At 44.3% G+C, this 121765-nt stretch overlaps 1 long non-coding RNA gene across 1 annotated transcript; it reads left to right on the top strand.

The window, feature by feature from the left end:
• Window positions 1-6674: 6674 nt before the first annotated feature.
• Window positions 6675-100871, top strand: LOC146833400 (uncharacterized). Its single transcript, XR_014960583.1, has 3 exons — window positions 6675-6889; window positions 99345-99725; window positions 100437-100871. It is a non-coding gene; the product is annotated as an uncharacterized LOC146833400 (long non-coding RNA).
• Window positions 100872-121765: the final 20894 nt, after the last annotated feature.

The raw sequence follows: 121765 nt of genomic DNA on the forward strand, positions 1-121765 counted from the left end.
CTTCAGAATGTGGGGGTATCGGATCCAATGGGGACCCTGAATTCCGTTGTTACCTCCTCCACTGATGGCGCTAAAAAAGTAACCAGTGGGGGGTGCTGTAAAGTCTCCACTGGTTCTTCAATCGCTGGCCTCTTGACATATTTGCCCTACCCCCAGACATTCCATGTAATGCATTTCCAATCAGAGGCCATCAGCCCTGTTGTAGGTTATGGGCATTTCGAGGTTCATCCCTTCCCACCCCTCCCCCATTTGTCTCCTCCCTGCTTCTCGTACATTCTGGATACTCAAACTGACAGTCAATCTGAGCCACAAATTCCCCTTTAAAGTGTAACAAGACCCAAAATGTCCACTCTTCCCTCAGCCAGTGTGTCCAAACTGGAGAACCATCCCAACATAGTCCTCACGCAGGATACACCATCCCATGCCCGCTGAAGAGGCAACAGCCTCCGAGTCATCTTCCTCTATTGGCAGAGGGCCAGGGTTCAGGTGAGCTGGTGAGGCCTAGGCCAGCAGCCCGCCCGACGGACCATGGCCCACATGGAGCGTCCCGCCGATTAGACTACATATTACCCATACTACAGTAATAGGTACCTCCTTGTGAACTGTCTCGGCCTTTACCTTCTCTCCCATGACTGCAAATGTTGTATACATACTTATAACAGTTTTTAAAAACATTATGTCAGTAATCATACTTAAAGTCGATGCGCGGCCATACAAGAATGCACAGAAATCCCCCCCCACAGTCCCAGTGAGTCGGCAACCGCTCACTCACCTTCAGCAGTTCCCTTTTCTTCTGCCCTTGTTCTCTCGTCATGGCTGTGGAGGCTCATCCAAGTCCGGAATACAGTCAGAATCTGCCAGGGTGCCGTCCGGTAGGACCAAATTCCAGCCAGAGCAGTGAACGTTGTGATTTATCAGTGACTCCGCTGAGTGCCTCCTCGCCCGAGGGCCCCATCCGGTCTGGTCCCTGCTCTCTCCAAAGTGCTCCTCTGCGAAGTGGTCCCTAGTGTGTCTAGCCAATCATTGGCTTCGGCAGGTGTTATAAAAAAGAATCCCTTCTTATTGTGCTGGATTCTAAGGTTCGCAGGGAACAAGAGGCTGTATCTCATGTCGTTGTCTCAGCCTTTCTTTTTTTAGTTGCCCAGAAGTCCTTCCGCTGTTCCTGTACCTTGCGTGTAAAATCAGGAAATATCATGATCACTTATACATTGAACTTTGGGGCGCAATGCGCTCTGGCGTGTTGAAGTATTACATCCCGATCTCTGAATTAAACAACTGGGCTATTACCGCACGAGGTGGTGCTCTGGGTTTCGGCGGAGGTGCTAGGGCACTGTGTGCCCGCTCAGTTGTCAAAAAGTTAGATAACTTTTTGGGACACAACGTATTCATGATCCAGTCTTCCAGAAAGAGTTCCATAGATTGTCCCTCCGCCTTTTCCGGGATCCCAAATATGCGAAGATTATTCCTCCTTGAACGCCCCTCCGCATCTTCGACCTGTTCCCCTAGCCGTGTGGTCTTGGATCTGAGCTCCGTCGCCGTCTTTTTCAGAGAGGCTAGTTCTGATTGTATGGTTTGCACTTCTACCTCTGTGGCAGTGACCCTTTCTGAATCTTCCTGATGTCTGCATGAAGCAGCCCCATCTTCAGTGCGACAGTGTCTATCTTGGCTACAGTGAGGTCCCTGGATCGCTTGATTTCAGCAAATAATTCTGCAAGCGTGGGGGCCTCCTGTTACCCAATGCGGGCCTGTGTGCCTTCACCCCCTGTCACCCACTCTGTCTGCAGTGGTATGGCGTAGTTATCTATTTTGTTTGCCTGAACATTCTTGCCTCCTTTATCCTTGGCCATGGCCTCGCAATGTTCCCACGCCCTATGTGAAGGCCCAAATATTATTGAGGCCCAGTAACCCGCCAATCCATGACTACTGTTTCCCGGTAGGGGGCCTCGCCATGTGGTCTTGGCTCTGGGCAGCGGCCCAGTTTTCACTATCTCTGACCTGGGCCCTCTAACCCAGGTCTGACTGGGCCCCCCCCCAAGCTGTGTACTCACTGCCAAGCTGTGTACTCAATGCTGAGGTGTGTTGCTGTCTGTAATACACAACTCCAGGGGTTGGGGGATCTCCGATATGCCATGCGCCGTACACCTTGCCATCCGGCCGGGCCTCATGAGAGCCTCTGTCCTTCACCTTCGCTCTCAGTCTCGGCCTGGCCAGAGATTTCGTCTCCACAGGGCCAGCTGAGCCATAGTCCAGCTCTATTTCCGCTGTGTCGGCCTCCCTTCCGATGACCGCTTAAAACAGTCCACTGCCCACTCAGGGTAGGGCGCCAAGCAGTGGACCCCTCGAGCAATGTATTGTTAATGACCCCCTCACCTGCTTCAGGGAGCCGTGCTCACATCCAATGCGCCCAGTGGTGGGGGACTGCCCCCCTGAAGCCAATTCTCTGGCTTAATTAACTACACCAGGTTTCAGGTTCTGATGTTGGGAATAGAAAATGTCAAGATAAACCAGATTGCATGTTAGGCAACTGTCAGGAGGGATAGAACTATTGACTGGTCACAGCATCTTGAATGCTGCAGACTAGTCCAAAGGAATCGGTGTGCCTGTCCTGTTGTTATTTACCATTCTCTACTTCAGAAGGAAGACTAGAGTGGATTTGCTGCTCTGTGTGGGTTCTGCGTTGCTGTTATCCAGAGAAGCAATTTGCTTCAAGGAGCTTTTGAAGTTGCAAGGCAAACCACCTCCCTCAGAATGGATGGTTAGAAATTAGTCTGTAGTTATTGGGCTCGGTAGGACAATGAGCATGTGTTATGTGGCAACTACTTGCTTGATGGCAGAGGGGATAATGCCCAAACCCAGAGATTTTTTTAAGGATGTGAAGATGGACTAGAGTGAGTGTGTGGAAAAGTATTTTATCAGAGCTGTGGGACAGAGGTCGAGGTGGTATCCATAGTTTTGAATTGAAGAAATCAGTGAGTGGAACTAGGTGGGGAAAATAAGCATGAATAAAGCAGCAAAAGAAATAGGGCAAAAGTTGGATTAGTAAAGTTTAGGGCCTGATTTAGATCTTGGCAGATGGGTTACTCCGTCACAACAGTGACAGATATGCCGTCCGCTGAAATATATAACCCATAGAATATAATGGGATATATATTTCGGCTGATGGGATATTGGTCGCTGTTGTGACGGAGTAACCCGACCGCCAAGATCTAAATCAAGCCCTGAGTCTGGTGGGGGTTGTGGTTGTGGAATAGTTGTCACAATGTGATGAACTGTAGAGCTTTTGTTTTAGAAAACATAGTAGGTGAGCCTTTTGAAAAAGACCACAAGTGCAGGTGACTAATTAACCCCAGCCCCCCTTGCCACCAGGGGCGGTGCCTCCCTTAGACTGTTGCCCCACTCATATTTTGGCCCTCTGCCCCTCCCCCCAATTGAATGTGAATAAACTACTACACGTTTTTAAGTTTTTTCCATTCTGCCCACGGAAGTCAGCCTTCAGCTGCAGGCTGGTTGCAGTATCGACCCCCTGAGGCTGAGGTGGTGTAAGACAGTGCCCTCTTTTTGCATGGTTGCCCCCACTTTTTGCCAAACTGATGATGTACTTTGACTGAGTGTGCCCTGGGTTCCTGCAAAACATAGTACCCAGGGCCTATGTTATTTCCCTAAACTGCATTAAAAACAAAACCTAATTGACACTCTTTAGCCACAGGTCAGTCCCTTATAAATGGTACCATAGGTACCAAGAGCATTGTGGCCAGGGAAGGCCATTAAAGGCTGCAGTACTTATTGTGCCACCCTTAGAGGCCCTGTACCTTTACACACACACACACTGCCATTGCAGGCTGAGTGTCTGGGTACTAGACAAAACAAAGAGTCGACATGGCACACATCCCTGTGTGCCATGCCTACAACCCACTGCCCTGGCATAGGTCAGCCACCCCTCTAGCTGGGTGCACTATACCAGTGGTGAGGGTACAGGTGAATGAGCCCTGTACCCCGACAGTGTCTTAGCCAATTCTTAGACATTGTAAGTGCAGTAATGCCATTAAGCATATATGGTGCTGGGAGTTTATCATTACGAACTCCACAGCACCATAATGTCTTTACTGAAAACTGGGAAGTTTGGCATTAAACTTCTCAGCACATTAAACTCATACTGATGCCAGTGTGGGGTTTAATAAAAAATGCATGCAGAGGGTATCTTAGAGATGCCCCGTGAAAAACGACCTAACACTAGTGTCCAGGCCGAGTGGCTGCTCGCCAGCTGCCACCACCAGACATGTTTCTGGACTCCTGGGTCGAGAGCCTGCTGCTCTCGGGGGTCTGAAACAATGCACACCCTGGAAGAGGTGCCAAGCCTCCTCCCCCAGGACGGGCAGGGTCCACGAAAGGGAGGCTTCAAAGGCTTTGCTGCCTTTGTGAGCTTCCCAAGGCCTCTGCTGCTTCAAGCAACTGGCCCCCACCGGTTCTGACCCCCACTTTGGGAAGGAGAATTGGCGGGAAAACCAAATGAGGAAGGAAGTTGTGCCCACCTTTGCCAACCCCACCCCTCAGGAGGGGGAGGCGAGGTGAAGCAAATCTCTCCATCCCCGCCATCTTGCAGATGGGGGGACCGAGCCAACCAGAGTGAGGCATATGCCCTACTCCCACTGGAGGGTGGCATAATAGGGGTTGTACCCACCCCAAGGAAGGGACCCATTGGTCCCAACTTTTACTTACCTGTAATGTCCCTAAATCTAGTATTTAGGGGCAAACCTGAACCTTGCCTCCTCAGAAAAGAATCAACAAGAAGAAGAAAAGAAGAAGGACCAAAGAAGCTGTGCTGAAACTAAGAAGAGGAGGAGGACGCCCACTGACTTGGCCCCAGCCCTACCGGCCTGACCCCACCTCGAGCCTGCTCCAGTGAAATCCCGGTGTGTCCTGCAGCCAGCAGCCTCAAGAACCCGAAGGACCTGCCCTGCCTACCAAGCCAAAGCATCGAATTTGCACAACCACAGACTCAGGTCCCAGCCAAAAGTACATGTCTGCACCACTCTGCACCCGACGCCCACGGCCCGAGTTCAAGTGGCCCAACACCACGATGAGGTCTCTGTGGTGATCCTGACCTGAGATCTGGTGATCTCTGACCTGCCTCGACTCTTTAAACGATACCTGCAGTCTCTTTCTGGAGGACCCCCGCGACCGGAGCTGGTAAGAAAAGCCAACGCCTAAAGAAACCCCTGCACCCGGCATCCCATGGCCTTCAGTGGCCCAACCGACGGTGTCCCAGCATCCCCAGGCATCCCAACTTACCTCTCCACCTCTAGAAGATCTTCGTCCCCGAGCCTGCAGTCTTTGTTGCAACCGGAGAATCCCCATTGAAAACAACAGGGCACCCGACGCCAAAACAGCCTCCTGCACCCAGCCGTCTCTGCGCTGCTGCGGGTGTTCTTTGGGTGCTAACTCAGATCGCACTTTGCCCTAAGCCCAACACCAGGAGCTTTGCTCCCACAACCATGTGGCCAGCATGTGAGCAGCCACCAACCGGAGGCCCACTATCCCACATGTGATAACATTGGGCCACAGCTTTCTGCACCGGCCGCCCTAGTGCCGCTGAGGGTGTTTCAAGAGTGCATCCTTGACCCTGGGGGAACACTGGTTCTAACCCCAGAATACCAACTCCCACAAACAAGTACTTACCTGCAAACCAATAACTTCATTTTTCTCCATAGGAATACATTGACTGTTTTCCTTCAAAATGTTTCCGTGTGGAGTTGGTTTTGTATGAGAACTTGAAAAACTTCAAATAACTAAAAACTGCTTTACTTACCTCTTCTCTAGGAAATGTCCCAGTGTGAGATCTAGGAATATCACACTGAGTAGAAAAAGTAATCCATAAAGTAATCTAAAAAGTAATCAAAAGTAATCTAACAGTAATTTCCACTGTATTGAAAAGATTTACAAACCTATAACAAAGACATTTTCATTCAGCTTGCTTGTTTTGTTCAACCTGCCTTGAAAAGTACCAGTTACACTTACCTGTACCAGGCTTGCTTGGTTCTAGAAAATAAATATAACTAAATAATATTTTATATACAAACAAATTGGTCTGAGTTCAGTCTCTCAGTGTGTGACATCTTTTGCCGCCAGAGTGTGTACAACAAAGGCTTAACACTACCCTCTGATAACGCCTTACTGCTCACACACACTACCACAAATAGAGAGTAAGGTGCTATATACTTTTATCTCTGCATACTTTTGGGGTTCCACTGGACTCTGTGCACACTATACCTCATTTTGGTATTGTAGATACAGAGCCAGCTTCCTATAGGCGGGTCCCGCAGAAGCCAGTGCATCACATGCGGGCCTGAGGGGGTGGAGCTTAACAATATTTACAGAACCTGTAGTACTCGGGGTCATTAGCCCACACACCTGGACCCAAGTGCACATGTCAGGTTGGACTACTGCATTTCTCCGGCCAGCCCGACATGTGCACTAGAGGCCTCCCAGAGTCTCTCCACCTGCGCAATAATGAGTTGAGGGTTAATCAAAGCCACAGCCCCCTGTCTCAGCAATGAGCGGCGAGTTTGCCTGCCAGAGCCAATCCTGGTAATGCTCTTATACTATGTAACAGCAGGAACAGCGTCTGGATTGGCTTACAGATGTGGTTAGGTTACTAGGGGCCTCTGGTGCTGTGTATGCATGCGAGGCTGCATGGGGATGGGAGGAGGCTATCTCTCTCGCTCCCCTTTTCGTGCAGCACGAAAAGAGGCAGGTGTTGGTTGCTACGGAATACATTTGCTTGCACAACAGGGAACGGTGGATAAGAGAAACGACGAGCGATTGAAGTCTTTCGCTACTTACTTGTACTTCAGCCTAAACTCGGAATCCAGGGGGAAAAGAGCTTCCACGAGTAAGTTTAATAATTAGTGAGCTGGTGACCATGGAAAAGACACTTTTATTTCAATATATAAGTGTATTCAGTGCACGTTGTTATTGCCATTTGCATATCATTTTAAGCAGCCACACATACTTTTGAAAACGTTTTAAAATTGCACGTACAGTATTTGACTGAAATAATTGTTCGTATTTTAGGTTGTCGGGGGAATATTTCTGAAGTTTATAAAGGTGTATGTGTTGCCATATTCTCATAAATATCTGTGCTTGTACTTGTTAAGTGAGCAGTATTCCTTGAGGGGTTCTTAATAGCTCCTGTGTGATGTGTTTTTTAGAACATATGGCTAAGTTTTCGTTTTCAACCCCCTCCCTTCGACCCAGGAACATTTACTTTTACTTTTCTGGCAGTCACTGGGTTTTTAGTTCAGCATTGCTGTTGTGGAAGGCAAATAAAAGACAATATAGTAAAACATCCTTAGTATAAGAGTGGAAGGACTATTAGGGGAGCTGAAGAAATTTTATTTTTAAAGAGATAACAGTGAATTACTAGTGAATGGCGAATAATTTACTTTAATGGTCACTGGATACCTTGCTTCATTTCTTCTCATCTCAATCTGTTTGTACATGAAAGGGACCAACAAACTTTAAGGAGCAGCTCTGCTCGTACAGGATGCTTTTTTTGTGCTGAACATGTTCCTTTATTTTGATGATTCGAGCAGACATTGCGCTTTGGGGTCTCCTTTGCTCTGTGCGTCAAGGGGGTTCAGTGGGGGCTGCCCATTCTGAACAGTCACTTGAGTGGTTCCCCATGAATTATCGAACCTGTACTTCGTGGCAATACATATTTCCTTATTAAGTAGAGTTCCAGCAGGATCCGGATGTAGATGATAAGATCATATTTCTTCATCACCCGAATGAATCTTAAAGTGCCATGTAGGGTGCCCTACTGCCTTTTAATGTTTATTATTTGCTGTCTTATTGTGCCCCGACTGGAAAATCACAATAACTTGTATTTCCTCAGTAGATTTCATTTGTAAAGGTATATTAATAAATAAAGAAATCTGTGAGGTACTCAATGCATTGCTAACTCAGTCTGTTATGCAGTTCTCTGGTTATACTGAATAAGCAGCTACCTACATCATTATCATATAAAATCTTGTTAATGATGTCATAAGTACACTTTCACAATTGCCTTATTAACCTGCTTGTTTTTTCAAATTCGTTCGAAAATGCACCATTTGCCCACTCTTTTTTTAAAACTTCCTGGAGGGGAGAACCTCCCCCAATCCCCCTCCCCCATCTGTCGCGGATTCCCCGTTATGGCGTCGAGTTCGCTCACTCACCACAGGGAACTCATTCTGAACTTTTAGGCCGCACCGCTTTCAAATGTCACTAGCAGCCACTGCTCAGCACACTCCTCCTGTATGGCATCTGCTAACGTCTGGCCTGACAGCGTTTGTTGTGACCGTCACAGAGTTATTTTTAACTGCTTGGTGCCATATGTCTTCCCCATGTGCCAGGATTCCCAAAGGAACTATCTACTTCACACCTCCTTGTAGTGACCTGTAAGGGGACACCCCTGTCCATGGAAAGTTACCCAAGCTGTGATGTCACATTCCTCTTTCATACATTTCTTGACCGCCTCGTCCCTCCGAAAAGCCAGCGCCGGCTCTGGAAAGAACGTATCGACGAAACACTGTTGTTGAGTTCCTTTAAACAGGAGAGATCTTTTTAACTGTGTCACAGTTTTACTCCTATGTTCATTAGCAAGTAATGATTATAAAAATGTAGGCTTAAAAATTAATATTAAAGTCTGTTAAAAGTAAAAGGTAATGGGGCTCAGTCCAAGCAAGAGACTTTATCCCACAAACAAGGATAGAAAATGTATTTTTCTAGCTAGTAAAGGGTATGGGTTTCATAGACTACTAAGGGTTTCGTAAACCCTCTACCCAGAACAGAAATGTCTCTGTGGCACAAAGAAAATACTCAAACCCTTGCAGCCCCCAGCACACACCTCTTGGAGGGGAGGCCGAGTCCCAGCAGCCATCCCTCCTAGCACTAGCACCAACCTCACAGTACACAAAACGAGGGCAGACGCTGTCTATGGGACATGGTTAATAATAGTGTTATATAAAGCTTTAGTAATGCGCATATGGGGAGAAGGATATGTTGCAACAAGCCAGGCGGATTGTGGTGGAGTCAGCAAAATGTTGGGAAGAGCTCACGTGGCCGCAGGGGCAAAAGCCTACAAGGAAAGCCGTATTTTGCACGCCCCTGTCCACCACCTCCTAGGAGACTGCTTTCCACCGAAACTGAAGGAAGCCTCGCTGGGAGAAAGGCGGCGGCAGCCGGATGTGCTATCGGAGGTTCGGTTCAGGCATATGGACCGAATGCACGTGCTGCTCCGCCCACATGCCGCTCCTCGAAAGTAGCGATCACCCAAAAAGTGAGTCACGGTCCTTCTCGCATGGTTTGTCCCAGGTCTGATTCCCAGACTCACTTCAAGATGGCGTATCCCTGTGTCGTACCCCGGTACTATGGAGTTGATGGACAGGTGCAGCCCAATCAGCGTGAGCTTCACTTGCACACAGATCAGCTGCAGCACAAATAGCAGTACTGCAACTTGTTTTCCACGAGACGTGGAGCTCAAGCAGCACCATTAGCAGGTTCTTGCAGGAATGGTGCAACAGTAAGCGTGTAAGGTTCTCTCGCACTAGCCAAGTCCTACACAGCCAGCAGCTGCTCATGGTTCTCAAACTCGACTTCTGAACTGAAAAATACGATTTATTTAAAAAGCAGACTGCCTCATTTCCAGAACTAAAAATCCTCATTTGCACCCCAGTCTTATTGTTTATACGAAGTGCGAGGACTGGACATCAGTAAAAATTAATCTCGTCATGGTTAAAGGGTTCCCTTCCTGTCGCGACAGAAGGCCAAAGAGGGTGCAGTTTGGAGAACATGGCCTCACATGGCTTCCTCCAGTCCTCAGTACAGACAGGAGCAGTGTGTGCTTCCCTTACACAGAAAGGAAAAGGCAGAACGGACAGCAATGTGTCAAAGCAAGCGTTCTCATACGCAGTCACCTCAGTCAATCAATATTAATTGTTCGGTTAATAAAAACCATTACAATACAATTAATAAAACACATCTTAAAAAATATTTTCAATAAAACGCATACTTTGATATTAAAATAAGAACTCTTCAAGTATATCTATAGATCATTCAAATAAGGTGAGGAATTGAAACAGTTCATCTAAAATCTATACACCATAGCAATTAATTCAACTGTTCACGTTGTTGGTATAATTTAGATATAGGACCCATAGGACTAAATAAAAGTCACAAAAAGGACAGTGAATATTCTAAAATGCATTAATTGGATACCTAATATGCTAGAATGAATAGCAATATTCTGAGTACTAGTAGCATAATTCTCATTAAAAAGGTCCTTCTATTACCCCATCCATGAATCTTCGTACTGCTGGATGTGTTGGAGTGCACAGCGATATTCTGAGGGCTGGTTGGTGTGCTGGAGTGGACAGCGATATTCTGAGGAATGGTCGGTGTGTCGGAGTGCACAGTGATATTCTGAGGGCTGGTTGGTGCGCTGGAGTGGGCAGCGATATTCTGAGGGCTGATCGGTGTGCTGGAGTGCACAGCGATATTCTGAGGGCTGGTTGGTGTGCTGGAGTGGGCAGCGTTATTCTGAGGGCTGGTCAGTGTAATGGAGTGCACAGCGATATTCTGAGGGCTAGACTGTGTGCTGGAGTGCACAGCGATATTCTGAGGGCTGGTTAGTGTGTTGGAGTGCACAGCGATATTCCGAGGGCTGATCGGTGTGCTGGAGTGCACAGCGATATTCTGAGGGCTGGTTAGTGTGTTGGATTGCACAGCGATATTTTGAGGGCTGGTTAGTGTGTTGGAGTGCACAGCGATATTCTGAGGGCTGGTTAGTGTGTTGGAGTGCACAGCGATATTCTGAGGGCTGATCGGTGTGCTGGAGTGCACAGCGATATTCTGAGGGCTGGTTGGTGTGCTGGAGTGGACAGCGATATTCTGAGGGCTGATCGGTGTGCTAGAGTGCACAGCGATATTCTGAGGCCTGGTTAGTGTGTTGGAGTGCACAGCGATATTCTGAGGGCTGGTTAGTGTGCTGAAATGGACAGCGATATTCTTAGGGCTGATCGGTGTGCTGGAGTGTACAGCGATATTCTGAGGGCTGGTCGGTGTGCTGGATATTCTGAGGACTGGCAGCATGTTCCTCAATAAGACGTCCTTCTATTGCAAATGCCTATCGCCAACAGCTTTCAAACTCAACTCAAACATTCGTCTACCATTCCCCAAATAACCCAGTGATTTCAGGTGTGCGAAGCAGTTTTGCATGTACAGCAGAGATCACTACTGCAAGTTCCGTTCAAACCGAGACTAGTTAAAGCGTTGGTAGTGAATACTGCTGTATTTTTTCAAGCAACATCTGGTCTTTAAAAGTGCATACTGAGGTGTACCAGAAAGGCATAGGGGACAGTAGAATGCATTTTGTGACCTATTAACTTGTAATTTCAGAAATCCTTCCAAAGAGTCCTTGCCAGGGCACAACTCACTAGAGACTCAAATGTGTCTGCACCAATTGATCAATTCAACATACTGAAATATTTTTCTCTCAACAACACGAGCGTCATGCCCCCTCCCCCCCAAAGAAACGGAAAAAACCCTCTTCGAAACAATCTATTTCTTTATGTGCCTTATACATGATTTTATATAGCACTACTCCTACTGGATGAGATGTAAGGCTGCTTTTCAGTTAATACATAAAACAATACTATCCCGGTGGACCATGAGAGGTGCGGCCTACACTTACTAGCCTTCTACATCGTTGCCCTAGCCCAGACTGAGGAAGCACTGGAACTAGACCTGCTCCATTGCCTTGCTGAGTAGGACCCCACTGTGCCTGGTGGTGCCCTCCCCTGTCCTACGTCAAAGGACTTGGGCCCTTGCCGGGCGGGTGCGCGCAAGCTGCTCTTTGGGGGTGGTGCTTGTGCCTGATCCCCAGAGTGCCCAACTGGGGGACCCACCCCGCCCCTCCCGTGAGACCTCACTGTGGCAAGGCCTAAACCTAGACCAGGTGCCCCTCAAAGACCCATGATCAAGAAAGCTTTGAGGGAGATGGGCTTCCTGGATCTGATGGCACGGTTGGGTGGCCGAACGAGCCGTGAAGGTATGGTGCTACTTCCTTGACCCCCCTACAACCTTCTGAGGGGCCACCTTTATTTGACAGTCCTCATAGATGGGGTCGGGGTACATCGGAGGTGTGCACTTATTGCTGCTTGGACACCCATTCTGATACCCAGAAGGGACACTGTGTCAGCACCCAGACGCCATGCAAACATGGGGAAGGACAGGGTTACTCCATCAAGTGCACAAACTAAGAGAGACAGGTAGACAACACCCTCCATGGATGCACCACCACCCGCTAACAAGACCCGCAGTGGGCAGCAGGTTTCTATCCTCCACTGAAACCATACTGCAGGCAAATCGAAGCTCCTTGCACTATACTTGAAATCCAAATATGCGGAGTGGGGTTAAATGTCACTCCACCCTGGCAGGACCTGCGCTTTTCAGTGGACAATGTCTCTGAAGCAGAGGAGCACATTGTTGAACTGGAGAACACAGTCCTAGAACTCAAAATAATGGTGTGTTGCCCTTTGGTGACATGGAAGACAATGGAGGAGCATGTAGAGGATGTAGAGGACAGTTGAAGAACAAACAACCTCTGGTTTGTGAGATTCCCCAAAGATGCTGCGAGGACCACCACAAAACAATTTTGTGACCTGGATCGCCTCGTGGATGCTACCGGACAGGCTCTCTCCCTGTTTTATCCTGGAAAGATGCATAATGCCCTGGGTCAATGCCCCGTGCCAGGTGCACTTCCTTGTCTTTAACTACAGAGATAGGGATGCCATCCTTAGAGTGGCAAGAACCTTTGAAGACTTAACATTCCAGTCCTCCTGGGTACTAATTTTCCCTGACTACACCTGCTTGGTCCAGAAGCAAAGGGAATCCTTCAAGGCCATTAAGCAGAAGATGAAAGAACATCAAATATATACTTATGTGTCTACCTAGGCTGAAAGTCATATACAACTTGAGAACTATCTTTTTAAATTTGCCAGAACCGCTTGAGACTGGGTGGTAGAAAAGAAAGATCTAAAACTATACCCCGGCCAACCAGGTGGAGCATGAAAGCAAAACAGCTGTTGGGTGGCACCATTGGAGGAGGCACTCCAGATTGGGGAGAGTGGCACACCAGTACACAGTGGACTAATCCGAATCAAAAGAGGAGTGCTCTTAGCAGGAGTCACCCTCCATTTCTGCAAATGACTCTCCAGACTCTGAAGTCACAGGCAGAGAGAGAGGGACCATTAGGGGCCAGGTGCATGCTGACCTGCCCCAAACTGCCAGAATTAATTTCGTGTCTCCTAGAGGTGAATGCAACAAAGTCGCCCTTCTCTCTCCTGTCTGTAATGTGGTTAGCAACTGTCAGGTACAGTTTTCTCCACAGGAGCAGAAGTGATGCAAACTTCCAATGCCCTCCTATCAGTAAGATCGCTTAAGGTTTCAGTGAAATGTCACCAACAAGGGGGAAAGGGGATTGAGATAGAGAAGAGACATCTCCTGGGCTGCAGGTATACTCTTGTGACTGGTTAGCTTCAGTCTACTCTTATGTTTCTACACAGTGTTCATGTGGTGCCTGGATTGATGTTGAAGGAGAGGACCTAATGCACAATGGGAATGAACAACATGCAATGTAAACACAGTAACATTCCTATACTCTATGGAGACTGTAAGATAGTTTCATCAAAGCCTTTCACATACCTAACTGCTTAGAGTTATTTGCCCCTCTTCTATAAGTGTGTTTTTATATACAACTATAACTTTTTGTGGAAGATCCTTCAATTATAGATTCATAAGTCTTCACAATTCTGCAGAGCTGTAATATATCGAAAAGTCAGCACAGCCTCCAATAGAACATCTTTTGAGAGTTCTGGAAATTCCAATTCAAAAGAAATAGAGGATTAGTTCAATATCTTCACATGTAATTATCGTGGCACATTTGAGCGATGAGTTATCATTGTTTTGTGCAGAAATATTATTGTCTCTGAATTTCAACACAGTGGTTGGTAAGCACAAGCAAAGGGATACTTAAGGAAAGGAAAGGTGAGAAACGGCTGAAGAAAATCTACAAGAAGGGGCGGACGAAACAACACTTTAGTTACACAGTTGCTATGAGCATTCCTGAGTTCCCAAAGGGATTTTCATTCAGGACGAGAAGTATATGTAAATTCTGGCAGGTGACAGATGGAACGTTGGAGCACGCGCCGAAGTCAGTCAGGAGGTGACACGCACAACAGAACTCTAAAAGCCTTCCAGGGACACAGAGACACTGCACCAAGCAAGGTTTCCAGAGCGCAGGCTCGAGGAGGAACGACTGGCAGCAGAGACGCCACTCCTGATATCAGTCACTGCAAGTTACTTCACTGTTCAGCCTATGAACAGACTTAAAATGGAGATGACAAAGAGAAACACGAATCTCTTCAGAATTCTAATTGAAGTGTGCTGAGAGGAGCTCGCGCACCAACAAACTTTAGAGAACTTTTGCAAGAGATCTTGAGGATATTGGACTTCTTCTACTAAAACGACGGCCATCTTAGAGTGCACCTCAACTAACTGATCATTGGACATTTGGTGCACACTCTAATCTTTGCCCCATGACTAATGAGAGAAACACTAAGCCTGATTCTGACAGTAACCCCTCTAAATGGCGGATTTATCGGCCTTGGTTTCAAAGGATACTGTGTGTGGAACACCCTTTTAAGTCGAGGAGCATGAACATTATCAAGATCTTTCTTCAGGCCATAACCTTTCCAATCTACGAGATAATGAAGTTTCCCTAATACATTTTTAACTTCATACTCAACATGTCCATCTACCAAAAGGGGTATTGGAGGTTTGGCAATCCTGGTGTTCGGTGCAGTTTTCTTAAGTTGAGATACATAAAATACCCGATGTATGCTTGTACGGTGAAGTAATTTCAAATTTACTGTGACTGGACCTAGTATCTTTCCTACTTCATAGGGTCCTACAAAACGTGTCTGGAACTTCCTGTTCCCTTTTAAATGAAGGTGGCGAGATGATAACCGAACCTTATCTCTTCCCTTATATACAGGTGGCTGTTTACTGTGATGGTTTGCTTGTCTCTTATACTTTTCTTTGGCTTTTGTTAATTTTTTTCTGCCACCTTATGAAGGAGTTTTAATTCTTTCATAAGATGACTAACTGCTGGAACCTCAGATTCTCCCTGACCAATAAAGGGAATGGGGTACTTTCCACAGTTTAGAAAAAAGGGGGAATACCCTCTAGAAACGTTCTTGGCATTATTATGTGGAAATTTAGCCATCCATAATTGTTCTGACCACTCGCCCTCCTGATTCAGAAGGAACAATCTGAGATATTGTTCCAATTCCTGATTTGTTCTTTCTGATTGACCGTCCGTTTAAGGATGGTAACTGGTTGAATGTATGACTTCCACCCGCAATTCTTGCATGAAGACCTTCCAGAAGCGTGAAATAAATTGGGACCCCCTGTCTGAAATAACTATCTTAGGCACTCCGTGAAATTTAACTACATGTTCAGAAAATTGTGTGGCTAATTCTTTGGCTGATGGAATCACTTTTAATTGAACAAAGTGACTCATCTTTGTAAAAGCGTCTACAAATACTAAAAATGGTGTAGTAGCCTCGACTAGATGGTAATTTAACTATGAGGTCCATGGTAACTGTATGCCTAGAGTGAGGGGGAATTGGTAGTGGTTGGAGAAACCCCTGAAGGAGCCTGCCTCACTGTTTTCCCACTGGCACGGATCTTGCAAGTTGTGACATATTGTTTGACATGGGAGTTCATGTTTGGCCACCAAAAATATCTTTTGATTATGTCTAAAGTTTTAAAGACACCCTCATGACCAGCTAGAGGTTGATAGTGACATTCATGTAAGGCTTTTTCCTGGACTTCCTGAGTGGGTAAAAGCAACACTCCTTGATAATAAGACACCTGATTGTGAATCTCTCCTCCTGCCTCTTGTTAAACCAAGCCATCATCTTGTGTGGACTCATACTCCTTTTGACCTCCTCCTCAAAATCTACCAAAGAAATGGTACAGATAATCCTTGATTCAGGAATAATGGGTTGCTTCTGTACTTGATGTTGCACTCTGAATTCTTGACAGAGCACCTGCTTTCCCATTTTTGTTTTTTGGACAGTAAGTTATAACACAATTAAAATCAGTAAAATAAAGGTACCAGTGCAATTGTTGAGGAGTCAAGGTTTTTGCAGTTCTTAAAAACTAAAGGTTTTTGTGATCTGTGAATAAAGTCACCACATGTTTAGCTCCCAACAAATAATGCTGCCATTCCTCAAAAGCATCCTTAACAGCCAATAGCTCCTTTTCAGTGATGGTATAATTTATCTCAGCTGTACTTAATTTGTGGGATCTGAATGTGACTGGATGTAATTGCCCAGTACTTTTATGTCATTGTGACAGCACTTCTCCAATCGCCTTATCAGACGCATCAGCTTCCAGATAGAAGGGCTCTTTAGGATCAGCAAGCAACACAATGGGAAGCTTAAGTCATCTTGGAATCCTGAACCACCAGAGCAACTCCGTCTAGTGATGTCTCTTGTTGTTTCCCTTCAGGGAGCCCTTTGGTGTTTTAAGGCATTCCTTAACAAAGTGTCCAGAACCTCTGCAGTAGAGACATAGGTTCTTCTGTTTCCTTTTCTCTGTTTCTTCTTTTGTCGAGGGACCCCGAACTGTCCCTATTTACATTCATTCTATTTCGGAAGATACTTTGGAACTCTTCACCACTTCAGCTTTAATCCGGTCGAATCATGGAGGGTTGGGTCTGAATTCTCTTTTCTTCTCTTCTCTCCCCTGTGTTCTGACCATCTGAAATCAATCTCTAGTGCCAAATCAATTAAAGCTGAGAGTTCAGTAGGCCTGTTTGGGAAATGGGCCAACATGTCTTTCAATTTGTCACACAATCTATAGAAAAGGGCTGTCCATTTTTCTTCTGGCCAGTTTGTTTCCACTATTAAGTCATTAAAATTAACTAAATAGGCTACCAACTATGTTTCCTTGAAGTAGTTCCATAATGTGTTGTCAGTTGGCTGAGATATCTTCCTTCTGTCAAAAGTTCTTAAAAATTCAGTTTTAAAATGTTCAAAAACATAACAATAAGTTGTTCTTAGCAACCGAGGGCATAGACCAGATGGCAACATCCCTGCTTAAACAGGAAAAAACAAAATCCACCCTGGACTGAGCATCAGGAAACAATGTGGGTTGATAAATGAAATGAAAAGAACATTGCGGATGAAAAATCTGAGCCTTCTGTGGGTCCCCACTGAATCTTTCTGGAGGGGCAACAGGAATAAGGGGAGATACCGTATGGACTACTTGTGTGACTGCCCGTTGATATTGCTCATGTGAGGAAGTGGATGGCCCAGATTGAGACAAAGGAAGGGACCCTGCCACCAGTTCATTTACCCTAAGGTTTAGTGTGTCTTGACATGAAGTGAGTTTAGCTTGTCTCAAGTTTCTATTTTGCTACCTGACTACCACTAGTTCTCTCTGAATTCCCTCTAATGTTTCACCTAGAAATTTTAAACTAAAGCTCTCCACCATTCTGCTCAGGTGTAAGAAATACGTGAGCACTTCAATCTGTCAGGTACCTGTTTTCTCCACAGGAGCAGAAATGACGCAAACTCCCAATGCCCTCCTATCGGTAAGATCTGCCTATGGTTTTGGCAAGATGTCACCAACAAGGGGGAAAGGAGATTGGGATAGAGACCACTCCTAGGCTGCAGGTATACTCTTGTGACTGGTTAGCTTGAGACTACTCTTACTGTTCTATGCAGTGTTCTTGTTGTGGAAATCTGGAATAATTTCCGTTAGCATAAGCTGAAGCAATCTTGCTTGTGGCATCCATTTAGTTGGCTTTATAATTCTCCCATCCTCTGCTGCTCGTCTTTTTCCCAGCCTGTGCTGTCTATTTTGGTTGACTTCCTGACTCAGCTAAAAGCAATATGCATGCTAAGAGTTTGTAGCTGCCAGAACACCTGATCTCAGACTCAACTGTCAATCTCTTACTGATGCCATAAGCACTCCTGCTCCCCCTCCCACTTTGCTGACTAAGTGATCTCCCATCTGCCCATGTTTGTCGGTAACTATTCCTGTGTAGGCCTGTACCTTCTATTTGTATCCACATGCTTACCAGTGCAGAAAAAGCTGTATATAAGGCCTGTGTTCTGTGACTTCAATGTACTACCTCAGGCAGCACTTGAGAGTGCTGTGTGGAGGTAGTCCTACTCATAAGTGATTAATAAACTTGCTATTTGAATTCCAGCTCCAGTGCTAATCTCTATTTTGTTGGTCTAAGGACCCATGGACAGAGAAGGGTGACCCCTGCACCGGTGTGCTCATTTAAAGGCACATTTCCACAGTTGACGCCCGACACGTGGGTCCTAATCGGAGACGCGGCCGTCCGAAGGAGTGGTCTTGACGGAATAATGGAATATTGCTGAGAACACGTCCTGCATGAGGAAACCCTTGTCTTTGCAGCCAAAGTGATTTTTCCAGTTTTCTTGATTTGACCCTCCAGGTGTTGGAAGGTCCCGACTGAGGTATCCTTTGGCGTTATTTTTGCAGTGACCATTAGGTCGACCAAGAGATTGGCAGTTGGAGGTTGGAGACTCTTGTTTGGTAAGGTCGCTGAAACGGCATGCTTGTTTGCTTGGCCAAGATTCTGGTTTTGTTTGTTTGATTTTTTTTTTTTATGCAAAAAAATAAAGGCAGGTAATGTGGAGATTTTTCTCTACTTTTGAATATTTTGAAAAGTAATATTTTACAAAAAATTGGTAGCATGCCTGTTTCCAGCACACTTCGTAGGCTGTGTTGTTGTCTTGGTGGTACCAAAACGGATTTAGAAAGAAGTCAGCCGGCTACCCCAGAGGGGACACCTATTAGACATATGTATGTTAAATATGGTATTTCTTCCATAATATATAGTACACTGTGGAACAAATATACGAAAAAGGATCCTGATCTACAATGGCAAGTGAATGGGTCATTTCACTTTAAAAAGATTCAAAATGTAGAGCATTGTTTATTCAAGAGAAAAAGTCGACAAGATATGTTTGATTGTGTATGAATGTGGGAGAAAGAAGTGCAAGAGAGACTGAGGAAAGCAGAAGCTATAGCATGAAAAGAACAGCGAAAAACGATATATCAAAAAGCATTGGAATTAAAAAATAAAGAGATGAAGGCAATAAAAGAAAAAGAGGAAAGGGAGCGTCGTTTAGAGGTAACTGGCCAGTACCCTGTTAGGCACCCCATTTATCCTATACTTAATAAACCTCAGGATGAATCCATCTTGTTAGATCGACCTCTGCCCCCGTATAAATTTCCCTCTGCCCCTGAGGATGATCTTTCTGAAAAAGAACATTTTTCTTCAGATGATAAAGACTTAGATAAGCAAGATGGGCGGCAGACTCGCTCTACTTTGACTGTTGATGAAAAAGCCGCTATCACATCCACTGCTCGCAAAGAAGCTTGTGGGACTACTTCTGCTTCAGACCTTGTAGCGCTGGTTCAGCAGTGGAAGGATTTAGAGCAGTTATATTTTGCAGAGAAGTTCACCTTGGAGGTAATACTAGGTTTTAGAAACATTTGTAAAAACTTTGAGACCAATGATATTAATTCTGATTATAAACAATTAAATGATGGAACTTTCCTTTTGTCAAATATACCTGATTTAATTAGGCGAGTAGTTAAATTAAGACATGATACACTATGTTTAAAAGCAGAGCAAAAATCAGCTGGTAAAGTTAAAACTGCACAAACAGTTCAGACCTCAGTGCAGAAAGAAGAAGTTTTGGGGACGGACAATGACCCTAGTGATACTGTAGTTACTGTAAAACCGATGCGTGAAGCAGCTCCTTTGTATGTTCCTCCGAAGGGTACAGGAACAAGTGCTGATAAAGATTCAGATGATGCAAAGGGATATTTTGTCTATAATTGGGTCTATACTCCTTGGAGTAGAGCAGATGTTATGGCTCTTAAAGCTCCTTTGCCTGACCCGCGGAAAAATCTGGCCGCTGTCTATGAAGAAGTGGAAGGCGCCATTACTCCCTGCACTATGACCTTGCCAGATATTGATATGTTTTTTGGACTTCTTTTGCCCCCTGATATGTGGAGAACAATTCGGAAAATAGATGATAATGTAGCATATGGTGATACTTGGGTGCATTTAGAAGAAATTGATGCGGCTAGAGAGCCTGCGCAGAAACCACAACAGGAGATATTAGATCTTCCCAAAGCTATTGTAACTAAGTTAAATACTCTCATACCCCCTAAGAAAATAGATTGGACAACGTTAGCGTCTTGTAAACAGAAGGCGGATGAGTCAGTTTCTGATTTCTTTACACGATTTGAAGAGACATTTCATGACTTTAGTGGACAGTCATTGACAGATGACACGGGTAAGCATCTGTTCGTAGACAAATTTGTCGCTAACATGTTGCCAGAAATAGCTAGTCGCCTAAAGGCCAGCAAGAGTTTGTGAACTACGTCTTTCCCAGTCTCCCTTTTGACTATGGCCCACTAGTATTATACGTCCATATAATGGTCATGCCCACCTATTTTTTCATTTTCTCCACACCTAGTTATGCTGTCCTACACAACGTGTGAGTTATATTAGTTGGAAGAGTGTAGGTTAGCCTTGATACCTGTTTTTGGTATTTATAGACTTCCTTATGGACCCTCTTTGTGTAATACATTATAGTACAACACTTTGGTTGTGGGTCTTTTAGTTGCCTTATTTTTCGTGATTAGTGCCCTTGGTATAGGTGTATATATTACATGCATACGTTAGGCATCATGACAGACAATACTGGTTTATCCTTTGATGACAAAATGGTACAAGCCATTTTACAAACACCTAGTATTTTAGATACTCAGATTACACAGACATTAGCTCTCACAGAAGAGTGGACCAAACTTACAAACCTCAAGAAACAGCATATACGTACAGCTCTAAACGCGGCCTTTCTAACAGAGTAATTGCGTGCTAATATTGCTCCACAGGGCCTTGTTGTTTCAAATGCGCCTAGACTATTTTTGGAGAATAAAGTCTTTAAAATTAACTGGTCCACGATAGCTTGGAAATGCTCGAGAGATTGGTTGGTGTTACTGATCAATACAGCTAAAGAGACTGCTGATCTCCTTGTCATCGACATCCAAACTTTGGCGAATCAATTGAAAAGCTCAGTACAAATCACCTTTTTAAGAAACGGTTGGAAGAGATCACGAAAACACTTAATGATACAAAGAAGATCTTATTAAGTACAAGGTGAATAAACTCAAGGCAGATATGGATAGGTTTACCCAAGTAAAGATCTATCCATATGTAGCTGATAATTATGCTGTCCAGCAAGTAAAAAAGAACAATCGGAGAGGAGCCAAAGGTTGGCGCCGTAACACTGATGAATGGACATCTAACTCAGATGATTGGAGCCAATCTGGGGACTCGGGCTCCAGTGATTCAAACTCTTCTTTTAAAGGAAGACCAATGAGAGGTAGAGGCAACTTTCCACCAATGTCTCAGCAGATGCCGTGGTGGCCACCACAACCTTGGCCTTTCCATCCCCAACCTTTTCAACCACATCCTTTTGGTGCACCTGGCTATCAACAGCCTTTTTGTGGCCAGGATCGTGGACGCCAAGGCCATCCAAGAACCAACAGATGTCGAGCCCAAGAACCACAAGTGACTCATGTACAGTGGGATCCAACATTGGAACAACGAATAACAGGGAGCATGACAGGGGCATCGACCCGCACAACAATGACCTAGTTGTGAATTTGAGCCAGAAATGCCTTACTGCCATGGAGACTCAAGTCCTTGAGAAAGGCCTGGGCTTTGTGCCGACGTTCATGGGAGATGATTTTAAAATACACCAAGAACTTTTTGCGTGTTTTGCAAAATACGTCTATCTTTCTTTTTTGACAACCAGCAAATAACTACACAAGAAAGCCTTAGTAATACAGGTCTGAGGAATAAATCAACATTTCTACCTACACTCCAACAGGTACCTCCAGAAGTAGCTACTTTTGAAAAGGCTGTCATTAAAGATTTCACTTTGAATAAGACACTAGTTAAATGTCCTTTTTTCAATCTTTCCAAGGAGGAACTCCAGTTGGTACGTGCACTAGGATCTGACTCTCATATTTTTGTAAAACTGGCAGATAAGGGCGGTGCTACTGTAGTGATGGATACTACAATGTATTGTAATGAATGCCTACGTCAGCTTCAAGATACTAGATACTACAAACCTATCACCCGAGATCCAACATTGAGGTCAAAAAAGATTATTAGTACAATTGTTACTAGAGCAATAAAATCCGGATGGATTACTAAAGGGGATGCAGATTTGTTGATAACTAAACAGCCTAGGATTGCTGCTTTTTACATTCTGCCAAAGATACATAAGGTCCAGAGACCTCCTCTGGGTAGGCCAATTGTATCGGGCATTGGTTCTATCTTAGAATCCCTGTCCCAATTTGTGGACTGGTTCCTCCGGCCTTTGGTGGCAAGAATGCCATTGTATTTACAAGACACAAAACATGTGCTGACCTTTCTTACGACCATACAATTTTATCCTTATAAACATCTGTTGGCCTCTTTTGATGTTGAGGCACTGTATACTAATATCCCTCAGGAGGATACTCTCAGGACAATTGAACAATTGCTCACTTTACATCCTCGATCCGATCAGACACTGTCATCGTTCGTAATGGAGTGTGCCAACCTTGCCATGAGAGAAAACTTTTTTTCATTTGAGAATCAACTCTATTGGCAAGTGACTGGCACTGCAATGGGCAGTACCTGTACCCCCTCGATGGCCAATCTCTACATGCACTGGTACGAGGAGACATTTATATATCATGCAAATAACCCCTTCCACAGAAATTTGGTTCTGTGGAAGAGGTATATCGATGATATTTTGTTAATCTGGCTGGGTGATCAGGATTCTTTGGATGAATTTTCTATCTGGTTGAACTCATTGAATGCGAACCTTAAATTTACATATGAATCAAGCAAAGAGTCTCTACCATTTTTGGACCTACTCCTGTATCCGAAAGAGAGCCAAATTTATACAGAACTCCACCAGAAACCTATGGCTCGCAATTCACTGTTAAACTACAAGAGCTTCCATCCTCGTGCTTTGTGTGATAACCTGCCGGTAGGACAATTCTTACAGCTAAGGAGAAATTGTACTGAGCTTATCAAATATCGACAACATGCTGAAAATTTGACCAACAATCTCAAGGCACGACAATACCCTACTGCTCTCATACGACGAGCTAACAAAAGGGGCCGAAACAATAACCGTGATGCTCTGTTAGAATCGTATTTGAAACCCCCCTCTGATCAGTTGGTCTGTGTGAGCACTTTTGGACACTTGAGTGATACTATTAAGAAAGCTGTTAACTCAAACTGGCATATTATTAATAAAGGTCAAAAAGTTTGTAAAAAGCCTCTATTTGCTTACAAAAGGAGTGCGAATCTAGGTGACATCTTAGCACACACTAGACCCCTACAATCTCGTACCACAGATGTGCCTCATGCTATCTGGACAGGACAGCCAGTACGTGGCCACTTTCCGTGTGGCGCGTGTGTGGTATGTCATCTCACCACACGTACTACCCAATTAGATCTGGGGCTTAGAACACCTTGGATTTTGTCTCAGCATACCAATTGTAATTCCGAGGCAGTGGTGTATAACATCCAATGTCCATGTGATCTAAAGTATGTTGGGATGACCACACGGAAAGTCAAAACAAGAATGATAGAACACAAGAGCTCTATTAAATGCAAAAGTCCAATACAAAATTGACACGCCATTTTTTGGATACAGGTCATACAGAGGAAGACATGAGATGGGTTGTTCTAGACAAACCACACTACCATAGAGACATGGGACCTTTAGAGACTATTCCATCGTGAACAACGCTGGGTATTTAGACTGGCTATAAGACGTGTCTGTATATATGTTTAATGAGCAGGATATATACATATAAGTACCCCTGGCCATTTACTGTCTCTCTAAAATAAAACCTTGTAAGAAATTCTTTTAATTCGTTTATGATGCTTATGAACACTGGCTGGATTAAGTAAATGTACTGGATTCTAACCTACACAGCAACAGCCCTATGATAGAACTATTTAATAATTTGAGCGGTATCTGGTATATTGTCTTAATGATGGTTTGTGCTATACACAGCTATTGAATGTGACAGGGGAATCGAGGATATCCGTGAGGATATCGTAGACTATTTAGGGAGATCATGATGCGATCCCTTGCCATCATAATAGTCAAAAATAAATATTGAAATTTAAGATCTGAATATGTGCTTAATATTGCTGATTGGTTTATTCTATCCTTAAGCCTTATTTGTATGTATGTAAGACCCCCCGTTTTTCCCGTTTGAAACCTTTTTTCCCCTCCGAGATCTGATTTTGGGGAATTGTGTGGAATCACCATGACAAAAAGCTTGGTCCGCCCTGATGATGACATGCGCGATGCGTGTGTACGTTTATACGTCTTAGCGCAAGCGCAGTGTCTTAGAGAGAAACGCCATCCTGCCTGTGTAAATAAAGCCTCCGCGTGAAGACGCGCATACTGCTCCAGTCCAGAGTCGAGTAAGATGTGGGTTGTTATACTAAACACCAAAAATGTTTGAAATGTTAAACTCTAAGTGTCTAAAATGTGTTGAGGTATAGTGTACGCTTAGATGGGGTTTCTGATACCGTTTTAAGGTTAAGGAATGGATACATAGATGGTTTGTTATGTTTCATGAGTCATCAATTACATATATGTTGTATTTTTATTAGAAGATCTGCATATGATGAGACTCTGGATTTAGGTAGAGTCAATAGACAAACAGAATCATTGGGTAAGAAATGACACTTTTAATGGTGTGGAACACTATCCACAATATTGGTGGTGGTGGCCATATATATCACATTGATTGTACTTCTGTTTCATTTTATTTTAGGATTTCTGACCTTCCGAACTGAAGTATGTCTAAAGCGTATGGTTGGTCTAGAATATTTCCTAGTTTTTTGTTATACACGCATAATTAAAGTGACTAGAGATTTGGTCCTGACGAATGCCCCGAACATTTGTCAACTAGGGCAGAAACATGTTGACCCACAAGGTAGATATCCATAACCCTGTCTCACGTTGCTATTTTTAATCTTCCCAGTAGGAAGTAAAAATTAAAGACCGGTTATTTCTACTGAGGGAGTTTTAATTCCGGCACGATTTGTTCTTGTTTTTTGCACTCTGCCCCTCACTAACACCTCTTGAGGTTATTACAATAATGTGCTTGTTTTGAGAATACTCCCGCTCTTTCCCGGCTGGGAAGTTGTAGCCCACATTGGGCACCTTGCGGTCCCTTTGTGCTGGAGGAACCCTATGATGAAGCTTGTCACCCTCGGGAGAGTGAGGGTTTATGTCAATATAATGTTCGTGCCCACCTATTTTTTCATTTTCTCCACACCTAGTTATGCTATCCTACACATAGTGTGAGTTATACCAGTATTATGAGCGCCAGGAATTGGAAGCAAAAGGTAAAGAGGATAAGAGGGTAAAGGAGTTAAAAACAAAAGTTATGTTGGCTAAGTATATGGTCCGCCATTCATAGGTGGTGATAGAGGCGGACGTGCAGTATATACCCCTCGTGTACCCCCTTTCTCTCGATCAACTTTGTCTTCTGATCAGTGTGCTTATTGTAAAGAGATTGGACATTGGCGTTCTGAGTGCCCCCTTTTGCGGGGTCAGCAGTTTCAACGGGGTAGAGGAAGTATGAGAGGATGCCCAGGGAATTCAGGAAATAGGGGAGGAATAGGAACTCATCCCAGGTTTGAGGCAGTTGAACATGGGCCAACTTATTCTAATACTTTTGATAGATGAAATCAATATCAATATCAAATGTCAAATTATTCGGCTGATGGTCTTGGGGTTTCTGATTATGCGTAAGAATGCCTAGGATGGGATAAGGAACCGGTTGAGGTCCCAGCAGATCAGAAAGGTCCTTATGTTGATGCAAATGTCTTGAGCTCTACTGATCGGTTTCTGGTTGATACAGGAGCTGCTCGTAGTGCTCTGTCTAAAACATTGGTTCCTAGGGCTCCCTTGTCTGGCGCAATGATAACATCAATAGGATTCCATGGGACACCTACATCTAGCCCACTGTCACAGCCACTTGCATTTAATCTTGATAAATTGACAGCAGCATGTAAATGTTTGCTTTCCCCTACCACGACGGATAATATTGTGGGTATCGATATGCTTAAACATTTTCGTGCTACAATACGTTGTTCCCCAGAAGGTGTGTGTGTTATTTTAAATGATAACTATCCAATGGTTGACGGGTCTTGTCTCATTAAAGAAGATATTGCTCTGGCATCGTTACCTAGTACTTTATGGGCTACATCAGATACTGATGTGGGATAAATGGTTATTCCACCAGGGCATATTCAAGTGAAGGAAGGTGCTTCATTGCCTCGACTGCCCCAATATAAAATATCTCGGGAAGGCGAGGAAGCATTGACGCACATTGTTCAGGATTTGATCAAGGTGGGGGTTGTGGAAGAAGTCCCTTATAACATTTGTAATAGCCCTATCCTTCCTATTTTGAAAAGAGACACTGATACTAAAATTTACAGATTCATTATTGATTTACGAGAGGTTAACAAAATAGTGGTGCCCCAATACCCGGTAGTCTCTGACATCACAACACTTCTTACTATGGTTCCTCCTTTTGCCATTACATTTAGTGTCATTGATTTAAAAAGTGCATTTTTTTCAATACCTATTCACCCTGATAGCCGTTATTTGTTATGCTTCACTTTGAATAATAGATCATACAGATTCTGTAGAGCTCCACAAGGGTATACAGAGAGTCCTAGTATTTATAGTCAAGCATTGAAAAGGCAGCTTGATTATTTTTCTGTGCCGAAAGGGGTGACTCTTATTCAAAATGTCAATGACATCTTGATTTTCCACAAATTGTTGCGCAGGTGAGCACGCGCTAAGAGTCATGGTATGAGGGGAACGAGTACCTGTGGTGTCTCAGAAGCACCGTCGGAACGGAGTAAAGAAAACTGGGTAATTACAGTCTGTTTATGTGTTTGCCTTCACGGGAACTAATTCCCTGCTGTTCATTGCCCGGTCCTTAGAAGGTGTTGGGTCTGCTTACCCATCTGTGGCAGGAACGACGTGGGACTAACCAGTTGACTTTCTTGCCTTTCCCGGCCCAACAACTCGCCGGACCCGCTGCGCGGGTCCCGCAGCGTCCAGTGAACACCGTAAGAGCGCCTGGACGGGGTTGCCTTCACCGGGGTGAGCGCATCTGTACAGGGCTGCGAGCAGCAGGGGACTCCATTGCCCAGGAGTCCCTGCGAGCCCCATTGCCTACACCTGGGCTGCTCTCCCTGCACGACACGCCCCCCTGCATAGCTGTGATTAAAAGCAGAACACCAAGCTCCCATCCCTGGGATTCATCTTTGCTTTCAGGAACGACGTGGGACTAACCAGTTGACTTTCTTGCCTTTCCCGGCCCAACAACTCGCCGGACCCGCTGCGCGGGTCCCGCAGCGTCCAGTGAACACCGTAAGAGCGCCTGGACGGGGTTGCCTTCACCGGGGTGAGCGCATCTGTACAGGGCTGCGAGCAGCAGGGGACTCCATTGCCCAGGAGTCCCTGCGAGCCCCATTGCCTACACCTGGGCTGCTCTCCCTGCACGACACGCCCCCCTCACCTACCTAATTTCCAAACTTAAGCAGCCACTCATCCGCAGCGCGGGAGCGCGCGGGAGCGCCCGGGGCTAAGCCCGGGCAAAGGGCGGGCCGTCTAAGGCCGTCCAAGGACGTACAGGGACGGGCCGGGCCCTTTCTCTTACTCTCGGGATTCGAGGACTCAAAGTATGTTTTAGTTATCAATGTGATAAGATGTTGAATGTAGTTATAATGTGTAATTGAAGTTTTAAACTTTTATCTAATTTATATTTTAAATTGTACACATTATTCCTTATTTTTAGTTTTATGATGTCCTCATCACTAAGAAAGGGTAGGCGGGTTACAGTAAAGTCAAGTAGTGTTAAAGCCACTGGAACCTTAGATGATTTTATCACCCGTGCCACGGGGATATTAGATAAGGAAATTGCTCTTACTGAAAAGCGTTTGTCTCTGGACTTAGTTACGGGGAAGCGTTCATCTTTGGGTCGGTTTGCATCTGTGGTCACTCCTGAAAAGAGCATAATAAACGACTTGGAAGCCAGCCCAGACTTAGCCGTTACTTCAGAAAATCAAGAAATATCTATGGGCGATGTAGTGAACGGTCCAATAGAAGATTGTTCTGTATTGAGCAATATTGAGGATGGGATCCAACACCCTAATTTGACCCTGTCGGGCCCCATTTCCCTACAATCCAAAGCTTCGGCCTCTGTTCCAGAAGTCACAAAAACTAGTAAACGTAAAAGAGGGGGAGGTCACTTGAAGGGAAGGGTCATACGTATGGGAGACCCTGGTGATCTGACTCATTGCTGCCAAAACAACAACAACAAAGCTTTGTTAACACATATTGAGAAGCTGGTAAAAAATCTCTTGTTACCCCTTATTGAGAGAACACAAATAGTTAACCTAAAATTGGACCAATTAGAGCACTTAATATCAGTTAACACACATTCGCTGGAAATTTTGGCTAACAACAGCAAATTTCCACAGGCCCAGGGGAATTGTATTGAAATAAAGAAGGGGGCTCATAAAACCTCTATTCAAAAACCAAGTAATCCGCCCCAGCCTATTGCATCTGTTGATTCCCAGCGAACCCCTGTACGATCAGTCCCAACTAGACCTGCACTGGTGGCTGATGGGGACTCTCAGTCAATACCGATTATGGCTATAGCAGCAGCACCGAGCTCAATTACATCTAAGCCAGTAGCCTCATCTCAAGTTAAACAAACTCCACTGAGCGGCCCATTAGTTCTGGATGAAATGGCACCTCCAAGTAAACCAATATGTGTGAATATACCCCCCGAATCTGCACCTTTTATGGCCATCCTGACAGGTGTCCCGGTGGTCGCACCAAATAAACATGAATCAAATCAGGACCTATCAAATAAAGTCATATTCTGGCTCAACAACAATAGACCACTCCCCCCAGCCTCTAGTACAAAAATATTAAACGTACGAAGGGTCCCTTGGGTTGGCCCAAGCAAGAAGGATTTAGAGGGGGATTGTATCCTAATTAATTTTAGGGACAGGTGGGTCAAGGACTTAATCTGTAACAAAGCAAGGTTTGCTAGAATGGGGGATATTCAATGTATAGGTCTTGAATATTTTTATCCCAACTTGCATCATCTTCCCCCTAACCCTCGCTTTCCTGGGTCGAGAGTGCAGGGTAATAATTACTCTGGATGGACTCAGATTAATACTATATCTCGACCCCCTCAAAATCATCCTGGTTTGTGGTTCCAGGGTGATGGATCTTTCATGGGGCCAACAAGTTTCAAACATTTTGGGCAAACCCCCTATGACCAATCAAGAAGGAGATTCCAGGGGGAGGAATACCTAGGGTGGATGCCAAATAACAATATTCCATTAAGAAACCGATTTGACCCACTGGTGGGAATGGAGGGTTTAGATTGACCATTAGACAAGAAAAAGGAAAGCATTTTATCTACCACAGATTTGGTCATGGGGGAAAACGGGGGGATAAGGCAGGAGGATAACCAGGTGGTGGACGCTTTCGACCACAATGCTCAACCTAATATGCGTTCGGATAGTCAAACTGTTAGCAACTTAGCCTGTGAGCTAAACCCACCAATTACTGGGCCTGACCTGGAAACTCCAATAAAGTTTGTGGACAATAGCCTAGGGGAACCTGGGCTGTGTCTAATCTCATGGAATATTGCAGGTCTTGCGGGTAGAATGGAGGATGAAGCTTGGCTGGAGCATGTGGGTGGTCAGGATATCCTGTGCTTTCAGGAGACATGGAGCAGAGTGGGTGGGGAAATTGATGGTTTTCAATCTTTTAATGTTTTGGCGGTCCCATCACTAGCTGGGAGGGCAAGGGGTGGGTTAATGACAGCTCTATCCATCAAACTAAAGAACCTGATAACCTCAAAAATAGTGGATACTCCTTGGTACCAGTTGCTCTTGTTGGAAAATTTGTTCCCAGAGCCCGTGTTGTTAATTAATTGGTACCATAATGTCTTTGATAGAAATGATGTATCTACAATCCAGAGTTTGGAGGAAGCAATATGTAAGGCTCGTAGTGATCGAGCTTTATTAGTAGTTATTTGGGTTGGTGATTTTAATTGTACACTGTGCAAATTTGGTGGCTGCAATGTCTGTGGTATCAATGATCTAAATGAACAGCCCTTGATGCATTTTAAACACACGCCCCAGGGGGACGCTTTAAATAATATCATTATTCTAAATGACTTATGTATGGTAGAGCCCTGGGCTGCCCCAAATATATCGCCAATACCAACCTTTCAGGGAACAAGAGGTGCAATGAGTACTATTGATTTTGTATTTGTGTCTAGTAACTTTCTTCATTATGTTAATAGGCTTGAGGTAATCGCAAGTGCCGTAAGCGATCATAATCCTTTAATGCTATCCTTGAGTGCCCCTGCTAGTAGAAAACATTTGGTTTGGGAGCAACCCATAACATATAATAAAAATCAGGGAGTTACCATGAAGTGGGGGAAAATGAATGCTGAAGGCCTTGAGGTAGAGATTCTGAATGTTTGTAAAACTGAGATCGAATCATGCCTGTCTCTGACGTCTGATCCAGACAAGGTCATTGGGAGTTTTGAAAAATTATGTGGGCACGTGGCTGAGCACCTTAGAAAACCAGTGGGGAAAAAGAATTTAAGGTGTTTTAAATGGTTTGACTCCGCATGCTCTGCCTCACATAAATCCTTAAAAGCTGCCCTTACACAAAAACCAAGAAATAAGGAACTGATAAGATCGACCAGAAGGGCTTATAAAGAGGCCATCACAAAGAGGAAGCAGGAATTGAAAAATCGAGCCTGGGACGATCTAGAGAAGGCCTCTGAGCTAAAAGATAGTAGGCTCTTCTGGGAAGTAGTAAATCGTCCCTTGTTTAAAAATGACACCAAAGAAAGTATACTGACGCAGATTACTGGTGAATCTTGGGAAGTTCACTTTGGTAAAATCTTTAATCCCAAAGCATTATTACTTTCGGATTTGTTGGATGATGTAGGGGATTTGGTGGTACCATCTTCAGCTTTGCTTCTTAGCTCTTCACTTACACTGGAAGAGGTTGAAGTAGCTTTGAGGAAGGGCATATCATTAAAAGCCCCGGGCCCTGATGCCGTCCCTTTAGACTTTTTTAAACATAATATTGAAGCTTGGGCACCTTTATTACTGAATGTTTTTAGGGCTGTTGTTCTTGGTCGCATCCCTGTATCGTGGAAGGTGGCAGTGGTGGTGCCGATTTTCAAGAAGGGCGATAGGTGTGATCCCCGATGCTATCGCCCTATATCCTTGATCGATGCATCATGTAAACTATTGGGGAGGGTTATTTTGGCCAGATTAGAAACATGGGCTGACTCTGTTGGTCTAATTGTGAACTCCCAGTATGGATTCAGAAGTGGGAAGGGGACAGTTGAGCAGTGCCTGAATTTGGCGCTAATTATTGGCAAGTACATGAAGGCAAGGAGTTCTGCAATTTACCTTGCCTTCATGGACCTGTCAAGCGCCTTTGACACTGTTTGTAGAAGCAGGCTGTGGCAGATGATGGACGATATGGGCTTCGAAGAACCCCTGGTGACACTTCTCCGCAGACTACACGCAGCAACGTCCGTGGCTATAAGATTTGGACCTGGGGGGGAAACAACTAAACCTATTCCCTCAACTGAGGGGGTGCGTCAAGGTTGCATTTTGGCGCCTTTCTTGTTCCTAGTATACACAAATGGACTAGAAAAGTACTTGTTGGACCACTGTTGTGATTTTCCTAAGGTAAACGGTAGGAGTATTCCTATACTCTCATATGCAGACGATACTGTTTTAATGACCCTCACTGGAAACAGTTTGCAGTTGTGCCTAGATGCCTTTAACACCTTCATGCTGGATCTTGACCTGAAGGTAAATTTTGGAAAATCTTTTGCAATGGTCTGTGGTCCTAAAGGAACAAAACCTAGAAAATTTGTGGTGAATCACTCTACTATTGAAAGGGTGGAGAATTTTAATTACCTTGGAAATCTTTTCAATAGCAAACTAAGTTGGGCTCCTTTAATGAAGGCTCGAGCCCAGAGTGCTACCCGCTCCATAGAAGGTCTTTTTCGCTTCTGTGGTAAGTTGGGTCAAAAACCTGTTGCGCACCTTAAAACTCTTTATATATCTAAATGTTTATCTGTGGCTACCTACGGGGCAGGAGTATGGGGGACCGAAAACCCCTCAGTGGTACAAGTGATGGAAAATAAATTCCTAAAACGGGTATTACTGATTCCATCGGGTTCATCGAATAGCTTCTGTCATAATGAAATGGGAATGACCAAAGTGACTGACATCATTCGTCTGTCACCCCTATTATTATGGGGCAAAATATGGTTATCTGACGATTTGCAGCTCTCGAGAGAAATTCTCTCAGACTGCTTGAGCCTGGATAATGCAAACAAGATCCCCTGGTTGTCATACGTCAGGGACATGTTGAATAAGATAGGTTTGGGTCATGTTTATGAAAATCCTGCAAACATCCAGGGAAACATAAAAACCCAAATTAAGTCAAATTACTGGAAGTTTTTAGGCTCACGGTGTCTGGGAGGCCCTATTGGCTATGTACCTAAGTTACAGCATCAATTTTATTTAACTTTTACAACTAATGTCCAATGGCGGTTTTATCTCACGAGGTTTAGGCTAAATACCCTCCATTTTCTTTTCGCCTTTCCTAAACAAGGGGGTTGGTGTGAGCAGCTACCCCCTTGTCCCTGTAATGACAGAGTTAGCCAAAGTACTATACATGTTGTCCTGTTTTGCTCCTTATATCAAGATCCTAGGATTAGATTTATTAAACCTGTCCTGAAGGGGCGGCAACCATGCACTTATAAAGAAGGCTATGATTATTTGCTGTCATTATCTTCTGTTGATACTTGCTGTGCCATGTTAAATTTTATAAGAGTTTCACTTCAGATTAGGAAACGCTATGGATAAATTAGCTGTAGAACTGTGCTTTGCCATTGGATTTGTATTTATGCTGTATGATGGATTTTTTTGAATTGTAATTTTTATTTTATGGATGGATCACCTTATTTGTGTATTATGTTTTTTAACTTTGTGCTTTTATGATTCATTGTATGAATCGAATAAAGATTTTTGAACCGAACCGACATCTTGTTGGCTGCCGATACCCCTGAACAAAGTAAAGAAGGAACACTGTCATTATTATCATTTCTTACTTCTCATCATCACAAAGTCTCTTGGAAGAAATTACAATTTTGTAGACAGCAGGTTACCTATTTAGGTCACCTCCTGTCTAAGGAGGGACGTGCACTCACACCAGATCGCATTCAGACCATTTTAGACACACCTGTGCCCCGTACTCAGAAGGACGTCCGTGCATTGATTGGCCTTACTTCTTTCTGTAGGCAGTGGATCCCTAGCTTTTTCATACATTATTAAACCGTTGTTGGCCCTTTTGACTAAAGACACTTCGATGCCTCTCCCATGGACTACTGAATGGCAGAATGCTTTCCAACAGCTCTGCCAAGCTCTTTGTTCTGCACCAGTATTAGGAACTCCAGACTACACTAAGAATTTCACACTCTACATACACGAGAGGGAAGGTTGCGCCCTCTCGGTTTTAACAAAGACACACAGTGATAAACAAAGTCCTTGTGCATATTTCTCAGCTGTCCTTGATCCAGTTGCCCACGCGCTGCCTGGTTGTTTTCGAGCGGTAGCGGCAGCAGCTATGTCCATATGTCAGAGTGAGGGAATAGTCTTGTCACATAGATTGTTTGTGTTAGTACCTCATTCAGTTGATGCCTTGCTAAATCAAAAAAAGACACAGCATCTGACTAGTTCTCGCTTGACAGGATATGAATTGACACTTTTGGCCCCTCATACAACGTTGAAAAGATGTTTGAATCCTGCTACATTATTGCCACTTCCAGCTACCCAGTCTCAGCCACAAGAGCTACATGACTGTATATCCCTTAATGAAGAACACACAAAGGGTTGTGTTGACCTACAAGATACACCTCTTTCTGGTGTTGATGGGGAATTGTGGGTTGATGGATCCTGCTTGAAGTTGCCTGATGGCACTACATCTGCTGCTTATGCAATTACAACACTTCAGACAGAAGTTGAGACAGCTCGTATCCCACAGAAGTCAGCTCAAGCAGCTGAGTTGATAGCACTGACAAGAGCATGTGAGCTTAGTACAGATTTGCTTGTTAACCTTTACACTGATAGCCAATACGCCTTCGGCGTGGCTCATAACTTTGGGCAGCTATGGAAAGAAAGAGGCTTTCTCATTTCACATGGGACACAAATAGTGCATGAGGAATTAGTACATAATCTCCTTACTGCCTTGACCTATCCTAAGAAAGTGGCGATTGTTAAATATAGCGCACACAAGAAAGTGACCGATAAAATAGGAGCAGGCAATGCCTTTGCGGATCACACAGCTCGGGAGACCGCAATGCAGCAAGTACCACATCTATGTATGTAGTCAAATCACAGGCTGAACGTTGGCATGATGCCAGGCAAGAGGTGCTGGACATGCAACAATCTGCCTCTGTTGATGAATTAGACCAATGGTCCAAGGAGGGAGCATTGGATGATGAGGGCTATTGGAGGAATAAAGAAATGACCAAATGGAAGTTACCCGCAGCCTATTTACACCCTATGATTCATATGGCACATGGGCCGGAACATGTTGGAGCATCCTCAATAGCAAAGCAACTTATGCAAGTTTGGGATCATCCAGAGATTGTCAGTACGGCTAAGAAAATAGTCCAGTCCTGTCTGATTTGTCTCCAGTATAATCCTGGAAAGGGAACACAAACTCCAACAGGAGGGTTTGCAATACCTACTGCACCTTTTGAGGTCCTGCAAATGGATTACATAAAGTTCGAGCGTTGTAACAACCTAAAGTATGTCCTGGTAGTGGTTTGTGCCTTTAGTAAATGGGTGGAGGCAAACGCTACGAAAGATAATACAGCTCTTACGACAGCAAAGGTGCTCCTAAAGGAGTTTTTTCCCCGATTCGGCATTTGCCGAGTTTTGTGGAGTGACAACGGACCCCATTTTATTAGGCAAGTTGTTGAGTATCTCATTAAAGGGTTGGAAATTAAGCAGAAGTTTCATGCTGCTTTTCACCCACAATCAGCAGGGCTAGGGGAATGTTACAACTCTACCCTAAAATTAAAATTGGCCAAGATACAGGCTTCCACATCTTTGAAATGGCCTGATGCACTGCCTTTAGCATTGCTATCCATTAGATCAATACCACATACACGATCCCACCTCACACTGTATGAGGTGGTTTTCGGAAGGCCAATGAATATTTGGGGGATTCCTAAGCCACACCCTATACATGATGTACCCTATGTATTGATGAATGACTATTTGACTGACAGTTTGTCTTCTATTTACCAACAGGTTCGGGAGACTCTTCCAGACAGGTCGCAAGGTGAGGGCCACTGCTTGCGCCCTGGCGATTACGTGGTAATTCAGTCCTTCCAGAGGACCAGCTACCTAGCACTGAGGTGGCGAGGACTGGAGCAGGTACTATTGGCTACCAGGACTGCAGTTCGAGTGATGACCCGGAAGAACTGGGTCCATGCGACACACTGTCGAAAAGTGTTGCAAGACCTAGTGAGCCCAGCTGCGTTGGCAGATCACTACGATATCCTGGTCACTGACAAAGGACAAGCCACATCACCTGAAGGATCTGAGGAAGTCTTCCCGGACCACACGATGCCTGGTGTATCCCAATATCAGCTACGAACTAGGAAGAAAGACACTTTGTTGCTGAAAAAGACTGTTTGAGCCACTGTCCTGGGTGGTTAAAGACTGACTTCAAAAGGGGGGTAGTCTTTTAATTGACTATTCATCTCAATGTTAGTGAAGAAAGCAACGCCTGCCCAGGACCTTAGGCCACCATCTGTTTTGTTGTTTGTCGACTAAATGAATATGCCTAAGGAGAAGAAATCAACGTGCTGGAGCAGAGTTTTCTGTTGAAAATTTATCGAGTTTTAAGCTCCAGTTTCGTCTATATGTTATGATTTAAAATTACTAATTTGTAACGATTAATTAATAGTTTGTTTTTGTCCGGATTAACCAACATTACTAACGAGAGAAACTACACGTGGGAAGCATATATGTTGCTTAATAATAATGTGCGGTTTTATTAAATATGTGTTGTAAGTGCTATTTGTTTTGTGCGTTTAAAATAATGTGTACTAATGCTTTATTGCGTTGCAGAAGGCTAGATAAGTAAATACACATAAGGGTATTAGTGGGGTTTAACACTGTACAATCATTATGATATGGTAACGTTGTTTTGTGTCTCTTTTAATTAAGATGGTCCGTTTTGGCCTAAAACAAGATGGCTGCCATTTACAGCCTGCGCTCGAGTGATCGAATTTTGATGAGAGGCTTTGCTGAACATGGTCGAGAGTCACCTGACCGCAGCTTCTGCCTGGGTAGAAAGTTTTCCGTGAGGACAGCAGCTTTGGGAAAGGTTCCAACTGTCCTTGAAGAAGGATAAAGCCACAATGAACAATGACCAGTCTGCGGTGGCTCTGCTAAGATATCAAGGAAGAGCATTTACGAAAGAAACATTTGCAAACTTGAGTTTCCTTCTTCCGTGTTTTTATTTTTGTGATTTTTCCTGAGCGGAGGTTTTCTAAATGTAACCAAGAGACTTCCTTTCCTGCTCGCTCTGCTCAGTGGCTCAACGGATATCTAACATTTGTTTGTAACTTTTATTTGCAACTTTCCCTATAAATATGTTAGACTAGAGAGGGTCCATGTTCGTTCGTTCTTTCCTTGTGGTCATCGCGTTTGGACGTTTCCTATGCTGAGGACGGCGGCTCAAGAGACTTTACTGAGAGACCTGTCCTGACCCATTTAGCTAGAATAGGTAATTATGAGAATAACGATTTTGCTAATGATTGACTTTCTATTTGAATTAATTTAGATAAACAAGCATTTGTTTGAATTCCAGTGTCGGGTATTTTTTCCTTGTCATTTATTGAGTTTCAAATGAATTTCTTATGTTTAAAATCATGACTCGGGACAATGTCATTAAGGTCGCATCGACCTCATTGTAGATGCAGATTGGTTTAGGTTTTCTCTCCTATATTCAGTGTGGATAGAGTAATAATGTGAATTTAGTGCTGATGGGCCCTAGCGTATGATGTGTGATTGCGCGTGTGACTGTAGATTTACTCTGTCCGTGGAAGAAGGGAGAATTTATATGCGCCGATCTGCAGCAGTTTCCTGGTAGCAGTATGATGGTTATGATTATTGTCTTGATCTGATAGATTGCTTGTACATAGGCTTTTGATTTATTGATTATTGATTGATGTTGGTATATGTACTAATACTATATGTTGAAGTCGTCGTGTTGAGTTCTATGTAGTGTGTACGGCTTCTGGAACTTGGGAGCTGGTGACGGTTCCGTAGTAGGGCAGAGGGAAGTGAGTGCTGCTCTCGGGAAAACGGGATTGTTGGCCCTGTACGTATGCGGGGAAAAACGTGTGACAATTGAAGTTGCGCGTCACATTGTCTGGGTTCGGAATCAGTGACATCGTCGTGTGTTACTATTAGGGACATATTTTTAGTATAAAAGGTGTGCGTAGGGTAGCGAAGGTTATCTGTGAAACTCTGGTCTTAAGTCCCAGAGATCCGTAAGGTTCACCGTTAAAGCTTATCGCTGGAGTAGTAATAGGTATTCTCTAAGCTTGTCTGAAGGACTGGGCAGAGGTAAGAGCTGCTTGGTTAACGTGTGTTATAATTCTGTAGTGGGACAGACTGTTCGCTGTTCTCGGGAAAGGCAGGATTCTGTGTGCATGTGCTATATTTTTCTGGTGTGAAAGTGCGTGAATGTATGAGCATTTAATTGATTGTAAGACTCTTTGGAGCAGTCCTAGAGGAAACAGTTAATGGATGCATGTTAGAAGGGCAGAGTAGAGGGATGTTATACTGTGTCAATGAAAGTGATTATTCCGTGGTGGAGCAGAGGTAAGCGCTGTTCTAGAGAGAAGCGGGATTCTTGTGAGAAAGATTTTCTTTACTATTGTGTGGTTAGCGAAGCAGACAATGGAGATGTTTATATGTTGTAACTAATAGATTTTGTAGAATCTGAAACGAAGTCTACTGAGAAGGCTTTGTAAAGGAGGGGTAGACGAGTGACAGGAGACAGAGCAGGAGCGACTGCTGACGTCATTCAGACCGCGCTGTGATTGGGTAGTGGATCAGAACAGTGCTCGCGCTAGGATTGGTGCGTTGGTGTGAGCCGCGCAGGGATTGGAAGGAGTACAGAGTGACGTAGACGCTCCAGGATTGGTGCGTTGGTGTGAGTCGCGCTGTTATTGGACAAAAATTCGTACAGTTGCAGAAGGGACTAGAGAATATTGGTAAACGTTAAAATGTATTACCAACCGGAGGAAAAGAAGAAAAAATCTTTGTTCGGTAAAATAAAAAGGTGGTTCGACAAGGATAAAAACGTAATAACTAGAGAGGGTGAATTGTTACCTCCGACGAGAACTCCTGCATCCTTCATGGTTGCGAAATATGGGTATCATACCTGTATATGGTTGGATAACTGGGCTAAGTATACTAAGGATGATGGTGTCTTAGCGTTCCCGGAACATGGTTCATTTAATCTGGCCGTGTTGAGAAATTTACGGGAAAAGATGATGTGTCTAGAGCCTAGACCAAGGCCGACACAGTTCGAGGCGTTGGTGGAATGGGAAGATGAAGTGCATGAGCGAGAAAAGCAGAGGAGTGGAGGCAATTATAGGTACTTTTTTGGGAGGAAGTATGATCGTGAGACTCATAATGATCGAATGAGGAGATGGCGAGATGCTAGTATGTCAGAGGGATTATATCCTATGAGGACTGTTGAAGAAGCGGAAGGGAGGAAAGGTGCAGGAAAGGTGCCTGATACAGAAGCGAGAAGGTATGGAGCTAATGATTATGAGGATGAGGTCTTGGATGACATGATTTACAAGAGACCACCTCCGTATAGACCAGAACCAGAAGAGAGCACGCCAGTTGCTACTCCTGTAAGAGATACTTTGCGAATTATTAAAACTGAGGTTGTGACACCTGATCTGAAAAGTGGTAGCTCTTTCATGGAAAGGGAGAGAGAGAGAGACCGAGAGAGAGAGAATCGAGTCAGTGAAGAGAAAACAAGAGAATTAGCCAGAACAACATCTGAGCTGACTGAGAAAATCCGAGAGCTGACGAAAAATCTTGAAGCAGTTACAGTGCCTGTAACTATTGGTCCGGTTGTGCCTATTTTTGATAAGCAAAGAATGGGTGAAAATGGTTTGACAGTTCCTTATGTTGGAAATGGTTTGGTTGGTACTTGTACTTTGGAAGAATCAAGAATGAGGACGGGTGAAAATAATTCGAGACAGTCGAGACATGACACATGTAGTGGAGGATTAGATGTGCAGCCTAATTCAGGATTGAATACTGGTTGTTTGGGAGGAACAATTTTGGAACCACAGAGGATGACAGAACAAGTGGGTGCAGTGAAAAAGTCTACTGAAATAACAGCTGAAGATTTGAATGATTGGTTGAAAGTTCTTCAAAAGAGGGATAAAGATTCACAGGCAATTGATGTAGCCAGGTTGCGCATAGAATTGGAGGAGCTTACTGCAGGAACAATTCCTACAGATATACTCAAAAACCATCATGATGGAGAGTTGTTATTCATGTGCAAGAGTATCACCTGGAGGGCTAAGAGTACACATGACAGGTTAAGGGCAATAGCGAGTAAACAAGGAGTTGACATGGATAAAGTGAAAGCTTTGCAGAAGCCTTACAGGGTGGATTTCTCTGACAAAGATATTGAAAATCTAAATGGTGCTGGCAGAACAGGACAGATTAAGGAAATGATTGCCTTATTGAGAAAATGGGGTGATGTAGAAAAGTGGAAGGATAGGTGGTACAAGAAAAGGGAAGATTCAGTGGAAAGGACTTACTCAGCTTTTCCCATGAGAGAAAAAGAGAAAACAGTGGATGCTTATCCTATGAGAGAGATTCCTGGAGGAGGATATGTACATGTCCCATGGACTAGACAGGATATTTTATCATTTACGAATGATTTCCCTCGACTGAGAGAAAAGCCCGTCGAGTGGTATAGGCAGGTAGACAGGTTTGTGAAATTGTCAAAAGTACTGTGGATTGACCTGAATAGTCTGTTTGATATAATTGTTCCAGCAGACTTGTGGGCTGAGTGTAAAATAGTTGTAGATTGGCCTGCTAAGGAGTATCCAAGAGATCCGAAAACAGGAGCACCAGATCCAGAGGTTATGAAAAAATACGAGCAGGTAATTGTGTTCCTGAAAAATAAAGTACCCCCGAAAGAGACAGACTGGGTTAAGATAGATCGAACACATCAGGAAGCAAAATAATCAGTTCATGCTTTTTACAAAAGGCTGATACTGGCTTTTAAACAGTTCAGTGGAGATGAACACCTGGGTGATAAGGATTTGAGTCATTTTGTATACAGATTTGTATATGGCCTGAGACCTGAAATCAGTGAAAGAATACGTGAGCATACAGTTGATTGGCAGAGTAAAAAGATTGATGAAATCTTGAGACATGCAAAGTACTTCAGTGATGAGATTGAGGCAAAACAGAGAAAGCTGAAAGAGAAAGCAATGTGGGCACAGGTGAAAGTTGCTGAGAGACAAGAAGCACAGTTGATGGAACAGGCAAATAATCCAGGAATTAGACCCAGATATGCAGGAAAAGGAAAGGGGAATCTAGAAGAGGCAAAGAAAAAGTTTCCTTGTCACAACTGTGGACAATTGGGGCATTGGAGATCCGAGTGTACCAATCCACCATTAGTGAGTAATGAGAGTAAACCCTTAAATCAACAGGTGCAGAACGAGGGGTGTAATCAACAGCAGCAACAGCAGAAGGTTGTCAGACAGCAGAGTCAAGAGCCAAAACCGCCCTTGCCGCAGAATAGAGGGTCCCAAAAGTATAACCAGGACTCAGGATTCTACAATGATGAGCAGGTAAACAAACCGAGACGTTCTAACCTGGTACAGCAGTACTGTTTAAAGAATGAGGGGAGTGAGTCTGAAGGGGTCTATTGACGGTGCCGAAGAGAGGAGGAAGAGTGCATACTTGGTGCAACTCTAGAAATAGACCAGGCAGGACCATTTATAGATGGGAAAATAAATGGGGAGAGTGTTACTTTTTTGGTAGACACAGGAGCGACGAGATCAACTGTCAGGTCAGCAGATATTAGAAATCTTCCTCTCTCGGACGAAGCAATCCAAGTAGTTGGTGTAGCCAATACACAGATTAAGACTCGTCTTACCGAACCAGTGAGGGTAAGAATAGGGAAATTTTCAGACATGCACATATTTGTAGTCTGTGACACTAGTCCAGTGAATTTGTTAGGTAGGGACCTATTGTGCAAAATGAATTGTACAATTTTCTGTACTCCGGATGGAATAGCTTTTGAAACACCAGATGAGGATGTTTTGTACCGGATGACTCTAGATAATAGAGAGAGTGAGATTGTTGGTACATATGCTGTGTTTAATCCAGATGATTTGCCTCAGGAGTTGAGACACACAGTGAAAACAGCTGTTTGGGATTTTACTGGAGAAGATGTGGGATTGATGAATAATGTAGATTCAGTGAAGATTTCAGTGAAAGAGGGGATTGTTTATCCTAATATCCCACAGTACAGATTGACACCAGAAATAATTGAGGGGATAACTCCTATAATTGACAAGATGATTCAACAGGGTGTTTTGAGAGAGTTACTGAGTAGCCCGTGTAATTCACCGATAATGGGGCTGAAGAAACCTAATGGAAAGTTCAGGATTGTGCAAGATTTGAGAAAAGTTAACAAAATTGTGGTGGCATGTTGTCCCATTGTGCCAAATCCTTCAGTGATTTTGTATCAGATTCCTCATGATGCCGAATGGTACACGGTGATTGATTTGTGTCATGCTTTCTTTTCAATTCCATTGCATCATGACAGCCAGCCGATTTTTGCATTCTGGTTTGGCCAGCGTATTTTAGCATGGTGTCGTATCCCACAGGGGTATACGGAGAGTCCTTCGATATTCAATCAGTTGTTGAAAAAGTCATTGGAGAGTTTGATCATGCCTGAAAGCTCAGTACTAGTGCAGTATATCGATGACTTACTTGTGGCATCGAAGACACGTGAAGCTTGTGAAGTAGATACCATAGCTTTACTGAATCATCTGGCAGATGGAGGGTTAAAGGTATCTCCAGCCAAATTGCAATTTTGCAAGAAAGAGGTGCATTATCTTGGACACAATATTGAAAAGGGTCTGAGAAAGGTGACCGATGACAGGATTAAAATTATCAGAGGAATGAGAGCCCCGATGACCCAGAGAGAGGTGAGGATGTTTCTGGGGATGGTGGGTTATTGTCGTCAGTGGATAAGTAATTTCTCCCTGATAGCGAAGCCACTGATTAAGTTGACTAAAAGTGAGGTGAGAGACCCATTGGAACTGGATGGAGAACAAATGGCAGCATTTGAAGAGTTAAAGAGCAGAATGTGTGAAGCCCCTGCTTTGGGAATGCCAGACTATGAGAAAGAGTTTGAGTTGTACTGCAGTGAGAGAAATGGATGTGCACTTTCAGTGTTAATTCAGAAGCATGGACAACTGAGAAGGTCGATTGCGTACTTCTCATCGACACTTGACCCTGTAGCTGTGGGTTTGCCAGGTTGCCTGAAAGCGGTAGCTGCTACATGCAGAAGCTTGGAACAGAGTGAGGGCATAATAATGGGATATCCTGTAAGGGTGTTCGTACCTCATGATGTGGCAATTCTTTTGACAAGAAGCAGGACTCAGTACATGTCACATAGTCGGCTGACTAAATATGAGAAAATCATTTTGGGAGCATCAAACGTGACTCTTGAAAGATATGTGAATGTGAATCCAGCAACGTTGTTACCAGATGCTGACAATGTGAATGTGGGAGATGATGTTGATCATGATTGTTTGGATGTGCTTGACTACTGCACGAAACCAAGACCAGACATAAGAGATTTGCCGTTGCCTGAGAGTGATCATGTGTTGTTTGTGGATGGATCATGTCTGAGAACTGATGATGGTGTGCTAAGTGCAGCATATGCGGTGTGCAAGGTTTCAGAAGTTATGGAAGCTTCGCCTTTGAAAGGAGTGAGATCTGCTCAAGTGGCTGAATTGGTGGCATTGACAAAAGCTTGCAAAATTGGGAAGAATCTGAGAGTGACTGTGATGACTGATAGTCAGTATGGATTTGGAGTCGTTCATGATTTTGGCCAGCTTTGGCTACAAAGAGGTTTCTTGACATCGAGTGGGACTCCAATAAAGAATGCTGAAGTGATTGGAAAATTGCTTGAGGCGATACAGCTGCCTAAAGAGTTAGCTGTTGTGAAGTGTGCTGCTCATGGACAAGGAGATGATTTTGTTACTCTTGGTAATAGATTTGCCAACGACATAGCACAGTATTGTGCCAAAAACAATCATTCGATTAATAGGACACGAGAGAGGGAAATGTCTTTTTGTTCTGTGATGTTTACTAATGTCCTAGAAACGTGGGATGAAGTGAAGCAGTTGCAGGATGAGGCAGGAGATGAGGAAATGAGAGATTGGATCAAGGCAGGTTGTGCCCCAAGAGAAACAGATCATGTTTGGATCTACAGTGATGGTAGACCAGTCATGCCCAACTCAATGCTGTCGACAATGGCAAGAATGTATCATGGCCAAGGACATCTGGGGAGGGACGCCATGATTAGGTCTTTTAAACAGACCGGTACAATGCAAAGTTCAGGTTGATTGCAGAGAGCATCTGTCAGAGATGTTTGATTTGTCAGCAGTTCAATACTGGGAAAAAGACAGTGGTGAGTCTAGGAACAATAGGCAGAGAAGGAGGTCCTTTTAGCAGAATGCAAATAGATTTCATTGAAATGCCCCAAGTGAACAAATTGAGGTATGTTCTAGTGGTAGTCTGTTTGTTCTCAAGATGGGTGGAGGCTTATCCGACTAGGAGAAATGATGGAATAACAGTTGCAAAGTTACTGTTAAGAGAGTTGATTCCTAGGTACGGGTTCCCAGTGACTATTGAGTCTGATAGAGGTGGACACTTCTATAATGAGCTCATGGGTTTAATTTGTGAAGCATTGAGCATACAGCAGAAGCTACATTGTGCATACAGACCAGAAGCTTCTGGAGTCGTTGAACAGATGAACGGCACAATAAAAAACCGAATTGGTAAGATGTGTTTAGCCACTGGAATGAAATGGCCTGATGTCTTGCCTCTAGTGCTGATGACTATTAGGTCTACTCCAGATAGAACAACAGGTTTGAGTCCGCACGAAATCTTAATGGGACGTGCGATGAGACATGCATTTGTGCCTGTCAACAAGTTGATGACAATAACTGATGACATGATTTTGGATTACTGTAAAGGCCTGGCTGACGCAGTTCATTCTGTGTTTCACCAGGTTGGAGAAGACGCTACCACACTTGAGAAGAAGCAAGCCCATGATCTGAGTCCAGGGGACTGGGTGAGGATTAAGGTGCACAGGAGAAGAAATTGCTTGGTTCCAAGGTGGGGAAGGCCAAGACAAGTCATTCTGACTACTACAACTGCAGTAAAGTGTGCTGGTGTGAAAAACTGGGTGCATGTGAGTCATACTCTGAGAGTTCCAAATCCAAAAGATGGGACTGGTAAGGAGTATTTTGAAGAGTCAGATTCCAGTGATGATGCAGAAACTGAACCAGTAAGAAGGGGGAAAAATCCTGAAAGGGGTGAAGGAGAAAAAGGGTTGAGTGATTCTTTTCCCTTTCCAAGAGAGGCTTCAAAAGAAACATTGGGAGTCTCAGAGGAGAGATCGGATTCTGTAAGAGTGCCTGAAGTTCCAACAAGCAGTAGAAGAGAAAGGAGCAATTCCACAGAAACTACACCCGAATCAGATGAAGAGGTTGAAAATCCACTTGAGATTACACCTGAAGAAGCAGGGTCAGAGGAAGATAGAGAGGGACAGATTGCGGAAGACCCCCGAGGAGGTGTAGGGAACATTCCTGATAAGCTAGGTGAAGGGACAAGTAGACAGCAAGAAGATTGCGTATCGGAGACCCGAGGAGGGACAGAATAAGGGAAATCTCAATCGGTGGTGGAAAAGACTGTGGAGCGAAAGAAAATTGTTGAAGAACGAGAGGCAAATGAGACAGAATCAGATGAGAGTGAGAATGAGAAATCAGAGGGTCGAGTTCTGAGAAAGAGAACTTGGATCGGAGAAAGAAATAATAAAGAGGTGAGACCAAAAAGGGTTGTAAGAGGAGATCTTTAGCCCAACAGAGTAAAGAGACTGAGGTACAGACTGACACGAGCAAATTCATCGAAAGCTGAACAGGTGAACGAGGTGTCGAGTCAGAATAAAACAAAAGGTGAAAAACAAAAGGTTACAAAAGAACCAGAGGAGATCAAGAGAATCAGAAAACCTAACCAAAAGTATAGGTCACCGGAATGGACGTATGTGGCACTGTCTGAAGGTGAAGAGGCAGAAAGTCAGGAAAATCCAGAGGGGACCGTACGAGAAGTGGTTGAGGAGAAAACTGTTGGAATTCTGAAAGTTATCCTGACTGACATTGGAGAAGAGTCGGATGCACAGGATGTTGTTGATGATCTGATACAATTTGCTGTTGCTGAAGAAGGAGTGAAAAGTGATGAAAATCCAAATTGAGTGAACTGAAGGAGTCACTTGGAGGAAAGTGAAAAGAGAACATCTGAAATTAGCTGTGTGAAATAATCTAGTGTTCTAGTGTTTCAGTAGTGGAGTAGAAGAGGCTAAGTCAAAAGACACTGCCAAAGTAGTAAAATGGCTAACACAGAGAATAATCAAAGTAGATGTGCCTTTTTGAAAAGATGGTGTAGAATGTGCTGCTGCTGTACTGGATTATTAATGCTATTATGGGGTGTACTAGCTTTATTAGTTACTTTTAGAGTTACAATAGACACTTTTGGAATACATACTGAGAATGTGACCAATGTAGAAAAGAGTTCACAAAAAGTAGTTCCAACTAGAATTAGTAACATTTACATGCATAAAGATAGGTCAATTAATGATTTTTCTAGCAATGTTTTTTCAAAGTTGTTGTACGAATACGTAAAGACAATGGAAGTTAGGGATTGCTACGTTTGTATGCAATTACCTGCATCCGTTTCAGAGGGTGTTACTTATCACCATTTACCAGCTACGTATGGAATTTCATGTAGTGTGCTAAGTAGTGTTTTTTATTTGTTAGGAAAAATAGATTATGAGATGTCTAACAAAGATAACATTTTTGGGCAATTGCCTATGAACAAAAAGCTGAATCCAGCTAAAGAGGCTAACATTTTTGGTGAGATTTTTATTGAGAAAGAAGAATTAACCTTAGATTATATTTTTAGAAACAATTTAACTTGCAGTCTGAAAGAAGAAGAGAAGGCTTTCCTAAACATGGCAGAGGAAAGGAGAATGGGCATGCATGAGAAGGCAGGGAAATATAAAGTGAGTGAGACAATTTGGGACATTGAGATGGGAAAGGAGTTGAAGAATGGGGCTAGTCCGACTTTGGCTTTAGATGCACCACAGAAGGGTAAACTATGCATTACCAGAAAGAAATCCCAATATGATACATATTTTGTTGGGACTAGTGAGTGTCACGATACATACTTCATTGCAACAGGATGGGGTTTTAAAGGTGGTGAAGATCCAGCTTTCCCAGGAGTGTATTATGTTTGTGGGAACAAGGCTTATTACAAGTTGCCTGACCATTGGTATGGCACGTGTTATGTGGGCCTGGTCTTTCCAAAGATTTTTCATATAGATAGGATAGAAGATGTAGAACACATTAATTTACTAACACGTTTTAAGAGAGAAACTTGGTCAGAAATCGTAGGTGACATTTTTGGTGCTTTGATTCCAGCAGTGGGAATTTCTTTGAATGCATATGGGATTCGGAAACTGTCAACAGTGGTGGATCGCTTATCGACAAGTACCGCTGGAGGGTTTCTTTTGGTAAATACGGAGATGATTGCCGTACGTGCCATGTCTATGCAAAATCGACTTGCCCTTGATATTCTATTGGCCAAAGAGGGTGGAGTTTGTGGAATGCTGAAAGTTCAACATTGTTGCACTTACATTCCTGATGAAAGCAAAGATCTAAAGGTCTATATCAAAAATATTACTGATTTACATGAAGAATTAGTACCACTTGAAGCTGGAAGTGTCTGGACTAAAATAGCTAATAAGATAGTTGCTATTAAGAGTTTTATTGCTAAGATAGGTAGTACTATTATTGGTAAAATATTGTTTCCTTTGACATGCGTAATTGTTGCTTTATTGATACTAAGATTGGGGTGTTTGTGTTGTAAAAACAGGGGAGGGAAAAAGAGAATAATTAGAAGAAATGCTGAAAAGAAACAAAAGAGGTCAAGGAGAGACCCACAAGAAATAGAATTAGAAGAATTGAGGGAGAGTGTGTACTTGGAATCAAGGAGGGATGATGTGAGAGAGTCTGGTGTTTAATGTTGTGTCATAAAAGACATTTTCAATTTCTCCTAAAAATTGGGACTAAATTTTTCTTTTTGGGTGGTTTTTGTGGTGATAAGATATCACCAAAGGGGGGATTGCTGGAGCAGAGTTTTCTGTTGAAAATTTATCGAGTTTTAAGCTCCAGTTTCGTCTATATGTTATGATTTAAAATTACTAATTTGTAACGATTAATTAATAGTTTGTTTTTGTCCGGATTAACCAACATTACTAACGAGAGAAACTACACGTGGGAAGCATATATGTTGCTTAATAATAATGTGCGGTTTTATTAAATATGTGTTGTAAGTGCTATTTGTTTTGTGCGTTTAAAATAACGTGTACTAATGCTTTATTGCGTTGCAGAAGGCTAGATAAGTACATACACATAAGGGTATTAGTGGGGTTTAACACTGTACAATCATTATGATATGGTAACGTTGTTTTGTGTCTCTTTTAATTAAGATGGTCCGTTTTGGCCTAAAACAAGATGGCTGCCATTTACAGCCTGCGCTCGAGTGATCGAATTTTGATGAGAGGCTTTGCTGAACATGGTCGAGAGTCACCTGACCGCAGCTTCTGCCTGGGTAGAAAGTTTTCCGTGAGGACAGCAGCTTTGGGAAAGGTTCCAACTGTCCTTGAAGAAGGATAAAGCCACAATGAACAATGACCAGTCTGCGGTGGCTCTGCTAAGATATCAAGGAAGAGCATTTACGAAAGAAACATTTGCAAACTTGAGTTTCCTTCTTCCGTGTTTTTATTTTTGTGATTTTTCCTGAGCGGAGGTTTTCTAAATGTAACCAAGAGACTTCCTTTCCTGCTCGCTCTGCTCAGTGGCTCAACGGATATCTAACATTTGTTTGTAACTTTTATTTGCAACTTTCCCTATAAATATGTTAGACTAGAGAGGGTCCGTGTTCGTTCGTTCTTTCCTTGTGGTCATCGCGTTTGGACGTTTCCTATGCTGAGGATGGCGGCTCAAGAGACTTTACTGAGAGACCTGTCCTGACCCATTTAGCTAGAATAGGTAATTATGAGAATACGATTTTGCTAATGATTGACTTTCTATTTGAATTAATTTAGATAAACGAGCATTTGTTTGAATTCCAGTGTCGGGTATTTATTCCTTGTCATTTATTGAGTTTCAAATGAATTTCTTATGTTTAAAATCATGACTCGGGACAATGTCATTAAGGTCGCATCGACCTCATTGTAGATGCAGATTGGTTTAGGTTTTCTCTCCTATATTCAGTGTGGATATTGTAATAATGTGAATTTAGTGTGATGGGCCCTAGCGTATGATGTGTGATTGCGCGTGTCACTGTAGATTTACTCTGTCCGTGGAAGCAGGGAGAATTTATATGCGCCGATCTGCAGCAAACGCTGCAAGAGTTTGTAGCAAAAGAACAATAATTGCTACTGGACTTACTTTAACTGTTGTTACTGTTGCTATAATAACATGGATTGAAGAGGAAGTAGCTCCTGTCCGAAATCTATTGACTGCTACTACTCCTATCCCCATTGAACATCACTATTTTACTCTTCCTTATCATGAGCAGAAGCACAGAATGTCCTACCTCAATAACACTTTCATTCAGATGTTGCACCATACACACAATGCTACGAACGTTACTAACTGCTGGGTATGTGAAATGATGCCAGCTCATCAGAAAAAGGGAGGAACACCTTATATTCCTGTGCCGTTTTCACATAATGGTTCCTGCAGAGCCTGGTTTGCTCTATTGTGAGCTTCTCATATCACTAATATTACTAACTTTGATGTAGTAAGACTTAACGTCCAGTTGAATAAAGTCTGTTACCCTGATGAGGAAGGAGATCCACAAGTTAAAGGAACTGTATGGAAAATGGAGGAGTATCGTCAAGGAAATTCCTCCACATACTATGTTTTCCCCAACACTCGAACCATCAAGGAAAATGGGCCTCTTATTATTGCTGTTATTAGAGCTCGAGCGGATCTTTGAGTAAGCAGTACTGGCAATATTCCCGTGGGAAAAAGTGACTGTACTTTAGTGTTAAATATTACTGGAATGAACAATAGCAGCTTTTTGACCTCACACAACACCTATTTCATTTGCGGAAGTAAAGGTTATTCTCATCTACCTATTGGTTGGTCCGGCATCTGCTATGTGTCTTTTTTGCTTCCACCTGTGTTTTTGGCACCTGCATCCCACCATAAAGACTATAAACTGTATAATGACATTTCTAAGAGTCGATTCAAGAGGACAATAAACAATGATGAGGTGGATCAAACTGATACTGCACTACAGCAGTATATTGACTTTAATTTGGGACTATTCATCTTTGTTGGTGCAGCCTTAAACAGCAGAAAGATCCAACGCTTGACACGTGTTGTAGAGGCTGTAACCAATCAGACAGCAATGGCGCTTGGAAATATCACAGAAGAACTACAAATTGTGAGAATTGTGATGCTCCAAAATAGGATGGTCCTTGATGTCATCCTGGCTGACCGTGGTGGTGCATGTCGCATCATCAGGAGTAGCTGCTGCGTTTATATCCATGACCACGCCCCTTCTGTTTTTGATGCAATTTCCAAGATGCATAAAATAGCCACTGAAATCCACCAGGATTCAGGGACATCGACTTTGACTAGATGGCTATGGAACATGTTTACTGTATGGGGCTGGAAATTATTGTCAGCCCTATGTATAATTGTTGCTATTCTTTTTACTTGTTTCCTATGTATTCAGTGCGGCCCGATACATTGTTCCTTATGTGTTTCTACTTGCACCTCGTGTATACCGACTAAACAGAATGTTAAGAATGCAAATGCCCGACTAGCAAGTAATCAAGAAATTAATTCAATGATGCAGATCGATGTCAGTGATATTTTTTGTATTCCTTCAAAAGTATATGAAGATGTCTTCAGCATATGCTAAAAGGGTCGTCTGTGGAAGTCTGGAATAATTTCCGTTAGCATAAGCTGAAGCCAACTTGGTTGTGGCATCCATTTTGTTGGCTTTGTAATTCTCCCATCCTCTGTTGCTTGTCTTTTTCCCTGCCCGTGCTGTCTATTTTAGTTAACTTGCTGACTCAGCTAAAAGCAATATGCCTGTTAGGAGTTTGTAGTTGTCAGAACACCTGGTCTTAGACTCAACTGTCAATCTATTACTGCTGCCATAGGCACTCCTAGTTCCCTTCCCACTTTGCTGACTAAGTGATCTCCCATCTGCCCATGTTTGTTAGTAACTATTCCTGTGTAGGCCTGTACCTTCTATTTGTATCCAGTGCAGAAAAGGCTGTATATAAGGCCTGTGTTCTGTAACTTCAATGTACTACCTCAGGCAGCACTTGAGAGTGCTGTGTGGACGTAGCCCCACTCATGAGTGATTAATAAACGTGTTATTTGAATTCCAGCTTCAGTGCCAATCTCTATTTTGTTGGTCTATGGACCCGTGGACAGAGAAGGCTGACCCCTGTGTGCTCATTAAAAGGCACATTTCCACATTGTGGTGCTGGGATTGATGTTTACGGAGAGTACTTAATGCACAAAGGGATGGGACAACATGCAATGTAAACACAGTAACATTCCTATACTCTATAGAGACTGTAAGATAGCTTCATCAAATCCTTTCACATACCTAACTGCTTGGAGTTATTTGCCTCTCTTCAATAAATGTATAATTATATACAAATATAGTTTTGTGTGGACGATCCTTCAATTAGAGATTCAAAAGTCTTAACAATTCTGCAGAGTTGTAATATAGCACAGCTTCCAACAGAATAACTTTTGAGAGTTCTAAAATTCCAATTAAAAAGAAATAGAGGATTAGTTCAATATCTTCACATATAATTATGAAGGGACTTTTGAGAGACGAGTTATCATTGCTTTGGGCAGAACTATTATTGTCGCTGAATTTCAATCCAGCGGTTGGTACGCACAAAGAAAGGACAGGGAAGGAAAGGAAATAAAAGGTGAGAAAAAATGCCCAAAGGAAAGCTACAAAAAGGGGGCGACGAAACAACGCTTTATCTACACAGTTGGTATGAGCCTTACTGACTTCACAAAGGGGTTCTCATTCGGGCGAGAAGTCCATGGAAATCCTGGCAGGCGACAGATGGAACCTTGGAGTACATGCCCAAATCAGTCAGGAGGCACCACGCCACACAAAACAAAACTCTAATAGCCTTCCAGGGAAATGGAGATACTGCTCCCAGAAAGGCTTCCAGTGCATAGACTCGAAAGAGAACGGTTGTGCATCAGGGAGACACCACTCCCGCTATCAACCACTGCAAGCTACTTTATTGTTCAGCCTATGAACAGCCTTAGGATGGAGGTGACAAACAGAGACACTATTCTCTTCAGAATAATTCTAATTGAAGTGCCCTGAGAGGAGCGCATGCACCAACCAACTTTAGAGAATTCTCGTGCGAGTTCTTGATGATATTGGATTCTTCTACTAAAATGACGGCCATCTTAGAGTGCATTTCAACTCATTAAATTCATACAGTTATCCAATGACTGATCATTGGACGTTTGGTGCACACTCTAATCTTTTCCCCATGACTAATGAAAGAAACAAAAGCCTGATTCCTGACAGCAACATGCAATCCTTTCTGTCTTCTATATGGGGGGGCCACCATCCCATAACACACCAGTTACACTTTTGTTTTGAATGTTGTTCGATGGGGCAACAGATGCTTTGGGAATGGAAGCATAGGGTGGGGCTGCTGGGAGTACGGAATTTCTAATGTCTACTGTGAAGTAGTGTGTTTGATGTAATGCCGTAAGTGGCTAGGGGTATGCCCAGACATGGATCCCGTGCTCACGGTGCCACTTGAACAAAGCTGCACCTGACTGAAGAGGTCCAAATAGACCGAAACGGGTCTTGGGTTTCTTGTGTTTTAGTTCAGAGAGAATGTGACTTGGCAGTAGGGCTCTAGTGATGAAGAGGAGTGTAGGGGCAATCTCAGCCTTCGCTAAAAGACTGGGACTAAAACCTTTTGAAATTATTAAGACAATCTACCAACCTAAAACAGTTTCTGCAGCCTCCTATGGGGCAGGCGTTTGGGGTATGGCAGCTGTCACCTCTCTTCAGAGCCTGGAAGACAGCTTCATCAAAGGTTTAGCCTCTCTCCCTAAGTCCTCTACAAACTATACATGTCATTTAGAGCTTAGCGTGCCCTACCTGACTGATAGCATTAAAATGGCGCCAATCATTTTATGGCATTCGGTATGGCGTAGGGATGCGGTGAGCCTTACACAACGGATCATAAAAGATTGCCTTAGACTAGATAACTGGCACAAAACAGCATGGCTACATTACGTGGAAAAGACCCTTACTGACATCGGGTACAAGATACTGTTTGAGGAGCCTATTGCTTGCAAGAAAATTTCTAAGTGTGATCTTAAGACATCTTACTTGAAAAAGACCGCCTTTGATCGGTATGAATCAAATCGTCTAAAGAAACGGGTTAAATAATACCAACAAACACCCCAATCATGGAGGGAGTATATTCGTATTTAGAAATTACTAATAATTCCCAGTATAGATTCATTCTAATCAGATTCAGAATGAACTTAATTCCGTTGATGTTGGGCTTTCCCGCTAATAAGTATACCTGTTCTGACCTATCATCTTGCCCCTGTGATATGATATCGAAGCCAACTGATCTTCATATTGTTTTATTTTGCACTTTTTATAAATTGGCTTGAGCAAAGTATATTTTCCCAATTTTAAAAAGCCGTAATTGTAGACAGTTGCGAGTAGCATTATATTTTTTTAAATCTCTCCCAGACCCTTTTATATGCTGCTCAGTTGCTGCGTTTTTATGGGCCTGCATGAGCATTAGGAAGACCCTGCACTTTAGTACTGTCAGACAGTGACCTGGCCCCCAGGTTCAAGAGTATTTACCTGGCCTTGCCCCTCCACACTTTTAGGCACTGTCAAAATGCTGAGGTCTTTTTATTTTCTAGCCGTATCCTATTCACGTGATTGAATTTCTGCTTGTACTTTGCACGTTTGTTTGTACAAAATGGACTTGGGCTTTTTATGTGTTTTTATCCGGAACTGTATATTTTATAACATTTTTTTAATCTCTTATATTAATAATGATGTTATGTAAATGCATGTTCTAGGCTGTAAAGTGAGCTGTCTTTTCCTTGTGCTTTTATGGATTTATGTATAAATTCGAATAATGTTTATGACTGACTGACTGACTTGGCAGTTTGGGATGAACTGTTCCCTTTGGGGCAGGACCAAGGCCGATTTGCATATGGCTGGATCAAATCTAAGGTGGCATGGTGGTGGAAAAAAAATGGGTTGGAATTCTACCCTGAGCGATTGCTAGTGGTTAGACTATTTGCAAGCATTCCTCACAAGGCCAAGGGTATGCCCAGACCTAGGTCCCATGCTCACTCTGCCACTGGAACCAAACTTCCCCTACTTGGATCAAAAAGTTCCTTTTTGGGCAGGTTTGGGTATGATAGGGTATTTCAAGCCAGTTACAATAAAGGCTCCAGAGGCCCGGCCATAATAATACACAGAATATGCCCACTGTCCATCTGCCAGGGACATGCGACCTGTATGGCTGCTACATGTCGGTGGTGGGATGGGCTAGATTGGAAACAATATAACTTTGTCAGAATCTATATTGCTCAACAGCTAGCCAAAGGGGCCAACTGTTCTCAGGGGGACTTCAGCGTTATTATAAATTGTGAATTAGATATGACCAGAGTGAGAGAGACAGGTCCCCAGAGGGAGCTCTGCTCTTGCAGATTGGTCTTTTCCTTGTGATTGTGTGATGTCTGGTGAGTGGGGAACCCCCACACTAAAGTATAACACGTCTGGGCCTCTCACAAAACGGTGTCAAAAATGGCTACTTCTTCGCGCCAGCCACAGATGTTCAGCAGACAACAGGAGTCCAATGACCTGCTTTTTGAAGATCACTCACCTCTAGTGATAAAGATTGCGTTTCTGAGGAAGGCTCCATGGGGTGGCAGATCTCATGGGGCTTTTCGGACACTCCGTTTACTCATTTTAAATTAGATGACTTGAAATTCTAGTTTGAAATTAACAAAGGATTTGTGAACTCATCAGGCACGGTAAGGGCGGTAAAGAAACCCATCCTCCATGGTAGAATGAAAACATCTCTGAAGGGGAAGGTAAAGGAATAAAACAGGTTATCTCTGACCTGGAAGAATTAGTGCTCAGATTGGAGTATCAGTAACTTATTATGCACAAAGATGAGCTTTAACGCCACCTTGACACCAATAGAGCCTCACTGCAGCAATTCTATCTAGACAAATCCAAACAAATGTGGATCTCCTCCACCAGACGTTTATGAAATGGAAAATAAGTTGTGGATTATCTCTACTGGTGAACCACCAGGGACATTGTCTCTAAAGTGGTCCCGCTGATTATTTGCCCAAGTGGGAGTGAGGTCAGCACAGCCTTCTGGGTTGCATCCACCTTTGCCTCCTATTACCAATTGTTATTTACTAAGCAGGAATTCTCTGACCACAAACTGTTCATGCTGCTTCTTGATGACCACCACTCATGACGTTGAGTATGGCAGAGAGAATATTTTGGAGCCACCTGGACTTTCCTCTTTAGGTTGCTGATGCACATGGGGTTTGGGCTGTGCTCCCTGGCTTACATTACTATCACAGAGAAAGAATTGTGGTTGCTGTAGGTAATGTGCCCAGGCAGGGTACCTGGGCCAGATTGGTTCCTGCTCGAGCACTATATTGAATTTACATTGCTCCTGTTCCCCACCTATCGAATATGTACCAAGAAGAGGTGCAGAAGGGTAAGTTCCCGCAAGGACCTAACCTGGCAACAATATAATTTTACCCCTATAATACTGTGGCACGCTGGTAGGATTCTCTTACCTCTATACTTTTGCTGTGTCTCTACTGGTGGCGAGTTTTCCTTGGAGTGTGGAACTGCCCTGTGATCGTCACAACCTGGACTGCCAAATTCACTAATCCTTCGAAAATAATAGGTTGACAGAGGCCTGCTTGCCCTGCATTGCCTTTTTGGGTATCTTGGAGGACCTTGGTGGGAGCCAAGGTGAGCATGTCCTGGTGGGTATTTGTACTGTGATAGCAAAGAGGGACATGGTCAGGTATGAAAAGTCACCTATTACACCCCAATCTTAATCTTAAGGAAGGCCATGGAAAATTGATCGAAAATGGCGGAACCCATATACACAGCTATGGGCTGCCCGCAGGAATACAGAAAGATACATACGAGGTGGGAGGGAAAAACTTTGGCATTCGTAATGGGTAATGTTTTATGTCTCCGGAGTTTGTCCTACCTGGAAGACATTGTTTCATGTGAAGTACAATGTGCTGTTTCATTACATCAACTAAAATACAGTTTATAAAAAAAATGGACCGGAGTACAACCCAGAGTGAAAAACGATGGCTAAGAATCCAGGTTTTACACTCATAACCTTTAGTGCAGAGACTCCTAAAGTAAGAGTGGTGTGCCCAGCTGATGAGGCCCAACAAGGCTGAAACACATCTGAGTTGCGTATGCTCAGGTTCAGAGGGGACCAGAGCTGGAAGTTTAAGCTAGAAGTTTGGGCTGGACCATTCCTTTTGAAGCAGGATAAGTCTAATTTTCAGATGGCTGGTCCCTTTCTCTCATGGCACAGATTAACTAAAAAATGGACGATAATACAGAACATAGTGCTTGCCAAAGGCTGAGATTAGTTCAAGCATGCCTTCTGTCACATTCTGTGTACTTTAGCTGCTCGGAAAGAGGGAATTTTTCAGAGATTGTGAAAGTTTGGTTCCTTTGCTGTTTATAGAGTTTGTCTTTGAAATTTGAGTGTGGCGTTGTTTGCCAGCAAGATTGCTCAGTGAGTTAACTGTGGACATTAACAGCTACAGTTGTTTGAAGGTCATGAATTTGAAACCTGATTATGCAGACTTGACGTTCCAGCCTTCAACGATAGGTGACTTAGGTGTCTTTAAGCTGGTTTATAGTAACACTTGTTATTTATATCATGTAGAAATATGGCACAAAGCACTATATTTAAAATATTATTATTCAACGGGCAATTACTGCACTGGCAAAACAAGACTTGGCAAGCACGACTAAGAAGTAAACAGGTGGTTCTTAACATTTTGACTTCTAAGGACCCCTATTTAGTCCTTACTGGAAACCAGGGACCCCTACTGAAATATTATTGGAATCGGGGACCCCCACTGAGTTATTATGGAAGCAGAGGAATCTGGCTTGAGCTTTTTCAATGATTTGTACCGCTAAATGATGCACAAACAATACAGAAACAAGCATTAATCAAACAAATACACAAATAATGAAATAATTTATTTAATTCCCAATCACGTATAACAAAAATCTAAATTTTAATAGGAGGGTTGGAGTGTTTCTAAATTCAATTAAGGCCACTCATCTTCCATACTCTTCTGTATGATGCACTTGCACTGCTTTCACAAATCAATCTGAAGATACTAACTTAATTTTGAGCGTCCAATTTCACATTTCTTCACATTTACAGAATATTTTAAACTTTTAAATTGTACATGTAGCTTCTTTATTTATATACACTTTATTAATCTGTTAATATTATTTAATTATCTAAGTAATCGTGGACCCCCCCCATGCAGGCTTTGTGGATGCTCAGGAGTCCCCAAACCACACGTTGGGAATCACTGAAGTAGATAAAACAAGAAAACCTAGTGTCCACCTGCAGGATAGCACCGAGCAGGTGAGGCAGCAACTTCTATATGCTCCTGGAAGATGGAACTGATTGTATTGAGTAGAAAGCGTAACATTACAAACAGAAAAAGAAAATAACTTATCAGAAAGAAAATGAGCAGGAGGCGAGATGGCCACACTTGTGTCAGGCTACCGCAGTCAAGGGACAGCATCCTGCATAATCCTTACTTCGGCGCTGTGAGGACAATCGCAAATGATCTGCACACCATTGCTACCGCTCTAAGCATACTAATGGGCTCATAATTTGGAGAAACACGATTCCATAGCAGCGGCTGTGGGGCTGCCACGGGGAAGCAGGCCTGGCACCAAAATGGCAGATGGAGTAATGCGGCACAGATAGCGTGAGCCTGGTGCCTGGCTTCATGAGCGGAAAGATCCAGAGCAAGTGGTGGCAGCAAGGCATGTTAATGCAGGGGCCCCGGGGCTCAAATGAGAATGTACCCTGACCAAATAACGATCCTGGCCGTAGATGTCCGCCCTGTGAAAGTGTTCTAATGGCCTGGAGAAGGAGGCCTCAGCGGCCTGACCCCAAAGGGGATCTCTCTACCTAGGAATTACCCAATACGCAATGGCAGCTGTGCACTGCAGGACTGCTGCCTTTGGGCAGCTGAGTGTGGGGTGGATAATACCGGGCAGTGAGGGGCCCAAAATAAAGTAAGGGGGTTGCCGTGGGCCAGGTTGGAGCATCAGCAATTCTGACTGGGATAAGGTAGTTGGGCTGTTTGAGGATGAATATCCACCCCTGAGCTACTTTTGGCTAGACCTCCCCCGAGCTGGAACTATTCTAGAGGTTCCCCTCTGTTGGGCCCATTGGGATGAAGGCAGGACCTGCAGCCACTGACTGCTCCTCTAAGCCATCTGGAGTGGCCCAGAATCAACCCGGAGGGCCCGTTGCACCCTTGCAGCAACAGGTGAAGGTTGCAGAACACAGGCACAAAGTACAACTCCCCCTTCCCAATGAATAGAGGCTTTGTGGTACCACAGAGACTACACCACGTGGACACATAGACACCTCCTGGAATGAGACCCAGTATAGAACCATCATAAGTAGCTTTCATTCTGTAATGAGGGGAGAATGCCATGAAAAAGACAGATAAAAGCTGAGGTTTGACAGTTCCCGTGCCAACCAGGTGGTATCATTTGGCCCTACAGCTGTGCTGGAACAGCATGGGAAAAGAGAACAGCAGACAGTCCAAACTCCCCTTTGAGCCCACTCAGGGCAACGGAATGTCCTCCCACGAGCTGATGTCGGCAGGACTAATGGACTCAACTCCTGATTCTGGGGATGTGGAATATGAAGGTGCTGCTGCGTGCAAGGCAGGAGAGCTTGTCCTCCATAGACTAAAATGGATGCACTCACCTCTCGCATAGACTCCATCAGACGAAATTTAGACAAACAAGAAGACAGAGCATGCAAAGGGGGAGAAACAGATATCACTGGTAGAAGATAACTCGCAACAAGGGGAGAATCTTTACTTCACATGGAGAAGGTCCTGCGGCTCATATCGGTCAAGAATGAAAATCATGAGGCTAGGTCCCAGGATATCCACATCCACATAATTGACAACACTGTGTCCGCAAACTCCAGCTGCGTGGAGGACTGTGTGAAAAGAATTTGTCTTGGAATCTTCGGGCTGAGGCCTTATCCCGGATCCTGGTGGTGGAGCAAGCGGACCAGTCATTAGGGCCCAGTCTGCGCCCGGCTGCTCCTTCCCACCCCATAATATCACAATTGCTGAATTTCCATGACAGGAACACAGCATTACGTCTGGCCAGGAAAGGGCAAATACTCAATTTCAAAGGATGCAATATATTGCTATATCTGGACTTTACGACCGCTGTCCAAGAAGCCAGTAGGAAATTCAACACCATTAGGCAGCAACTTCTCAAAGCCAACACTCCATACGCTGTGTTATACCCTGCACGATGAAGGATCACATGCAACAGCAAACACCATATCTTTCGGGCCCCTCAGCAGGTTGCAGAATTATTGAAAAAGAGCTCCCAGCTATTTTTGTGGGAGAAAACCAGCCTACCACGAGATGAATAACCTTTGTGTCAAATATGTTGTTATGCTGTGTTATGTAGATTTGTATAGCGCACTATCACCCGGGAGGATATCCTGATGCTGAGCAGGTGTGAGTCTAGCCACACCTAGGGCCTAGTGGGACTATTCGAAAAGCCAGGTCCTCCGCTTCTTGTTGAATTCAAGAAGTGAGGAGGGGCTCTTATGTGTTGTGGCAGGTCGTTCAACGCTTTAGAAGCGATATAGAAGGCTCGACCACCAGATCTGGTTTTCCATATGCATGGGATTTGTGCAAGTAGCAGTCTGGCCGAGTGGAGGTGTCTGGAAGCTTTGTGAAAAAAGATGCGTGCATATATGCAGGGCCACTAGTATGTAGAGCTTTGAAAGTGTGGGTGAGGAGTTTGAATAGTGCTTGTAGGAAGCTGGCTCTGTATATACTATACCAAAGTATGGTGTACTGTCCAGAGAATCCAATGGATCCCCAGAGGCTTAAGTAGATAATACAAAAAGTTCTATTTGTGGTACTGTGGTCGAGCAGTTAAGCTTATCAGAGGGCTGTTAAGCATTTGTTGTACACACTCAGGCAAGAAATGGTTACACACATTCAAAGACTGAATCCAAGACCAATTGTTTTGTATAAAAAGTTATTACTTTTGCTATTTTATTTTAGAACCAAGAGGAACTCAGTTGCAGGTAAGTAATAGTTTCAAGAATAGCAATATTCGCTCGGGAGGGGTACTAGGCAGGGGTGCCCGTTGTCCCCTCTGCTCTTTGCTCTCGCCTTGGAACCGCTCGCTGCCTGGCTCCGCTGGGAGCCCTCGATCAGAGGGATCCGGTGGGCCCCGGGCTTCGAGGATCGGGTCTCGTTGTACGCGGATGATATTCTTCTGTACCTCACCTCGCCGCGGAAGTCGCTCAATGTGCTTTTTGATGTCCTTACTTCCTTCGGGAGAAATTCGGGTTTGATAATTAACTGGTCCAAATCTTGCGTGTATCCTATCTCCGGTGGCCTTCCTCTCTTGCCGCCTCGGCTTCCGATCCAAAAATCTCAATCCGGCTTTAAATACTTGGGGGTATACGTTTCGTTGGATCCGGCGGTCCGCTATGAGCAGAATCTCCTGTCTCCCCTCCGGCGTTTGAGGGCGGACACGGCTCGGTGGTGTAAGTTGCCCTTGTCTCCACTTGGTCGCGCAGCACTGTTTAAAATGATGTCCCTTCCCAGATTTCTTTACGCTCTCCAGAACTCCTTCGATATCATTCCGGTGGCCTACTTTAGGGAAGTGGAGAGTTTGCAGAGGAAACTGGTTTGGGACGGTCGTGCGCGTATCGCTTTGGCAAAGCTGACTCTTCCCTGGTATGACGGGGGCATCGCGCTTCCTGACATTAGAAGGTACTATTGGGCCTCCCAGCTGTCTGCCATTAACCATGCTACGTACGCTCCTGGCTCGAACCCGGCATATGAGATGGATAAATTCCTGCTTCCCGGCGGTAACTATAACAGAGCGCTTTACTCTCGATCTGCCGGAAGGACCCTCACGGGCCCTACTAGGATTGGGGTACGTGTGTGGAAGGCGGCGAATGTAGCTGTGGGCTGGAGTGAGCGGTTAACGTGTGCTACTCCTCTATTCGCCTCTGAGCGCTTGGGAAGCCTCTGGACAACGAAAGGCTTTGAGCACTGGGATACGATCGGCATTAGCAGAGTGGGGGACCTATGGGTTAAAGGCGCGGTTAAATCCTTCGCGGCGCTTCAGAGCGAGTACGAGCTTAGTGAAAGGGAGTCCTTCCGCTATGCCCAGGTTTGGCACGCCCTACTCTCAGTCTTTGGGGAGGGGACCACGGTCCCTGTTTCTTCGCCTCTCGAGGACCGTATACTCGACGGACACGTCCCCGACAGTACTATCTCCCTGATTTATAAAAAACTAATAAATAATCGGGCTGATCTCTTGGTGCGTCTTCGGGAGGCATGGACGGGAGATGGGGTGGAGTTGGACGACGAGGACTGGCAGTCTGCGCTGTCATCCCCTAAGGAGGTTGCCATCCCGGCCCGTCTCCGTCTGGTCCAGCTTAAGATTCTCCATCGTGTCTATGTGACGGGTCCCCGTTTGGTCTCGATGGGGTTTTCTGACGACGGGCTCTGTAAGCGTGGCTGCGGGCTCAGTGCCACCTTTCTCCACATCCTCTGGGAGTGCCGCGAGGTGGCGGAATATTGGCGCCAGGTGCATGATGTTATGAAACGAGTCACTGGGGTAGCTCTGCTGCCGGAGGTGCGCCGATGTGTTCTGAATGTGTGGGAGCCCAATGACTATAATGCGGCCCAGGCTCGGTGGGCGGCCCTTGGGAACATGATCGCAAAGAAAGATATTGCGCAGCTTTGGGGTTCCCAACGGCCTCCCACCGTGTCCGTATGGAAGGAGAACATGGACTGGTGCATGTTCAGGGAGAAGACGGTGTATGTGGCTCGTGGTAAACCGGGGGCGTGGGGTAGAATCTGGGGTCAGTGGAATGTGTATCGAGGGACTATCTGTTCTCCCCCCCTGGTGGATACGTCTGAGGTTGCCTTGTCCCCCTGATCCTTGAGGGTTCCTTGCTTACTCTGTTCATCTGAGTATAGATTTGGTTTTCCCGTGGCCCCCCCCTCCCTCTCAGACCCCCCTTTTATTGACCACCCTAGGGTGGTCCTATGTGGAGTTCCTCTGCTATGGTTAGACGCCCTTTCAATGTTTTTCGCCTTGCTTTTTGTTTTTCTTTACTTTGGTTGATAGTTATGTAAAAAGGGTGTATCCTGACTTCCTTTATGTGCAGCTTGATCTCCTGTCATTTAGCGGAGCCCCTGCGGGCCAGTCATTGTTTTTGAACTGCTTGATCATTTCTGCATACTAGTGGCCGGCCCAGGAGGTTGTAGGCCCGTGCTTGTACCCTTTTTCTCTGCACAATAAAATTTTTATAAAATTTAAAAAAATAAATAAAAAAAAAAAAGAATAGCAATATTACTTTTTAAGATGCAGTAGGAATTGCTTTGCAAGGCAGTAAAAAATGCTTTATAGTGTTAGACTACTTTGGTATTGTCAATCAACAATTGTTAAACCTTAGCAATTGTAGAAAGTACACATTGAAATACAATAGGATAAATGCAATACAATCCTATGGGAGAAAAACAGTTATATGCATTAACAGGTAAGTATACGACTTACTCTTCCAGTCTTCGGGGGTTTAGACTAGCACTGGGCAAGGGTAAGATTGAAGTAGGTACTGCACCACCAGCGGCACTGGGGTGGCCAGGTGCAGAGGTCACAATGCCCAATCCTTCAAGATTAGACTGCAGATGTTGTAGTGAAGTCCAGGAGAGGTTAGCCAATCCTGCATATGAGGTCAGGATCGCTGGGGGATGTTACCGGAAAGGTGAGCCACTCAGACTCGGGTCACAGATCTGCCTGGATTCGGAGTACTTGAAGGTGAATTTTTCTGGACAGTGCCACTGTCATTGGGAGATCTGGTCTTGTTGAAGCATGGACAGTCTTCCTAGGGTTCTGGAAGTCGCTGGCCACAGGACAAGCGTTGTCTACTTTTGCAGGGTCTTTGTGTAGGAGACAGGCCGGTAGGGCTAGGGCCAAATCAGTAGTCTTCTGTCAGGCCCAGCTGCACAGCGTCTTCTCCGTCCTTTTCTTCTTAGGTCACAGGAATCTGAGGCTCATGGTTCAGTGGTGTTCCTAAATACTGAATTTAGGGGTGTTTCAGGTACACATAGGTAGTAGCCAATGGGCTACTTTGCCTTTAGGGTGATTGCACTCTTTGTATGTCCCTTCCCTTTGGGGAGGGGGCCTCCTCTAACCTGATTGGCTAAAATCCTTTCATACAAGATGGAGAATTTCCTAAGGAGGGGGTCACCTCAGCCCTGGACACCTTTGGGGTGGTCCAGGCGGAGAGGTGACACACTTCTTCAGACTATCAATTTCCCCGCCTACCTTGCCGCCAAAATTGGGGCGTGCTCAGTGGGTCAGGCATCTCCACTGGCTGGAGAGGCCCTGGTTAGCATTACAAAGGGCAGGAAGCCTTTGAGGCTTACTACCCTGAATGCTTTTCAGTAAAGCAAGGGACTTATATGTGTGCCAATTGTGGAAACAAAGGTACAGTTTTGGGAAAGAACACAGGCCCTGGGAACCTGATTGGCAGTGACCCAGGGCACTTGCAGTCAAAGCGCATCAGAAATCTGCAAAAACTAGGGGGGTTACTGCAACAGAAACCCAGTTTGATACAGTGCTCGTTTGAGAATAGGGAGCAAGTGGAGCTCCTTCAGGTCTGTGTGATGTGAGGCAGGGTGAAAGGTTGAGAGTGTTTCTGGCCACCTAGTTCTGAATGGTCTGCAATCTTCTGGTGAATGTTTTGTTGATCCCAGCATAGAGGATGTTCCTGTAGTCCATCTTGCTTGTGACCAGGGCGTATTTGAAGGTTTCCAGGTGCTGATTTGGAGTCATTTGAAACATTTGAAAAATGTTCTCAGCATCTTAATGGGATGGAAACATGAGACAGTGACAGCATTGACTTGGGCAGACACGACAAGTTTACTGTTGATGATGATCCCATGGTTCTTGGCATGGGTGGTGGGGGTGTCTGTCGTCCCAGCTCTTTTGGTCACCAGGTGGAGTTCCATGGTGAAGTACTGTTCCCAAAGTTCACAATTTTTTTGTGGGTGTTCAGCTTTATACAGTTGATTTTCATCTACTGGGAGATCTTTCAGTCATGCAGGCATTGAACTTGATCCAGGTACTAGGCATTTTCTCTGTAAGGGAGAGAATGAGTTTCATGTCATTGGTGTAGGAGAGTGTGGAAAATAGGCCTCAGCTAGGCCTACCAGTGCAAGGGGTTCGCCCTTCTCTGCACAGAGTCCTCAGACTATTAGAAAGAAGTTGGCACAGAAACTGAAATAGAAAATACATAGTTTAATAAACCTCATGAGGTGGAACCACATTCACCCAGCACCCTGTGGTGCTGAATGAAGGTAGTACACAGAGTAGAAGAACCATGGGTCTTTTATACCCACGCAGGGGCTAAAAGAAGACGGTACAAGTATACATGAGAAGAGTTACATACATAAATGGTCATACAAAAATGCACAGTCGACAATAAAGGAGGAGCTAGCAGTTGCTGACTCTGGTAGAAACAACCTGATAGTTACAGACTAAAAACAGATGCATGGACAGTTAGATATTCCTGCGCATGTGCAGGGTAGCAGAGTCTAAGTATAACCAGTCCTTTAAACAGAGCACAAGGGTAAACAAAATGGCTGCCAGAAATACAAAATGGATTCCACAAAATGTACAAGATAGCCTCTAAATACCAGATGGATTCTGCTAACGCTAATTTAGCCGCAGCCAATTTACGACAAGAGGATGTTGATGTCACAAGAGCGGATGATGCTGGCAAGAGGTATCATATACGTGTTGAAGAGGGTCGGGCTCAAGTAGGATCATTGTTGAACTATGCCGATGAAGTTGAGGGCATCCGAGGTATATGGTGCGAAACTAACTGACTTGGTCTTTCCAGTAAGGAAAGAGCAGATTAGAGTGCATGTCCTTGTAGGTGCAGGATGAGGTTGGGGTGCAAGACTGTGTCAAATGTTGCAGAGAGGTCCGGGAGGATGAGGGGCGCTGTGTCTCCTCTGTCCAGACACAAGGAGATGATGGAAATGAGAACTGAAAATTTTCAGACACTCACTCCCAGTCACAGATCTGGGTTGAATCCATCATCGTTCTTTAGCTCACTTCGCCACCTCAGTTCAGACCCAGCCATAAGCAAATCAATCTGACCCTGTGCCTCATGGGAACAGTCCAGACCGAACTGCCAAGCCAGGTCTTCCCTGAACTGGAAATAAGCATCCAGGGACCGGTTTCCGGATAACACCCCTCATCAGCCAGGCTAGCTTGAATCCAGTGGCAAAGTGAGCAAGGGACCCACGTCTGGGCATACTCTGCCAACTTAGGGCAAACAAAGCAAACACAAGGAGACGATGGACGGAGCACTGAATCTTTTCAGACACTCACCCCCAGTCACAGATCTGGGTTGAAGCCATCATCGTTATTTAGCTCACTTTGCCACCTCAGTTCAGACCCAGTCATATGCAAATCAGTCGTGACCCTGTGCCTCATGGGAACAGTCCAGCCCGAACTGCCAAGCCAGGTCTTCCCTGAACCGGAAACAAGCATCCTGGGACCGGTTTCGGGGTAATACCCCTCATCAGCCAGGCTAGCTTGAATCCAGTGGCAAAGTGAGCATGTCATCTGTGGTGGCAATTAATGCCGTTTCTGTGCTATAATTGCAAAATGAGACTGAGTGGTGTTGAGGAGTTGGTAGTCGTTGAGATATTTGCTGAGGTGTCTGTTAATGATTTTCTTTAAGACTTTGGCCGGGAATGGTAGCAGGGAGATCGGTCTGGAGTTGGCAAGCGTTGAAGGATCTGCAAAGGGTTTCTCTGCAATAGGAGGACAGTTGCATGTTTCCAAGCATCTGGGAAGGTTGCGAAAGAGGTTGAGGCATTCAGAATGGGTGCGGGCATGGCACTGATGGGTTGCAGTCTCTGGAGTTAGCATGGTGGGGGCAGGGGTCCGATGGGACCTCAGAAGGGATGGACTTTATGATGGTGGCGGTCTCTTCTGCGTTGATGATGGGCCCTGTGGTGAGCATTGGTTCTTTGGATAAGATCAGGAGGTATTTGGTAAGGTGTTTGGTGAGGTCTGCCGGATCAGTTGTGGGCTGAAGTTGCTGTAAATTATGCTGATTTTTTTCCAGAAGAATTGAGAGGGATTGAAGCAGAGGTCCTGAGAGATGGTGATTGAATTGGGGGTGGCCGATGGTGAGTTGAAATCTTTCACAAAGCTGAAGATTTGTTTGCTTCTGCTGGCATCAATGGAGAGCATTTTGTGGAAGCATTTTAGGGCGGATTTGAACGTGATTTTATTGTCCCGTCTCATTCTCCTTTTTAGCTCCAGTTGTGTGCAATGGAGTTATATCAGGCTGAACTCCTCTGATTACCAACTGGCCTGGGGTCTGGATCTTGATACATTGGTGTGTTTGGGGTAAATCAGGGAATCGACACAAGAGGTGATCCAATTGTTGGAATTCTTGATGGCTTTAGGGTGGCTGTTGCTGTGTTTGGGTGGGTGTTGGGAGTGGTCTTCCAGTCCTTGTAAGTGATGCTCTTCCAGTTTCTGTGGGATGATCTGGTGGTGGTGATTGTGCGTTAGAACGCAGCAGAGATGCTAAGCTAAGCGATGGTGTGGTCTGTCCACGGGACTGGTGTTCTATGGCACAGCTGAAACTCATCCCTCTCATGCCTGTGTAGCTGTTCTACTATGCACAACAATGCACAGATTGCGCTTATAACTAACATCACACTAGACAATATTGCCCCATGCCCCTGCCAGATACTGCATTAGAAAGGATCATTGCATGCTTAACCTGGAATGTGAGAGGGTTAAGAAATCCCTGAAAAAAGGCAGCTGCTCTCCTTCCTCAACAGGCAGCAAACGTTTATCACCATTCTTCAAGATACGCACTTAGATCCCCGCGTGGACAATACCTTCATGAGCAGGTGGTCAGCACACACTCTCCTATCTTCACACACCTCCTATGCACATAGGGTTGCCATTCTGGTCAAAAGTGGATGCCCTTCACAGCTATGGGCTCATATTCTGGCAATCAGGGACAATTTGTAATATTACAGGACAGGTGAGGATGGACACATCTCACTGTAGTTTTTTTCTATGGACCCAACATGGATGACATGGGCTTTTCCAACACACTGTGGGGGAAAGTCCTTTCCACCCATCCAGGCTCGATTGTCTGTGTGGGGGATGAATTCAGTTGTGTGTTGCACAAAGGTGTCAATAGGCCTCGGTAGGCCCAGAGGGCGACAGCCTCGGCTTCTAAATGGCTGCAGGCAATCTTGGTGGATCACGCACTTGTGGACCCTTGGAGACAGCACTGCCCGGCGGTGAGAAAGGGCACAATTTTTTATGCGGTACACAACTCCTGGACTTGGACAGATTATCGGCTGGTAACATGGGATGGGGGAGCTCTGGGTAAGAGGCGTACGACCTTTCTTGCTTGCTGTCTGAAAGTTCCCCGCTGAGGCTGAGCCTGCAAATCCCTGGACTGGCTGTGAGGTTGCAGGGAAGAACTGGAGACTGAACGTGGAGGCCCTCTTGGATACAATGTTTGGGGAGGAATTACATAATGCTATAGAGGAATTTTACTGCAACAATCTGGGCTTTGTGAACAGTCTACAGTCTGAGAAGCCTTCAAGGTCACTATAAGAGGAGAGTATATAGCTAAACATAATGGTATAACAATGTCACTATATGACCATTTGACCAGACTAGAGCAAACATTAAGGCTCCTGGAAGGTGCTTCAAATGCCCTCAATCAATAGCTGGTACAAGCGAAGTTACGGGACAAACTCACGGAATACTCAGAAGTTGCAGATAGAGAATCCAAATTTCTAGGCAAACATGCGAGACCCAGGGCATATGGAGAGGGCGACCACATGAGAAGATCACTTGTATATTTGGTTGGACGCCCCCGAGCAACCAACTACATTACCCATATTGACAATGAAGTGGAAGCAGACTTGCAGTCAACGCCTCAGATAACACAAGCATTCAGTACATACTACAAGTTGTATACCTAGGCGGGATCCCTTCCAAGAGAGGCCATAGCAGACTACCATGGAGATACTGCCTTGGGATGACACAGCATAAGTTCCTCGCTCAGCCGTTCACAATAGACCAAATCAAAGACTTGATAAGCAAGATCCCTTACATGAAAGACTCCAAGGTCTGAAAGACGGCCCCCTGGCAGTGATCTCCTGGCACCGCATCTACTAGTGTTGGTCAAGGAATCTCACAAATAATGTACGCTGCAAGATGCTATGCGCCAAGCTATCTTGGTAACATGACTTAAACCTGTGACGGTGATGCAATACTGTGAGTCTGTGAGCTGTTACTTCTCAACTGTGACACAAAAATACTAGCTATAATAATCGTTAAACACCTTAGTCTACTACTACCCGGCCTGGTGCAGCCAGATCAAATAGGGTTCATACCAAGATGCTCTACAGCACACTGTATTGGCCCTGCTGCAAGATCTTAGTCATACACTAGATGCTGTGGCAGTCCTTCTGGACACCAAGGCATTTGATTCTGTAGATTGGGCCTACCTGTTCACCTCACTCTTAAGGATGGGCCTCCCAAGTACAATCAAAGAGTGGATCATTTTGTTATACACCTCACCCACTGTTAGGCTCTGTATAAATGGGATCCTATCACTCTTGCTTGCTGTCTCCAGGGGAACAAGACAGGGGGTGCCCCCTGTCCACAATCTGTTTTGCCCTGACCCTGGAGCCAAACTACGCCAACAGTATGCGAACCATGCAATAAGATACACTTCACGTCATAGCCTCATATATAAGCAGGTTACTGATCCCTTAAGGCTTACTCAATCTATCCCCAAACCTGCCCTGGTCGCTAAAATGGGCATATTTTGAACCCTCACTATGCCACAGCACCTTTTGATGCATTAGTACGTGCATAGGAAAAGGGGTTCTCTAGGCTGGAGGAATGGGTTTTAGTTGATTGTATTGCCATGAGTTTATGATGACGGTTCGATTTTATGCGTTACTATATAGGTGTTTATTATGTATTACATTGCAATGATTTTTATTAATCAAACAATAAAGATGTTCTTACAATTACGTCATAGCCTCATAAGGGATCATATGATCCTCTAGACACAGGAAGATGTTTTAATGACATTCTTGGAGAATACATTAGATTTGGGGCACTCCCAGTGATCATCATCAATTAAAGCAAAACAAAGGTGTTCCCCCTCACAGAGGGAGAACGTCACTTCATCCCGGATTTCCCCCTGAAAGGGTGCAAGGGGTTTATTAAAAACCTTGGCATATGGGTCAGTCATGACACGGTTAAGGTGACATGGGAAAACTTTGGTCGAGTAGTGCATAAAATGAGCAAACATATCACACTGGCTGACCTTGCTAATATCGCTGGCTGGGAGAATAGGACTCAAAGATGGTGCTGCTCCCTAAACTACTATACCTATTTACAAATATCCAGCTGCTGCTCATTAAAACTATCTTTTGACAGCTACGAACACAGTTTATCAACTTGCATGGGTGGCAAATAACCTCTAATCAAATGGGAAACTCTATTGTTGCCTTTTCACCGCAGAAGGTTTGAAGCTCCAGACCCAAAACATATCACCACTGAGCTTAAGCTCACTACTCATTTCATCTGGCTCCTTATGTCCTGCATCCGGCTGTAGAGGCAGACTTGCCGTCTTCACCACTAAAGTCACTGATTGGGGCTCCTGCAACAAACTACGCATTACATACAAGCACGGCTGCATGCACTGCATGGACTTGGAGTGAAATGCCCAAGCGAAGGAGCCTTGGACAACTGTACACGCCATCACTGCCACTTTATCATACCTCCAGATACCAGCCACACATGAGCCCATGGCAAAGGCCCAAAGAATAGCTAAATGGGGAGCACAATAATGTCTCTCTGGAGACCTTCTCTGACAAGAACCCAAGTGCACCGATGGACACCTTTCTATACTACAGCCTATAGAGTACGCTGTGTGCGGTTACTCCGGGATATCCCGCAGAGCCAGTGCCCTGTAATGCATTGGAAAAGCCCCTAATATCCCTGTCAACAAAACGGCTAACCTCCACACTATACCGCATGGTATTGGAGGAGAACCCAGGCACCAAAAGGGATACACCCTCTGTTAGACCTGACATCCTTGGCGTGGATTTTTCCCCCTATCTTTTGCCTCTGCTACATGGATTTTTGATGCTGTGCTGGATTTCGTTCTGCTGGTTTAGATGCTTTGGACACTCTGCCACTGCTAATCAGTGCCAGAGTGTAAGTGCTCCCTGTGTAAAATATCGTATCGATTGGATATACCTGATTGGCATATCTGTATCACCATGAAGTCCCTAGTAAAGTGCACTGTGTGTGCCAGGGCTGGTGATGACGGATGCTACTAGTGGGTCTGCAGCGCTGATTGCGCCACCCACCTGTGTAGCCCTAAAACAGTGTCTCAGGCCTGCCGCCGCAGGCCTGCCTGCAGTCCCCGGACTGCCATGTCCCCCTGGCCAGTGTCCACACTGGCCGGGCCTAACCCTTCCCTTTTCATACACGTCAGTCATCCCTATGGAAGGCCCAAGGTACCCCCCTGGGCAGGGTGCAGTGTATGTAGAAGGTAGAGCATGTACTAGTGCAGGTAACATGTTCTGGTAGTGAACACCGGCCATTTTGTGTGTTCACTACTGCAAGGCTATCTTGTTCCATAGGCTAACATGAGGGAGGCGGGTGCCAAGGGCTATCCGCCTATCTTCTCATACGAACAAGATAAGACATGAGTGTTTGATATCCCTGAGCTCAGCATTTAATAACACATCTTTTAGGAGAGATTGTTTTTAAATCCTGAGTTGGAGAACAGTACTTTTTAGAGAGTAGCTGTTCTCTTGTCTGACCCTTCTGTGTGCCTGGGCGCGCTTGTGGATTGACTGTCTGGTTTGAGAGTGACAGGGGCTGGGGATCCCCCGGGAGGTTGGCTGAGTCAGCCCTCTGCTGAATGGCGACAATCGCAAGGAGAGTGGAGGGAGGAGATAGCGCCTGGGATTGAATAGGGCTGTGCCTGCCTGCCACTCTGCTGGCTCCACCTCCTGCTGGGCGGCTGACGACCTTGCCCCTCGCTCTGAAAAGAATGTAGGAGCCAGGAAAACAAAGTGCTCCAGCAACACCCAGAACTGGATCAGACCGGGCTCAGGACCCACTTGCACAAAGACTTCAAAGACTTCTAGGGGTATAAGTACAAGACCCCTGACAACAGATTTTTAGATTCGACCATCGAGAGGAACCTCTGCTGAAAGACGGACCGCTGAAGAACTAAAGGAAGATTGCCGTGCTGTGTGCTCTAAAGGCTGACCTGTTCTGGCGTACACCTGAAGCTAAGGAGAAGAAGGGGTCCTGCTGTGTGCTGACCCTATCCACTTGACCAAACAAGACTTTGCTGTGTGCTGTGTCTTCAACTGAATCTCCAAGGGCCTGAGAAGAGCTGGCCTCCTGTTTCGCAACCCAGGGATAGAAAGGTTGCCAAGAACTCAAGACTCTGCTGTGTCCCACCTGCGCTGCTGTGTGCCGCAGGGACCGTGGACTGTTCTACCAAGCTTCTCAACCTCTGCCTGTGAGGTGGGCTGGCTGCTCTCTGTCTTGCTAGAGAGTACCACACCGAGCCGGGCCCGACACCAGTTGCCGCATCAAGAAGATCGACGTGCTCATCGGCACGTGCCTTGCCGCGACCCGGAGGCCTGAAGCAGATCGAGAGTCGTATTTCCCTGCTCTACGAAGCCGCGCTGTGAGTGGCTGACTCCGGTGACGTCGACATCGTCACTGGGGGCTCGTCAAGGGAGTTGTGGAATCCTTGCACAGAACAGCCCGAGGAGCGCTTGTATAACGAGCGCAGTGACACCGCCGGAGCAACGTAGCTGCCTAAAACATCGAGAGCCTACAACCTGATTCATTCTCAGTGAGTATCGAATCACTCAAGAAACTAGAGACTATCGTCTGACGGTCCCGACCAACTAAGAAAGCGACTATTGTATAAACCTGTGATGCTTGATGTCAACTGCGGAAACTAGATAAAGATATATTATTTTTGATATAACTCACCTGTGTGGTCTAAGTTTGTGGTGTGCGGAGGAGGGGTCATTGTGGTGTCTACGTGCAAATACCTTACACATTGCCTTGGGGATAAGCCTGTCTGCTCGAGCCAAGCTACCTAGAGGGTGAGCAGGGGTTATCTACCGTGTGTCCCTGTACCCTGACTGGAAGCAAGGGTCCCTATTTGGTCTAAGGTGAATACCTCTGCCAACTAGAGACCCCCAGATCTAACATTGGTGGTCAGCGGTGCGGATTAGAACCAGTATTTGCACTTGACCTGCAGTGACTCTTTGTACATCACTAATCTAGTAAGCAGTTGCATCGCACGAAGTTTTTGCGAAGACTATTCTTGGAGGATCGACGAAGCATCATGTCTCTGAATGGAGTAGGTGAGGAGTCGGAATTGCAATTTGAAGTAGAAAAGTTGCTCACGTACAAGAAGGAGCACCTAAAGCAATTCTGCAAGCAGCTTGGATGCCCAGCGAAGGGCAGCGCCAACAGGACGGAGCTACAGAAAGCTCTAAGGGCCTGGTGGGAGGCCAAGAATGGCGCAACCGAGGAAACTACAGAAGGGGATGGCACACCGGAGCACGGATTTGGATCCGATGATCTGCCAGTGAATAGGCCAGCGTCTAGGGCTGGCAGCGCCCATTCCAGTAGGAGCCTCTCTCCAGAGGAGCTGGAGGAAAACCAAAGGGTTAGAGCCCATGAGATTGAACTTTTTAAGCTCAAAGCTCAAGCGGAAGAGAGGAAACTGCGCCTTGACAGTGAGAAAGAGGCGGAGGAGAGGAGGAATGCTCTTGCGTTAGAAGAGAAGAAACTCCAGTTGGCTCATGAGTTGAGCATGAGGGAGCTGGACATTAAAGCCAAACAGGTGGCGTCCAGTCCGAATGGTGGCAGCGCACAACCAGTACAGGCGGGTAAAGTATACATACATAAAGATTTGGTGCAGAATTATCAGAGGGGTGAGGATATCTATGCGTGGTTTAGATCCTATGAGCTTGCCTTGAAGATGAATGAAGTGCCTGAGAAAAGTTGGGGAGCGGGTTTGTGGAAGCATTTTGAGGCCTCTGGGAGGGATGTCTTAGCACCCTTAGAAGCAGCAGGGACCTTAACCTACCCCACGATGAAGGAGGCCTTATGCCTCAGGTATGGGCTTACACCAGAACAGTACCGACAGAAGTTTAGGAACTTCAAGAAACTTGATTCGAGTACGTGGGTGGAGTGTGTGAGTATGTACACGCGTGCACTGGAAGGTTGGATAAAGGGCAGCAAAGTTACTGATTATGTGGGGTTGTGCCACTTGATTAGTTGGGAGCACTTGAGTAGTCTATGTGTTCCAGAGCTGCGCCAGCATCTTTTAGACAGCAAGTTAACTGATCCCAGCGAGCTTGCTAAAGAGGCAGACCGCTGGACTAGCACCAGGGTCAACAAAGGGGTGGTAAGTATGCCAGCCAAGGGTGGACAGGGTCCCCAGCAGAAAGGTGGGGAGGACAAGGGTAACAGTAAGGAGTTCTCTAAAGGGCCCCAAAACAGTTCCCAGGAGAAGGAGTCCCAAGCCCCCAAGCCGAAGAGGTCTTGGCCCCCTAAGGGCAACAGACCACCGCCTACTTGCTATGCTTGTAGGGAAGTGGGGCACATCGCCCCTAAATGTCCCAATAAACCCCCAGCACCAGCTGCTGCTCCAGTCCCAGGGTTAGCTAGTGTAGCTTTGGGAGGGGATTTGATTTCCAGTGGGGAAGCGGGATTAGCTATGATGACCCTTGTCTCTTTAGGAGACCAAGAGATGGTCCAGGATACCTTGATACCCGCTAACACTAAGAAATACGGGCAAAAGGTGACCATCAATGGGAGGGAGATAGAGGCTCTGAGAGACACCGGGGCTAGTGTGACATCTGTCAGGTGTCAGTGGGTGTCTGAAGAGCAAGTAATTCCCAATGTGCTCCGCCCAGTAGTGGCAGCTGACACTTCAGTTCGCCTCTGCAAGATGGCGCGTGTTCCCTTTACATGGGGGGGAATCTCTGGTACCTTGGAAGTCTGTGTCAGTGATGCCTTGCCGGTAGATTGTCTGTTGGGTAACGACCTGGAGAGTTCTCCATGGAAGGACGTAGAGCACAGAACTCACTTGGAGATGTTAGGACTGCCAGCGTGGATCTGTGTATCCACACGTGCCATGACAGCCAGTAAGGGTGGATTGGTAGAACTGGAGCCTGGAACGATGGCCCAGGAACCTGCCAGGAGGGGAAGGGGCAGAGGGCGCGGGAAACCGGCCCCCACTGTTCCCACGGTCCAGGAGGAAGCGGAACCTGAGGGGGATGCCCTGGAACCTACAGGGGAGCAGGTGGCCGAACTGGGGGAGTTGCCTGAGCTGACCCATTGGCAGCAAGAGGGTGGCCCCTCCAGGGAGGAATTCTGCCAGGCTCAGAAGGAGTGCCCTTCTCTCATTGGTGTGCGGCAGCAGGCTGCAGACCAGGCAGCAGGCCTAGGGTCCAAGGAACATTTGATTTACTGGGAAGATGACTTACTGTATAGTGAGCCTAAGTTCGCTGAGCCCGGTGCAGCCCGTGTGCTGGTGGTACCCGAGCGCTTCAGGAACTTCTTACTGGGTCTGGCTCACGACGTGCCTCTCGCAGGACATCTGGGGCAAGACAAGACCTATCACAGGCTTGTCACCCACTTCTACTGGCCCCAGATGAAGAAGCACGTCGGTACCTTTTGTAAGTCATGCCAAACCTGTCAAGCCAGTGGCAAGAGCGGAGGGAAGTGCGTGGCGCCCCTCCAGCCGTTTCCTGTAGTGAGCACCCCTTTCGAGCGGGTGGGCATTGATATCGTAGGGCCCCTGGATCCCAAGACCGCCTTAGGCAACAGGTTTATCCTGGTCTTGGTAGATCACGCCACTCGGTACCCAGAAGCAGTCCCTCTCAGGACAATCACAGCACCCGTGGTGGGCCGTGCATTGATGGGGATCTTTTCCCGTGTAGGGTTCCCTCGAGAGGTGGTCTCCGACCGGGGTACCAACTTCATCTCTAGGTATATGAAGTCTCTGTGGGAGGAGTGTGGAGTAACGTATAAGTTCACCACTCCTTACCACCCTCAAGGAAATGGATTGGTTGAAAGGTTCAACCGCACCCTGAAAGGTATGATTATGGGCCTAGCGGAGCCCATGAGACGGAAGTGGGACGTCTTGTTACCATGCCTGTTGTTTGCCTACAGGGAGGTGCCTCAGAAGTCCTTAGGGTTCAGCCCCTTTGAACTGCTGTATGGCCACCCTGTTAGAGGACCTCTCACACTGGTGAAGGAGGGGTGGGAGAAATCCCGTGGGAAAACCCCCCAGGATGTGTTCAGCTATGTGCTGGCCATCCGCAACCAAACGCAGCTTTTCAGGAAGCTCGCTCAGGAGAACCTAGAAGCCAGCCAGGAGGAGATGAAAAGATGGTACGACCAGAATACCACTCTGGTAGAATTTCATCCCGGGCAGAAAGTGTGGGTGATGGCGCCGGTGGAGCCTTGTGCGCTCCGCGACAAATGGACCGGGCCATATGAGGTGGTAGAGCGCAAGAGTGAGGTGACCTACCTGATCAACATGAAGACTCCTAGGCAGCCCCTTAGAGTCTTGCATGTGAACCGCCTCAAACCCCACTTCGAGAGGTCTGAAGTGACGATGCTCATGGCTACAGATGACGGTGGGGAAGAGGATAGTGATCCACTCCCTGACCTCCTGGCAGCGAAGGAGCAAGACGGGTCAGTAGATGGTGTGGTCCTCTCGCCCACACTGAACCCGGAGCAGCAGAGCGACTGTTGCCAGGTGTTGGGTCAGTTTGCCTCCCTGTTCTCCCTGACACCAGGTGTCACCAATTGGTGCGTCCATGATGTGGACACTGGCGATAGCCTGCCTGTGAAACAGAAGTTTTACAGAGTAGCTGACAAGGTCAGGGCCAGCATCAAGGAAGAAGTTTCCAAGATGTTGGCGTTAGGGGTAATTGAGCCCTCTAGCAGTCCCTGGGCTAGCCCAGTGGTCCTCGTTCCCAAGAAATCTGCTACACCCGGTGGCCCGTCAGAACTTCGGTTTTGCGTGGACTACCGCGGGCTCAATGCGGTCACCAAGACTGACGCGCACCCCATCCCCAGAGCTGATGAGCTCGTGGATCGGTTAGGAGCTGCCCGGTACCTCAGCACCTTCGATTTGACTTCGGGGTACTGGCAGATTGCCTTAACTGACGGGGCAAAGGAGAGGTCGGCATTTTCAACACCAGAGGGGCACTTCCAGTTTCGAGTCATGCCCTTTGGATTGAAGAATGCCCCTGCCACCTTCCAGAGACTGGTCAACCGGGTACTGACCGGGCTGGAGCAATTCAGCGCCGCATACCTGGATGACATTGCTGTGTTCAGCTCCACTTGGGACGAACACTTGCAACACCTCTGTGAAGTGTTGAGGGCGCTGCAGAAGGCAGGCCTCACTATCAAGGCTAGTAAGTGCCAGATAGGGCAGGGATCAGTGGTGTATTTGGGACACCAGGTGGGGAGCAGCCAGGTGGCGCCCCTACAGGCGAAGATCGATACCATTCTGGCTTGGGAACCCCCCAAGACGCAGACAGAGGTGAGAGCCTTTCTAGGACTCACCGGGTATTACAGACGGTTCATCAAGGGATACGGCACCATTGTTGCCCCCTTGACGGAACTAACCTCTAGAAATCAGCCCAGGAAAGTGAATTGGACCGAGGCCTGTCAAACTGCTTTTGATGCCCTGAAAACTGCAATGTGCACAGCACCGGTGCTTAAGGCGCCTGACTTTTCGAGTGAGTTCGTAGTGCAGACAGACGCTTCAGAGCAAGGCGTGGGAGCAGTACTCTCACAGGTGGACGACGAGGGCGGGGACCAACCCGTAGCTTTCATTAGTAGGAGGCTACTTCCCAGGGAACAGAGGTGGAGCGCTATTGAAAGGGAAGCATTTGCTGTGGTCTGGGCCCTGAAGAAGCTGAGGCCCTACCTGTTTGGGACTCACTTCCGTGTTCAGACCGACCACAGGCCCCTCAGATGGCTTATGCAGATGAGGGGTGAGAATCCAAAACTGTTGAGGTGGTCCATCTCCCTACAGGGAATGGACTTTACGGTGGAACACCGTCCCGGTACAGAGCACGCCAATGCTGATGGTCTGTCCAGGTTTTTCCGCCTTAGCGATGAGAACTCCCAAGAGGGTGGGTAGTTCTCCCCGCTTTCAGCTGGAGGGGACACGTGTTAGACCTGACATCCTTGGCGTGGATTTTTCCCCCTATCTTTTGCCTCTGCTACATGGATTTTTGATGCTGTGCTGGATTTCGTTCTGCTGGTTTAGATGCTTTGGACACTCTGCCACTGCTAATCAGTGCCAGAGTGTAAGTGCTCCCTGTGTAAAATATCGTATCGATTGGATATACCTGATTGGCATATCTGTATCACCATGAAGTCCCTAGTAAAGTGCACTGTGTGTGCCAGGGCTGGTGATGACGGATGCTACTAGTGGGTCTGCAGCGCTGATTGCGCCACCCACCTGTGTAGCCCTAAAACAGTGTCTCAGGCCTGCCGCCGCAGGCCTGCCTGCAGTCCCCGGACTGCCATGTCCCCCTGGCCAGTGTCCACACTGGCCGGGCCTAACCCTTCCCTTTTCATACACGTCAGTCATCCCTATGGAAGGCCCAAGGTACCCCCCTGGGCAGGGTGCAGTGTATGTAGAAGGTAGAGCATGTACTAGTGCAGGTAACATGTTCTGGTAGTGAACACCGGCCATTTTGTGTGTTCACTACTGCAAGGCTATCTTGTTCCATAGGCTAACATGAGGGAGGCGGGTGCCAAGGGCTATCCGCCTATCTTCTCATACGAACAAGATAAGACATGAGTGTTTGATATCCCTGAGCTCAGCATTTAATAACACATCTTTTAGGAGAGATTGTTTTTAAATCCTGAGTTGGAGAACAGTACTTTTTAGAGAGTAGCTGTTCTCTTGTCTGACCCTTCTGTGTGCCTGGGCGCGCTTGTGGATTGACTGTCTGGTTTGAGAGTGACAGGGGCTGGGGATCCCCCGGGAGGTTGGCTGAGTCAGCCCTCTGCTGAATGGCGACAATCGCAAGGAGAGTGGAGGGAGGAGATAGCGCCTGGGATTGAATAGGGCTGTGCCTGCCTGCCACTCTGCTGGCTCCACCTCCTGCTGGGCGGCTGACGACCTTGCCCCTCGCTCTGAAAAGAATGTAGGAGCCAGGAAAACAAAGTGCTCCAGCAACACCCAGAACTGGATCAGACCGGGCTCAGGACCCACTTGCACAAAGACTTCAAAGACTTCTAGGGGTATAAGTACAAGACCCCTGACAACAGATTTTTAGATTCGACCATCGAGAGGAACCTCTGCTGAAAGACGGACCGCTGAAGAACTAAAGGAAGATTGCCGTGCTGTGTGCTCTAAAGGCTGACCTGTTCTGGCGTACACCTGAAGCTAAGGAGAAGAAGGGGTCCTGCTGTGTGCTGACCCTATCCACTTGACCAAACAAGACTTTGCTGTGTGCTGTGTCTTCAACTGAATCTCCAAGGGCCTGAGAAGAGCTGGCCTCCTGTTTCGCAACCCAGGGATAGAAAGGTTGCCAAGAACTCAAGACTCTGCTGTGTCCCACCTGCGCTGCTGTGTGCCGCAGGGACCGTGGACTGTTCTACCAAGCTTCTCAACCTCTGCCTGTGAGGTGGGCTGGCTGCTCTCTGTCTTGCTAGAGAGTACCACACCGAGCCGGGCCCGACACCGGTTGCCGCATCAAGAAGATCGACGTGCTCATCGGCACGTGCCTTGCCGCGACCCGGAGGCCTGAAGCAGATCGAGAGTCGTATTTCCCTGCTCTACGAAGCCGCGCTGTGAGTGGCTGACTCCGGTGACGTCGACATCGTCACTGGGGGCTCGTCAAGGGAGTTGTGGAATCCTTGCACAGAACAGCCCGAGGAGCGCTTGTATAACGAGCGCAGTGACACCGCCGGAGCAACGTAGCTGCCTAAAACATCGAGAGCCTACAACCTGATTCATTCTCAGTGAGTATCGAATCACTCAAGAAACTAGAGACTATCGTCTGACGGTCCCGACCAACTAAGAAAGCGACTATTGTATAAACCTGTGATGCTTGATGTCAACTGCGGAAACTAGATAAAGATATATTATTTTTGATATAACTCACCTGTGTGGTCTAAGTTTGTGGTGTGCGGAGGAGGGGTCATTGTGGTGTCTACGTGCAAATACCTTACACATTGCCTTGGGGATAAGCCTGTCTGCTCAAGCCAAGCTACCTAGAGGGTGAGCAGGGGTTATCTACCGTGTGTCCCTGTACCCTGACTGGAAGCAAGGGTCCCTATTTGGTCTAAGGTGAATACCTCTGCCAACTAGAGACCCCCAGATCTAACACCCTCTCACTGGGAGGATGCGATGGGGCTACTTGGAATGTGGACATTTTGCTGCATGCCAAAAGGCTCAATATCGCGAAGCTGTAGATTATGCATCACACATAAAATGCTGCAGCAAGCTTAACATACACCGCTATCACTTTTTAAGTTTGGTTTGCGTGAAGATACCCGATGTAGGTAGAATGGGGTGAACTTTTTGCACCTCGCATGGTCCTGCCCCAGTGAATACTCTAATTTGGAGGAAGTCCTCACCGTGCTGTGATGATTGATAATTATGTTCCTCTGGACCCCAAGGTAACTAAACTAGGAGGGGATATACCTGCTGTACACAGGAGTTAAGTGGCCTTATGACTGCTATGTGCGGAGAAGTTGATAATGTGCTGCTAGGGCAGAGGCAGGTCCTCCAAATACAGAGATTGGCTGGATGCTTTCACATATTGTAATAAACAAGTTGACATCTATGCTGAAATGACACCCGTCGCGTGCCAACTAAGGGATATTTGGGGCCCACTCAGGATTTCCCTGCTATCTGCACCCACGTGGGGTCGCTGGGACTTTAGTGATAGAAACAGGCCTAAAGTGGCAATGGACATCGCAACGAGGTTCTTGGGGCGGATGTCAGTTGAAGGCAGATAATATTAGGCGGGATGGAACGGCAAACTGGTCTACACTATGTCTTGAATTCAGTCTGCGTCATGTTTAGAGAATGTTTATGAGTTGTACTGCTAAGAAATACAAGAATAATATATATTTGTTTTAATGAGTAGAAAGGAGGAAAGAAAAAGGATTAAGAACATACTTAAAAAACAAAAACGGGCACCTAAAGTCGAGGAAAGGTGGCAGGAACGAGAAAATGTGAAAATAAATAGAGACAGAAATTTAGAAGATATATTAAAAAAATAAATTTAAATGTAAAACAAAAACGACAGGAGTTAGGGAAAGCGACAAAGAGAGCGTATAGTAGGAAAGAAAGGGAAAAGTGCACGACAAAAGGAAGATGCTAGAGAAAGAAACTTAGAAAGAGTGGAAAGGTCGAAAAAAAAATTAAAGAGCAGTAAGGGACGAGGCACTAGACCCTATTTTATCCTGCGCATGTGCTTGCGGATCACAAAATCAATTCCCTCTACCTCAGTCAGGCAGGGTTTGCGCCTCCTCCCCTAAGGTACGCACGAGAACCTCCTGGAACATGTAGGGACATGCTCAGCCCCAGGGAGTCACTAACGTGCATGGGGGAAAGGCGGGGAGGTTGGGAAGGGTAATAACTCACCTAGAGGAGAAGGCGTGAGCTGTTTATCTGTGGGGTGGCCCTGGGTTACTCACACTGATAGTGAACTGCCAGAGGGGGTTCTGCCGGGTGGGGGACGTGATAACACACCCTGAGGGAAGGGTACTGTCCATGATTGGTTACTAGGTGTCTCGCTAAGTGCAGACAGTGGAAGTGGGGGCACTTACTTTATTTATAAACTGACCCGAGGATAAAGAGGTACGAGTAACAAAATTAAATAACACCCATGGGAGATTGCTTAGCTCCGCCGCTGTACTCAAGAGCTCTAGCCTCTAAAGCGTCATCGTACTACGACTCCCATAGAACACTCTGCCCCTCCCCCACTACTAACGTCACCCCTACGCAGGCACTTCACTAGTCAGCTATTGGTTGTCGTAACAAACCAATTGGAAGCCACCGCCGCCTCATTCGCAGCCAATGCAGAGCCTGTTGCTAGCACGCGGACAGTATTTTTAGCAGAGCTGGAAAAAACAACCCTCTGCCTCCCCTCCTCTCTCTCTCGTGTTCTCTTACCCGGATGAGGGGAGGAGCCCAGGGGTGGAGCGCGAGTGTCGTGTTCGCACGATATCGTTCCGCGGGCTCAACTTAGACTGAAAGTAGTTCTTGCGTAATGTCAAGTCAGAAAAACATGAACAATTTCGCGTTTTTTTTGGCAGCAGTTTTCGTCAGAACGCACTATGTACCATAACGTAAGAAGTCTCGAAACGAGTCTAACCGCTGCAAGTGTGAATCTTGTCAGCGGAGTCCCATGCATCAGCAAAACATTTGAAATGTAAACCCCGTGCAAATATGTCATTATATAATATTTTTCGGACCCTTTAATTATTTGTGAAAAACACGTTTGAATGATTTGCCACTGTTTTAATGCAGTTTTGTTTACCCACACAGTCGAGTTTTGCCACCTTTGTCTTAGAAAAATACAGATAATTCACATTTTGAGCTTCTGGAGCATACAGAAAGCTATTACTGAAATATGTGATTTTGAACACAAGCCTCTATATTCTTTTTTACAACGTCACTTCTATTTTATTTATTTATTTAATTTTGAAGGTTTTATATAGCGCGAACAAGACCCTTGCGGGTATCAAAGCGCTTTACAAGGTAAATATTGCAGATACATAGGCATATGGTAAATAACATTTGAAATAGTTGTATTGTGTTTAGCCGGATAATTGGTCATGTTCTAAATTTATGTATAATGCACTTTGTGTTTGTGGAAAAGGACAATATTGTAACAATAATTTTTATATAATGTTTTTATAGATTGTGTTTGGAGATCGTTTATGATTATTGTAAGCCTGAAGAAGGTGGTTTATCAGCATATGCCACCGAAACGAGTCGCCATGCTTTGAGAAGTGCACCCAAGAGACTTACTGGTTCTACTATAAGAAAACACATGTGGAAAAGTGTAGAACTTTGGTTATCAAGTGTATCGTTATGAACTTGGTGTGCCCGTTCTTGATTCTCTACTCTTTGTGCTTTTGATAATTTGGGTTTTAGATTATGTTTTAACTAATGTTGATATTTGAAGTGTAGAAAATATACATGTATTCTATAAACTTGCTTTTTCTACAAAAGGTTTTTAACTGATTGATTATTGATAAGAGCAATAAAATATATTGTATTTCTAATAACATATTCTTTTTTGTTTCCATTTGAGGTTGATGAGTTATTGAGGTGTATGCATGATAGTGTGGACTTGTATGCGTATAATAAATCCAAAGGGAATTTATTATTGACAGAAATAACATATGGTTCCATAAAAATCACAGATAATAGAATCAACATATCGAAGATACATAGGCATATGGTAAATGATATGTGGTTCCATACAAATCAAGCGTAGTATAATCACAGTAACAAAGATACATAGAGAAATAGTAAATATTATATAGTTCCATATAGATCAAGAATAGAGTCGTATAATCACAGTAACCCATGTTCAAGTGAACTTAGCCATGAGAAGGGATTTCACTTCTTTTTTGAAGGATGCAGTAGAGGGATTGAGTCTAGTTTCTGGGGGCAAAGCATTCCAGATCCTGGGCGCCATCCCCGAGAAGGCTTGGTTGTATGTTTTCTTTTTGCTGTATCTTTGTGGTTTCAATAAGAGGTTATTGGCACTTCTGGAAGCTCTGTTGCCACATAAGGGCACCAGTTTCTGTGCCAGATAGCTGGGAGTGTTGTGATGAATGGCTTTATGCATCATGCATGCTATTTTTCATTGAATTCTGGCTTCGAAGGGTAACCATTTAAGGAATCTTAGGTCTGGGGATATGTGGGAGTTTCTTTTGGAGCCAGTAATAAGTCTCGCTGCTGCATTGATTGAAGCTCTAAGAGGGGCCGTTGAGGATCTGGGAAGACCGCAGAGAGAGACACTTCCATATTCCAATCTTTGGATAACTAGAGCTTGTGCTGCCAGTTTGAAGTCCTTTTCAGGCAGGAAAGGTTTACGTTTTCTCAGAGTATTCATCTGAAAGTTTGCTCCTTTTGTTGCTGTGCTGATGTGTTTCTGCATATTGAGATTTCTGTCCAGCATTACTCCCAACGATTTCGCTGAGTCAACGATAAGCGGTTGGCAGTTGAGTGCTGTTAAGCTTTTGATCCAGTCTTGAATTATGGGTACTTGGGCGGGAGGAGCGATTAGGAGGAATTCAGTTTTGAGGGTATTCAGTTTTAGGCCAGGTCTGAGTTTTTCCGAGAGTTGTGTTGAGGGATTTGATGTCTTCTAGTGAATGAATCTTTAGGTATAGTTGTGTGTCGTCTGTGTACATATGGTATTGTACGTTAGAAGAGTTAAGAATTTCAGTGAATGGTTCCATGAATAGATTGAAAAGTGTCGGAGAGAGGGATAATCCTTGTTGGACTCCTAAGGTGACTGGGACGGGTTTGGACAGGGAGTGGTTAACTTTGAATCGTTGCGATCTGTTTCGGAGAAACGAGGTAAACCAGTTTGGAACTGATCTGGATAGTCCCATTCTGTGTTTCAGAAGGTCTAGCAGGTTGTCCTGTTTGACGGTATCAAAGGCAGAGCAAAGGTCAAGCAGGATAAGTAAGCAGGCTTCGTTCTGGTCTAGTATTTGTAGCACATTGTCAATTATGTGGGTCATGGCTGATTCAGTGCTGTGTCCTACACGGAAACCTGATTGGAATTTGTTGAAATGGTTTATGTGTCTTAGACGCTGGAGGTGTACACATTTTTCTAAGAGTTTGGCCAGTGTGGGGATGTTGGAAATTGGGCGGTAGTTATTTAAGTCCGCTGGGTCAACCGTTGGCTTCTTTAGGACGGGGATACCTGCCCAGATTTGAGGATATCAGGGATGGTTTGTTGAAGGAGGGAGGTATTTATAATCTTGGTCCAAAGAGGCAGTATCGGTGGGATGAAGTCTTTTATGCAGTTTGCTGGGAGAGGGTCAATTAAGTGATTGGCAGGATTCAGAGCCGTGAGCATTTTGAGATTAGTTTCTTCATTATAAATATTGAAGGATGACCAATATGCATTGTTTTTTAGGTCGAACTTTGGTGAACTCCGGTGTGGGGCTCCTAGAAGGGATGATGAAGAGTCAATATGTGTGTCAGTATGTGTGATAACATTGTTTAGTAGGTCCTTCTTTATGTTTTCGGTCTTCAGAGTGAAGAAGGAGGAAAACTCTTCACAGTTGAGGTCTCCGAGAAATAATTGGGTATTTTGATGTCCGGCATTAGTAGAGACTATGTCCATGAAATGCTCGATGAAGGTGAGGTTATCACCTTGTGGATGATAGAGTGTGTGCAGAGAGCAAACTGGTTTGCTATTGCTAGTGATGTCTAAGCATATGTTTTCGCAATAGGAGAATACTGGAGATTGGGATCGGTTCACTGAGATATTGTTTCGGTGTATGCAGGCAATGCCACCCCCTGGCTTGTCAATTCTGTCTAGTCTGATGATGTCATGGTTTGGGGGTACCAGTATATCAAGGATGGGTGCCGAAGATTCATTTAGCCATGTTTCTGTCAGAATTAGTAGGTCCGGTTATTGTGCAAGTATGAGGTCAGCTAAGTCAGCTGCATGTCTTGAGGCATATCTACAATTTAGTAGTATATATTTAAGATGGGGCTTGATGAGGGAAGAGTTTTCATTTACTCTACTAAAAGTTTAGGGTAAGATTAGTCAGTTTTTAACTATTTTTGTAATGATTTATTCATATATTTGTAGATTCCACAAGGAAAAATATGCCAGTTTTGGGGCTGGTTTTCCCAGTTTTTTTTACACGTATTGGCATAAAAATATCAGTCATGCTGCTGAAATACTGGCCTGGTGGTAACTGTTAACATCCAGACCCACATATATGTAGTATATGTAGTTTCTATATAAACACCTATGGATATATATAAATATATATATATATCATGAAGACTCGTCTCACACCTCCTGTCATGGAAAAGACGAAGCGAACCCAAAGTTTGCAGTGCTTCTTTTCTTTATTGTGAGCCCAGCACCGCCGCCATTACGCGTTTCGATCCTCGTGGGACCTTGATCACATGACACGTTACCAGGTACACTCTCCATATTTAAAGTGACAATGCCTAATTAAACCAGCGCTTCCTCATAGACATAGAAAAAATACATTTTTGTAGGGTGTGACAACATGTTGTAAACATAGCAGCTCTTAGATTACAGCTTGTGTGCAAATTGATGCAAAGTAATAAAAATATAAATATCAATATCACTTAGGTTTTTTGTTAAACCCGGAAATAATACCAGATAAAACCAACCCTTAAAAAAACGTGGGGATGCGTTAAAAGTATATATATATACGTGCATTTCTATATATTGTGTATAGTCTTATCAACATAATATGAGTGTGTGTGTATATTCAGTGTTAAAAAACAAAGATTAAAATTATGTTATAGTTAAGTGACAATGCCAGTTACAGTATAACATTTTAAACAAAAATATTTTGAAATTTAAGTTATAGTTAACTGAAGTAACTAGAACTAAAAAACAAAATGTAAAAAAAATAAATTCGAGCCCTGAAGTAACAATACCTTGTGCCCTCCCCATGCACAGTGTGGGGTTAAATGTTGTCATTTCAGATGTGATCAATTATGTCAATAATGCTGTCATTTTACATGTCATCAATGATTTAATAAGTGAGGTTAAAAGCAGTAGATGGTCAGGGTGCTAAATCAGCCCCGGGAATGCGTTCCCTGGGGTCAGAAGAAGACTCAGGGAGGGGGACCGGGAAAAAAACACAAAAGGGAGTGATTCAAACGTCCAACGATTGTATTATAGAGCTTGTTCTCTCTTTTTTCTTTCCTCCTTTCATGATAAACACATAGTTCAATAGTGTCAATCCCAATATACTCTTCTCCAATACCTAAATAACGTGGGAGCTGTTGTGTGAAGTCTCAAAAACAGTTCTCTTTATTAATCTTAAATACATCAATGGAACAGCCCGGCCAGCACGTTTCGCCCTCTGAGAGTACTTCATCAGGGTTTCTGTATTTCTTTGCTGCAGTATCACATCTAAGTGTAAGGTGAATCAGTTCTCCCAGAAATTCTTCAGACACTCATATTGCTCCTATAGTACCATCAGGAAATAACAGAAGTCCATAGATAAATGATGTAGCTTAATATCAACACCCCATTGGGTTCTGTAAACCCAGAATTATACAATGCGCCACCCGCATGCCAAATCTTCTTAAAAAATTAACACCGCATCAAGCCCCTGGGCCCTGGTCCATCCTGCAGGAGCTCATATTTTTTTTTTCTTTGTCGACTGCGGATCCTAATTTTGAAGAAAAAAAATTTGTCTGAACAGTATATCCCTACCCTGCTCCTTTTATGTTTTTTTAAACATATAGTTAGGACCATGTGTCCATAGGAAAGGGATTTTTTTGGTTTGCTAATAACTTTGTTGCTGTTTGATAAATCATCACAAAACTTTTTTTTTAAAGTCACAGCCATCTCTGCTCCTTTCTGGAAAGTTGCATCCTGCAGGACGCTGGAAAAGGGTGGGAGAAAGCCTGTTTTCCACATGCATTTTTCAATAGGAAAATTAGACACAGCTACAGTCAAAATGTGTGAATGGAATTGCACCAAATTAGGTAGAAAGCTAGATCTTGGCCCAGAAAGCGTGCTTTTTGTGATTTGGTGTAAATCTGTTAATTTGTTTTTAAGAAATTAAGCTTAAAATATTTGCATATTTCACACTGCAAAGGATCCGTGGATCTAAAAGATCAAAAGATATGATCTAATTGGATGCCACTACATCCACAAATAGTAGCGACAGCTATTTTAGGGCTCTCGGAGTTAGGGGCCAGATGTGCAACCCTCAATGTTTGCGACTCGCAATTTGTGTTTTTTTGCAACTCGCAAATTGCGAGCCACAAGCACTGATGTACAACAGTATCTGAGACACTTTTTGCGATTCCCAAATGGGTCGCCAGTAACTTACCTTATTAATATTCATGTGGTAGGTGGCATTTTGTGACCCATTGGGACTGGCCAGCACTCACAGGAATGGTGGCCAGATGGGGTCAGCAGACCACAATGTCTGTGATTACTTTTTAAATAAAGCAATATTTGTTTTTGTAATGCAGCTTGTTTTCCTTAACCCCTTGTGCGCTCATGACGGAACCACGCCGTCATGAGCCACGGGCGGCGTGTGCTCATGACGGCGTGGTTCCGTCATGCTGCGGCCGTTGGCGGCCGCTCCTCCCACGCGGCTCTAATTCCCCGTCTGTGCGGGCGAATTAGAGAGTGGGCGGAGTCGTGACGGAACCACGCCGTCATGAGCACAGCTCGCCCGTGACTCATGACGGCGTGGTTCCGTCATGAGCATGGCGGCGCCGCGCTCGCCCCGCACCCCCCCAGCGCTGCGGCGGAATTCACGCCGCAGCGAAGGGGTTAAAGGAAATGGGCTACATTACAAAAATAAAAATGAAATGTGCTCTTTTAAGAGAAGGCAGTGGTCCATGTTTTCATCCACATTCACAAAGGGGAAGGGATTCTTTGAGGACCCATTCCGTTTGTGAATGGGTTACCGCCTCCTCTACGGAGTCGGTTAATTATGAATGTTTTGCAACCATATTCCAGTCGCAAAACATTCATACATACCAGTGCTATTCGGTATTAGGAAGGGACGCCTTAAACACGCCCCTTCCTAATACTGAATTGCAAAAGCAAAATGTGATTCAGTAACAAGTTACTGAGTCACATTTCGCCTTTACCAGTCACAGACCGCCCAAAGGGCCGTTTGCGATCCGTAAAATGCTTCGCACATCTGGCCCTTAGTCTCCTGTCCTACAAAAGGCTATACAAAATGTACATGGAGCTGGGATACCCTGCACCCCTAGGTCTGGTGGGAGCAGGTTTCCCTGAGGGACCCACCTGCTGCCAAAAAACATATTGTTTTTTTAATCAGAGCGGCAGTTCCATGGTGGATCTGTAGATCTGTGGCGATGTTGCTATTGCCCAGGTGGGAGCAGAGAAAAAAGCTGCTCCTGCCTGGCAGAAGCAAAGGAACTGAGCTGTGTCCGATCATCATGAGTAGGGTGGTTGCTTGGGAGAAGGCTGTGTGGGCATTGTGGTTCTTACCATGGCACCAAATGATTTGGGCTGTTGTGGGTGCTCCGGGTGGACACCTGCAAAACAAAAAAATATTAAATGACCAGCAGGAGACACTCATTTACTATTCCCTGTTCCTGCAAGGAGCACCTCATAATGCCCTCCAAGGGCTTTTTTAAATTATATTTTTCTTCCTGGTGGTGTCACTAGAAGGGGCAGGGGCACTAGGAACCATTTTTCTAAATGTTGTGGAGGGCTGCAGGGAGCGTAACAGTACCCCACCAACATTAAAAAACACAGTAAGTCTCCTGGGTCATTGCCCATAACCCCAGGAAGGTTTACCTTGTTTTTAAAGCTCTCCAAGCTGGGAAGCTGGAGCTTTATGCTCTTTAACTGGAGTGCAGAGATCCCTTGTAGATGTTTCTATTGCTGCACTTGATGGCCTTAAGAAATGTGGGGGTGGAGAGACTCAAATACATGTTTAATATTTTGATATTTTGTACCTGTGACAAAGTCAGTAGGTCTGCCTTACTTAAAGTGACACAGTTTATATTGTTACATGCACTGCGGCATGGATGGGGCTGGGCAAAAGTAACTATAACATGTGCCCTCACTATGCATTGCTAAATACCTTCCATATTACCTCACTCACGACGTGTTCTATTATATCACTGATAACATCACTGCAACATCTGAAATTACATTATTGATAACAGCACTATGCCTGGCGGGGGCGCAAGTTGCAGTTACTTTAGGCCATAAGTTATTGTTATGTGTGATAACTCTGGTGAATTTCAGTGGTTTTGTTTATGAAAATGGTATATTTTAACTGACATTTTCTCGTAACTACAGCGCCCCTTTAACCATTAAACCATTTTTGTCAATGAATATATATATATATGTGTTCAAACAAAGCGGTCTCTAGGCAGCGCACACTTACTGATGGTGCTGGTGTTTGGGGCAGACCTTACCCCATCAATTAATTGTTCCAACAAAGTTTCACGCACTCCCATAAATTGACAATATTGTCTTTTATTGCAGAAACTTCCATCAAACGCCACTGACGCGTTTCGACTTTTTCAAAGTGATAAGAAAGTTGATGTGTCCCTATTTTCTGTTTATATATAGAGTGAATTACCAAGCCAGTAGGTAGATATAGTTAGGACCTATTTTCCATAGGAAATCCCCAACATTCTATTTGGAATAACTTTGATGGCGATTTATATATATATTTATATCCACAACCAGCTCCAGCATGCACAATCACACAGCCAGATACCGGCACTGCAGCTCCAGATTTCAGGTAAAGTTGTTGTTTATTTTAAGGGCTGTAACGCGTTGCGGCAGGGTTCCCTGCTTTGTTCATAAGACCACAAACAGTTCATTCCGTGATCCCTGGCCCGTTGTCAGGTGGTTTGAAGAGCCGGCAGAACAAGAACGGGACGTATTACCAAATGACTGATTCGAATAAGGCGTACCCTCGAGAGTAGTTGCAAGGTGCAGGTGTTATATCCAGTCATGCTTAACAGATGTTTTAAAATCAGTCACTGGAGAAAATATTTGCGAGTTATGGGCCTTAATTTATTGGAATTAATTAATAATTGGATTATTTATATTGAGTACCTTGTGTATGGCGCTAAAACATTGAACTGCGTCATCATCTACATGCAGCCTGGCCTGTAATAAAAACAAATGATGTCATACGTTTAAATGGTAAGTGGTAAGAAATATTTGGTGTAGGGCTAACACCAGCTAGGAGGGATATAATCGCTATTGTGTCAGATTGGTGGTTTAAAAAAGCGGTAGTGCTTCAAAAATAAATATAGAGCAGCGATGGATCTGCACTGATAGCGGTTACCAACATACCCAGGAAATAGGCAGACGATGTCCCTGCCTTTGGTGAATTTGGGATGCAATTGTAAAATGTTTTTTAAATAAACGTTTTCCAAATGGTAAATTTGTCATGGGGTAAACCACACTGAGATTGACAACTTTCTGAGAGCTTAGTTCAAAATAAGGTATATTGTTAATATTTGAGACCTGAGCCTTTCACATCTGCATATGCTCAGGTAACCCTCTGCTCTGTAAGATCTGTGAACTCTCAGAACAGCTCTGGGACAACACTGTAAGATCTGTGTAACTTCCATTATAGTTTTGCTGCCTGATGCCTAGTGATGGAAAATCCTGGTACCTCAAGAGACAGATCTGCTGTCTGAGTCTTGTGGGATCTATGTAAACTGGGGGCTACCACTACTGTCACAGTCCTGCTCTATATATAGAACTGGCCAGTACTGCAGGTGATTACGCCATCCTACATGCTGGCTATGTTGGGCAAGACTGCACACACATGCCGAGTAAGCTGGGGTGGACGAGATGACATTTAGTGACACACACTACCACTCGCACCTGTTCCTCATATCCAGTAACACAGAGGGGCTGCCTGGAACTGGAAAGACGTTATACATTTAGCTCTGCTGCCTTTAAACTGCAAGGGCTAAAACCATGGGCGTCCCTCTGCTGTTTAAAGCTAGACCTTTAAGATCTGTGCAACTTGAGAGATGGCTCTGCCACCTTGGGCTTCCATTTTTTCTATACATTGATAGGTTGCTTTGCTTTCTAACTTTGTGCCTGTAAGACATGTCCAACCTGTGGGTGAGTACTCCTGTTGGATGCTAAGCCTGTAAATATCTCTGTATCTGGAGCGATAGCTCCGCTACCAGAACTCTACGATTGAGGTAACGTGTCCAGTTATGTGAGACTACTGAAATCCAACATATAGCTGTGCCATCTGAGCCTGCGTGTTGTATGTAACTTGATATCTGTGGCTACAAACCCCACCAGAGTCATCTAACCGTACATTCCTTTCAGTGAGGCTGGTTCCTGGTGAGCCAGCATAGACGTGTGCAAAGGGGACACGTGCAGTCCTGTTTGCATGCTATTTAAATGTGTGTAACATAAAAAACCTGACAGGCCAGGGCGGTTCTGGAAAGGCTGCCGGTGATGTCAGGTGTTAGTTAGTGATGGGTGGTGCACTCACTTTTTTTGCCATTGGGGCGCAAGGGACACACCAGGGATACCTGAGCGATGAGTAGGCCCTCTGAGGCATTCAGCCCTGGGCTATTTTCGATGCTTGCCTCCTCTCATGCTCTGAGCACTGGTATCTGCATAACAGCATTCAGCAGCAGTGAGAAAGGCCCAGAATGTGCTGGCACAGCTCTGGGCTCCCTGCCCCTCCTCCTCCCCCTGTCCCTGGTGACCTGGATCCCTGTCCACTTCTAGCTTTAATCCACAGGACTCGGCCATCCGGCTCCAGTGACCCCGGCGCCCTGTCCTCCCCTGCATAGGAACACTCTGCTTTCAGAACTTTTAAAGCCAGGACTGGATCAGCCTGTTCTAGGAACATGGAACTCTGCGCCCCTGCCTTAAATACCAGAACTGGACCGGTTTATTCATGGACCTGGGCCTCTGCGCTTTCTTTCTTTTAATACCAGCACCCGACTAGGCCATCTTGGAGCTCTGTCTTACCCCTGCTGTTGTACCAGGACTCGAGCAGTCTGTCCTGGTCAGTGCTTGAAATGGCAAAATAGAAGTGCAGGTACTCTGTACCAGAGTACCTGCTTGTTTCTGAGACGTGCCAGTACTCTCCAATTAAAAGTATAGCATTTCTCTTGAGAAGTGCCGGTACTCACCCTCTCAAAATAAAAAAGTGCCGGTACCCTGTACCGGACAGTACCGGCCCATTTAAAGCAGTGGTCCTGGTGACATCGAGCTCTGGGTTTCCCCTCACTATAGCACCAGGACTTCACAGCCTGGCCTAATGGTCTGGAACTCTTTACACATCTTTTTATACTACCATTAGACCACCCTGTCACTAGAGTACTCGCTTCTCTGTTTCCCTCTACCTTTAATCTCAAATCTCTTCTCTTCCAAAGACACTTTCAGAACTAATACTTTCATTCTCAGGCCCCTCTTGGAAGTTCACTCATTATTGTAAATTTGTATTTTTTCCTGTACATTCCTCACCCCCTGCGTGCTGTGTTGGATTTTGTGTACCCTTTATTTTTAGTCTCCTGTTTTTCTTTGTAATGTTCTATTTTGTACCACTTTGTAACTAGCTCTATTGTACAGCGCTCTGACACCGGGTAATGTCTGCGCTTTATAAAAATGCAGTAAATAAATAAATAAATCAATACCAGGACTGTCTTGGTGACCTGGAGGTTGTGGACTGGACCATTATAATGGCAGAGAGATCTGCACCCTTCCCCCCTCTAAGTCCAGAATCGGTGAATCCTAGGGTTAGCGCTCAAGAGCTGTGTGGCCGATATTTTAAATTGCCTGGACTCGATCAACGGTCTGAATCCACATGCTTTTGACCCAGACCTGAGACCCACCATGCTCTCCAGCTGTACAATGACATACTTCACTTTATACGTCACAAGATGTAAATCCCGCGAGTCTTTGTAATGATTTACTTCGCTAGGCTCCAAAACTTCTACAGAGGTGTACGCTCTGCATCCCTTGTACTTAACAAGCAAACACGTTTATCCCAGGTCACATATTGGGACCTCTACTATGGTACACGCCCAGGGCCGGACTGGCCGGTTTGGGGCCCCTGGGGGACGTTTTTGTTACAGAGCCGTTTTTGCAGCATAGCGGCAAAATCGGCCCTGTAACAAAATCGGCCGAAAACCGGCCCTGGCAAAGAACTCGGCGGCACCCCCAAGCCCGGGGGGGGGGGGGGGGGGGCGGCGGAGCACTTTGCCAGGGCCGGTTTTGGTTCCCAATCCGACCCTGTACACTCCAGTTGAAAATGAAGACTTACTTTTACGTGAGGGATTTTTTAAGAATGCAAATGAGTCTTCAATACAGCCTCTCGCCCTTGTAACTTTGTTTTGTTATGAATGCAGCCTCATGACAGTCTTCAGCCTTTTTGAGACATCTGCCGCCATATTATGCTATTGAGCGTGCAGTCCAGGTATGCGCCCGGGCGCATCCCCATTGACACAGGTGGAGGCCTCATTATAAAAATATGCAGAGTGTCCAGTGCAGGTGCTCTGAGGACAGAGATGGACTCTAAGGTGGAGCAACGTTTTTAAATCACTGCCTAATTTTGAATAACGAGCAGATCACCTAACCGCCTTTTTGCTGGTGGGTGGTGGTATGTGTGTGTGAGGGTGGGGGGGGGGGGGGGGGGGGAGGGAGGGTGGAGAGGAACTCCTTGCCCACTTTCAAAAGTCGCCCCGTGTGTGTGCACTAAGGGGCAGATTTACAAGCCCCTTCCGCCACATTTGCGTCATTTGTAACATGGGAAAAGTGACGCAAAAGTGGCGTAAGGGGCTTGTAAATCTGCCCCTAAATGTGCACCACTTCGTAGGTGGCACACAGTTGGTACACTAACCTGGGAGCATGTTTGTCTTTGAGCCATGCCAGTGTTACAGCTCGGGTGCAAGAGCAAAGATATTCCCTCGCCCCGATGCAACTTCAAAAATAAGAGTTTGAAATTACGCAGTCATAGAATTTACACCTGCGCAGTGTGTTTTACAGAGTTCAAAAGTACAAACAACTTGTGCAGACCCCCTAGTGAGTTTGCCTTCAAACTGGACAGAATACTCAACATGCGGCCTGAGAACAAGACAAAAGAAGTGGTTTCCATACATTGAGTTAATACTCCTCATGTGACCTATGGAACTGAACAGAGTAACAGCAGTATGGCTTCCAAAACGAAAAACAGATCTTCAAATGAGACCGTGGTGCTGTTTAGCATTGTACATACCCTCTTACATAAATTGATTACTGTTTTGTAATTCCTACTGTTGGTAATATTTACATTAAACGAACCATAAAGAATGAATTTCCACCCCAACAATACCTCCGTACCATCTCACTAATTTAAATATCAATCATCCTAAAGAAGTTACCTTAAACTTCCACTTGCACATAGCACTCCGTAAATGCCACATAATGGTTAAACAGAGTGGCGTAGCATGGAGGGGGCCACAGCGGCGGTTGCCCCAGGTGCAAAATTCTTAGAGGCCTTTTTAGGGTGCAAACTTTTAACAAGGGCGCACATTTTTAGGTCTCGCCTGCATTGCAGCGCATGCACTGCTCGCCTTGGTGAGAACTATAGTCGTTGTTTTTCTGTCTGTCTTCTTTGGAAGCGGGGTTTGTGTCCGCCGCCCTGTCTCCTTTAGGCCCCGCCCACCCTGACTGGAGATTTTGCTCGCGCACGGCATCAGCGCAACACAGGACCTTCAGGCAGTTTCATAACACGGTCTGCCGTCACGCATGCAGCCTGCCCAGGCCGCCGCACACTCACCGCTGTGTCCCTCATGTGCAGCCAAGTCCTCTAGCAGTGCAGCAGGTCAGCCGCCGATGCCCTGGAGCAGCGCTTCCGCCGCAATGGCGACAGCTTGTTTTAGATACATATTGCTTTCACTTTCAGAAGTTGCAGACCTTTTTATTTGTTTTGCTAGTGTGTGAATCCTAACGTTCATGGGAAATATGTTTTGCAGCTTTATTTTTATTCCAATTTCACAACTTGCGGCGCTCCGTTCTCCTCTAGATCATAGCGTCTATGCTGTGGTATACCAGTTGTTAGCACTCCATGTAATTGTTTATCTGCTTGCATACTTCACACGAGGCAGACACATGCCCTCCAGCACTTTTTTTCACTGTTTCAGAGGTTAGTTTCTAAATCTTATCTATGGCACCATCCACTGTTCGTCCTGAATTATTCGAAAAACAAAGCGTTTTGGTTTGTAACGACCATGCTGCCACCTCTTTCATGTCCGTAAAACCTTTATTTAGATTGCGAACAGGAAGTGGGCAGACTGGAAGGAGCCTTAGCTGCATCTGCCCGTTATTTCTTGGTTGTTTTCAGTTCGCTGGCTTCATTTTCATCTTGCTCTCTTTCAACACATCGCGGCGGTTCTTTCTTTTTAAAGTGCCTTTTCAGATCTTCTTGGCGCTTTTACTTGCTCATATCGCAGCGTTTTATTTTAAGTGTGTAGCTTCCCAAATTTTCATGGGGCTTTTGCTGTTACGACATTAGCCCATTGTTTCAGGTTAACCCACACAGCAGTTCTGGCTGGTGTTTCTTCTAACGTGTCTATATGCGACGCTCTCATAACTTGCAGGGATATTAGCGCTATATTATGTATGAATACAATTTTCTCATACTACACACAGAGAAACACACAGAGGCAACATCTATCATTTGTTATTGGTGGCTTCTGCAATATTTGACCTCGTACTTGTGTGCGATGATGTGCTGTGCCACATATGTGTTTGTACTTTATACTTACTTGGGGGGACAGCCTCAGGCAACATTTGCCTGTTCTTGGTCGCTTTTGCGTGCAGTGTCTAGAACGTGCTGTTTCCAGGTTTATAGCGCTCCCACATTGGCGCATTGCAACATTATTATTTATATGTGCCTTTTCACACCTTTTAATTTTCACTTAACCTAATAGTGGCGCATTATTTAGGTGTATAGCTTCTGAAATATTTTAACATTACTGCTTTAGCGGCAATAGGCACAGTTTCAAATCACCTCTTGATATAGGCCCGGATGCTGTCATTCTTATCCTACCTATATACAGTGCTCTCTAAACGTAAAGTCAGATTACACATACTGTACAGGGAAACAAACAAAAGCGACATCTGTTCAATAGTTACCGATTACCTCTGCACTGGTTTACAAGCAGTAATATCGCGAGATGTGTATGTGACAGGCTAATCACTTAACGCAGAGTACCGCCTGAAAATAATAAGGCACCCCATAGATTGGCAGAACTGTTCCAATATCAAACACTCAAAAAAATATACGATGAACTAAAGCTTCACTCTCGATGAATACGATTTAGTGGCTTGTCGTTTTGTCAGCAAACAGAGCAAAGCTGCCTTTCTGATTTATCTGCTGTGGGAGTGCAGTGTGCTGTTCCTGCCACCCTGGGGCTGTATACGGGTTCAAGGACCGTATACTAACTCGGTGTGTGTCTGGATACGGTCCACTGCCAGCGCTATATGTGTACTGGGAACATTCCACCTAACGGACAGTACTAGGGTGTACAGAGCTTTCATAGCTGTGCGTGTGCTGGACCAGCCGGTGTAGTGAGATCTTGCCCATAGGGGTATGCTGGCTGGTTGTTTTTTGTTTTGTTTTGCAGTTTTATGTAGTGCGAACTACCCCCAAAAGTAGTTGCGAGCTTTACAGGAGAACTAGTTATATTACACAAAAAATACATAGATCATAGCGTCTATGCTGTGTTATACCAGTTGTTAGCGCTCCATGTAATTGTTTGTCCACTTAAATACTTCACATGAGGCAGACACATGCCCTCCAGCACTTTTTTTTACTGTTTCGGGGGTTAGTTTCTAAATCTTATCTATGACACCATCTACTGTTCGTCGTGAATTATTCTAAAAGCAAAGTGTTGTGGATTGTAACAAGCATGCTGCCACCTCTTTCATGTCCGTGAAACCTTTATTTATATTGCGAACAGGAAGAGAGCAGACTGGAAGGAGCCTTAGCTGCATCTGTCCGTTATTTTTTAGTTGTTTTCAGATCACTGGCTTCAATCTGCCTGCTTTCATCTTCATCTTGCCCTCTTTCAGTACATCACGGCGGTTCTTTCTTTTTAAAGTGCATTTTCGGATCTTCTTGGCGCTTTTACTGGCTCATATCGCAGCGTTTTATTTTAAGTGTGTAGGTTCTTAAATTTTCATGGGACTTTTGCTGTTGCGACATTAGCCCATTGTGTTAGTTGTGTAGTGAGTTAACCTGGAACAAACATTAAGCAATTTTATGATTACAATGCCAATAACTCCAACTCTAACTGATGCGAGACCTGGTGCATTGCAAATGCTTGTTAAAAGAAAGTGGAAAAATACTAGCCTTGCCCTGGGCGCTGGCAACCTACTCTACGCCGCTGGTTAAACATGCCCAAAACATAATCACTGCCTTCAGCTAAGCAATGGACAAAACAAAACAAACAGCAGTGTCCTACTGCACATACATACACAATGGCCCACATAAATCCACTGAAACTAGCTGGCCACTTTCACTAAGCAATTCACTACTCCACACTAACTCTGCTAGCCACTATCAATTATTATGACACAGCCATAAGTAGTACACACAACTACCAAATACAGTGTCAACAGACCACCAGGACTCCATTGAACAAGTACCCCAGAATCATGACTTGCACAGAAGTTATGAAAATGCAACAAAACCACACAAAATATAGTAAAGCCTTACACTGCAGGGACCTCTTTAAACAATATCTGCACCTTTGTCCATGACCACCAGAGTTGTATCACTCTCCATTACTCCCTACAGTGGCATCATCATTTCCCTAAGGTGTTGGAAAACTTTGCTTTCAACTTATCTGGAATGCGGTGCCATCCCTACATCACCTTAAAGCCGTGATCTTCAGGCTTTATAATGCCACGCCCACCTCATGGAAGAAAAATCTCTCGTCCCCTTCCCTCCATAATGACAAACATATTTTCCATAGGTATACTATAAGATGGTTAGCTCTAAATATATTTAACAATTTAATCATAGCATTTATATTCAACTATAAAACTCAGCATGTCCATTTGAAGATCTTTAGGGGCACATGCATCAAACCTTTTTGCGATCGCAAAGGGTGCGAATCGCAAAAATAGGCCGTTTGCGATCGCAAAAGTCAGTGTTGAAATGCATCAACTGTATATTTGCGAAAATCCATTTTTTCGCAAATATAAGGAATCGCAAAACATTCTGCGAATCAAATAGCGAATCGGTATTAGCGTGTCCCAATTACCGAATCGCAAACAACGAATCGCAAAATGTATGCATGACAAATCGCAAATAGCGATTTCCATGAAAATCGCAAATTAGCGATCGCTAAATAAGAAGGATCACAACCAGGTGGTAATCATGAGTGCAAATCACAGACAGGTGAAAACCAACTGAAACCCATTTAAACACACCCAGAATGAGCCAGCACTGTTCACAATGGCAGGGATTTACCTGATGGCGAGGAGGATGAGGCTGCAGGCTGCCGCACAGAGACGGAGGCGAATGAATGAGCGCATCTTCAGAGTCCGCATAACTTTGCTAGGCCAGCAAGAGGATGAGATATACGACAAGTATAGGCTCAATGCAGCAATGATCCATGACCTAATCAATGAATTGGACCCCATAATGCAACGACAGACACGTAGGACCAATGCCATCCCAACGCATGTGCAGGTCCTATGTTGCCTACACCTTCTGGCGTCAGGCAGTTTTCAGGGGGTCATTGCTGTTGCGGGAGGTGTGTCACAAAGCGCACTTTCAAGAATATTGAAAGCATTCCTTGATGCCATGATGGCCGTGATCGGGTCTCATATCAAGTTCCCTACCACCGCGCTTGACCTTGCAAAAACCAAACAGGAGTTCTACCAGATAGCTCGTTTCCCACATGTTTTGGGTTGTATTGATTGCACCCACGTTGCAATATGTCCCCCTGCAACACAGGAATATATATATAGAAATAGGAAATCTTACCATTCCCTCAATATTCAGGTTGTTTGCAATGCCAAAAACATTATCACTGACATTGTTGCGCAATTTCCAGGGAGTGCACATGACTCTTATATCTTCAGGCAAAGTGGCATACACACCCGTCTTGTCAGGGGAGAATTTGGAGAGGGACATCTGCTTGGTAAATATGTGTTATAGTTTATCACTGTCATTGTACGTATGTCAATGTGAAGCTGCCACTGACTCTTTGCTCCATTACATGTAGGTGACAGCGCATACGCCTTGCGTAATTACCTAATGACGCCTTACCTCAATCCCACAACTGCCAATCAACAGAGGTACGATGCAGCACATATTTCGACAAGGAACATCATAGAGCGCACATTTGGGCTGTTGAAGAGCCGATTCAGATGTCTACATAAGACCGGTGGAGCACTGAAGTACAACCCTGAACAATGCTGCAAGATAGTAGCGGCATGTGCCATGCTGCACAACATAGCGACAAGGGGAGGAATGGACATCGAGGTGTCTGACAGCGATTCGGAGGATGGGAACCAGCAAGTGCCACAACACCATGCAGCACAAGGGGCAGGCGCAGCAGAAGGGCGTAGGAGAAGATTTGACATCACACAAAATTATTTCTGAGGTGAGTAATGATGACACAGAAACTGACTATTGCTATCAGAGTATTCTTTAATTAAATAAAATTGCCATGAGTGTTCAAGCACACTTGTAATCTGACCAGTGCAATGGACATAAGTGGTTTGCAAATGTCAATTCACTTGTCACTCTGTGAAAAGTCAAATCCAAATAAATGGTTACGTCACCATAGTGGAATGCACTTGTACATGCCAGTCTAGCGCTTTTTCCCACGAACACCCAGACGCCTGTCAGACCCAGCATTGTCATCCGTTATGTTGGAAGCGGCGGGGGTACTGCTGCGTGTGTTGCGTCTTCCTGCAGTGCGGACTGGAACTGCCACACTACTTAGGCTTGAGCCACCCTCACTACCCTCTTCGGGCGTGGAATTGTTGGCCGCAATTGTGGAAGCATTTAGCAAATCAACTGCATTGGTGACCTGGTCCAGTGCTTTAGCCACATCGCCGCTCCAATGGCACATTTCAGTTTGCATGGTCACAGACCTACGTGCCAGCAGTGCAGTTGTCGTGGCCAATCTATTGTTTGATTTAGCAAACATTTTCAATTGCAGCATTAGTTGACGATGCTGTCTCTTCTGGGATACATTTCCCTCATGCATCACCTTGCTCAGTTGCTGCACACTTTCTGACAGTACTGCTATGTTGCTAGCCATCTTGCCAACTTGCAATTGTACTAATCGTGTGTTTTTTGTCTGCAGGCGCTGCATACGGAGCATCTGTCCCTCAAGACCACCCCAGACATCACTTGGTTGCTCCTCCTGCTGTGTCCTGAGTGCTCTTCCTCTCCTACGCCGGGCTCTGTGATTAGTTCTGGGGACCTGTGGTTGTGTTTGTGTGATGGAAGTTGTCTGGCCATGGCTGCCACCTGGTGTTGCATCAGCCTCATCATCTTCACACTCCATGGTGACTAGGGATGGAACAGTAGCCCTGCGTGACTTTGTTGGACGCGAGGGATTTATTTGCACCACAGGTGTGTCCATCTGTTCACCTGCGCTGGTGTCCTGCATGTCTGGGGAATCGCTATCCACATCTTCTACACGTTGTGCATCTGTGAGGTGAAACAGTGCAACACTGTATTATTTCATGTCTGTGATATTAATTGCACAGTAATAAATTTCTGCCTTTGTAAATGATTTTATACTCTATTAAGCTTTTTTGGGTTGTTACTCTGAGATTTGACATTTTAACTGCTTGACCTGACTACATCTCCCATAATGCCCCTCACCTACTGAATGCATTGTGTACTGGATGTTCAGGGTCTGCACTTGGGCTGTGCTGTGGTCGAGTTCTACCTTTACATTTTGTAACACTAAGAAAACATACATTCATCTTACCTTCAGATGTGTTTGCTGCTCCGGACGTGTCCAGCTGGGTCACACCAACAACAGCTTCTGGCTGGATGGTGGATTCAATCAAGTCCTCCATGGGAGTGTTCCCAGTGTCTGTTGGTGTTCCCCCTCCTGTCTTCTTTGCCTCCTTCAGGCGGTCAGCTATGCGCACCTTAGCCCGACTGCGCAAGTCGTACCATCGTTTTTTGAGTTCTTCAATGGTGCGGTGTGTCACCCCAATGGCATTGACCCTGTTTTGGATCCGGAGCCAGATTTTCCTTTTCTCCTGCTCTGCCACTTTCAATGATGCCTTTCCAAACAGCTTGTCATGGCTGTGGACTACTCCCTCAATGAGGGTGTCAATTTCTTTTTCTGCAAATTTAATTTTGCGTTTCCTGCCTGTTTGGCTCTCCTCTGCTGTTTGTGAGGCTTCCATTTGATATCACAAGTTTTTCTTCTGTCTCTGTCACACTCCTGTTCTGCTCCCAGAGCCAGCTCCCTCCTCTCCCTGACACTGTGCACTGGAAATGAGGCTGGTGCTGCTCACTTCCTGGTTGTGATGTCATCAGGATGCATCAAAAAGCGACTTCGGTATTAGCGATTTCGCTAATTGCGAAATCGCTAATAGCGAGTTCGCAAATGCCGAAATCGCAATTTATTTAGCGATTTTTAGCGATTCGCAATATTCTCGCAATGTTTTTGTTGCATCGTGTTTTGCGAGTCTTTATTTGCGATTCCTTAAAATTCGCAAATAAGGACTCGCAAACTCTCTTTTTGATGCATGTGCCTGTTAGTTGCTTATATTCTGTTTAAATGGTAATAGCGTGGAAAATACACAATAAATTTGGTATGACTGATATCCTTTTCTTAGAGATCCGTCCCCACCAGGACGTATACAATTGTTGCATCTTGCAAGACCAGCCCTAATATTCTCCAGCAGCATAGGAACCTTGGCCCCAAACAGCGTGCCTACTATTTTGTCCTTCTCAGACAGAGGATGCAGAATCACATTGACCGATAAACAGGTGCAATCACCCACACAATGAAAATATGGACATATGACTCAGGACAGTATCAACTCAAGAACTGGAACCTACAGGGATGAATGACAAAACCAGATGCATAACTGCCTCTTATTCCGCTCCCTAGCATAAGCACAGCTACACAACCACAACAACACAAACAGTTCAATCTGCTACTCATTAGGCACACCACCAAAACACTTTTCACATAGGCCACACTTTGCAATCCACTCCCTTCCACCCAGATGCAACAATATAATAGACCTCAGGCATTCTATAATCCCCCCTCTTCTTTGTTCCTCTGCACGCTTTAGGCATAGACTCTGAGGACTGTATAAGAGCAACACTCCAGTCATACCACATGACACCAAAACTCTACTGTCCTTGAGCTAAAATGCCTTGTTGGAGGTAAGAAGCGCTATACAACTTTAACTACATCACAATATAGTAAAGATGCATATAAAATAACTTTTACTCTCACTGTTATACCTTTAAAGTAAGGCAGGGTGTTTTAGTGTCACCTAGAGGCAGTCAAACCTTACACTGTATCACTGTTGTCCAACTTCACATCTAATTTAACTCTAGTCCTGGTGGCAGAGATAGCAAAAACAACATAAGCTTTACCTTTCTCAACTGCAGCAAAATGCATAAAGTCGATCCTGAGGTTGTTGGTATTTGCGGCAACGGATAACAGTTTGTAATTTGTTCCCATTACTTGATTTGTTTTATTTTTTAGTAAGTAGACGTATTACAAAAATGAAGTACAGTCCTCACTGTAAGAGGACAGCTTTATTTGACCATGTGGTGGATGATATGTTTTATACAAAAGGGCTTTGATAGCAGCAAGCTCACTGGAGGTGCTTGATGTGTATTGTCTTTCTTCACCAAGAAAGTCAGACTTCTCTGAACCGTGGGTGCACACCACGGTGCCTATTCATAAACTGCATTTTGTAGTACGTTTTGTAATACTACAAAGTGTATTACAAAATGCTACTCACAAACCTATGTGTGGAGTTTACATCTCCACCTCTCCTATCTTTTTCTCTGTGGAGATCTTCGTCTCGAGTACGGAGTCTCTGCACATGCAAGTAGACATTTTAGTAGTAAATGTGAGAGGGACAGAGGGGAGTGGCTGAAAACATGGGGATTACTTACTACTAAAGGGGAGGAGTGAAGAGAGGCTAAGAGAGGGACAAGGAGAGGTTTTGGGAGGGACCCACAAAAGAGTAAACCCATTCCTGTTCACAAACTGCACTTCTAAGGTTACTACAGCCAAAAAGGGACTCAAAACGGCAGTACTCGAGCTTACAGCTGGAGTAAGTCCAAGGCCACAGATGGCCAACTATTGGTACTGCAACACACTCCCATAAAAATAAATGGAGTTAGGAACTTAAAATAAAACCCCTTAAGAAATAATGTTGAATAAAAATGTATTTAAAAAGAGAAATGAATATAATTTAATGTTCAGAATATATGTAAAAAATAGTCGTTTAAAAAAAGTGTAATTTTTTATTTATAACTTTTGTTTTAAAATTTTATGTAACTGTATTAAATATAATTAAATTATGTTTACTTAATTCTATATGTCACTTTTAATAATTATGAATGCACTTTAGGTGGATATTTTTTAATTTTACCTTCAGGAAATAATTTAAATATAATTTGATATATTAAAAAAAATATTATTCAAAATGTAGTTAATAGTGCTGTGGCCTTTTTTCTTTATAAAATATGTAGGTTAAAATGTACAGTTCATTACTTCCAAGGACAGTCAAACGTGAGATATATTTAACAAAAACTAGAACTTTAGTTGTATGCCAGATGCACTAAACTGGAACACTTCATTGTGTTGATCCGTATCTCAGCAGAGCAGGATTTGAGTGATAAAAAGACAGAGGACAAGAAGCTAGGGAGTGATCAGATATCCTCACTGGCCAGTGGGATTGTCTCATGGGTATGAAATACAAAATCATTCTTTAAAAAGCCTTTGAAGTCACAACAACGACTCATCACAAAATCAGAGTAATCTTTGAATGAATTGTAAAATAAACGTCCAGTATTTACTATTTACTGGCTCATGAGGGACAAAGGGGCTAGCAATCCATCCACCTGCAGTTTGCTACAGTTTGTAGTGAACTGCGAATGGATGGATTGCTAGCACTGCGTTGCTTGTAATGATCCATTTCTGTGACATTGTATCCTGACTACCTCAACATGCATTAGAATGACTGCAGCACTGGGGTAGTTGTGTCGGATGACATTTGTTGTCCTAAGGAGACCCATTGAACTTAGTGTGTGGGTCAAAATATCGACATCGGTTCGGGGATTGTCCATGATTAAATCCAAACACGAGGACAAGAAATTAATATTGAACTGTGGATACTTGATAAATTGGGGACGTCTTTTTAGACTGTACATGTGTATCATATTTTGTTGTTCACACAACTGATCCATGGGCACAGTGCTGTTTGTGCTATTATACAGTTTGATACTAACCAAAGGAATCTAAAGAAATATAATATTTTTATTCTGAAAGGTTGTACTTGTTTTCTGTCCTAAATAAGTACATTGACCACAGGAGTTCTTTGATTGGATTAGACCTGTACTAATGTTTAAATAAGACCCACTGTTCATGTTCTATGTTGTACCTTGATTCCATTTGCAGGTATAAGGGTGTTTGTTCTGTGTGTTTTTCAGTAGAGAATGAAAGGCACCTTAGTGTCACTCCTTTTGGCTGTAAGATTGGATGCAAAGACTTCGGCATAAAAGAAAGAAGAAAGAGTTCAGGCTCGGGGAAGATGGTAGCCAGTATAAACAGAAACAAGCATTGGCATAGCCAATAGGTCTCGCTTTTGGGACCTGATGTGTTTAGCCAGAACTTTTGGCTATGTTGTAGAGCATTGCGGCTGATGTGTGTGTCTGGTCCCCATGCACGTCCCCTCCACCCCACCTCCACAAGAGTGCGCGTAGTAGAACTCGCACAGAGTAAACAAAAGCAACGCAAAGCTTGAAGCATGCAGCCACTAAATAGAGTTGTGCTAATCAGCGTGAGGAAAAGTTGCACAAACCAACAGAACAGAGCTGGCGAAAACAAGGAGAAATCAGCTGAAAGTATGCTGTGCGAGTCAGCGTAGGATGACCCAGTTGCCAAACGACACTGCCTGGGTACGAGAAGCAAAGTTCCGATTGACCAGTCCACGTGAAGAAGAGAAAACCAGCCAATGACCTCGAGGACTCCCAATGAGGCTGTAAGAAGCAACACGACTTGCCTGACCTGCACATAGTACCAAGAGGCAACACAGGCAGCCGATGGAAAAAGGAGACAGCAGAAATCGGCCAATAGGCGGCAATCAGGAAAGCTCTGCATCCAGCTTAAAGGGCTGGAGAGGCAGAGCCGTAAGCGGGGAACAATAAAGTTAAATTTGAAAAGAAAGGGGAAAAAAACAGTCTCAACTGACCGCAGGACGTTTCACGTGGACCAGACACACACAGCGTTTCCCTTGCGGGAGCGAGCAGGGGCACCATCTGTTTTCAAGATAATTACAAACAGATGGTGCCGATGATCGCTCCCGCAAGGGAAACGCCAAACGTACACGCGTTGCAAAGCAATGCAAAACGTGCACGCTTTTAGCCAAAATGCTGATCGATTGCAAAAGGTCCCCTCCTACGCAGCGCGCATGGGCTATGAATATTGGAGAGACTAGAAACATGATATTAAAAATCAGATTCCTTAGCTAACTTAAGTTTGTGACGGTTGCATAGTCTATATATACCACCACATCATTATCGCTCAGATGCTTGAGGGCGGCTGTGTACCTTTTCACCCAACCCATTAACCACTCCCCAGGTAAATAATTATTTCAGATTTTCAAACCTTGGCATGTTGTAAGACTTTGTTAGGAGCGAGCACAGCAATAACATTACAGTGCATTGAGATAAGGAGTAAAGGGATGGCTACTAAAAGGTCTATGAAATGATTGGTAGGTTGCTATGTCAAAGATGGTTAGAGTGGTTGAAGTACCCATAGAAGATGTGGGGGAGTGAAAAAGTGAGGTGAGGCTGGTGATTGTGTGTGAGTTGGGCCAATTAGGACCTGTCAATTAGGGTGTGAGTGCAGGTAGCCTGCTCTTTTATTGGACGAGCCAGCTGTGTGCCATTCTAGGTGACAGAAAGTTTATGGTCTATGCCTGTAACTGTGTCAGAAGATACAAGAGTTTTTGGTTTAGATTTGGATGGCTGATAGGGCAATACGTCCAATACATATATCTTGATTAAGATGCCTGCTATAGTTATCTAGTCTGGGTTAACATTTTGAGGACACGCTCGTACTATGGATAATCTCAGAATGCCCAGTCCAAGAAAATTATACATAAGTCAATGGGTTTTTGAATAGAGGTTGGAGAATATTTTTTAAAGCTTGGTTGTCTGGTTACTCTGGAGGAAAGTGTAAATTGCATTTGGTTATGGTATCATAATGTGGCTTAAGCAGTTTTTCAGTTGCTTTCTTTACATCTGTGACCTGGTTTTATCTTCCAGACTCATCAGATCAACATATGAGTGTCCAGGATTGCAGTACTACTAGCCTGTCTGTAGCTTGACATTCCTAACTTACCATTCGCTCTGAGAGACTAAACTGAGCGGTATGGAAGTTGTTATTATTCCTTAACAGGGGTTGTTGCAACCGATAAACTTGGGTAGCTTACTAGCATTCTGTCTCATTAATAAAGTATTGTATTAATGTTGGTCCCTTGCCAATCTCACCTACATAACCTATGTGAAGCCTCAAGGTGGATGGGTTGCCTGACGGCAAGGTATTCAGACTGATAGTCCTCGAAGCAGAGTTAAAATTCGAAGATAAGTAATCCATTTGAGTCATTCATCAAGGAAGAAGTCAATTTGTATTGAAAGTCCTTTTATAGCAACACAGGAAATTTCATTTGGTAAATTGTGTTCAAAAACACGAATTTCGAGTAATCTGAAAAACACCTTACTACCAACCAGCCTGCTAATTTTGTTCAGATATTTAATGCACTTTATAACATTAGCACGAGAAAAAAGTAAAGCACGGTTGCTTAATGTATGTTGAAGATAACTTCCAGTTCACAGCAAATTTAGTGTAGTTGGTGCTGACAGCCCCAAGATGACTTTTTAAGAGAATGAGTATACAAGGCAGACTAGAACGCATGACGCTTTCGTTTTCTACTGTGCTGCCATTCCAGGAAAGACACAGCCTTCCTTAGCAGCAGCAGCAATGTCTGGAAAAGTAACACATTTTTTTTGTTTCAAACTCTCATAAAACATATCTGCACTTTCTATTAAGATATCCCCTTATTTAACTTTAAGTACTTAGAGTTCACTGATGATAAATGTAAGCTTGCTTTCCTGAAAATAAGCAGTCCTGCCAGGTACCACACATCAGCGGTTAGACTAACGCATTTTCCTGCTGGTGACCGCATCACCGCACTAAAATGCATTAGTCATGCATAACTACAGCTTCTGCAACTTACCATGAGGCGCTGCAATAATAAACAAAAATAACCTGCACTCTTATCGGCTTGTTGTTCTGCTGCCTGCCACTGACCGAGCCTGGGCTAGTTAACACTAGCTAGAATAAAACGGTTTAGTTTGCCCATGCGCAGTGTGGCTTATGTTCCTTTTTTTAAAAAATAAAAAAGTTGAGCGCCTGTAATTCGGCCTCTCTGGACCACGTGGATCCGGCGACAGCGTCACTGATAAGTAACATGGGTCGGACCCAGCCTAACGTGAATCTGGCGCCTTCTAATATTTTCCCTGACACATGCCACAGTTGAAGGGCTCAGGTGAACAGTTCCTTTCTGCCCTGCCCACAGCCACCTAGACAAGGTACTATGACCCCAGTCACAGTGTGCTGTGTTTTTGTAGCGCCATGTGAGAGCAATCACGTAGTTCTTCCCTTGCTCCAGTAGCAGTAAGTAAGGAGGAGGGGGGCCCAAGTAGAGATTGTGGGTAAAGGGACACCAGCAGCTCCTGGTGAAGTGGAGCGGAAAGCTGCAGAATAGCTAGAGGGTAAAACACAGAATTGGAAGGTAAGCAGAGCATTGTTGGCACAAACTAGTGTGATTGTGGTGCAGATTGGGGTGTACAAATTCTCCCTACTTCCACGGATAGAGTAAATTCACAGATACACGCACATACACTCATCATACGCTTGGGCCCATTTCACTAACATACACTCAGATTACTCTATCAGCACTGAACCTGTGGAAAGAAAACCTTCTAAACACCCTGCATCTACACTACGGTCGATAAGACCTAATTGACACTGTCTTGAGTCATGATTTAACCAATAATAATCAACAATAATCAAAATAGAGTACTCAATAATTGACAAGAAATAACCACCAACACAGTATTTCAAATAATGGTAATTTATCTAAAATTAGTTCAAAGAAAATCAATTCAAAAGCAAAATCATTATTCTCATAATTACCTATTCTAGCTAAATGTCATAAACGAGTCAGGACAGGTCTCTCGATAGAAGTCTCTCAAGTCACCATCCTCACAGCATCGATCCTCACCAACGCAAGTTCGGAAAGAAGTGGCCTCAGAATCCAAAATGCAATGACCACAGACCCTCTCTAGTCTAGTATATTTATAATAAATTTAACAAAAGAAGGCAACATAAAATATTTTAGATATCCGCTGAACCGCTGAGCAGAGCGAGCAGGAAAGGATGTAGCATCGCTACATTTGGAAAAATCTCCGCTCAGAAAAAAACCACAAAAATAAAAAGACGGAAGACGGAACTAAAACTTGAAAATGTTTCTTTTTCATGTTCATATTTCCTCGGAACCAGCATGGTGATCACAATGTTCATTGTGGCTCCTTTGTCTTCCAAGGACACTTGGATGTCCGCCCAAAGCTGCTGTCCTCACGGAAAACTTTTAACCAGGCGAAGACTGTGGTCAGATGACTCTCGACCATGTTCAGCAAGGCCTTCTCATCAAAATCTCAGCACTCGAATGTAGGCTTTAAACGGTAGCCATTTTTCACTAGGCCAAAACGTACCATCTTAATTAAAAGAGACAAAAACAACGTTACCACAGCATAGTGATTAAACAGTGTTAACCCCACTAATACCCTTATGTGTATGTAATTATCTAGCCTTTGCAACACAAGAAAAGCATTAGTACACGACATTTCAAAAGCGTTTTTGTGCTTAAAAATAAACAGCACTCAGCAACATTTATTTAATTAAACATGCACATTATTAGTAAATAACATGAATGCGTCCCCACGTGTAGTTTTCTCTTGTTAATTCGTATTGAATAATCAGAACATTTACACAAAACAAATAATTAGTAGTTATAAATTAATAATTTTAATTTCTTTCGACAATAGACAAACCAGAGCTTAAAAAACCCAATAGATTTTCAACAGAAAACTCTGCTCCAGCAATCCCCCCTTTGGTGATATTATCACCAAATAAACAACCCAAAAAAAAAAAAAAAGAATTAGTAAAATTTAATCCCAATTTTAGGAGAAACTGGAAATGTCTTTTTCTTTTTCACAACACTAGACACCAGACTCCCTTTCATCATCCCTCTTTGTCTCCAAATAAACACTCTCCCTCAATTCTTCTAATTCTATTTCTTGTGGATCTCTTTTTCTTTTATTTCTCCTTTCAATATTTCTTTTAATTAATTTCTTTTTCCCTCCCCTGTTTTTACAACACAAACACACCAATCTTAGTATCAATAAAGCAACAATTATACAAGTCAAAGGAAACAATATCTTACCTATAATAGTACTACCTATTTTTGCAATGAAACTCTTAACAGCAATTATTTTATTAGCTATTTTAGTCCAAATACTCTCAGCTTCCAGTGGTACTAATTCTTCATGCAAATCAGTAATATTTTTTATATAGACCTTCAAGTCTTTGCTTTCGTCTGGAATGTAAGTGCAACAATGTTGAATTTTCAATATTCCACAGACCCCACCCTCCTTGGCTAATAGAATATCAAGGGCAAGTCGATTTTGCATAGACATGGCACGTACGGCAATCAATTCCGTATTCACCAAAACAAACCCTCCAGCGGTATTTGTCGATAAGCGATCCACCACTGTTGACAGTTTCCGAATTCCATATGCATTCAAAGAAATTCCCACTGCTGGAATTAAAGCTCCAAAAATGTCACCCACTATTTCTGACCAAGTTTCTCTCTTAAAACGTGTTAATAAATTAATATGTTCTACATCTTCTATTCTATCTAAATGAAAAATCTTTGGAAAGACCAGGCCCACATAACACGTGCCATACCAATGGTCAGGCAACTTGTAATAAGCCTTGTTCCCACAAACATAATACACTCCTGGGAAAACTGGATCCTCTCCTCCTCTAAAACCCCATCCTGTTGCAATGAAGTATGTATCATGACACTCACTAGTCCCAACAAAGTATGTATCATATTGGGATTTCCTTCTTGTAATGCACAGCTTACCCTTCTGTGGTGCATCTAAAGCTAAAGTTGGACTAGCTCCATTTCTTAATTCTTTTCCCATCTCAATGTCCCAAATTGTCTCACTCACTTTGTATTTCCCTGCCTTTTCATGCATGCTCAATCTCCTTTCCTCCACCATGTTTAGGAAAGCTTTCTCCTCTTCTTTCAAACTGCAAGTTAAATTATTCTTAAAAATGTAATCTAATGTTAATTCTTCTTTTTCAATGAAAATCTCACCAAAAATGTTAGCTTCTTTAGCTGGATTCTGCTTTTCATTCATAGGCAATTGCCCAAAAATACTATCTTTGTTAGACATCTCATAATCTATTTTCCCTAGCAAATAAAAAACACTACTTAACACACTACAAGAAATTCCATACGTAGCTGGTAAATGGTGATAAGTAACACCCTCTGAAACGGATGCAGGTAATTGCATACAAACGTAACAGTCCCTCACTTCCATTGTCTTCACATATTCATACAACAATTTCGAAAAAACATTGCTAGAAAAATCATTAATTGACCTATCTTCATGCATGTAAGTATTACTAATTCTAGTTGGAACTACTTTTTGTGAACTTTTATCTACATTAGTCTCATTCTCAGTATGTATTTCAAATATACCTATTGTAACTCTAAATGTAACTAGTAAAGCTAAAACACCCCATAGTAGCATTAATAATCCAGTACAGCAACAGCACATTCTACACCATCTTTTCAAAAAGGCACATCTACTTTGATTATTCTCTATGTTAGCCATTTTACTACTTTGACCTTGTCTTTTGACTTAGCCTCTACTACTCCACTACTGCAATTCTTTATTTCTGGATTACTTCAGACAGCTACATTTCAGACTTTCTCCTTTTCACTTTTCTCCAAGTGATTTCTTCAAGTGATTTCTTCAGTTCACTCAATTTGGATATTCATCACTTTTCACTCCTTCTTCTTCAGCAACATCAAATTGTATCAGATCATCAACAACATCCTGTGCATCCGACTCTTCTCCAATGTCAGTCAGGATAACTTTTAAGATTCCAACTGATTTTTCCTTTTCCTCAACCACTTTTCTCAAGATCCCCTCCGGATTGTCTCGATTCACTGTTTCTTCTTCTTCTCCTCCTTCAGACAGTGCCACATAAGACCATTCCGGTGATCTGTACTTTTGGTTGGGTCTTCTAATTCTCTTTATCTCCTCGGGTTCTCTTGACTCCTTTTGCTCCTTTCTTTTTACTTCATTTTGACTCGACACCTCATTCACTTGTTCGGCTTTCAATGTATTTGCTCTTATCAGTCTGTATCTCAGCCTCTTCACTCTGTTGTTAGGCCAAAAATCTCCTCTTACAACCTTTTTCGGTCTTGTTTCTGTATTATTTCTTTCTCCAATCCAAGTTCTCTTTCTCAAAACTCGACCTTCTGATTTTTCATTCTCACTTTCATCCGATTCTGTTTCAAATGCCTCTTGTTCTTCAGCAGTTTTCTTTCGCTCCACAGTCTTTTTCACCACTGTTTGAGACTTCCCTACTTCTTTCCCAACACGCAATCTTCTTGCTGTCTACTTGTCCCTTCACCCAGCTTATCAGGAATGTTCCCTACACCTCCTCGGGGGTCTTCCGCAATCTGTCCCTCTCTATCTTCTTCTGACCCTACTTCTTCAGGTATAATCTCAAGTGGTTCTTCAATCTCCTCTTCTGATTCAGGAGTAGTCTCTGTGGAATTACTCTTTTCTCTTCTTTTTCCTCCACTGCTTTTTGGAACTTCAGGCTCTCTTACAGAATCTGATCTCCCTTCTGAGACTCTCAATGGTTCTCTTGAAGTCTTTTCTGCTTCTTTTTCTGAACTTTGATTTTTTCTCACTGGTTCTGGGTCTTCATCATCACTGGAATCTGATTCTTCAAAATACTCCTTGCCAGTCCCATCCTTTGGGTTTGGAACTCTCAGAGTATGACTCGCATGTACCCAGTTTTTCACACCAGCACACTTCACTGCAGTTGTCGTAGTCAAAATAACTTGTCTTGGCCTTCCCCACCTTGGAACCAAGCAATTTCTTCTTCTGTGTACTTTAATCCTCACCCAGTCCCCTGGACTCAGATCATGAGCTTGCTTCTTCTCAAGTGTGGTAGCTTCTTCTCCAACCTGGTGAAACACAGAATGAACTGCGTCAGCCAGGCCTTTACAGTAATCCAAAATCATGTCATCAGTTATTGTCATCAACTTATTGACAGGTACAAATGCTTGACGCATTGCACGTCCCATCAAAATCTCGTGCGGACTCAACCCAGTAGTTCTATCTGGAGTATATCTAATAGTCATTAGCACTAGAGGCAAGACATCAGGCCATTTCATTCCAGTGGCTAAACACATCTTACCAATCCTGTTCTTGATTGTGCCATTTATCTGCTCAACTACGCCAGAAGCCTCTGTATGCACAATGTAGCTTCTGCTGTATGCTCAATGCTTCACAAATCAAACTCATGAGCTCATTATAGAAGTGTCCACCTCTATCAGACTCAATCGTTACTGGAAACCCGTACCTAGGAATCAACTCTCTTAACAGTAACTTTGCCACTGTTATTCCATCATTTCTCCTAGTCGGATAGGCCTCCACCCATCTTGAGAACAAACAGACTACCACTAGAACATACCTCAGTCTGTTCACTTGGGGCATTTCAATGAAATCTATCTGCATTCTCGTGAAAGGACCACCTTCTCTGCCTATCGTTCCCAGACTCACCACTGTCTTTTTCCCAGTGTTAAATTGCTGGCAAATCAAACATCTCTGACAGATGCTCTCTGCAATTGTCCTGAACTTTGCATTGTACCAAGTCTGTTTAAAAGACCTGATCATCGCATCCCTTCCCAAATGTCCCTGGCCATGATACATCCTTGCCATTGTCGACAGCATAGAGTTAGGCATGACTGGTCTGCCATCTCTATAGACCCAAACATGGTCTGTTTCTCTTGGGGCACAACCTGCCTTGATCCAGTCTTTCTTTTCTTCCTTTCCTGCCTCATCCTGCAACTGTTTCACTTCATCCCACGTTTCTAGGACATTAGTAAACATCACAGAACAAAAAGACATTTCTCCTTCTCGTTCCCTATTAATTGAGTGATTGTTTTTCGCGCAATATTGTGCAATGTCGTTGGCAAATCTGTTTCCAACTGTCACAAAATCATCTCCTTGTCCATGAGCAGCACATTTCACAACTGCTAATTCTTTAGGCAGCTGTATCGCCTCAAGCAATTTCCCAATCACTTCAGCATTCTTTATTGGAGTCCCACTCGACGTCAAGAAACCTCTCTGTAGCCAAAGTTGGCCAAAATCATGCACAACTCCAAATCCATACTGACTATCAGTCATCACAGTCACTCTCAGATCTTTCCCAATTTCACAAGCTTTCGTCAATGCCACCAATTCTGCAACTTGTGCAGATTTCACTCCTTTCAATGGTGATGCTTCCATCACTTCTGAAACCTTGCACACTGCATATGCTGCACTCAGCACACCCTCATCATTCCTCAGACATGATCCATCTACAAACAGCACATGATCACTCTCAAGTAAGGGAAGATCCCTTATGTCTGGTCTCGGTTTTGTACAGTAATCCAGCACATCCAAACAATTGTGATCATCTTCTGTCTTCACACCCACATTTTCAATATCCGGCAATAATGTCGCTGGATTCACATTCACACATCTCTCCAGAGTCACATTTGATGCTCCCAGAATGACTTTCTCATATTTAGTCAGCCAACTATGTGACATGTACTGAGTTCTGCTTCTTGTCAAAAGAATTGCCACATTATGAGGTACAAATACCCTTACAGGATATCCCATTATAATTCCCTCACTCTGTTCCAGACTTCTGCATGTTGCAGCCACAGATTTCAGACAACCTGGTAAACCCACAGCTACAGGGTCAAGTGTCGATGAGAAGTACGCAATAGGCCTTCTCAGTAATCCATGCTTCTGGATTAACACTGAAAGTGCACATCCATTTCTCTCACTACAGTACAATTCAAACTCTTTCTCATAGTCTGGCATACCCAAAGCAGGGGCTTCACACATTCTGCTCTTCAGCTCCTCAAATGCTGCCATTTGTTCTCCATCTAGTTCCAATGGATCTGTCATCTCACTTTTTGTCAGCTTAATTAGTGGTTTTGCTATCAGGGAGAAATTAATTATCCACTGACGACAATAACCCACCATTCCCAGGAACATTCTCACTTCCCTCTGGGTCTTTGGGGCTTTCATTTCTCTGATAATTCTGATCCTGTCATCAGTCACTTTTCTCAGACCTTTTTCAATATTGTGTCCAAGATAATGCACCTCTTTCTTGCAAAATTGCAATTTAGTTGGAGATACCTTTAACCCTCCATCTGCCAGATGATTCAGTAAAGCTATGGTATCTACTTCACAAGCTTCACGTGCCTTTGATGCCACAAGCAAATCATCAATATACTGCACTAGTACTGAATTTTCAGGCATAATCAAGCTCTCCAATGATTTTTTCAATAACTGATTGAATATCGAAGGACTCTCCGTATACCCCTGTGGGATACGACACCATGCTAAAATACGCTGGCCAAACCTAAATGCAAAAATCGGCTGGCTGTCATGATGCAATGGAATTGAAAAGAAAGCATGACACAAATCAATCACTGTGTACCACTCAGCATCATGTGGAATCTGATACAAAATCACTGACGGATTTGGCACAATAGGACAACATGCCACCACAATTTGATTAACTTTTCTCAAATCCTGTACAATCCTGAACTTCCCATTAGGTTTCTTTAGCCCCATTATCGGTGAGTTACACGGGCTACTCAATAGTTCTCTTAAAACTCCTTGCTGAATCATTTTCTCAATAATAGGAGTTATTCCCTCAATTATTTCTGGTGTCATTTTGTACTGAGGAATGTTAGGATAAGTAATTCCTTCTTTCACTGCAATTTTCACAGGATCTACATTATTCATCAATCCCACATCCTCTCCAGTAAAATCCCAAACTGTCCTTTTCACTGTGTCTCTCAGCTCTTGAGGCAAATCCTCCGGACCAAACACAGCATATGCACCAATTAACTCACTCTCTCTATTTTCTAGAGTCATTCGGTACAAAACATCCTCATCTGGTGTTTCAAAAGCTATTCCATCCGGTGTACAAAACATTGTACAGTTCATTTTACAAAGCAGATCCCTGCCTAACAAGTTCACTGGCCTAGTGTCACAGACAATAAATCTGTGCATGTCTGAAAAGTTCCCTATTTGTACTCTTACTGGTTCAGTAAGACGTGTCTTGATTTGTGTATTGGCTACATCAACTACTTGGATTGCTTCATCCGAGAGAGGAAGATTTCTAATATCTGTTGACCTGACAGTTGATCTTGTCGCACCTGTGTCTACTAAAAAAGTAACACCTTCTTCATTTATTTTCCCATCCACAAATGGTCCTGCCTGGTCTATTTCTAGAGTTGCACCAAGTATGCACTCTTCCTCCTCTCTTCGGCACCGTCAATAATCACCTTCAGACTCACTCCCTTCATTCTTTAACAAATACTGCTGTACCTGGTTAGAACGCCTTGGTTTGTTTACCTGCTCATCATTGTAGAATCCCGAATCCTGATTGTACTTTTGTGATCCTCTATTCTGCGGCAAGGGCGGTTTTGGCTCTTGACTCTGCTGTTTCACAACAGAAGGTTGTTGCTGCTGTCGATTATTCCCTTCGTTCTGCACCTGTTGATTTAAGGTTTTACCCTCATTATTCACTAATGGTGGATTGGTACATTCAGATCTCCAATGTCCCAGTTGGCCACAGTTGTGACACGGGAACTTCTTTTTGGCTTCCTCAAGATTCCCCTTTCCTTTCCCTGCATATCTGGGCCTATTCCCTGGATTATTTCCTGCATTATTCGCCTGTTCCACCAACTGTGCTTCCTGTCTTTCCGCAACTTTCACTTGTGCCCACATTGCTTTCTCTTTCAGCTTTCTCTGTTTTGCTTCAATTTCATCACTGAAGTATTTTGCATGTCTCAAAATCTCATCTATTTTCTTACTCTGCCAGTCCACTGTATGCTCACGAATTCTCTCACTAATCTCAGGTCTCAGGCCATAAACAAATCTGTATACAAAATGACTCAAATCCTTGTCACCCAGGTGTTCATCCCCACTGAATTGTTTAAAAGCCAGTATCAGCCTCTCATAAAAAGCATGAACCGATTCTTTTGCTTCCTGGTGTGTTCGATCTATTTTAACCCAGTCTGTCTCTTTTGGAGGTACTTTATTTTTCAGGTATACGATCACCTGCTCATAATTTCTCATTACCTCTGGATCTGGTGCTCCTGTTCTCCGATCTCTTGGATATTCCTCAGTAGGCCAACTTACAACTATTTTACACTCAGCCCACAAGTCTGCTGGAACAATTATATCAAACAGACTATTCAGGTCAATCCACAGCACTTTTGACAATTTCACAAACCTGTCTACCTGCCTATACCACTCGACGGGCTTTTCTCTCAGTCGAGGGAAATCATTCGTAAATGATAAAATATCCTGTCTGGTCCATGGAACATGTACATATCCTCCTCCAGGTATTTCTCTCATAGGATAAGCATCCACTGTTTTCTCTTTTTCTCTCACAGGAAATGCTGAATAAGTCCTATCCCCTGATTCTTCTCTTTTCTTGTACCACCTATCCTTCCACTTCTCAACATCACCCCATTTTCGCAATAAAGCGATCATCTCTTTAATCTGTCCTGTTCTACCAGCACCATTCAGATTTTCAATATCTTTGTCTGTGAAATCCATCCTGTAAGACTTCTGCAAAGCTTTCACTTTATCAATGTCAACTCCGTGCTCATTCGCTATTGCTCTTAATCTGTCATGTGTATTTTTAGCTCTCCAGGTGATGTTTTTACACATAAATAACAGTTCACCATCATGATGATTTTTCAGAATTTCCGTAGGAACTGTCCCTGCAACAAGCTCTTCTAATTCTACACGTAACCTAGCCACATCAATTGCCTGTGAATCTTTATCCCTCTTTTGAAGAACTTTCATCCATTCATTCAAATCTTCAGCTGTTATTTCAGTAGATTTTCTCACTGGAACCACTTTCTTCTGCGGTTCTAAAATCGGCATCCCTGAACAACTAGCTTCACTAGCATCCAATCTCGAATTAGACTGTATCTCTAATCCTTCACTACATGTCTCATGTCTGGATTGTCTCAAATCATCATTTTCTGTCCTTTTTCCTGAATCTCCTGAGGGACCAGCCAAACTTGTCAATCTATTCCCAACATATGGAATCACCAAACTATTTTCACCCGTCCTCTGCTTATCAAAAACAGGCATAACCGGACCTATGGTTACAGGCACCGTAACAGCTTCTAGATTCTTTGTCAGCTCTCTAATCTTTTCAGTCAACTCCGATGTAGTTCTGGCTAATTCTCTCGTATTCTCGTCACCACATCGATTCTCTCTCTCCCTGAAAGGATTACCACTTCTTAACTCAGGTGTCACATTCTCTGTCTCAATGATACGCAATGTATCTCTTATCGGAGAAACAACTGGTGTGCTCTCTTCTGGTTCTGGTCTATATGGAGGTGGTCTCTTGTAAATCATGTCATTCAAGACCTCATCCTCATACTCATTAACTCCATATCTTCTCACTTCTGCCTCAGGAACCCTTTCTGTACCCTTCTCTTCAATTGTTCTCATAGGGTATAATCCCTCTGTCATACTAGCATCTCGCCATCTCTTCATTCGATCATGATGAGTTTCACGATCATGTCTCCTCCCAAACATATATCTATAGTTTCCCCCAGACCTCTGCTTTTCTCGCTCATGTACTTCCTCTTCCCATTCCACTAAAGCCTCAAACTGTGTCGGCCTTGGTCTTGGGTCAAGACACAACATCTTTTCCCGCAAATTTTTCAACACGGCCAGATTAAATGAACCATGTTCTGGAAATGCTAGAACACCATCTTCTTTAGTATACCTCACCCAATTCTCCAACCATATACAGGTATGATACCCATATCTCGCAGCCATAAAGGATGCAGGCGTTTTCGATGGAGGTAACAATTCACCTTCCCTCGTTTTAACATCTTTATCCTTGTCAAACCAATTTTTAATCTTTCTGAACAAAGATTTTTTCTTTTTCTCTTCTTGGTAATACATTTTAGCTTGTACCAAACTTTCTAATCCCTTCCGTAATTCAACTGAATAGTACGATGTTTTATCCAATAACAGCGCGACTCACACTAACGCACCAATCCTGGAGCGTCTACGTCACAAGAGTATAAGGTGACTCTTTCCAATCCTTGCGCGGCTCACACCAACGCACCAATCTCAGCGCGAGCACTGTTCTGATCTAATATCCAATCAGAGCGCGGTCTGTTTGACGTCAGCAGTCGCTGCAGTCTCTCCTGCTCCTGTCTCCTGTCAGTCGTCTACCCCTCCTTTACAAAACTTCTCAGTAGACTTCGTGTCAGATTCTACAAAATCTATTAGTTACAACATATAAACATCTCCATTGTCTGCTTCGCTAACCAAAGAATAGTAAAGAAAATCTATTTCACAAGAATCCCGTTGACACAGTAGCACATCCCTCTACTCTGCCCTTCTAACATGCATTCATTAACTGTTTCCTCTAGGACTGCTCCAAAGAGTTTTACAACCAACTAAATGCTCGTACATTCACGCACATTCATACAAGAAAATGTAGTACATACACACAGAATCCTGCTTTTCCCGAGGACAGCGAACAATCTGCCCCACTACAGAATTATAACATACGTTAACCAAGCAGTGTTTACCTCTGCCCATTCCTTCAAACAAGCTCAGAGAATACCTATTACTCCTCCCGCGATAAGCTTTAACGGTGAACCTTACGGATCCCTGGGACTTAAGACCAGAGTTTCACAGATAACCTTCGCTACCATACGCACTCCTTTTTATACCAGAAATATTTCTAATAGTAACACACAACGATGTCACTAATTCCGAACACAGACAATGTGACGCGCAACTTCAATTGTCACACGTTTTTCCTGCATACGTACAGGACCAACAATCCCGTCTTTCCCGAGAGCAGCATATACTTCCCTCTGCCCTACTACGGAACTGCTACCAGCTCCCAAATTCCAGAAGCACTACATAAAACTCAACATGACGACTTCAACATATAGTATTAGTACATATACCAACATCAATCAATAATCAATAAATCAAAAGCCAATGTACAAGCAATCTAATCAGATCAAGACAATCATCAAAACCATCAAATTCTGCTACCAGGAAATTGGTGCAGATTGGGGTGTACAAATTCTCCCTACTTCCACGGATAGAGTAAATTCACAGATACACGCACATACACTCATCATACGCTTGGGCCCATTTCACTAACATACACTCAGATTACTCTATCAGCACTGAACCTGTGGAAAGAAAACCTTCTAAACACCCTGCATCTACACTACGGTCGATAAGACCTAATTGACACTGTCTTGAGTCATGATTTAACCAATAATAATCAACAATAATCAAAATAGAGTACTCAATAATTGACAAGAAATAACCACCAACACAGTATTTCAAATAATGGTAATTTATCTAAAATTAGTTCAAAGAAAATCAATTCAAAAGCAAAATCATTATTCTCATAATTACCTATTCTAGCTAAATGTCATAAACGAGTCAGGACAGGTCTCTCGATAGAAGTCTCTCAAGTCACCGTCCTCACAGCATCGATCCTCACCAACGCAAGTTCGGAAAGAAGTGGCCTCAGAATCCAAAATGCAATGACCACAGACCCTCTCTAGTCTAGTATATTTATAATAAATTTAACAAAAGAAGGCAACATAAAATATTTTAGATATCCGCTGAACCGCTGAGCAGAGCGAGCAGGAAAGGATGTAGCATCGCTACATTTGGAAAAATCTCCGCTCAGAAAAAAACCACAAAAATAAAAAGACGGAAGACGGAACTAAAACTTGAAAATGTTTCTTTTTCATGTTCATATTTCCTCGGAACCAGCATGGTGATCACAATGTTCATTGTGGCTCCTTTGTCTTCCAAGGACACTTGGATGTCCGCCCAAAGCTGCTGTCCTCACGGAAAACTTTTAACCAGGCGAAGACTGTGGTCAGATGACTCTCGACCATGTTCAGCAAGGCCTTCTCATCAAAATCTCAGCACTCGAATGTAGGCTTTAAACGGTAGCCATTTTTCACTAGGCCAAAACGTACCATCTTAATTAAAAGAGACAAAAACAACGTTACCACAGCATAGTGATTAAACAGTGTTAACCCCACTAATACCCTTATGGGTATGTAATTATCTAGCCTTTGCAACACAAGAAAAGCATTAGTACACGACATTTCAAAAGCGTTTTTGTGCTTAAAAATAAACAGCACTCAGCAACATTTATTTAATTAAACATGCACATTATTAGTAAATAACATGAATGCGTCCCCACGTGTAGTTTTCTCTTGTTAATTCGTATTGATTAATCAGAACATTTACACAAAACAAATAATTAGTAGTTATAAATTAATAATTTTAATTTCTTTCGACAATAGACAAACCAGAGCTTAAAAAACCCAATAGATTTTCAACAGAAAACTCTGCTCCAGCAATTGTGATAGGTGATTTACTGTCCTGAAAGCGAGCAGTTGTGTAACTCTTTTGCAAGCTGTCTTGTTTATTCTCATCTTTCTCCGTGTCATTTTGAATACATTTATTTTTGTGTGGTTAGCCTTACTACTGTTAGGGTTGACACTTGGTCGGCATGAATGGCATTTTAGGGGCCCAGACAGTATAACAAATATAAAAAATCATTGTGAGCTAATTTTTCTCTTCCTTATCAGTACGTACTTGAAACTGCAGCTTAAGAAGAAAGCACTTCAATGGAGAGCACTTTAAAACATCAGCTTGTCTGCTGCTGCAGCAATCTAGTGCCCCCCTGTCTAGACTGCCCAAAGTAATTGTAAGACACTCTCAAGACAAGTGAGTAGCCTGTCACACACACTCCGAGGCACTTACTGATTGCTAGTGTAGTCACAGTGCTTAGTTTGTAAAATAATAAGTGTCAAGGCCCTGACTAGGAGGCCACTGCAGCTTGCACCACCCATTGCCCTGTCATTGCTGCTAATGACGGTACCAAAACTGCTAATCATCTCTCTCACCTGCGAG

Source organism: Triturus cristatus, chromosome 4_2, assembly GCF_964204655.1.
Source record: "Triturus cristatus chromosome 4_2, aTriCri1.1, whole genome shotgun sequence".
Taxonomy (NCBI): domain Eukaryota; kingdom Metazoa; phylum Chordata; class Amphibia; order Caudata; family Salamandridae; genus Triturus; species Triturus cristatus.